Source organism: Urocampus carinirostris, chromosome 13 (genome assembly GCF_059441175.1).
Source record: "Urocampus carinirostris isolate Australia breed hairy pipefish chromosome 13, RoL_Ucar_1.0, whole genome shotgun sequence".
Lineage (NCBI taxonomy): Eukaryota > Metazoa > Chordata > Actinopteri > Syngnathiformes > Syngnathidae > Urocampus > Urocampus carinirostris.
The window spans coordinates 36317902-36462080 of record NC_142361.1 but is presented as its reverse complement, the minus strand read 5'-3'; the positions used below and the strand labels follow the sequence as shown (position 1 = coordinate 36462080).

The following is a 144179-nucleotide window of genomic DNA, read 5'->3' as shown; positions in this document are numbered from 1 at the left end:
CTTTCTTTCTTTCTTTCTTTCTTTCTCTCTCTCTGTCTTTCTCTCTGTGTCTTTCTTTCTCTATTTCTCTCTCTCTCTTTCTGTCTCTCTCTTTTGCTCTTTCTCTCTATCTCTCTCTGTGCCTTTCTCTTTCTTTCATTCTCTTTCTTTCATTCTTTTTCTTTCATTCTCTTTCTCTCTTTCTTTCTCTCTCTTTCTTTTTCTTCCCCTCTCTTTCTCGGTTTCTGTCTCAGTCGGCAGGGCCTTGATATAGGCTTCCTTTGAGTATTTTCCTCACACTGCTTCTCTGTGCCCCCTTCCCCTTTAGTCTTCTCTGGTTGAAACAACGAAATCAGATATTATTTTGGGTAGGCCTGTTTATACTGAGTGTGGAGGTTTACGTTGGGATGTGTTTCCTCACACTGTTTTTCTGTGCCCCCTTCCCCTTTAGTCTTCTCTGGTTGAAACAACGAAATCAGATATTATTTTGGGTAGGCCTGTTTATACTGAGTGTGGAGGTTTACGTTGGGATGTGTTTCCTCACACTGTTTTTCTGTGCCTCACTATATCGTTAGTTAGTTTCCAGGATGTTTTTATTGCACTATATTGTAAAAAAAAACCTACTTATTTTGACTGTGTTAATTTGGGATTTTTTACTATTTTTTTAATTTTCAAACATTTATGAATGAATGAATGAATGAATGAATGAATGAATGAACGGCTTTTACTGTCAGAATGAAAGTATAACAAAATGGAGGCCTCCTCCTTTCAGTGCAAGTAAAGTAATTGATAGAATTTCCTCAACATTTTTATTACTATATCTGTAATTTCTTTGCATTTTTTTATTATTGATTCATTTTTGAAATATATATTAATATTCAGATTATAGTATTTTTTAAGGAATTTTCTATTATTTGATTTTTAAATTATTTTAAACTCGTTTATCTTTTTAAATGAGAAAAATGAACAAAATTGTTGTTCTTATTCTCGTCATTATTTTCTTATTCTTTCTGATTTTTTTCCGCTTGAAATAAGATAAAATAATAGTAAATGGGAACATTTATGCTATGTTTCTGTGTTTCCCCTTGCTATGGGAGGAAAAAAATGGTAAAATGTTGCAAAAAATATCCTATATGGTAGATGAGTGATCATTTTGCTCATTTTAAGGATATTTTCGCTCTTTTTTTACATAGATGGTATATATCCGTGTCTGAAATATAAAAATAATGAATCTTTTACGTCGGGCGTACAACTTACAAAACGTCTCTGCCCAGGGTGGCCGACATTTTTTTTTTTTTCAAATCAAACGTTTGCTTTATTCTGATTTCGGAATCTTCGTTCGGTTTGGAAATTTCGGTTGGCAATTCGCATACTCGGCAGCGAATCAGAATAATTTTGTGCTTCCGGACTTTCCCGAGCATTATGAGGTCATGCACTTGCATAAAAACACACAAAGAACACAAGAAAAATGGATAAGTAGTTAGAAATCAAGCCTAAACCTCAGCCCCCACAAGAAAGGTTCAAAAGAAGCTAACAAAATTGATGACGCTACAAAACGTAAACGTACATTAAAAGCATCGTGGAAAGAGGAGTGTTGTCAGTTCATATATTTATATGTTTATATACTCTGATTATCAATCCTTAATACTTTGCAACAACGTTTTTTTTTTGCGATGAGTTGACTTATTGTGTTTCAAGTTTTGAAAAAAATGGGGCAGGCTACTTTATGGCTGGGCAGGCAACTTTTCGGAATTATCTGCCCTGGTGTCCGTCAACTTTTTCTCACGAGTTTCAGACACTGTATATATATATATATATATATATATATATATATATATATATATATATATATATATATATATATATTCTTTTTTTTTTTAAATAGTAAAATAGATGATGAATAGTTTTTCTCATTTTAATGATGTATATATTTTGTTTCCCTTGCAAAAGAATTTAAAAATAAAAATTTTGAGCTTAATCTAGCAAAAATATACACAAAAATGACTGTTTGGGGCTTAATCGAGCAAAAATAAGCAAAAATATACACAAAAATGACTGTTTTGGGTTTAATCTAGCAAAAATATGCAATAATATACACAAAAAATGACTGTTTTGGGCTTAATCTAGCATATAATAATATACATATTACTATTTTTTTTAAATAGTAAAACAGATGATGAATAGTTTTTCTCATTTTAATGATGTATATATTTTGTTTCCCTTGCAAAATAATTTATAAATACCTCAAAATAATTGCCTACGCTGTTAGATTGCCTCAGGGCACTTGTTTTTTTGATGCAAAACAGATTTTCTTTCAAGGTTTACTGCGTAATCCTCCAAATTAGCAAAGGGGGGGAAGTCACACACGCTAAACACAAAAAAGTGGCCCCGCAAATCTGCTTCCAATCGGGAAACCCCCCCGAGCGTCCGTCTACGCCACAAAGAGGACGGATGTGTTACAGACAGATGTTATCTTGGAGGAAATACTCACAAACATGACTGTTTTGAGCTTAATGGAGCAAAAATATACACAAAAAAGACTGTTTTGGGCTTAATCGAGGAAAAATATGCAAAAATATACACAAAAAAGACTGTTTTGAGCTTAATCCAGAAAAAATATAAAAAAAATATACACAAAAATGACTGTTTTGAGCTTAATCGAGCAAAAATATACACAATAATGACTGTTTTGAGCTTAATCGAGCAAAAATATACACAAAAATGACTGTTTTGAGCTTAATCGAGCAAAGATATACACAAAAATGACTGTTTTGGGCTTAATCGAGCAAGAATATACAAAAAAATGACTGTTTTGGGCTTAATCGAGCAAAAACATGCAAAAATATACACAAAAAAATGACTGTTTTGAGATTAATCGAGCAAAAATATACACAAAAATGACTGTTTTGAGCATAATCGAGCAAAAATATGCAAAAATATACACAAAAATGACTGTTTTGAGCCTATTTGAGCAAAAATATACACTTCAATGTCTGTTTTGGGCTTCATCTAGCAAAAATAGGCAAAAATATACTCAAAAATGACTGTTTTGAGCCTATTTGAGCAAAAATATACACAAAAGTGACTGTTTTGGGCTTAATCGAGCAAAAATATACAAAAATATACACAAAAATGACTGTTTTGGGCTTAATCGAGCAAAAATATAAGCAAAAATGACTGTTTTGGGCTTAATCGAGCTAAAACATGCAAAAATACACACAAAAATGACTTTTTTGGGCTTAATCAAGCAAAAATATACACAAAAATTACTGTTTTGAGCTTAATTGAGCAAAAATAAACACAAAATTGACTGTTTTGGGCTTAATCGAGCAAAAATATACACAAAAATGACTGTTTTGAGCTTAATCGAGCAAAGATATACACAAAAATGACTGTTTTGGGCTTAATCGAGCAAGAATATACAAAAAAATGACTGTTTTGGGCTTAATCGAGCAAAAACATGCAAAAATATACACAAAAAAATGACTGTTTTGAGATTAATCGAGCAAAAATATACACAAAAATGACTGTTTTGAGCATAATCGAGCAAAAATATGCAAAAATATACACAAAAATGACTGTTTTGAGCCTATTTGAGCAAAAATATACACTTCAATGTCTGTTTTGGGCTTCATCTAGCAAAAATAGGCAAAAATATACTCAAAAATGACTGTTTTGAGCCTATTTGAGCAAAAATATACACAAAAGTGACTGTTTTGGGCTTAATCGAGCAAAAATATACAAAAATATACACAAAAATGACTGTTTTGGGCTTAATCGAGCAAAAATATAAGCAAAAATGACTGTTTTGGGCTTAATCGAGCTAAAACATGCAAAAATACACACAAAAATGACTTTTTTGGGCTTAATCAAGCAAAAATATACACAAAAATTACTGTTTTGAGCTTAATTGAGCAAAAATAAACACAAAATTGACTGTTTTGGGCTTAATCGAGCAAAATTATACACAAAAATGACTGTTTTGGGCCTAATCAAGCAAAAACATGCAAAAATACACACAAAAATGACTGTTTTGGGCTTAATCAAGCAAAAATATACACAAAAATGACTGTTTTGAGCTTAATGGAGCAAAAATATGCAAAAATGTACACCAAAAGGACTGTTTTTAGCTTAATCGAGCAAAAATATACACAAAAATGACTGTTTTGAGCTTAATCGAGCAAAAATATACACAAAAATGACTGTTTTGAGCTTAATCGAGCAAAAATATACACAAAAATGACTGTTTTGAGCCCTATCTAGCAAAAATATCGGAAAATCTCCTTTTTCTTGTTTTCAGACTTGGACGAGTGCAGGGAGAATTCGGAGATCTGCGGCTCGCACGCCGTCTGCAACAACCAGCCGGGAACGTTTCGCTGCGAATGCGTGGACGGATACCAGTTTGCATCCGACGGACGCTCTTGTGTCCGTGCGTACGACATTTTATGCGAAATCCTGGGGAAACATAAATGCTGGAACCTCTCCAATAGAAGGAGAAATGATACGTCCACAGTTTTATGACTTAAAAATCATTTCTACTCAAAATATATAAACAGTACTTAAATTAAAATGTAGTTTAAGGGGAAGACAACCTCATTTTCTATGAAAACCTTTTAGTTTTTGTATGACTGTTTTTCTTAAATTACAGATTCATTTCTGTTTTTGGTTCAGTTAACATTTTTAATAAACATTTTCTTATTTTTCATTTTATTTAAATAATTTTTTGTTACTTTTAAAATATGAAATACTTGTCAAATCATTGACATTCTGTAAAACAAAAATACTTTGTATTTTATTTTTTCTTTATCCTGAAAATATTTTTTTGTAAAATTAACAAAAAAAAAATGTCAAGACCAGAACGGACACAGGACCCACTTGCGTAACGTTTCTCTCAGTTTTATTGGAAAAAGGAAAGGGTTGTAGTACCAACGATCCGGTGATCGCTGGGCGTGGAAAGCATGTCGCTCTGAACGCGGAAGTGGGACATCTGTGGCGAGCGATGGTGGTGTCGGGAATGGAAAAAAACATGTCAGTAGCCGGGACAGGAGAGCAACAAACGTGGTCAGGATCGAAAACAAGTCGAAAGCCAGGAGAGGAGAGTAGACGTGGTCAAGATCAAAAACGGATCGTTATTCAGGACGGGAGAACAGATGTGGTTGAGATTCGCAGACGGACCGACAAAAGGGGACTACAGGACAGAGTTTAAATACTGACAGGGAGCCAATCTGTCAACAAGCTGCAGCTGGCGCCACACGGGCGGGGCCAATTGGGCGCCATGGCAAGAGTGACATTTGGTTCTATTCACATTTTTATATACATTTTCTTATTTTTCATATTATTTAAATTGTTTTTTGTTAAAATAAGAAATCAAATCATTAACATTTTGTAAAAACAATAATACTTTGTATATCATTATTTCTTTATTGTTAGAATATTTTTTTGTAAAACGAACAAATAAAACCCTTATGTTTGTAGTTAAAATATTTTTACATTTTTCTAAACAAATTCTAGTAAACTGAGAAATCATGCTTTGATTCAGCGAAATATTTTCTTATTTGATCATTTTTATATTATTTCAATATTTTTAGTAAAATAAGAACACTATATTCCAACTTCATACTACTAAAAATGTTTGACTTATTATTTCATTATCTTGAAAATGTAAAATGAAAACAAAATTTATGTCATGAACCAGAACAGAATCAGGACCCAAATGGATGACGTTTCTCACACAAGCCTTTTATGTTACGGGAAATGGGGCAGTAATGCACGTTAGGCAGCAGTCTGGCGTGGAAAGACAGGAAGGTAGAGACCGACCAGATCGATTCCAATTGCCCGAACAGATACCAGACAGATAGGATTGATATTGAAGCAGGATATCGAAATTAAACAGGACACACTAGAGGGGGAAGGAAAACTGGAGAGAATAATAAACAGGACAAAAATGGACGGGAACAATACCGGACAGGAAATACCAACAGGAAACAGGACCGAATCAAAACCCACGTCTTGCAGGGCAGAGGTTTGTTGACGGACTGACAAAGGAAGAGTGCGAGCACTGAGCTTAAATAGACGGAAAGCCAATCTGTCAACGAGCCGCAGCCGCCGCCACCCGGGCGGGGCCAATTGGGCGCCATGACAACCGTGACAATTTAACCACGAAAATATTTTAGAATGAGTACAATAAATAACATTTAAGTTTTGTTAATGATATTTATATTATTTTAATATTTGTATGAAAAGAAATGTAAAACTATTATTGTGACTGATCGATTTTCTCTACTCCCTCATAAAGACTTTTTTTCTTATTACATCTAGAAGTTTTAAATATTTTAGTAAAATATGAAAATGTTCATTTTATTTTACTTTTCACAAAAAAACTTTTTTATTATGATGTCATATTAAACTATTAACACTACTAAACTGTAAAATGTTTTGAATTTAGTAAAGTATTTATTATCTAAATTGCATGAATTGTCATAATTAACAATATTTATTCTTTGAACTATTGTTTTATTTTTACATCATGATTTCATCGAAGTAGTCTCCTCTCCTTTCATGTTTTTGGAAATATTGATTCTAGTAAAATAAGAAAAATATCAAACAGCAAAATAGTTTGAATTCTATAAAATAAATAAAGTATTATTTTATTATACGTTTATATCTATATTATTGGTATTAATAGAGGCTATACAACAAGAGAGGATAGAAATAAAAAGGATTTCAAAATAAAATCTAGTGGACTCAGTACAAGCCCATTATGGAAATTCTTAAATCGTCAAACAATTTTTTGTTAGAAATCCTACACTTTAAATACTATTTCAAAATCCTATTTTCTCTGGGCCCCCTTTTAGCGGTGAGCGGCCCCGTGGACGCCTGCGAAGAAGGCAGCCATGATTGTGACGTTCCTGAGCGCGCTCAGTGTCGCTACACCGGAGGCTCCGCCTACATTTGCTCCTGCCTGCCCGGATTCGCCGGAGACGGACGAATATGCAGAGGTACCCAATAATAATAATAATAATAATAATAATAATTTCCTTGTATTGTCATTCTGTGTAACAATGTACACAGAACGAAATGTCGATTGCACCTGACCCGTTGTAGCGAGCCGATGCAGCCGCAGCCAACAGAGGGCGCCGCCGACCACTTTTTAAGTCTTAGGAATGACTCGGCCGGGGCGCGAACCACCGACCAATACCGTCGTTGGGCCATCTATTGTTTAGAACAGGGGTGTCAAACTCATTTTAACTCGGGGGCCACAAGATAGAACAAACATTCTCTCAGGGGCCGGACTAATGAGGAAGGAAGAATGAAATGGAGAGATGGACAGAAAGAAACAAAGAAAGAAAGAAAGAAAGAGAGAAGGAAATTGAGAAAGAAAGAGAAAGGGAGAAAGAAAGAAAGAAAGAAAAGGAAAGATGGGATAAAGAAGGAAAGAAAGAAAACAGAGAAAGATTAGTAGATTGAGGAGAAAGAAAAAAGAGAGAACGAAATAAGAGAAAGAGAGGCAGAGGAAAAAGAGAGAGGGTGGGACAGATAAAAAAGAGAAAGGGAGAAAGAAAGAGAGAGAGGTAAAAAAGAGAGAGCGATATGAGAAACAAAAGAGAAAAAATAAATTGTGAAAGAGGGGGAAAGAAAGAGAGAGAAAAAGAAATCCAAACAGAAATAGAAAGAGAGAAAGAGAAGGGGAGAAAGAGAGGGATGCAAAAGAGAGAGAGAAAAGGAAAAAAAGAGAGAACCAAAGAAAGTAAAAAGACACAGAGAGAAAAAGGGAAGAAGAGGAACAAAGAAAGAAAAAGAGAGAAAGAGCGAGTGAAAGAGCAAAAGATAGAAGGTGAGAGAAAAAGTTAGGACGAGAGAGAGAAAGAAATACAAGTACAGCGTTTGTGAGAGGCGCCTGGCTTTGGCAAAATCAAGTGGACATATTTCAACCTGCAGCTCGTTTTTCTCTTGCGCTTCCCTCAGCTTTGTCTCGCGGGCCGGATTCAATCCCTTAGTGGGCCTAATCTGGCCCGCGGGCCGCCTCTTTGACACCTGTGGTTTAGAAAGACAAAACTCATGGACCCAGGGTACACCATAAAATCATCCTGTCTAGTCAATTGGCATGATTTCCATTGTGTTTGACAGGGACCACATCTCATTTTATTGTGATTTGGTGTGTTTTATTGCCTATATGGCCATAATAATGATCCCAAGAATAAGTGGGAAAGTAGACAAAGAAGGCAAGGAGTGTCCGCCTGAAAAGTACAGTGAATGGTTTAAAGTTGTTTTATTTTTATCTTTATAACTGATATGAATCATTTTTGATGTTAAGGTATGACTTTTATGAATACTTTGTGTATGTATTTATTTGAATATACGGCAAATTTAAAGCAGTTTTATGGTAGATTTAGATGCAACGTAGGCTCGTGAGTTTGAATTTATTGTAACCTTGTTGTCATATATACATCCATCCATCCATGCATCCATCCATTATCTGCACCGCTTATCCTCAGTAGGGCCGCGGGGGTGCTGGAGCCCATCCCAGCTATCTTCAGGCAGTGGGCAGGGGACACAGGGACAGACAACTCATTCGCTCATTCACACCTAGGGACAATTTGGACCGGCCAATTCACCTGAAATGCATGTTTTTGGAATGTGGGAGGAAACCGGAGTGCCCGGAAGAAACCCACGCAAGCACGGGGAGAACATACAAACTCCGCACAGGAAGTCCGGTAGCTGGATTTGAACCCATGAACTCAGAACTGTGCCGCTCACGCGCTAACCACTGTTCCGCCGTGCTGCCCTTATATATACATATAGAGGAGATAATTTCTTCCTCATGCCATGAGGCTCCTTAACTCCACCTGGGTTAGTAAAAACCCACATTAAACCCCACCCCCACATTTGCATATTACCCTATCTAGACATCTAGACATCTATCTATCTAGACATCTATCTATATCTAGACATCGCTCTCTCTCTCTCTCTCTCTCTCTCTCTCTCTCTCTCTCTCTCTCTCTCTCTCTCTCTCTCTCTCTCTGCTGCAAGTTATCATGTTATTACTATGTTGTTACTATGTTATTACCCGGTTAGTTATCAGAACTTTATGGACTCAGTCAACCAATAAAAAATAATTTCACTAGAAAATCACTCTGAGCCAGCACTGGTGAGCTATTTTTGGAACAGGTTCGGGGCACCTCTACCGTCCCTAGGGGGCACCCTGGTGCCCACGGGTGCCACGTTGGAGACCCTCTATCTAGCCTCCGGCACGCTGCTAACCAAAACACGAGCTAAAACTTTCTCTTTTTTTTTTAAAGACATTGACGAATGCCAGCAGAGCAGATGCCACCAGGACGCTACCTGCCACAACACCCAAGGATCCTTCACCTGTCAATGCCGACCCGGTTACTATGGCGACGGGTTTTACTGCTCCGCAGGTAAGACGCCGAAATTTCGCTTTTGATTTGGACAAAAAAAAAGGGATTGGACCGGGACCCATTTTAGGTTTAGAACAAACTATGGCATGTCAGGGTTCTTTATCAGGCCAAAATGGTCAAAATATCCATCCATCCATTATCTGCGCCGCTTATCCTCAGTCGGGTCGCGGGGCTGCTGGAGCCCATCCCAGCTATCTACAGGCAGTGGGCAGGGGACACCCTGAACTGGTTCCCAGCCAACCGCAGGCCACACAGGGACAGACAATTCGCTCGCTCATTCACACCTATTTAGACCGCCCAATTAACCTGACATGTATGTTTTTGGAATGTGGGAGGAAACTGGAGTGCCCGGAGGAAACCCACGCAAGCACGGGGAGAACATGCAAACTCCGCACAGGAAGGTTGGTAGCTGGATTTGAACCCATGACTTCAGAACTGTGCCGCACACGCGCTAACCACCGCGCCGATGAAGATAAATAGTAAATATAGCACTACTAAAAAAACTGTTTTTTTTGGCAGTTGTCGTTTTGTATATCTACAACAAAAATAATACAGAACTAAATATCAAATTTAGTGCTTAAAAACAGGTTGTAACATATTTTGTCTTCATTCTGATTAGAAAAGAAATACTGTAGAAATACTACAAAAATACAACTACTGCAATATCAAAAATACTTAAGAAACCCTAAAAAGATACTAGTATGAAAATAATTCAAAAATACTTCTACAGAAATACTTCTGTCTGTAACGTTACGCGATTGGGTTCTCCTTCCTGTTTTCTGTCCTGGTGCGTGACAACTACCAAAATATCACAGCACGAACACTGTAAAACAAAAATACTGCTACAATGATATTACAACAAAAATAAAACTACACTAATATTATAACATACTTAAGAATACTACAAAGACACTTGTATGGAACTTCTAAAATAGTATAATTACTACAAAATACTACAAAATAAAAGTACAATAATACTAAAAAATGACGACAGAAATACTACAAAATACAACCACAGTAATACTACGAGGATACTATAGATATACTACAAAATATACCATAAAAATACTACTGTAGAAATACTACAAAATACTAGAAAATAAAAGTACAGTAATGCTATAAAAATACTACATAAATACTACAAAAACCTGACTGCAGAAATAATACGTAATACCACAAGTAATGCTATAAAAATACTACAAATGTCACAAGCCAGAAACAGAGACAGGACCCAATAGCGTTCGTTTTACTCAGTTTTTATTAAGAAAGAGAGCAGTGCTTGCATCCATGATCCCATTATCGTCGGTCGAAAACGCGGAAGTGGCACTTCCATGTCGAGCGAAGGTAGTCGTAGGCATTGGGAAAACAGGACGATGGCCGGGACGGAGGAGCAAGGGCAGTAACGAGTCCAGAAAAGAGGTCGGCAACAGGTATCAGGCAGGAAACATGGCAAAACAGGTCGATGAACGGGACGGAGGAGCAAGGCAGAAACGGGTCCAGAAACAAGTCGGCAACAGATATCAGGCAGGAAACGGGGCAGGATAATGTCGGGGAGTACAAAGCTTGCCCAGCTGAGAGCACAGGTTCGCAGACGGTCTGACAGCTTCTTCTTGGAAGACGGGGGTTTAAAAAGAGTTCAACAGCCAATCAGATCCCATGGCTGGTTACCACCACATGAATACTACAAAAAATATGACAAAAATAAAAATAATTCTATACCAATACTACAAAAACAAAAGATCTACTATAAGAAATACTACAAACAGACCACTGCAGAAATACTAGGACACAGTGCTAGAAATGGAATGGATTTCAAGGCAGTGGAGGATTTCAGACCCTGCCTTTTCTATTACTTGACAAGCATTTTTCATCCTATTTGAGCTTTTCCTGTCCTGCATGAAAAGAGAGTTTTCTAGAACGCCATCATTTTCGAAAGGGCTCGAGAATCCTCGAGAACCAGCTGGAAACACGTGCGCCGTCGGGAACATCCAGCTGCCGGGGTCCTGGCCGGGGTCCACCGGAACCGGGCCGACCCGGGAATAGTTTTGCGAGTCGTGCGTATAAACACTCAAGGAATGCCGTAGATTCTCCACAAATTTCTGACAGCCGACATCTGTTCTCCTCGGAGAGGGACGCGTCAGGACGTTTTGCGGAACCGAAGACGGGGGCCTCGGTTTCGCAAGCTCCGAATTGAAGCCGGGATGCGGAGTTGCGTCACCTCATTGCCATGTCGACAGGGAATCGAAAGCTTATCCGCAGCCCTGGATGTGACGTACAAAAAAGGAAGAAAGAAATACAAAACAGGAAGATTGAAAAAAACGGGGAGGTGTCAGGACCAGAACGGAGACAGGACCCACTTGCGTTGCGTTTCTCTCAGTTTTATTGGAAGAAAGAGAAAGGGTTGCGCCCACGATCCGAGGTTTGCTGGACGCGGGAAGCAGGTCGCTCTGAACGCGGAAGCGGATCTGCCGTGGCGGGCGATGGCGGTTTCTGAAATACGGGTCAGTAGCCGGGACAGGAGAGCAAAAACGTGGTGAGGCTCGGGAGCGAGTCGTAAGCCAGGAGAGGAGAGTCTAAACAAAAGAGGTCTAAAGCCGGGACTGGAAAGTAGACATGGTCAGTATCAAAAAAACGGACAGACGGGAGCAAAAAACAGGTGGGAATCAGGGTCGAAAAAAGGCTTCCTTAGTGTGAACAGAGGTTCGCAGACGGACTGACAAAAGGGGACAGAAAGGAGTGGGTTTTAATAGGGACAGGGAGCCAATCCGAGTCCGAGGAAGTTGGCGCCAAAGGAGCGGACACAGGTGAAGCATATTGGTAATCATGACAGAAAGAAACAAAAAGTATCAAATGCAAAGAAGGGGAAAAAAAATCAAAGAAAAATAAGAAAGAAAACAATGCAAAGCAAGAAAAGAATGATGTAAATAAAGAAAAAGAAAGAATAAAGAATAAAGAAGGAAGGCAAAATAAGATGGAAAATAGAAAGACCAAAAGAAAGCAAGAAAAATAAAGAGGCAGTTGAGAGAAATGAGTAAATGAAAATGAAGGAAACAAGGAAGGAAGAAGAAAAATAGAAGGAAATAAAAAAGCAAAAAAAAAGATTGAAAGACGTAAAGGAAAAAGTGGGAATGAAGGAAAGAAAACAAAAAAGGTAGAGGCAAAGAAGGAAAGAAAGAAGTAAATAAAGAGAAAAAGAACAAAAGAAGGAAAACAGAAGGAAGTAAAAAAGCAAAGAGCTAAAAATGGAACAAAGGGAGAAAGAACAAAAGTGGAAAGAAAAAATGGTTGAAGTAAAGAAAAAGAAGTATAGAAAAATATAGGAAATATGTACCAAAAGACAAGAAGAAGAAGAAAGAAGGACATTAAATGTAGAAAAGGGAAATAAATATATAAAAAAAGAACAATGGAAACAAATATACAAATGACGGAAGGAGGGGAAAGAGGCAAAGAAGGAGAGCGGTAAAGAAATAATGAACGACAGAGAGAAACATGAGAGAGGAACGAAGTTACAGATAACGGAAAAACAACAAAAAAGAAAAGAAAGATGGAAGAAAGAAAGGAAAAAGAAGAAGTAAAGAAAAATGAAGAAAATAAGGACCAAATGAAAGATAGGTGAAAAGAAATACATATAAGGAAATTAAAGGAGGAAAGAAAAAAAGGTATAGAGAAAAAGAAAAGGAAAAAGGCAAATGCATATATAAAGGAAGAAAGTGAAAGAGTTAAAAAAGAAAATGAAAGGAAATGGAAATCTAAAATGAAAGAAAGAAGCAAATAAAGCAAGAAAAAAGGGAAAGAAGAACATGAAAAAGGAAAGAAAGAAAATAATAATAAAGGCTTCATTCGTTCATCTTGAGCTCAGATTAGCTTTAGCTTTCCCTGAGCTAAAGGTTAACAAACTCATGCCCGTCACCGCACCCGTTTCGGGGAACCGGACCCCTTTCTTATCATCCCCGACCCCGTTTTGGTTTCCCTTCCAGAGCGGACCAAAACGCAGTGCGAGAGCCACAGGGACAGTCTGCTGGGGTCCACGGGGGTCCCGGGACCCCGGGGCCCCCGGCCCCCCGTGGGACAGTACGTCCCCGCCTGCGACGAGCACGGCCAATACCGATCCGTGCAGTGTCATGGCGGCACCGGGCACTGCTGGTGCGTTGACGTCCGCGGCCAAGAAGTCCCCGGGACCAGATCCGGACCGGGATTCAGACCCATGTGTGAGTTCCTTCTTCAAATAGGAAATATTGGTTTTCCATATAAGGCTTATTCGTGACAGGTCTTTTATAATATTTTTTAATACTTTTTCGAAATGATTTCATAACTCATTTTTTGTTTTTAGCATTTTTAGTTTAATTTCTCGCCTTTATACATATAGTTTTTGGATTCCCAATTTTTTTTTTGGACTATGTTTTCACTTATTTTTGTTTAAGTATTTTAATCATTTATTCTTCTATATTTACATTTTAAAATATCTTGTAACTAATTTATAGTAACTTTAACTATTATTCATATTTTTAGCTTATTTTTTCAGATTTTTAGTCATTTGTTACTTATTTGTAAGTATTTTTAAATCAGCTTAAATTATTTTTATTTTTTAGTAGTTTTTACCTTATTTCTTAGTTTTTTGTCGGTGTATTTTTAGTTTATTTTCTTGTTTTTTTAATGTATTTTTTGTGCCTTTTTTTTCTTTTTTCTTTTAATTGGGTTGGATTTTTAGCTTATTTTTTATTTTCCTAACTCGTATTTTTTTATAACTCTTTTTTGTTTTTAGCATTTTTAGTTTAATTTCTTGTCTTTTTATATATAATTTTTAACTTATATTTTTGGATTCCCAATTTATTTTGGACTATTTTTTTAAAACTTATTTTTGGGGTATTTTTGTATTTTTATCATATATTTAGATTTTTAAAATATGTTTGAAATACTTCATAGAAACTAGCTTTTATTATACTATTATTTAATATTTATTTTATTTTATTTTTAGCTTATTTTTTTATATTTCGGTCATTTGTTACTTATTTTGTAAGTGTTTTTAAATCGTCTTCAATTATTTATATTTGTAGTCGTTTTTACCTTATTAGTTTTTTGTTGTTGTGGTATTTTTAGTTTATTTTCTTGTGTTTTTTTAACATATTTTTTGTGACTTTTTTAGTATTTTTTTCATTTTTTTTTAAAGTATTGTTTGCCCAAATTTAATCCAAGTAATTAAAATACATTAAACAATGAATTCATATTTGATCGTAGTTTTAGTATAAAGTATAGTTCATTGTAAAAAGTACGTGCTAAAAGGCAATGAATAAAAATGCTATTTTTTCACTAATTCTTTTGAGAAACGATACAATGCTAACAGTTAGCATGCTAACGTGTCAAAAATATAGTTGATTGTAAAAATGCTTTCCCTCCCCTGACGAAAATCAACAAAATGCTAACAGTTAGCCTGCTAATGTGTCAAAAGTATAGTTGATTGTAGAAATGCTTTTCCTCCTCTGACGAAAATCAATACAATGCTAACAGTTAGCATGCTAGCGTGTCAAAAGTATAGTTGATTGTAAAAATGCTTCCCCTCCCCTGACGAAAATCAATAAAATGCTAACAGTTAGCATGCTAACATATCAGACTATAGTTGATTGTAAAAATGCTTTCCCTCCCCCTGACGAAAATCAATAAAATGCTTACAGTTAACTTGCTAACGTGTCAAAAGTATAGTTGATTGTAGAAATGCTTTTCCTCCTCTGACGAAAATCAATACAATGCTAACAATTAGCATGCTAACGTGTCAAAATATAGTTGCTTGTAAAAATGCTTTTCCTCCTGTGACGAAATTAAATACAATGCTAACAGTTAGCATGCTAACATATCAGACTATAGTTGATTGTAAAAATGCTTTCCCTCCCCCTGATGAAAATCAATACAATGCTAACAGCTAGCTTGCTAACATATTGAAAGGATAGTTGATTGTAAAAATGCATTCCCTCCCCGGACAAAAATCAATAGAATGCTAACAGTTAGCATGCTAAATTATCTAAAGTATAGTTAATTGTAAAAATGCTTTCCCTCCCCTGACGGAAATCAATAGAATGCTAACAGTTAGCATGCTAACATCGAAAGTATAGTTGATTGTAAAAAATGTTTTAAATCCCCCCAGGCATCGAACACGGGGGTGTGAAACCTCCGCCGGTGGGCCCGACCCCTCGGCCGGACGTGCACCCCCTGCCCCCCGGTACGCACCTTCTGTACGCCCAGAGCGGCCGAATCGAGCACATCCCCCTCGAAGGTTACGAGTTGAAAAAAGATGGCGCCAAGGCTGTCCTACACCTTCCCGTGAGTTTTCACTTTCATGCTAACGACGTAAGCTAACGAGTCAAAAAAACCCTATCCGGGGTTCGTACGGGTGCTTGAAATCCTTGAAAAGGCTTGAATTTCAATATTGGGTTTTCAAGGTCAGGAAAATGCTTGAATTTTGGTTGCTTGAAAGTGCTTGAAATTGTTGCCAAGGCCATTATTCTTGGCAGAGTGACTATAAGAACATTGTCAGGACCAGGACAGGAAACAGGAATGAGAACCCAATCGCGTAACGTTACCCACATTTTATTGGGGAGAAAAGAAAGGAGCGCACACTCGATCCGGGGATCGTTGGTCGCGGGGAGTAGAATGCTTGGGACGCGGAGGTGGTCAAAATCAAACGAGAGCAAAACAGGAGCAAAAACACAGGAAAAAAACTGAGATTCTCAGGGTTTGGCAAAACACGAGCAAAATCACAGGAAAAAAACGGAGATTCACAGGGCTAGACGTGTCAAAACAGAGTTTCGCAGACGCTCCGACTAAAGGCAACTCACAGGACAGCATTTAAGTCAGGGAGCAATCTGTCAACGAGTTTCAGCTCGTGTCCATGGGAGGGCCAATTGGGCGCCATGGCAACTGTGGCAAACATGCATTAAATAAGGGTGAAAAAAGACAAAAGTGCATGAAAATGACGCCAACGTGCTTTCTTCCATGGCTCGTCATTACCGCACTGTCTTGTGAAGCGTCACCGCACCCAAAAGGACAGCTCTATATAGAAAACCGGCTCTTTTGGCTCGGCTCACTGAGAAGAGTTCTTTGTTTTTGTTTTTTTAATTCTATATCGTTAATAATAATAAAACATTCTGCAGCAAATGATTGAGTAATTTAGTATATTTTGCTGCGCATCCCAGGAAAAAAAACATGAAATGTAAATACAAATATTCAGAGATCTTTCCCCCAAAAAATGTCAGATACAAAAAATTTCAGCTCTCTACATTAAACAGACTTAAAGTCAAAAAACAACATCAAATACCTAAAAATCCATAACAATGTAATGGAAACTGAACTATTTACTCTTCAGTGCTAAAAAAACATGATTAAAATCAATATGATTAAAATGAGTCCAAATTTGGCTCATTTTTCTGCTTTCTTTCTTTTTTTGTTACCCATCCCCTATAGAGCCCTTTCCCTATTTGTTAACAAGAGTGACTTAGCCAAGCTGCATTATTAAAGCAGAGTGGCAGAATTCATGTCAGTTTACAGCAAACCCAATGACACAAAACGATGTCATGATTACTGATGCGGCGCCAACAGCCACGGACCCTGATTGGCTGTTGGACTCTTTTTAAACTCTTCGCTTCCTGAAAGAACCCGTCAGCCCGTCTGCGAACCTCTGCTACCAGCTAGGCAAGCTTTTTGTGACTCTCCGACTCTATCCTGCCCTGTTTTCTGGACCCGTTTCTATTTTCGCTCCTCCGCCCCGGCCATCGACCTGTTTTTCTCGCTGTCTACGACTACCCTCGCTCATCACGGAAGTGCCACTTCCGCGTTCTTGCTAAGTCCTGTTCTCCTTTCTAATGAAAACTGAGTAAAACGAAAGCAATTGGGTCCCGTCTCCGTTCCTGGTCTGTGAAAATGATCCTAGTTCATAGATAGAAAAGCTGCATTGTTTAACCGGAACGGCAGAATTCATGTCAGTTTACAGCAAACCTGATGACACAAAATGATCCTAGTTCATAGTTAGAACAGCTGCATTGTTTAACCAGAACGGCAGAATTCATGTCAGTTTACAGCAAACCTAATGACACAAAATGATACTAGTTCATAGATAGAAAAGCTGCATTGTTTAACCAGAACGGCAGAATTCATGTCAGTTTACAGCAAACCTGATGACACAAAATGATCCTAGTTCATCGATAGAAAAGCTGCATTGTTTAACCAGAATGGCAGAATTCATGTCAGTTTACAGCAAACCTAATGACACAAAATGATCCTAGTTCATAGATAGAAAAGCTGCATTGTTTAACCAGAATGGCAGAATTCATGTCAGTTTACAGCAAACCAAATGACACAAAATGATCCTAGTTCATAGTTAGAACAGCTGCATTGTTTAACCAGAATGGCAGAATTCATGTCAGTTTACAGCAAACCCAATGACACAAAATGATCCTAGTTCATAGATAGAAAAGCTGCATTGTTTAAGCAGAATGGCAGAATTCATGTCAGTTTACAGCAAACCTTGGACGAATTGGCCTTGAAAGTGCTTGAAAAGTGCTTAATAAGTGCTTGAATTTGGCCGTGACCATCCCTGGAATCTGGTTTCCGATGACGAGCACGACAAGCTAGGCGGCGGCTGATGGATCGTTATCCGGGACGGGAGAACAGACGTGGTCGAGATCAAAACAGGTCGTAATTCGGGACGGGAGAGCAGACGTGGTCGAGATCAAAACATATCGTAGCGGGAGACAAACAGGAGCAAAAAACAGGGCAGGAGAAAAAGGACTTGCCGTGTAAAAACAGAGATTCGCAGACGGACCGACAAAAGGGGACTGACAGGACCGAGTTTAAATACTGACAGGGAGCCAATCTGTCAACAAACTGCAGCTGGCGCCACACGGGCGGGGCCAATTGGGCACCATGGCAACCGTGACATGTTCTGAATGCTCGTTTCGTTAGAGCTTAAGTAGAAAGCGGCATTGTTGAAGCGGAATGGCAGAATTCATGTCAGTTTACAGCAAACCTTGGACAAATTGGCCTTGAAAGTGCTTGAAAAGTGCTTGAATTTGGCCGTGACCATCCCTGGAATCTTGTTTTCGATGACGAGCACGACAAGCTAGGCGGCGGCTGATGGATCGTTATTCGGGACGGGAGAACAGACGTGGTCGAGATCAAAACATATCGTAGCGGGAGACAAACGGGAGCAAAAAACAGGGCAGGCGAAAAAGGGCTTGCCGTGTAAAAACAGAGATTCGCAGACAGACCGACAAAAGGGGACTGACAGGACCGAGTTTAAATACTGACAGGGAGCCAATCTGTCAACAAGCTGCAGCTGGCGCCACACGGGCGGGGCCAATTGGGCACCATGGCAACCGTGACATGTTCAGAATGGCAGAATTCATGTCAGTTTACAGCAAACCTAATGACACAAAATGATCCTAGTTCATAGATAGATATGGAAGGAAATAGCACAAAGTATATGCTAGCAGCATGCTAACGAGCGCGAGGAGATGGATTCCGGCTCTTTCTGTCCCGCCTCCGTCAAGGTCCGGTCTCAAAGGCGTCAGGTCTCGTAAAACGCTTGTAAAAGGTTCCAGGGGGGCTCCAGAACCTTTCTGGTTTCCACTCTTTGATGCCAACATCAAAGATCCGTGCTTTAGTGAGACCATGACTTTGTTCTAGCTAAACTTGGGAAAACTCTAAGTTACTTGAACTAGCTTTCCCCCACTTTCTTCTTTCCTTCCTGTCAAGAACCAGAACAGGATCAGGACCCAAACGCGTGACGTTCCCACACAAGCCTTTTATTTTACGGGAAATGGGGAGTCATGCACGTTAGGCAGCGGTCTGGCGTGAAATGATAGGAAGCCAGAGGCTGACGAGATCGATACCAATTGCCCGAGTTGATATCGGACAGGTGGGGTCGATACCGGACAGGACGGGACAGACAGGATAGATCGCTCTGACCGCGGAAGTGGGACTTTTGTGGTGAGCGATGGCGGTGTCGGGAACGGAAAAAAATCGGGTCAGTAGGGATAGAAGGGCAAAAAAGTGGTCGGGATTGGAAATAAGTCGAAAGCCAGGGGAGGAGAGGAGACGCGGTCGAGATCAAAAACGGATTGTAATTTGGGACGGGAGAGCAGACGTCGTTGAGATCAAAACATGTCGTAGTGGGAGACAAACAGGAGCAAGAAACAGGGCAGGCGAAAAAGGGCTTGCCATGTAAAAACAGAGATATCTGTATTCTTTCTCGCCATTCTTTCTTTTTTCTTTCTATTCTTTCTCTGCATTCTTTCTCTCAAAATTTTCTATCCGTTCTTTCTTTTTTCTTTCTCTCCATTCTTTCTCTGCATTCTTTATCTCAATTCTTTCTCTCAATTCTTTCTTTCCATTCTTTTTCTGCATTCTTTCTCTCCATTCTTTCTTTTTTCTTTCCCTGCATTCTTTCTCTTCATTCTTTCTCTGCATTCTTTATCTCGATTCTTTCTCTCCATTCTTTCTCTCTATTCTTTCTCTCTATTCTTTCTCTGCATTCTTTCCATTCTTTTTTCTTTCTCTTCATTATTTCTCTGCATTCTTTCTCTGCATTCTTTATCTCCATTCTTTCTCTCTATTCTTTCTCTCTATTCTTTCTCTGCATTCTTTCTCTCCATTCTTTTTTCTTTCTACATTCTTTCTTTAAATTCTTTATCTCCATTCTTTCTCTCCATTCTTTCTCTCCATTCTTTCCTTTTTCTTTCTCTGCATTCTTATCTGCATTCTTTCTCTCAACATTTTTTCTCCATTCTTTCTTTTTTCTTTCTCTCCTTCTTTCTCTGCATTCTTTGTCTCAATTCTTTCTCTCAATTCTTTCTTTCCATTCTTTCTCTCTATTCTTTCTCTCCATTCTTTCTCTCCATTCTTTCTCTCCATTCTTTCTTTACATTCTTTCTCTCCATTCTTTCTTTTTTTTCTCTTCTTTCTTTCTCTGCATTCTTTCTCTCAATTCTTTTTCCCCATTCTTTCTTTTTTCTTTCACTTCATTCTTTCTCTCTATTATTTCTTTCCATGCCTTCTCTCCATTTTTTCTTTTTTTCTTTCTCTGCATTCTTTTTCTGCATTCTTTCTCTCAATTCTCTCTCCCATTCTTTCTTTCTTTTCTTTCTCCCCATTCTTTCTTTCTCTCCTTTCCTTCTTTCTCTCTATTCTTTCTTTCTCTCCATTCTTTCCCCTTTTCCAGTATTCATTCCGTCGGTCCCAAGCCACATCCGGGGCTCCGTTTATATTTTCTAGTTGAGGACGAGTCAAAAACCGTTGCTTTCGTCTAAATCCGGGCTCTGGATCTCTGCGACTCGACTGCGAGTCTGCGGTTACGGAACCGAAAACTCGAAGGTCCGGCTCGGATTCCGACCCGACTTTACGGAGCGGACTCCCCAAGATTTGGGTTCCCGACATCCGCTCCACTTTTCGTTCCCGTTCGGGTTCAAAGCTTCGGTTCTGTTCCCCGCAGGAGAAAGTGGTGATCGGGGTGGCCTACGACTGCGTGGACAAGATGATTTACTGGACGGAGATCACGTCCCCGTCCATCAGCAAGGCCAGCGCGGAGGGAGGGGAACCCGTCACGCTCATCGGATCAGGTCAGGCTCGCCCGAGCACCGTCTCCGTCCGGACGGGAATCTGAAGTCCCGGTTCGGGGAACCCGCAGATTTGCAAAGTCCCGAGGGGATCGCCGTAGACCACCTGGGACGCAACTTGTTCTGGACGGATTCGGTGACGGACCGCATCGAGGTGGCCTCCTTGGACGGGTCTCGGCGCCGGGTCATCGTGGACTCGGGTCTGGTCAACCCTCGGGCTATTATTGCCGACCCCCCCAATGGGTGCCTACTTCTCTTATACTACTATATTATAGGATTTTATATTGTATTCGATTGTATTTGTCTTTCTCTCTGTCTCTTTCTCTCTTAATCTCTCTTTTATTTATTTTTTTCCTCCCTCTTTCTTTCTCTCTCTTCATTTCTTTCCCTCTTTCTCTTTCTCTTTCTCTCTCCTCTAATTCTTTTTCTTTCTCTCAGTGTCATTCTTTTTTGCTCTCTGTTTTCTTCTCTCTCTCACATTTTCCCTTCCTCTCCCTTTCTCTTTTGTTCTCTTTTCATTTCTTTCCCTCTTTTTCTCTCCTCGAATTATTTTTCTTTCTCTCAAAGTTTTATTTATCTTTGTCCTCCCTCTTTCTTTCTCTCGCTTCATTTCTTTCCCTCTTTCTCTTTCTCTCTCTCTCTCTCTCTCTCTCTCTCTCTCTCTCTCTCCTCTAATTTGACTTTCTCTCAGTGTCATTCTTTTGTACCTCTCTTTTTTGCTCTCTGTTTTCTTCTCTCTCTGATATTTTCCCTCCCTCTCCATTTCTTTTTCTCTCTCTTCATTTCTTTCTGTCTTTCTCTTTCTCTCTCCTCTAATCCTTTTTGTCTTTCTCTCAGTGTCATTCTTTTTTAGCTGTCTTTTTTGCTGTCTGTTTTCTTCTCTCTCTCATATTTTCCCTCACTCTCCCTTTCTTTTTTTTCTCCATTTCTTTCCGTCTTTCTCTTTCTCCTCTAATTCTTTTTGTCTTTCTCTCAGTGTCATTCTTTTTACCTCTGTGTTTTGCTCTCTGTTTTCTTCTCTCTCTCTCATATTTTCACTCCTTCTCCCTTTCTCTTTTTCTCTCTCTTCATTTCTTTCCCTATTTCTCTTTCTCTTTCTCTCTCCTCTAATTCTTTTTCTTTCTCTCAGTGTCTTTCTTTTGTACCTCTCTTTTTTGCTCTGATTTTACTCCCTTTTGCTCTCTTTTTCTTCTCTCACTCATCCTTTCCTTACCCTTCTGTTTTTTCTTTCTTTCTCGATCTATATATTTTTTTCTCTCGTTTTATTTATCTTTCTTTCTCTTCCTTCTTATCTCTCACTCTCTCTCGCTCTTTTTCTCTCTTCATTTCTTTCCCTCTTTCTCTTCCTCCCTCCTCTAATTCTTTTTGTCTTTCTCTTAGTGTCTGTCTTTTTTACTTCTCTTTTATGCTCTCTGATTTTAATCTCTTTCTCTTTCTTTTCTTCTCTCTCTTACCTTTCTCCTCCCTCTGCCCCTCTCTTTTTCTCTCTCTTCATTTATTTCAGTCTTTCACTTTCTCTCTCCTCTAATCCTGTTTGTCTTTCTCTCACTGTCTTTCCTTTTTTACCTCTGTTTTTTTCTTTCAGATTTTACTCCTTTTCTCTCTCTTTTTCTTTTCTCTCTCTCATCCTTTCCTTCCCTTTCTGTTTTTTCTTTCTTTCTCTATGTTTTTTCAAACTCTCTTTTTTTATTTATCTCTCTTTCTTTGTTTCTCTTCATTCTTCTCTTTCTCTCTCCTCTAATCCTTTTTGTCTTTCTCTCCGTGTCTTTTTTATACCTCTCTTTTTTGCTTTCATTTTTAACTCCTTTTCTCTCTCTCTTTTTCTTCTCTTTCATCCTTTTCTTCCCTTTCTGTTTTTTCTTTCTTTCTCCATCCCTTTTCAAACTCTCTTTTTTATTTATCTCTCTTTCTTTCTTTCTCTTCATTCTTCTCTTTCTCTCTCCTCTAATCCTTTTTGTCTTTCTCTCCGTGTCTTTTTTATACCTCTCTTTTTTGCTTTCATTTTTAACTCCTTTTCTCTCTCTCTTTTTCTTCTCTTTCATCCTTTTCTTCCCTTTCTGTTTTTTCTTTCTTTCTCCATCCCTTTTCAAACTCTCTTTTTTATTTATCTCTCTTTCTTTCTTTCTCTTCATTCTTCTCTTTCTCTCTCCTCTAATCCTTTTTGTCTTTCTCTCCGTGTCTTTTTTATACCTCTCTTTTTTGCTTTCATTTTTAACTCCTTTTCTCTCTCTCTTTTTCTTCTCTTTCATCCTTTTCTTCCCTTTCTGTTTTTTCTTTCTTTCTCTATCCCTTTTCAAACTCTCTTTTTTATTTATCTCTTTCTTTCTTTCTCTTCATTCTTCTCTTTCTCTCTCCTCTAATCCTTTTCGTCTTTCTCTCAGTGTCCTTCTTTTGTACCTCTCTTTTTAGCTTTCTGTTTTTATTCCTTTTCTCTCTCTTTTTCTTCTCTCTCATCCTTTCCTTCCCTTTCTATTTTGTCTTTCTTTCTCTATCCTTTTTCAAACTCTCTTTTTTTATTTATCTCTCTTTCTTTCTTTCTCTTCATTCTTCCCTTTATCTCTCCTCTAATCCTTTTTGTCTTTCTCTCCGTGTCTTTCTTTTTTTTTACGTCTCTTTTTTGCTTTCATTTTCTACTCCTTTTCTCTCTCTTTCTTCTCTTTCATCCTTTTCTTCCCTTTCTGGTTTTCTTTCTTTCTCTATCCTTTTTCAAACTCTCTTTTTTATTTATCTCTTGCTTTTTTTCTCTTCATCTCTCTCTCTCTTTTTCTCTCTTCACCACGAGGCCCCCGACCTAAAATCAGTCACCTAACAAGCGTTGCTAATTGCTAATGCTAACGGGGAAAACGGGTGGGTAAACAGTTGTTTTTATGCATTTAACCGGCGTTCAACCGGCCGACAGCAACCTGTACTGGTCGGACTGGAACCGAGAGTCCCCGAAAATCGAGACTTCCCACATGGACGGCTCCAACCGGCGGGTTTTGGTCAAGGAGGACCTGGGCCTGCCCAACGGATTGACCCTGGACCCCCACGCTTCCTTGTTATGCTGGGCGGACGCAGGTAGGCGGGGCGGCCCGGCGCCCCCCGGGTTGGGGTGTGTCTCGTCGGTGACCCGATTTTTGTCTCGCAGGCACGCATAAAGTGGAGTGCGTGGACCCTGCCGGAGGACAGCGCCGGCAAATCCTGGAGGGGGTCCAGTACCCGTTCGGGGTCACGTCCTACGGCAGGAACATCTACTACACCGACTGGAGAAGGTCGCAATCCCCTCGCTTTCTTTTTATGGATTTCCGAAATATCTTTAGTTTTTCTATTTAAATATTCCATTTGACTTCTTCAATTGTTCACAAAATCATTGAGAAGCACATTTTTAATCGGATAATATTTATTTTCATGTCATGATTACTGATTCGGATCACCTTTTGTCGGTCCGTCTGCGAACCTCTGTTGATACAAGGCAAGCCTTTTTGACCCTGACTCCCGCCTGTCCCGTTTTTGCACCCGTTTCTGATCTCCCCGTTTGTCTCCAGCTTCGACCTGTTTTTTGATCCCGACTACGTCTGCTCCCCCGTTTTTGCGACCCGTTTGTGTTTTCTTCTCTCTCTCATATTTTCCCTCCCTCTCTATTTCTTTTTTCCTCTCTCTTCATTTCTTTCTGTCTTTCTTTTTTCTCTCCTCTTATTCTTTTTGTCTTTCTCTCAGTGTCTTTCTTTTGTACCTCTCTTTTTTGTTCTCTGTTTTTACTCCCTTTCTCTCTGTTTTTTTCTCTTTCTCTCATCCTTTCCTTCCCTTTCTGTTTTTCTTTCTTTCTCTGTTTCTTTTTTCTTTCGTTTTAATTTATCTCTCCTTCTTTCTTTCTCTTCATTCTTCTCTTTCTCTCTCCTCTAATCCTTTTTGTCTTTCTCTCAGTGTCTTTCTTTTGTACCTCTCTTTTTTGTTCTCTGTTTTTACACCCTTACTTTCTGTTTTTTTTCTCTTTCTCTCATCTTTTCCTTCCCATTCTGTTTTTTCTTTCTTTCTCTGTTTCTTTTTTCTTTCGTTGTATTTATCTCTCCTTCTTTCTTTCTCTTCATTCTTCTCTTTCTCTCTCCTCTAATCCTTTTTGTCTTTCTATTTGTGTCTTTCTTTTGTACCTATCTTTTTTGTTCTGTTTTTACTCCCTTTCTCTCTGTTTTTTTCTCTTTCTCTCATCCTTTCCTTCCCTTTCTGCTTTTTCTTTCTTTCTCTGTTTCTTTTTTCTTTCGTTTTATTTATCTCTCCTTCTTTCTTTCTCTTCATTCTTCTCTTTCTCTCTCCTCTAATCCTTTTTGTCTTTTTTTGCTTTCTGTTTTTACTCCTTTTCTCTCTCTTTTTCTTTTCTCTCATTCTTTCTTTCCCTTTCTGTTTTTCTTTCTTTCTCTATCCTTTTTCAAATTCTCTTTTTTTTATTTATCTCTTTCTTTCTCTTTATTCTTCTCTTTCTCTCTCTTCTAATCCTTTTTCTCTTTCTCTCAGTGTCTTTCTTTTTTTACCTCTTTTTTGCTTTCAGTTTTTACTCCTTTTCTCTCTCTTTTTCGTCTCTCTCTCTCATCCTTCTCTTCTTCTACGACCCGATTCTGCCCCGACCACATTTTTTACCGTCACGACCAGAACGGAATCAGGACCCAATTGCGTAACGTTTACCACAAGCTGTATTGAAAGAAAGAGGAAGGGCTGCGCCCACGATCCGGTGCTCGCTGGACGCGGGAAGCAAGTCGCTCTCGCAATCGGATTGTGATCCGAACACGGAAGTGGATCTTCCGTAGCGGGTGAAGGCGGTGTCAGGGACGGAAAAACGGGACAGGAGAGCAAAAAACGTGGTCAGGGTCAGAAACGAAAATGTAAAATTAAAACAAAATTTATGTCATGAACCGGAACAGGATCAGGACCCAAAAGCGTGACGTTACTCACACAAGCCTTTTATTTTACTGGAAATGGGGAGTCATGCACGTTAGGCAGCAGTCTGGCGTGGAAAGACGGGAAGCCAGAGACCGACGAGATTGATTCCAATTGCCCGAGTTGATACTAGACAGATGGGGTCGATACCGGACAGGACAGACAGGATAGATAATGAAACAGGATATCGAAATAAACAGGACAAACTAGACGGGAACAAAAACCGGAGAAAATAATAAACAAAACAAGAATAGACTGAAACAAAACTGGAAACTGAAATTAAACAGGACAAAATAAACGGCAACAACACCGGACAGGAAATCCCAACAGGAAACAGGACCGAGTCAAAACCCACGTCTTGCGGGGCAGAGGTTCCTTGACGGACTGACATTGTGTATTGATTTATTTCGGCACGGCGTTTAATCCTCGATGCTCGCTGAAGCCGAAGTCCAGCATCTCGGAATTTCCTTTTCTGTGTTTGGGGGGTGTTCAAGAGGCGGGCGGGGGTCTGGGATATTTGCGCCGGCAGCTGCTCGCATTTTCCCCCTCCTCAATTTGGGGAGGGGGTGTCCCATCTGCCCAAATTCCATCACTCGGGATCCATTTTTTGTCATTTTCTGGCCCCCGTGAGAACCTTTCCCTTTTTTTTCTCGGCAGGGACGCGGTGGTAGCGGTGGATCGCTACGCCGGGCGGGAATCGGACCAGTTCGAGCCTCAGAAGCGCTCCAGGCTGTACGGGATCGCCACCGCGTACGCTACATGTCCTCGAGGTGAACCCGTATTTTCCATTGATTAAATATAGATTTGATTTAATTGATTAAATTGGATTAAAAAGTGAATAAAAAAAATATAAACCCAATAAAGAAAACATTAAAATGGATTACAATAAAAACGAAATAAATAAAAAAAATATATCATAATTTATAAATAAAATAAGAAACTTATTAATACAAAAATAATTAAAAAAAATAAAATAAAAATAATACAAAAATAAGTTTCAATTATGGAAAAATAATCAATCCATAAAATTAAGGAATTAGGATACAATTTATAAAAAAAAAAAAAAAAAAAAAATTGAAAACCATACAAAAAACTAAAAAAAGAAAACAATGAAAAAAATATGAAAACAATCCAAATAAAGAAAATGAAATAACAAATAAACAAAAAAAATATACCAATAATTGATTAAATATAAATTTGATTTAATTGATTAAATTTGATTAAAAATGGACTACAAAAAATATGAACCCAATAAATCAAACAAAAAAATTAGAATGGATTACAATAAAAACAAAATAAAGAAAACAAATGTATATCATAATTTACAAATAAAATAAGAAACTTATTGATACAAAAATACTAAACAAAAAATGCATAAAATAAATAATTAAAAAAAAGTTAAAATTATAGAAAAATAATAAATCCATAAAATTAAGGAATTAGGATACAATTTATAAAAAATACAATAAAACAAAATTGAAAAATGCACTAAAATGTATAACAATACTATACAAAAAACTAAAAAAGAAAATGAAACAAATATGAAAACAATCCAAATAAAGAAAATGAAATAACAAATAAACAAAACAATCTACCAATAATTGATTAAATATAGATTTGATTTAATTGATTAAATTGGATTAAAAATGGACTACAAAAAGATATAAACCCAATAAATCAAACAAAAAAAATTATAATGGATTACAAAAAACGAAATAAAGAAAACAAATTTATATCATAATTTATAAATAAAATAAGAAACTTATACAAAAGTACTAAACAAAAAATGCATAAAATAAATAATTTTAAAAAAGTTAAAATTATGGAAAAATAATAACTCCATAAAATTAAGGAATTAGGATACAATTTATAAAAAATGCAACAAAATTGAAAACTATACAAAAATGTATAACAATACGATACAAAAAACTAAAAAAAGAAAACGATGAAAAAAATATGAAAACAATCCAAATAAAGAAAAGGAAATAAAAAATAAACAAAAAAATATACCAATAATTGATTAAATATTGATTTGATTTAATTTATTAAATTTGATTAAAAATGGACTACAAAAGATATAAACCCAATAAATCAAACAAAAAAATTACAATGGATTACAACAAAAACAAAATAAAGAAAACAAATTTATATCATAATTTATAAATAAAATAAGAAACGTATTAATACAAAAATACTAAACAAAAAAATACACAAAATAAATAATAAAAAAACAAGTTTAAATTATGGAAAAATAATAAATCCATAAATTTAAAAAATTAGGATACAATTTATAAAAAATAAAACAAAATTGAAAACTATACAAAAATGTATAACAATACTATACAAAAAACTAAAAAAAGAAAACAATGGAACAAATATGCAAACAATCCAAATAAAGAAAACGAAATAACGAATAAACAAAAAATATACCAGTAAAATAAAAATAAAAATAAATAAAACAGATAAGTGTAAGAATAGAAAATAATTACAGAAAATATAAAACAAATACAAATAAAGGTAGAGAAATATTTTTAAAAGCAAATACAAAAAATAAATTAATCAAATTAAATACATCAAACTAATTAAATAGGTCATAAGACGAACAACAAATTATTGGATGAAATATTATAAAAATATGATGAAAATAAAAATTCGTCAATAATACAAACAAAAAATAATAGGACTAAAAATAAATTGCAACGTATACAAAACAAAACAAATTAACAAATAAATACAATTAAAAATATTATTCAGCCTGTGTAAGTTCTCCTGATGAAAGAAATAAAATAAACAAATTTAAATGTAAGAGTAAATGAATAAAAATAATAGTGAATTAAGAAAAAATATTCAGAAAAAACATACATACTCCCCCCCAAAAATACAAAAATAAATAAAAAATAAAGATTATTTTGAGCAGCACGGCGGCGCAGTGGTTAGCGCTTGTGCGGCACAGTTCATGTCATGGGAACCTGTCGTGGGTTCAAATCCAGCTCCAGACTTTCTGTGCGGAGTTTGTATGTTCTCCCCGTGCTTGCATGGGTTTCCTCCGGGCACTCCGGTTTCCTCCCACGTTCCAAAAACATGCATTTCAGGTGAATTGGCCGGTCCAAATTGTCCCTAGGTGTGAATGAGCGAATGAGTTGTCTGTCCCCGTGTGCCCTGCAATTGGCTGGCAACCAGTTCAGGGTGTCCCCTGCCCACTGCCCGAAGATGGCTGGGATGGGCTCCAGCCCCCCCGCGACCCTAATGAGGATAAGCGGTACGGCTAATGAGATGAGATGAGATGAGATTATTTTGATTGTATTATCTATTAACAAATAGATCAATAAAATATTTTAAATAAATAAAAAAGAATACAAAAATTCTAAATTACAAAAATATCAAGCAAATAAAACAAAGAAATAAAACAAATCATTACAAAATATATATTCATTTTTATCTTTTGTAATAAATATGGGTTGAGGTGACATTGATATCGGATATCGGTCTAATACCAGAAAAGATCGGACCCAAACGCGTGGCCAGACACTATTCCATTCACTATAAAACACGACCGTTGAGAGCAAAATCATTCGTGCAAGTGAGACTATAAACCCCTAACAAGACCGAGGACTTATAGACCCCCCCCTTTACTCTCGGGAATGCACCAAGGAGTGAGGGGTGGGGGGAGATCCCAGGGGGGTGGGGAACCACATCTGCTGTTTTGTGTAAACTTGTCTGCTCAACAAACTAAGGCGGGGCTGTTTCCTGTCGCTCCCTTCTAGGCTAGTTTTTGTGTTTTTTTCCTTTTAAAGCAGGGGTCTCAATCAATCGCGCACTGCCCGCACATTCTCAGCGCACAAGAAAATCTAGCCAGCTCACAAAAATCAGGGCTCAAAATTGCTAATTAAGAAGCCAATTACAGTGCATGAAGGTAAAAATACACGGGTTCCCCCTGACGCTGTGTTCTAAATGTGGTATTTTGAAGTCAAGGTCGAAGTAGAACGAAGTCGAGTAAAGTTAGTAGAGTTTTTCAAGAACCGGCTTCTTCGGCTCGGCTCACTAAAAGGAACCGGCTCTTTCGGGTCCTAAACGGCTCTTCGGGTTGTTTTTGCTTCTTTAATCCCAGCATGACCAAATATTATGTCAAATTATGCACAAAATGACTTAAAGGAATGGGGGAATAGAACAAAAAAGAAAAAAATGCCAAAATGAAAAAGTAATGAAAAGCTGAGAAAAAAAGAAGGAAAAATTTAGAAAAAAGCCAGAAAAAAAGAAAAGAAAGAAATTTAAGAAAAAAACAAATAGAGAACAAAATGAAAAAAGTAACACCTCGGAAAAAATACACACAATGAGATTTATTTTTAAAGGAATTTTAAAAAAGTAGAAAAAAAACACGGAAAAAAAGAAGAAAAAGTTTGTGTTGTATTCAAATAATTTCCAATGATATCAAGTGAATCATGTTGCTAACATTGTACTTCCACTCAAAAATGTGATTAAGTACAGTTCTGTATCTTGCAACCGACTCAATAAGCCCCCCAAAATGTTAGTATTATGCGACAAAATATATCAGGAAATAAAAAGAAATGGATATGGTGTAAAAGACGTTTGTAGGCCGTACAACCTTTGCAATAATACATGAGTCAATTCATTCAAAAGAGAAAAATAATTTTGCATTGCCGTAAACTCAGCAAAATGTAACTTGATGTCAAGTTTTGGACATGTTTGATAATGACTTAGTTGCCACACTTGGGATTGCTGTTGCTCACTGTTGTTTTAAGCGTTGCTCACCGACTTTGTGTGAACGCTCAGACTTGTAAGGAAAATTACAGGGAACATTGGTCTCAATCTGAATTGACTCGGGGGCCGCTAAAAACACGACTAGAAAATAAAAATGACCAAAAAAGCCATCAAAAACGACATCAAAGATAAAAAAAGAGAATGTTCAAATGAAAATTGACAGAAAAACAAACATAAAAGGACTAAAAAATGACAAAGGATGACCCCAAAGAAACAAAACCACATTAAAAGAAATTAAAGGGACAGTTTGTCATATTTAGCACCTCCTTGTGGTAAAACAATAATTTAATTTATTGATTTAAAAAAGCATTGATTTGAATAATGTGCAAATAATACATCAAGTTTTATACAAACATGCATTTTTAATTTTTTCTTTAAAAAAATAAGTGGAGAAATGTGTATTTATTTTACATAACTCTCTGCCATCTTGCTGCTACGGGTAATCCCCCAAATCTTTTCATTTGCTTTTTTCTCATTTCTTCCTTTTTTCTAGAATTTTTCTCTTCTTTTCATTCATTTTCTTTTTTTTAAACTTATTTTCTTGCATTTTTCTTTTTCCTTTGAATTTTTTGTTTTCTTCTTTTCTTGCTGTTTTCTCACTCTTTCCTTTTTCCTTTTTCTTCTTTTTTTCTGTATTTTTCTCTTCTTTTTCTTCTTTTTTCCTCTTCCTTTTTTCTTTATTTCACTTTCTTTTCTTTACTTCACGTTTACTTTCTATCATCATTCTTAATTTTTCTTTTTTCCTTTTGTTTCCTTATTATTTTCTCATTGTTTCTTTTTTCGTTCTTTGCAACAGGCTGGGCTAAAAATGAAGAGTGAAATGGTGCCTTTTGGTCACTTTGAGTCTCCGTAGTATGTGCTTTTCAACACACTGTCCCCTTAAAAAATAATGACGCGTCTTTTCCCCTTTTCCAGGACAAAACTACTGCGCTGTGAACAACGGCGGCTGCACGCATCTTTGTCTAGCGACACCTGGTGGCCGCTCCTGCAAATGTCCCGATAACGCCGTCGGTTGCGTGGAGAGAGAATATTAACAAAATGGCGCTCATGATTATTATTATTTTTTACACCATCAAGTCCCGACGGAATTGTAAATACAAACACTATTATTTCAACTTTGAGTGCACATAAACTGCGAATAAAACTCAAGGGATTAGTAATTTAAATGTGAAATACGTTGTAGCCACACGTGACACTATTTCTTGTTTTTTGTTTTAGTATTATTGCCGAATATGACTGAAGTTCCTGTCAAAAGTATTGAGGAAGAAGTTTACAAAAAATAAAAACTTTTTTTTTTTTAAAAGGGTTGTTTTCTTTGTTTGGTTCTCTGGCGACCTCGTGTGGTTAGTAAGGGATATTACAGGGGTTTCAACTAATTTTGGTGCAATCGGAATCTAATTATGGGTTGAGGTTAAGATTTAAAATTGGAGGCTTTAGAAGTTAGCGTTGAAATTAGGGGATTACGATTAGTGGTGTGGGTAAAATTGATTGGGGATTAAAGTCGGGATTTTAGGGTGTTAGGTTACCCCAAATCCCTATGCCTAACTAGTCATATAATTAAGATTAGGTTTAGTGAGTTAAGATTAGGGGTTAAGGGGTTAAAGGTAAATTTGGTGGTTTTCTGATTTGATGTTAAATTTAGGGGATTATTATTAGTGGTGGGGGTAAAATTGGGGATTAAAGTCAGGATTTTAGGGTGTTAGGCATAGGGGTTTAGGGTTAGAAAGTGGGATTATATTTCGTGGGTTAAAATGAGGGGTTATGGGGTTAGGGTTAAGATTTAAAGATGGAGGCTGTAGGAGCTAGTGTTAAAATTAGGGGATTAGGATTAATTGTGGGGGTAAAATTGAGGATTAAGGTCAGGATTTTAGGGTGTTTGGCATAGGGATTTAGGGTAACCTAAGTAGTCATAGAATTAAGATTAGGTTTAGTGGGTTAAAATGAAGGGTTATGGGGTTAGGGTTAAGATTCAAAATTGGAGGCTTTAGAAGTTAGCGTTGAAATTAGGGGATTAAGATTAGTGGTGGGGGTAAAATTGGGGATTAAAGTCAGGATTTTAGGGTGTTAGGCATAGGGATTTAGGGTAACCTAACTAGTCATAGTTTTAAGATTAGGTTAGTGGGTTAAAATGAAGGGTTATGGGGTTAGGGTTCAGATTTAAAGTTGGAGACTGTATGAGCTAGTGTTAAAATTAGGGGATTAGGATTAGTGGTGGGGGTAAAATTGGGGATTGAGGTCAGGATTTTAGGGTGTTGGGCATAAGGAATTAGGGTAACCTAACTAGTCATAGAATTAAGATTAGGTTTTGTGGGTTAAAATTAGAGGTTAAGGCGTTGAAGGTAAATTTGGTGGTTTTCTGATTTAATGTTAAAATGAGGGGATTAGGATTAGTGGTGGGGGTAAAATTGGGGATTAAAGTCAGGATTTTAGGGTGTTAGGCATAGGGATATAGGGTAACCTAACTAGTCATAGAATTAAGATTAGGTTTTGTGGGTTAAAATTAGAGGTTAAGGCGTTGAAGGTAAATTTGGTGGTTTTCTGATTTAATGTCAAAATTAGGGGATTAGGGTTAGTGGTGGGGGTAAAATTGCGGATTAACGTCAGGATTTTAGGGTGTTTGGCATAGGGATTTAGGGTAACCTAATTAGTCATACAATTAAGATTAGGTTTAGTGGGTTAAAGTTAGGGGTTAAGGGGTTGAAGGTAAATTTGGTGGTTTTCTGATTTAGTGTTGGGATTAGGGCGTTAGGGATTAGGGTTAGTGGCTTGAGAATTGGGATGTCAGGGTGTTAAGTGGTAGGATTAGGTTTACTTGATTAAAGTTATGGGGTTAAAATTAAGATATAAGGTCAGGGGTTTTACAAGTTATTGTTAGGATGAAGGGATTAGGGTTAGGTGTCAAAACCAGAACGGAGACAGGACCCACATGCATTGCATTTCTCACAAGTTTTATTGGCAGAACGAGAAAGGGTTGCTCCCACAATCCGGTGATTTCTGGACGCGGGAAGCAGGTCGCTCTCAACGCAGAAGTGCATCTTCCGTGGCGAGCGATGGCGGTGTCGGTAGCCGGGACAGGAGAGCAAAAACGTGGTCGGGGTCGGAAGCGAGTCGTAAATCAGGAATGGAGAGTAGACGTGGTCCGGATTAAAAACAGGTCGGAGCCGGGTGACAGACAGGAGCAAGAAACAGGTGTGAGTCAGGGTCGAAAAAGGCTTGCCTAGTGTTAATTGAGGTTCGCAGACGGACTGACAAACGGAGACTGATAGGAGTGGGTTTAAATACGGACAGGGAGCCAATCAGAGTCCGAGGCAGTTGGCGCCAAAGGAGCGGGCACAGGTGCATCACATCGGTAGTCATGACATTAGGCGGTAAATGGTCCGTATTTAAATAGCACTTTTCAATTCACCTACCAAAAGGAAATGTGCTTTACACTTACCCATTCACACACACACACACCCCGATAGCGGAATTAGCGTTAGGGGGTTTAGGGTTGGGGTGTCAGGAACAGGATTTTGGGGTTAATGGGTTAAATCTTGGGGTCTAGAGGTTAGGATTAGGGTGAGGGTTTTAGAATGTAACGCTTTTTATTTATTGGTCGATACTTTCAGGTGAATTGGCCGGTCCAAATTGTCCCTAGGTGTGAATGGGCGAGTGAGCTGTCTGTCCCCGTGTGCCCTGCGATTGGCTGGCAACCAGTTCAGGGTGTCCCCTGCACACTGCCCGGAGATGGCTGGGATGGGCTCCAGCCCCCCCGCGACCCTAATGAGGATAAGCGGTACAGCTGATGAGATGAGATGAGATGAGACTTTTAGTTCAATGTTTCAAGGATTTTTTAAATTCTTATTCATTTCAATGGCAACTGTGATCATAATAACATCGATATTTCAACATCAAACTGCATGGAGAAAGTTAAAATTGTGTAATAAATTTATATTACACAAAAACTGTGTTACTTTTGCGTAAAAACTACACTTTTTAAAGGCAGGAAATATGTATTGCCCCTTTTAACATAGTTTGAGCATGAAATGTACGATATTTTCTGTGTACCTGAATCTACCACCAGGATTTGCGTTAATATCATTTGTGATACCAGATTTTGAACACATAAACCTGATCACTTTCTGGGTAAAAAAAATAAATAAACACCTTTTAAAAGCAGGAAATATGTATACCCCTTTTAATAGTGTGTTGCGTAACATTTAGTAAATCTACCAGAACACATCAACTTGATTTGATATATGCGGCACTTGTTTGTGCGTCATCATATGATGAAAATCCCTAAATAGTGACTCATTTTTATGCCCTAAACTTTGTCTTAAAGAACATCGTGATTATTCTATAAGACATGATAGAAAACTGACAAGTGAATGATTAGCAATACTTTATTTTTTTTTAATATGGTATCTGTTTTTTTATGATAATGGTAGCCTTTTACTCGATAGTGTGGTGTAATTCAGACTTTTGGGTCCAAATTATATTGTAACAATTAAAAAATGGCAACCCAATGAAATCAGTTACAGTTCATCATCAATAATGATACAATATTTTTAATGGTTCAGTTCAAAAAATGATGGTCATCGTAATGCGTAATTTCTTGCAAACAGCCTGGCAGTCAAGTAAGAGGGTTAATTAGTTTGGAACGCTTGCTAGCAGTAGCTTGCTTTATTGTAAAGAAGGAAAAAGGTGGGAATTGTATTAATTTAAAATTACTTTATTTGGAATTTGGAATAATGCTTGTAGTACCTCGATTCGAAATCTGATAATATCAAGACTGAAATTTTTTTTCTACAGAGGCAACTATAAAGCTACACAAATAGTTTTGACAGCTGACAATAAAATACGATTATGCATTATAATGGGTTGATTTAAGCAAATATTTGAACGTTTGATATAACAAATGGCCATTCATTGCATGCAATTGTATGTAGTATCGCCATTATTTTTTTTTATTTCTATTTAATTAAAAACGTCACATTTTTCCCATTCGCGGTTTAATCAAGACAACGAGGACATATCAGATATTGTCCGGGTAGATCTTTCGCCGTAAAAGTCATGATGCCAACAATTTTGAAAAATAACTATTTGAAAAAGAAAAAACAGCAGTATAAATTATATTTGTTATATTATTTTTAAAATATTAATAGAACATGTTAAATATTGAATGTACAGTACTCAAGTAAATCATACTTTTGGAATTATTTTGAAAAAACACCCAAAGCGGAAACGATATCCTCTAAGATCAACAATTTGTAATCTGCTCCTGTCATGTAGCCGCTAGCCCAGTTTGCTTGCTAGCTGGTTTAAACACTCGTATCCATCTTTTTTGTTTATATTCCGGGTTGACCCAAATTCCGACTACAATTCGGTTCTAAATCTTTCATATACGACACATTTTTTTCATTTTAGTGACTCCAGAATCACGTGGAACCTTCGCAGATGCTGAATGAAAAAAAGTGGGGGCATGAATTTGTTATGAGCGAGGCTACGGTTCATTTGAGGAATCCTTCGCTTCCGGTTCCACAACTCTGGACAAATTGGGAATGGTTCTGGATGGTTCGGCGCCTTGACTGGCGTTCTAGCCGGACGTCATGGCCGGTCCGCGGCGAAGTGACTTGTCCTATGCGTGGGAAAAGTATATGGACTGCAGGCTCCAAGGAGCTGATCTGCAGGTGAGTTCTGCACCATTTCCAGCTCATATTTTAATGAATCTATAATCTAAACATCCAATTTGTGTTGAGACCCGAGTTGCACCTTTTTATTTGGTTGCCGAGATACAGACAAGTGATTATTGACACTCGTTTTCACGCGGGGACAATTGACAGTACTCGCGTGGGTCCCTATGGTGATTCCCGCCCCCTTAAAGGGACAGTGTTTAATATCTGACCACCAGATGTCGCTGTATTGTGTAGGGCGACTAAGCACAAGGAAGAATACTGACTACGGTGACCCAAAGTGACCAAAAACACATTTTCTGTTCTCATTTTATGCCGAGCCTTTTGTGAAGAAAGGTAGTATAAAGAAAGAAGGAGGAAAAAGGAAAATGACTAAAAAACAATCGAGACAAAAGGATAGAAAAAGACAAAAAGAAAGCAAAACAAAAAAGTAAAAGGGAAAGAATAATAATAATAATAATAATAATTTCCTTGTATTGTCATTCTGTGTAACAATGTACACAGAACGAAATGTCGATTGCACCTGACCCGTTGTAGCGAGCCGATGCAGCCGCATCCAACAGAGGGCGCCGCCGACCACTTTTTAAGTCTTAGGAATGACTCGGCCGGGGCGCGAACCACCGACCTCCCAGTCTCAAAGCGGGCGCCTTACCATCTAGGCTAAAAAACAAGAGAAAGAAAAAGGATAGGTAAACATGGAAGGAAAAAGGAAATAAGAAATAAAAAGGAAAGGGAAAGAAGAAGGAAAAAAGACAAAAAGAAAGAAAGTAGAGTAAAAAAGAAAAGGCAACAAGAAATTAAAATGACAAAAAGAGAAAAATGAATAGAAAAGTAAAACAATGGACAAAAGAAAGAGGGAAAGGAAAAACTAAACATAATAGAATGAAGAAAGTAAAAGGGAAAAGAGAAACAGAAAAACTGGAAACTTGAACTAAGGTAAAGGTGAGAATAAAAAAGGGAAAATAAATAAAAAAGGAATGAAAGGGAAAAGGAAGAAAAAAAGTAAATGGAAGAATTAAAGTCAAGTCAAGTTATGTTTATTTGTGACACCCTTTATCACAGAGAGTCTCAAAGGGCTGCACTACAGATCATTATGACGGCATCCCCTGATCTGAAACCTGCATGAGGGCAAGAAAAACCCAAAAACCTCAACATGAGGAGAATGAAGAAACCTTGAGAAGGGACCAAGAAATTGACTTTTCCACAATGAGTATATTAAATATACAATATTATATGATATTCAAGTACTCTATATATTTTTTTATTATTTAACAAATAACTGCTGTACTGGCAAATAATAATAAGTGAAAAAGGGGAAAAAAGAAAACTAAACAAAATAAGAAAAAAGGAAAGACGAAAGAAAAAAGAGAAGGAAAAGAAAGTACGAAAGCAAAAAGAAAAAATAAACGAAATAAGAAAAAAGCAAAGGCGAAAGAAAAAAAGAGAAGGAAAAGAAAGTACGAAAGCAAAAAGAAAAAATAAACGAAATAAGAAAAAAGCAAAGGCGAAAGAAAAAAAGAGAAGGAAAAGAAAGTACGAAAGAAATAAAGGAAAAAGAACAACTAAACATGTTTATTTTTTTAGATTACAGGGATCGAAAGCAAAATATTTTGATCTCACCTGACAAATGTAAAAAAATAATGGACCAATTATTTAGAAGAAATATATATATATATATATATATATATATGTTCATTCAGGGTACTGCCTCAAGACAGTATCAACAGGTTTTATGGATATTTCTTTCTTTATTATTTTTTATTTACTATTCTCTTTTTCATCATCACAGTCCCAATGTTTTGAATTTCTATTTTAAAAAAAAATGTTTTCTCAAACTGTAAGCAAAAAAAAAAGTAGTTTCACTTCTCAAAGTCACTTTCATTTTCTGTCACCTCAAGACATTTTTAGCCCCGTGGCCGCACATTTTCCCTACTCTGGACCAAAACCGCTTTCTGCTCGGATTATCGGAATATTTCAATTATTCATCTGGTTTCGGTGACGTCCGGCCGGGTTCCAATTACGGTTTGGTATGTTTTTGTTTTTTTTTCCCACCCGGTGGCGTCTCGTTACCACGAAACTCAATATTCTATGATCTTGTATTGTGTTCCTCCAAGATGACATTTGATGGTGGTCTTCATCTTTGACGTTTTTGTTATTAGAAGGTCTTAAACAAGATTGTGATTCTCAAAAACCCTAAAAAAGTCAGCTCAATTCAATCCCTGGCCTGGATTCAGTGCAAATTTCTGCTAACACATCTGCTAGCCACATTAGCGTATAGCACAGGTGTCAAACAGGCGGCCCGCGGGCCAGATTAGGCCCGCTAAGGGATTGAATCCGGCCCGCCAGACAACACTCAGAGAAGCGCAAGAGAAAAATGAGCTGCAGGTTGAAATATGTCAACTTGATGTTGCCAAAGCCAGGTGCCTCTCACAAAGACACTATACTTGTACTTCTCTCTCTCTCTCTCTCTTTTCCACCCCTTTTCTCCCACTCTCTGTCTCTTTCACTCTCTGTTTCTCTCTTTTTCTCTTCCTTTGTTCCTCTTTGTCTCTTTCTCTCTCTGTGTCTTTTTAACTTCTTTTGCTCTAACTTCCTTTTTTTCTCTTTCTCTCTTCCTACCCTTCGCGCTTTCTTTTCTCTTTTCTCTCCTCCTGTCTTTCTATTTCTCTTTGGATTTCTTTCTTCCGCTCCCTTTCTTTCCCCCCTCTCTCTCACAACTTTTTATCTTTTGTTTCTCCCTCTCTCTCTTTCTTTGTTCCGCCCTCTCTTCTTTTCCCTCCCTCTTTCTCTTATTTCTTTATCTCTCTTTTTCTTTCTCTTTAATCTACTCGTCCGGCCCCGACAGAATATTTGTTCTATCGTGTGGCCCCAGAGTTAAAATGAGTTTGACACCCCTGGCGTATAGCATCGATTTGGTGGCTAGCTTTATCACACAATAATGCTGACAGAAAAACAAAAAACGCCTAAAAGCATATCTACTTTGTTGGACGTTCCTTGTAGTCATTTGTTTGTTTTGCTCCAAAAGTCCTCTTTAAAAGGAAACCAAAAAAGGTAAAATTATTCCCAAAATGGTAGTCAACCTCTGACCTTTTGATTGACGTCATTCTCGGCCAATAGCAGGCTTTTTTGTGATCCACAGCTCTAGGTTAACCTATACATTTCTGTTTGATAATATCTTCATTGATAATATCTCCAGAAACGGAGACAGGACCCAATAGCGTTCGTTTTACTCAGTTTTATTGAGAAAGATAGCAGTGCTTGCTTCCGCGATCCGATGTTTGATGGACACGGGTAGCAGGTGGCTGGAACGCGGAAGTGGCACTTCCGTGTTGAGCGAGGATAATCGTAGACTGCAGGGATACTGGTCACTAGCCGGGACGGGAGAGCAAGGGCGGTATCGAGTTCAGAAAAGAGGTCGGCAACAGGTATCAGGCAAGAAACAGGGCAAAACAGGTTGGCGGTCGGGATGGCAGATCAGGGCAGAAACGGGTCCAGAAACAGGTCGGCAACAGGTGTCAGGCAGGAGAAAACATGCAGGAAAATGTCAGAAGGTTTGAGCTTGCCTATCTGGGAGCATAGGTTCGCAAACGGTCTGACGGCTTCCTCTTGGAAGCCGGGGGTTTAAAAAGAGTCTCTGAACCAATCAGCGCTCAGGGCTGTCACTGGTGCCCTAAATCAGCAATCGTGACAGTAGTAACCTAATCAAATGATGATTGACACATTGGTTAGACAATGAAATTCCCTACATCATTTTATGCCATTTTCAGGAGGTCGAGAATAAACATGCGCAAGGCAATGTGTGACTCATTTTTAAGCACCATTACTACACGCAAGTTTGCACAGTCATTGATTTGACTTCTGTAAGGAGCAGTCAAACTTTTACAACTCTTTCACAATGTCTAAAAAATTGGCCAAAGTCAAATACACATTTACAAAAGTTTTAGTGTTGTAAATGGGTCGTCTTCAAAATGGAAACACTTTTACATAACTTTAGAAAAATGTGTAAAATACTATGTTTAGTTTTTCAGATTGTGTTTAAATTTTCAAGGTACCGGATAAGAGTTCAAGCTATTGTCTCAGCTGTTTTTTGGCTAAGATTCTCAGGAGACACTCATCTGCAGGCATCCTATTACTTTAGAGTGTTACCTTTTATATTCTCCAAATGGTTCAAGAAGAGCATTCAATTTACTTAGGGTATGTCTCAGATTGGGCATTTTAGGCGAATTTGACAGGAACGTGAAGGGGTTCAACACCGTTTTATTAAAGTCTCCGTTTTCCCTGGCGGTTGTCACGTATGACTCATAGCTGCTAAGCTAGTTCCTCATGACGCTCATCACCCCAAAGTCAAATTAAATCAGCAAGGATGTCTAACTGTACCAGGGCAAAAAAAAAAACATTGCCCCCCCCTTTCACGTGGGAAAGCTCACGTAGGTCGCCGATTAATCGGCGAAAGTCCGGAGTTGGTTCTGTGACTCACTCGCCACGCTCCCATGACTTTCCTGCCTCGATCACTCGTGGAAAGATGACGTTTTGTAGGGCTGCGACTCACGCTGATTTGAATAATGGGTTGAATATTTTTTCGGTTCGTCGATGAAAAGGAAAACATTTTACCGTATTTTCCGCACTATAAGGCGCACCTAAAAGCCTTTATTTTTTTCAAAAGCTGACCATGCGCCTTATAATACAGTGCGCCTTATTTATGGATCAACATTAAGTTTTCCAACTAACTTGCAGCCGCCGACTCGATTTTCCCCCGAACGCCAAGTAGTACGCGGTGGATGCTGGGATTTATTTACCGGCGTTTCATTGGCTAACCAATGTGTCAATCATCATTTGAATTGATCTTTATTGGCTAAAGTTATTCGGAGGTCAAGAGGCGGATCCTTTTTATCATTTACAGACTGCCATTGGCTCAAACGGCAAACAAAGCCTGCAATTGGCCGAAAAAGACGTGTCAATCATCAGTTGAATCGATCACTATTGGCTAAAGTTATTCGGAGGTCAAGAGGCGGATCCTTTTTATCATTTACAGACTGCCATTGGCTCAAACGGCAAACAAAGCCTGCAATTGGCCGAAAAAGACGTGTCAATCATCAGTTGAAACGATCACTATTGGCTAAAGTTATTCGGAGGTCAAGAGGCGGATCCTTTTTATAATTTACAGGCTGCCATTGGCTTAAACAGCGAAACAAAGCCTGCAATTGGCCGAAAATACGTATGCGTATAGCATGTGGCTGACGGCATAGAGAAAGCATTTTTTTCTATTCTGTATTTGTAAATATTGTATTCTCCTGGATTTACTACCCTCACGGATATAAGAGGACATTGCCTGCACATTATTATGAACACAACGACTTCGGTGAGCTACTCCGGCTTTCTATATTATCCCTGTATCTTGTTTCAGACTGAACTCGATGTTTCTGTGATAAGCGGTGCAGATAATGGATGGAATGCAGTGTCTATTTTTAAATTCAACTCAATTCCAAGTGTTTATTGTCATATGCACAGTAAAGTTGCGAGCGAAAAAGAAAATAGATACGAAGGAATGGTTATCATTTATTGAATCCCAAGACTTTAACCTTCCGAATGATGGAACGATGCATTTGAGTGACATCTTACGGACACCGCATCCGCACGTGTTCTCGACACGTATTTGCGTCTTTGCAAGCGTTGGGAATGTTAAGGGGGTAATAAGTTGGACTGAACTATCTGACTGTTTTGTCCACGTTCCCATTGTAGCGCCTTATAATCCGGTGCGTCTTATGTATGTCAAAAATAGGACCAAAAACTATTTTTTCGGGGTGCGCCCTATAACCCGGTGCGCCTTATAGTGCGGAAAATACGGTAAACTCATTCGGTGCCAGATGTTTCTCTTGAATGGTCAACATTTCAGATTCAGATTCAGATATACTTTTATTGTCATTCTTGTACACTTGTATACAGAACGAAATGGCGATACATTTGACCCGCACAGTTTCCTTGAATGTACAGATATAAATAAAATGTTGTATAAAGTTGGAGTATTGAAGTACTAATAATCTACTAAATAATTATAGTTATGTATAGTATTATACAGTAGTGCAAAGAGTGCAAGAGGAGCAGCTAACCAGATGTGCAAAATGGGCAGTCAGGTAAACTAGAAAGAGACAAAGAGCAACAAAGAAAGAGAAAAAGAGACACAGAGCGTGACAGAGACAGAGTGGGAGAAAAATGGTTGGGAGAGAGAGATTGAGAGTGAGAGAGAGAGAGAGAAATAAATACAAGTACAGTGTCTTTGTGAGAGGAACCTGGCTTTGGCAACATCAAGTGGACATATTTCAACCTGCAGCTTGTTTTTTCTTTTGCGCTTCTCTGAGTGTTGTCTCACGGGCCAGATTAAATCCCTTAGCGGGCCTGATCTGGCCCGCGGGCCGCCTGTTTGACACCTGTGGCATTAAGAGTGTAGGTGACTCATTTTAGGGAAGCACGTGGTGGTGACTGATATATTAGCTCTTATCATAACATTAATTTGTCAATTAAGCGTGTGTGTTTTTGATTGACAGAGTATAAAAAGCACGTTAAAATGGAAGGCTGAGTGATTAGCTGTTACCGTAACATGAGTTTGTCAATCTGACTCTGAAACACCCACACTTTCCAATTCGTGCGCTCCATTGAAATTTCGATGCACTTTTTGTTTCAAGTTAATTTAATTTATGTTGCTTGTATTGACATTTGTATCTATTTATTGTTTATTTTATTTCCTGCACTGTTAGTTTTTGGTTTGAGTGAAGGATTATTCCTGCTGGTTGTGTTGAAAGATTTAAATTTTTTCGCTGTAATGCAATTAGGTTTTCTATGAATTTATAACAAATTTTCTTCTTTTTGCATTATTAAAAAAATCTCGCGCCAATTTTCATGTTTTTACAGTAGTTATCGGCCTACTCTTGAAACTAATAATCGGCAAATGCGCTGAAAAACCCGTACCGATGGATCCTGAGCAATGTTCCCTGTAATTGTCCAGGGGTCTGAGCGTTCACACAAAGTTGGTGAGCAACGCTTGAAACAACAGTGAGCAATGGCAATCCCAAGTGTGGCAACTAAGTCATTATCAAACATGTCCAAAACTTGACATCACGTTACATTTTGCTGAGTTTAATGTATTATTGCAAAAGTTGTACGGCCTACAAACGTTGTTTTTACAACAATTCTTTAACAAGATTTCCATTTCTTTTTTTTCCTGGTATCTTTTGTCGCATAATACTAACATTTTTTGGGGCTTATTTAGTCGGTTGCACGATACACAATTGTATTTAATCACATTTTTTAGTGGAAGTACAATGTTGGTAACAAGATTGACTTGGTATAATTGGAAATTATTTGAATGCAACGCAAACTTTTTCTTCTTTTTCCCTGTTTTTTCTATTTTTTTTTAATTCCTTTAAAAAAAATCTCATTGTGTTTATTTTTTCCTAACTGTTACCTTTTTATTTTTGTTCTCTATTTACCTTTTTCCTGTGTTTCTTTTTCTTTTCTTTTTTCCTGGCTTTTTTTCTGAATTTTTCCTTCTTTTTTCTCTTCTGTTTGTTTCTTTTTTTCTCAGCTTTTCACTACTTTTTCATTTTGGTATTTTTTTCTTTTTGGTTCTATTCCCCCTTCCTTTAATTCATTTTGTGCATAATTTTACATAAAAAATGGTCATATATGGATGAAAGAGGCAAAAACAACCTGAAGAGCCGTTTAGGACCCGAAAGAGCCGATTCCTTTTAGTTAGCCGAGCCGAAGAAGCCGGTTCTCGAAAAACTCTACTGACTTTACTCAACTTCGTTCTACTTTGACCTTGACTTCCAAATACCGCATTTAGAAGACAACGTCATGGGAACCCTTGTATTTTTACCTTCATGCACTGTAATTTTGACTTAATTCGCTTCTTAATTAGCAATTCCGAGCCCTGATTTTTGTGAGCTGGCACAGATTTTCTTGTGCGCTGAGAATGTGCGACCAGTGCGCAATTGTGCACGCGCGCAACTTAGAGGCAACATTGATCCTGAGTAATTTTTTTGCTCGCCTGCTGAAAAAAATCTTTTCCCCCGTCTGTAGTGCAAAAATAATCATCTCTTCGTTGTGGTGGTCGTGGGTCATTTTGACCCGCTCGGTTTTGCAAGTCGCTCACATGCAAAGAAATTTCGAGTGCTACAAATAGTCGTATGTTTGACCAAACTCACTTTCAGCGTTACGACACCGAAAGGAAATTGACACAGATTCCTTTTCAGAAATCGGTTGGCCAAATCCGTCTCGCCTACTTCGAAACAATACGCCGTTGTCTCGTCGCTTTTACGTCAATGCCGGTCAGTTCTTAGTTGTGTGACTCCCTTTATTCTAGGAAGATGTAAATATGTGTTTACACTACTCTGGAATTTCGATGTGGTGTTTTTGTTCTATTCGTTTTTATTCTCTTTGAATTTTAATGAAGGATCCATTTTTTTTAGGAGTGTTATATCACTGTTATGACAGATGTATTCAAACTCCATTTATTTTTTTCAGTTTTTTATTTATTTGACCACGGAAGCTGATTTGATTTTGTTCCAGGTCATTGAGGAGACCACATCATAAGATAAAGATTAGAAAAAAATTATTAAAAAATGCATAAATAAATGAATAAAAAAATGATGAAATAAGATATTTATAAATAAAATCAAAATAAATTCATAAAATAAAAATGAAAATAAAACTAACAAAATAAATATTAATTAAAACTAAAATTTCAAGCAAAAATCTTTGGAGAAAATCAAATATAGTAAAATAAATAGATACATTGAAATAAAACAATGAATGAAGGGTTACCCCACAATCGTTAATTAAAAGTAAAATAAATCATCAAAAAGGACGTATTAAATCAAATGAATGAAAAAGGCAACAGACTAAAGATACAATTTAAACCAACAAGTTATAAAAATAATATATTAAAAGAACAAATTGAAAAAAACAAAATGAATACGATTAAATAGTAAAATGAAATTTAAGTGAAATTCAAACTAAATAATTATATAGAAATCAAAAATAAGAATACATTGATGAAATTGAATAAAAGCTGACTAAATAATAAAAAAATATCAATGAAAGAATAAAAAAAAATATATAGATTGAATACAATTAATTAAAAATTATAAACCAAAATAAAATTATAATTATTTGAATAAAAACAAGTAATATAACTAAAATGAAATCAAAAAATTAAAACGACCAGTAATAAGAAATAAATTGATGAAATGAAGTAAAAAAATAATTGACTACATAAATAAATACAAATAAATAAAAAAGAAAATTTTAAAAGTAGAACTTTTTTTAATAAAATAAAACAAACTAATCAAGGAAAATAAGAATAACCGTCCAAATAAATAGAAAATGCTGTTGAATTATCCAAAAATGTGAAAAAAGATTACCGTAACAAAGTAAAAATACATTGAAAAAATGGAAACGAAAAGAAAAACTAACTCACCAACTACATAAAATAAAAATCAATAAGATTAACAACGAAAAATTATGCAATTATCATGCCGTGACAAAAAAACTTTTCTTGTTTATTCAAATATATGCATCAATTATTAGTGTCCTCCTTTCTACAAACAATCACTCTGATTTCCTGTTTTTCTGTTGAACTCCTCTCAGAATCCTTTTGATTTCTCTGAAGTCGGCCTAGAAATTGACCAAGAATTCAGATCAAGTAACCATATATTTCATTTTTGTAAATGTTTTCGGTCAACCCTGATGTTTAGGAACTGCTATACAATGCCTTTTTAATTTTTTTTAAATTGAATTAAACTGCAGCCTCTTCACAATGACCATTTGCCTATGAGTCACTGTCATGGCAACATAACTAACCCCGATATTCTCTATTAGAGTGAAAGTTTAGTGTTATTATTGTTATATTATTGTTATTATATATATATATATATATATATATATATATATATATATATATATACGCAGCACGGCGGCGCAGTGGTTAGCGCTTGTGCGGCACAGTTCATGTCATGGGAACCTGTCGTGGGTTCAAATCCAGCTCCAGACTTCCTGTGCGGAGTTTGTATGTTCTCCCCGTGCTTGCGTGGGTTTCCTCCGGGCACTCCGGTTTCCTCCCACGTTCCAAAAACATGCATTTCAGGTGAATTGGCCGGTCCAAAATGTCCCTAGGTGTGAATGAGCGAATGCGTTGTCTGTCCCTGTGTGCCCTGCGATTGGCTGGCAACCAGTTCAGGGTGTCCCCTGCCCACTGCCCGGACATGGCTGGGATGGGCTCCAGCCCCCCCGCGACCCTAATGAGGATAAGCGGTACGGCTGATGAGATGAGATGAGATATATATATACACCAGAGCCATATCCCCCTAGTGGGAGGTGGCTAGAGTCAAGAACATATTCCTGACTCTTTCTGGGAGATTGATACAGAGGAGGGGATTCCCAGCCCCCTCGCTCAACCCAACTGATGTGTTGGGAGTCATTAGGTGACCAAACCCCCTAATGCCGAGCGCCAAGCAGGAGTTTTTTGTCACGGCATTATAATTGCATAATTCGGTCGAGGATTGAACCAGCGACCTCCCAGTCTCGGAGCTGGCGCCCTACCCCCAAGGCCACCGAGCTGGTGGCCTAGCTATTATATTGTAAATACATCAATATCCTACAATAATTGAGAATGAATTAATCATGTTTAATCTCTTGTCAAGTCAAGTCAAACTTAATTATATAGCCCTTAATCACAAAAATGTCTCAAAGGACTGCACAGGATTACAATGACACAATTACCTGATCTTAAACCAACATGCGGGCAAGGAACAACTCAAAACCTCAGAATTAAAACAAGAAGCGCTCGAACGTATTTTTAATTGCATTTTTCTGGATGACACGACTATAAGATGCACCTGAATTTAAAAAAAATGAATAAGAATAAAACAGAAAAGCAGCAACTGTACTGTAATTGTATATTTTCAAAAATATATAATGAATAAGATGTACCTTGACAAACTGTCGATTGTAAATTGGCTGGATCGAAACAGAAAAATATACAATTTTCATATTATCCTTAAATAAGTACAGCGGGACCTCGCTACTTCGCGCTTCGACGTTCGCGGGTTCAGAGCTTCGCGGGCCTAAAAAATAATAATAATAAAATATATATATATATATATATATATATATATATATATATATATATTTTTTTTTTTTTTTTAAAGCATTTTTGAAGGGGCATCGCTACTTCGTGGTTCAACGTTCTCGGGTTCAGAGCTTCGCAGGTCTAAAAAAAATAAAAATAGTAAAATAAAAGAATTTTTAAAAAACAAAAAAAAAATTTTTTTAAGCATTTGTGAAGGGGCGTCGCTACTTCGTGGTTCCACATTCGCGGGTTCAGAGCTTCGCAGGTCTAAAAAAATAATAATAATAGAATAAAATAATTTAAAAAAAATATATATTTTTTAAGCAGATTTTCACTTTCCGCGGGTGGTTTTGGTCCTCATTAACCGGGTCTAAAAAAAAATAAAAAATAAAATAAAATAAAAATTTGGGTCCCCATTAACCGCGATAACCGAGGTCCCACTGTATTCTTATTTACATTCTTTTTTTGTTTTGTAATGAGCCAGAGTGCCCCTAGTGGTTGTAGGGAACTGAACTGACACAAATCTCTAACCTTTTCCAACCACCGACACTGCCAACACCTCAAAAGACCCACAATTCGTTCACAAAACCCTTCCTTTTTCCTAAAAGGGGTACACAAGAGCACACACAACAGGGCCCATGGACAGACATTGCATTCATTCACAGGATGTGAGTGTACTCTCCAGCTGTATAATAAAGATTTGAACCCCCAAAGTGGTTGTTTGTAATCAAAAGATAAATGATTTGCATATGTGCTTCATGCTAAGGGATTTGCATGCATGTCTGAAAGAAATTTTTCCCATTATCAACAATTATTCGAATCAACCAATTGGAGAACTTTACTTTGAAAAGCACTAACCGGAACTCCAACCGGTCACAGGACACGCCTTCGGTAACGAATGACGCCTCTCCTCTTATTCACGCGCTTTTCCTGGAAAGGGCCTGTTTGGCCTTTGCCCCCTGAGACCCTCGGGACAAAGAAGACCGGGATTCAGAGCAGGCACCTTGGAAGGAAAGCCTTCCGCACTCCAATTACGAGGCCTGGATGGCTTATAGATTGTTTCCATCCTATTGAGCCCCCGTGAAGTCCGCAAGATCAGTTTCTTAACAGAGGGGAAACTCCATGAACCATCCAGTCTTCCCTACCCACCCAACCCATGCAATGCTTTCTCAGAACCAAAAGAAAATGCAACAAACTGTCTTCTGTGCTGAGTAAATATCATATTGACACGCTATTATAGAATTCCTGATAATTTAAATGATTTTATAATCTTAAAACCAGGTTTATTGTTCAGTACTTTCACTCCTGCTACAAAATTCATCCCCCACTATTTTATTATACTGTGATTTAGTGCTGGTTTATAGATTAAATGTTCATTATTTTTGTGTTTTTCTTTAGGTTAGTCTTCAAAATCTGGAAAATTTCCTGTGTCTCTTCCACTATGTGCAGCGTCACCCTAATCACACCAAAGATGCCCTGAAATTTTGGTAAGTACGTTCAAGGTTTGTACAGGGACTTGAAATCCTTGAAAATGCTTGAATTTTAATGTTGTGTTTTCAAGGACAGGAAAAAGCCTTACATTTTGAGTGAAGTGCTTGAAAATGCTTGAAATTGTTGCGATTGTCGTGTTACTTGGCAGTCTGACTCTATAGACGCAATAAATGAAGGAAGATTTGGGAAAAAGTGCGTGATGATGACGCCGACACAACTGTTGTCATGTGAAGCGCCATGGCCTTTACCGATTCAAGAGGACAGCTCTATTTAGAAAACTGGCTCTTTTGGCTCGGCTCACTAAGAAAAGCTCTCAAATGGGTTCCCAGACTTATTTTTGTTCAAATGATATTTTATCAAAAATAGTCAAACATTATGCAACAAATAATATATTATAAAAAAAATGATAACATGCAAAAAATATTAACTATTCAGTGCTAATAAACAAATGAAAAAAAAAAAAACTAACTTCAATTCTAGTTTAACAAATTTATACTCAGATCGTCTGAAAAAGTGAAAAAAATAAAAATTAAAACAGTTAAAACAAAACAAAAAGCAAAAGATCAGCAGTCTCTGAGATTAAAAGATTGCATCCATTCTGCTTTGGAGCAATCAATATCCTTAAAATGAGTCAAAATCTCGCTCATTTTTCTGCTTTTTATACTTATAGTTCTTTCTTTTTTGTCGTCCTTATTGAACTCCATGTTTACCCAATACCTATAGAGCCCTTTCCCTGTTTGGAAACAATTGTGACGTAGCCAAGCATTGTTGAAGCTCAATGGCAGAATTCATGTCAGTTTATAGCAGCCCATTGACACAAAACGCTTTTTGGAGCTGTTTCCATCTACTATCTACAGAGTATGTCCCAGCCCCAAGATAGCGACTTTATTTTGGTCATCAAAGTCAACAACAACAAAACATTTTCTTTTGATGAGCGTCGGATTTCTTTCTTTGGCGGTACTGAAAGAATTAAAAAATAAAATAGAATATACCTTTATTATCATTGTTACAAAATAGCTTGAACATATTGTGACAACAAAATTGGACGTGGTACTCCAGTAACACATTTTGACTGTAAAGATAAAAGATTAAAAAAGCTAAAAAGAATTTGGATATGTATGTACACAAAATATCTACACAAGAAATTTTGGGCCTTGATAGTGCTTGAATTTGGTGTATGAACCCTGAGGGACAGAACACGGCGGCAGTGGCTCAGGAGGTAGAGCGCTCGTCTTGGGATCAAGAGTTCGCAGTTCGAATCCCGGCTCCTCCGTGTTACATGTGGAAGTGTCCTTGGGTAAGACACTGAACCCCTAATGCCCCCAATAGGCAGGTTAGATGGCTGCACGGCCGCTATTGGGAAATGTGAAGCACACTGTAAAGCGCTTCGGGAAGTCTTGACTTTCATTTCAACAGGGAATTAATTTTCTTATCTGATGGCTTCTCTCACCGCCCTACTTGCAAGTTCAAAAACCATTGATGTCTCCTCTCCTATATTAAACAAAAACCTTACCATGTTATCCCCGCCGATAAGCTTTATATGTACAGTTTCATCATTTGTCGTTAGCTTCATTAGCTAATTCTATCCCTGCGGATAAGCATGGCAACATTAGCGCCTTAGACGTTTCGCGTCGGGCCCCCGGGGTCCTCCCGGGGTCAGCCGCGTATTGCGAAGGCGGGCCCCCTCCCTCGCCATGTGACATCACATGCTTTCATGTGATACGCTGATCCGCTGCCAATCTGGAAGCCTTCCATTTCAAATTGCCGTTTAATGGAATTTGCGCCGCACAACAGAAAATTCACTCAGTCGGCGCTATGCAGATACAGGCGGCGGTCGCCACGCCGACCCCATCGGGATTTACGCGACAAAACCGGGAGGAAAATGTCCCGCCCGAGAATATCTGGTAATATGATTTACTCCACTATTTATTAGTTTTAGACTGAGTAAAACAATGTTCGGAGAGAGACCTTGTGTACTAGTTTCAGTGTTCTCATAAACGGATTTTCTTAACGCATGTACTCTCATCAAGATGATATTAGGATTAGAAAATAGTAATAACACTACACAACTTGAAGAAGTTCACATGTTTGGCTGCCATCTTGCTAGAACTGAAGCCCAAATGAGGATTTTGCCAAGCTAGCTTGTCCCAGTTGTGCTTTTAGCACTTAACGGCAACCTTTAACAGCTGACCCCATGCAATGGTCTCCCAGTCCCTTGATTTTAGCATCATCTGCTTTTTTTCCACTGTTTATTCCTCTAGCCACTCACATTAGCTACTTGGCTGCAGGCTATGGATGTCCGTTATTGTTGTAAGCTAGCTGCTCTTGTAAATAAAGATTGCTTCCTTCTCCAGCGAGTCATGCAAGTGAATGTGCTGAAATCTTTGATTCAGAAATTTTCCATTTTTCCTCCTATTTTTTCTTTCTGTAGCCATTAATGTTAGCTACTAAGCTGCAGGTTATGGGTTGCTGCTAGCTACTGTCATTATTGTTAGCTCCTCCTGCTTTGTCGTTCTGTGTCACTCACCTTCCACAGCTGGACAATGCAAAGTTCCGTGATTCAGGCATCTTTGCCTTTTTTCAACTGTGTCCTTCTCTAGCAAGTCATTTTAGTCACTTTGCTTCAAGCTATAGTTAGCTGTTATTGTTAGCTCCTCCTTCTTCATCCGTCATTGTCACCCACCTTTTAAAGCTTCTCATGCAGGAGAACGTCGTTGAGTCCTGAGATTTGGGCATCTGGTGCAGTTTCTTCAACCGTTTCCTTCTCTTGCAACTTTTCTTAGCCACTAGACTGCAAAGTATGGCTCTACACTAGCTGCTATTGTTATTGTTAGCTGTTCTTGCTTCGTTCTTCAGTGTAGCTCACCTTCCTCAGCTGCCCATGCAAGCCAATGTCGAAGAGTCCCTTCATTCAGGGACTTCCCACTTTTCTTCACTGTTTTCTTCTCTAGCCACTCGTGTTGGCTACTTGGCTGCAGGCTATGGCTGGCCACTAGCCGTTTTTGATCGTTAGCTGCTACGTGTAAATAAAGCTGGCTTTGTCCTTTAGTGTTGCCTTCGAATAGCTAGTCATTAAACTAAAGTCGCTGAGTCTTCAGGCACCTTTCATTTATTTTTCCACTGTTTCTTTCTCTAGCCGCTCATGTTAGCCACTTGGCTGCTAGTTACGGCTGGTTGCTCCGTGTAAATAAAGCTTCGTCTTGAATTTTTTTCTACTACCAACCGCTAAAGTTAGCCACTTACACCAGCTCTGACCAACTCCAGCTATTTTCAACTGCTCCAGGTTTATCCGTCCCTCTTATTTTTTTATTGTTGCTGGCAGGGAATAACACTGGCATTAATGTCCTTTCAGTCGCTAGAATTTATCTTTCCTCATTCATGAAAATATTGAACTAGGCTTCAGAATTTTCCCAAGCTTCCTTAGTGTGTCTTTTTTTGCTTTAGCTCCATTTTAGCTACAAAAAACTCTATTCGTGAGTTATTACCCACTGTCACTTTAAGACTTCAGAAAAACAGTGTATTGTTTACATTTGGTGGTAGCTCAAACAAATATGTTTTCATTTTGGTGTTGGGCTTTTGATTAGCACATCAACTGCATTAAACTACAGTAGTTTCTTTGTGCCGATTTCCCGTAAGGAGCGTGTTTATAACCGTGGACTGCTTATCACATGTTCAATCACATTCCTTTCGAGCACGGCAGCGTTTTGATCGGGAATTCAACCACTCGTGCTTATTAACAATCCTGCAAACTGTTTCAAGAGAATTCCCATGTGAGCGATGACCGTGCAATCCATTCTCCGGGCTTGTTTATTCGACAGCCAATTATTATCCGCAAACAAACATGGAACTCGCCACCAAATGAGCTTATTTTTCTATTCTGTCCGTAACTATAATCAAAATAAAAAGAAAATTAAAAAAATAAGATCATTTTTTTCTAACAAAATATCCGATTTGATATTTCTCCTGTGTCAACTTCTTGTGGTACTAAACAAGAACAAATATTTAAAAATAAAAAGTGTAATCCATTGAGTCATCTACAACCAAACCTCGCTAACCGCTGTTTATAATAGCATATCATTTTAATTTAACGACATACTCTCTAAAGCAGGGGTGTCAAACTCATTTTAACTCTGCGGCCACACGATAGAACAAACATTCTGTCGGGGGCCGGACTAGTAGATTAAAGCGAAAAGAGAGATAAAGAAATAAGAGAAAGAGGGAGGGAAAAGGAGAGAGGGCGGGACAAAGAAAGAAAGAGAGAGTGAGGAAGAGAGCGTGAAAAAAAAAAGATAAAATGTCATGAGAGAGGGGGAAAAGAAAGGGAGAGGAAGAAAGAAATCCAAAGAGAAATAGAAAGACAGAAGGAGAGAAAAGAGAAAAGAAAGCGCGGGGGGTATGAAGAGAGAAGGAGAAAAGAGGGAAAAGGAAAAAAGGAAGTTAGAGCAAAAGGGGTTAAAAGACACAGAGAGAGAAAGAGACAAAGAGCAACAAAGGAAGAGAAAAAGAGAGACACAGAGAGTGAAAGAGACAGAGACAGAGTGGGAGAAAAGGGGTGGAAAAGAGAGAGAGGGAGAGAAAGAAAAAATAAATATAAGTACAGTGTCTTTGTGAGAGGCACCTGGCTTTGGCAACATCAAGACATAATTCAACCTGCAGCTTGTTTTTCTCTTGCGCTTCTCTAAATGTTGTCTCGCAGGCCGGATTCAATCCCTTAGCGGGCCTGATCTGGCCCGCGGGCCGCCTGTTTGACACCTGTGCTCTAAATTAACATTTTCAAAACTCCATGCTTTCTCTTTAATTGAGATTTAACTATCTTTTAAAGGTATTCATTTCCGTAGGGTCAAGTGTTAACCAAAAGATTAAACAAAAAAAGCTCAGATCTCTCAGTCCATGATTACAATTTGAATATTACATTGTGATCGTATGCACCTGCACTGTGATAGTCTCAGAGGTCTGTTTGGAGCGCAGAGAGCATCATGGAGAACGAGGAACACACCAGGCAGGTCCGAGATACTGTTGTGGAGAATTTTAAAGCTGTATTTGGATACAAAAAGATATCCCAAGGAGCTCTGTGCAAGCAATAATATTGAAATGGAAGGAGTATCAGACCACTGCAAATCTACCAAAATCGGGTCGTCCCCCTAAACTTTCATCTTATTTAAAGAAATAAAAAAATAACCATGTTTACATTACAGAGAACCAATCAATTGTCTATTCAATTAATAATAATAATTTCCTTTATATTGTCATTCTTTGTAACAATGTACACAAAGCCTTCAAATTTGGAGATTTACTAAATTATAAAATAGCACTGATAATATATGAACTTGTGATGAAAAAAAACATTATTTCTATAAAATAATTGATGAAAAAAAAAAAAAGGATCACTGCATTCACTGTCAGTGGGGGGAATTTATGAAACAATCCTGATGATGATTATAGTTAAAAGATATATGAAAATGTAAGTCTTGATTTTTTTTTTTTAATTGCTAATTGTTTAGATTTAATTTTAATTGTATTTATTTTCTTTATTTGTTTGATGGGTAGGGAAGAACTTGTGTGACCTTTATAGGTACATTGTTTAATATTTGACCACTAGATGACACTGTATTGTCTTATGCGAACGAAAAGCATTGCCAAATGAGCACGGCGTAGCAGCAAGATAACAGACCAAGATGCTGGCAACTGTTAGGTATTGATTCTGCTATGATTTTTTTGTTATAATTAACTTTTATATGATAGTTCATGTGTTTTTGCCTATTATTTCAATCATTGATTCTCTTATTTTGGACCACTAGGAGGCACTAGATATTACACACTGTCCCTTTAATCTTATATCTTTCTGTTTTGTGTTCTGTTTTAATGATTGTTCTGTGGGTTTTTTGACTATCTGGTTAAAAGAAATAGTCATTCATTCAATTATTCATTGGTGAACAACTGATTTATTTCCCTATCTAGTTGCAAAAAAACATGTTATTCACTCGGGCTACATTGAAAATATATTATATTCCAGATTTTTTAAACAATATTACAATTTTGATTTAACCACTATTCTTTAAAAACAAAAATGGGGCGACTCTGGAGCACATTTCTGACCTTTGTCCCCTTCCTGTATTACTCAAAAGAAGAATCCGAAAAGCTTAGGGAATTGGTCTAATTTCTGGACAAGGCTCGATATAAATTGTGCATTTTTTTAATTTCAAAATTTGAACATGAGGAATTAATGCAAAAACAGTAGCATTATAGGCTAGCAACCGTATCCTCAGTGTTAGCATCTGTCGCTATAGTCTGTGACACTGGCGTTAACTCTTTAAGTGATGCTAGTGCACAGGTGTCAAACAGGCGGCCCGCGGGCCAGATCAGGCCCGCTAAGGGATTGAATCCGGCCCGTGAGACAACACTCAGAGAAGCGCAAGAGAAAAACAAGCTGCAGGTTGAATTATGTCAACCTGATGTTGCCAAAGCCTGGTGCCTCGAACAAAGACACTGAACTTGTATTTCTCGCTCTCTCTCTCTCTCTCTGTCTCTGTCTCTGTCTCTGTCTCTGTGTCTCTCTCTCTCTCTCTCTGTGTCTCTCTCTCTCTCTCTGTGTCTCTCTCTCTCTCTCTGTGTCTCTCTCTCTCTCTCTGTGTGTCTCTCTCTCTCTCTCTCTCTGTGTCTCTCTCTCTCTCTCTCTCTGTGTCTCTCTCTCTCTCTCTCTCTGTGTCTCTCTTTTTCTCTTCCTTTGTTGCTCTTTGTTTATTTCTCTCTCTGTCTTTTTAACTTCTTTTGCTCTAACTTTCTTTTTTTTTCTTTTCTCTTTCTCTCTTCCTACCCTTCACACTTTATTTTCTCTTTTCTCTCCCTCTGTCTTTCTATTTCTCTTTGGATTTCTTTCGTCCTCTCCCTTTCTTTTCCCCCACTCTCATGACTTTTTATCTCTTTTGTTTCTCACGCTCCCTCGCTCTCTTTTTCTTTATTTGTCCTGCCCTCTCTCCTTTTCCCTCCCTCTTTCTCTTATTTCTTTATCTCTCTTTTTCTTTCTCTTTGATCTACTAGTCCGGACCCCGACAGAATGTTTGTTCTATCGTGTGGCCCCCAGTTAAAATGAGTTTGACACCCCTGTGCTAGTGCAATGCTAGACACCAAAGCGATACTATTTTCTAATGTGGTTAGCAGTTGCGCAGCTATTGACTATGTCCACAGTGCTAGCATCAGTAGTTGAGGTCGGTGTCTAACATTGTTTGTTAACTTATTTAGCATTTACTCCTGAATTGATAATAGCGGCTAAAGCCAAGCTAGCCACCGATTTGATGCTATTCCCTAATGTGGCTAGCAGTTGCATTAGCGAAGAATAAGCTAAATCAAGACCAGGCACTGCGGACATTGAATAGAGACGCTCTAACAATAATTCCTTTTTCTTTTTTTTGGGTTGTATTGGCAGCTATTGACCGTGTCCACAATGATAGCATCAGTAGATAAGCTGTGTGATACTAGCATTAGTTGTAAAATATTTTAGTTTTAACTCTTAAAGTGATGCTAGCCACTAAAATGTTGCTATTTTCTAACGTGGTTAGCAGCTGCACAATTTTTTGGGGAGCTAGCATTTGCAGATGGATAGATACTGTTAGCAATTATTGACTATGTCCCCAATGCTAGCATTGGAAGTTAAGGTCGGTGACACAAACGTTAGCTTCTGAATAATTCGGCATTATCTCCTAAAGTGATGCTTAGTGGCTAAAGTGAAACTAGCCTCCATAGCAATATGTTTTCTAAAGTGGTTATTAGTTTTGTTAGCAAAGAATTGGCTAAATCCAGGCTAGGGATTGCCCTCATTGATGGCATTTTTAGTTAAGATACGTGACACTATCATTAGCTTTTTAATTATTTGGCATTAACTCCGTAAGTGATGCTAGTGGCTTAAGCAAAGCTAACTACCAAAGCAATGCTATTTTATTATGAGGTTAGCAGTGACGTTTGAGAAAAATGAGCTAAATCCAGGCCAGGAATTTCCGAAATACTATAGAGAAAATCTAATGATATTTCCTTTTTAGAGATACCATTAGCAGCTATTGACCGTTTTATCAATGCTAACATCAGTAATTAATGCCTGTGACAATAGCATTAGCTTCTTAACTATTTGGCTTTACTTCCTAAAGTGATGCTAGCAGCTAAAGCTAAATCAAGACCAGGCGCTGCCGAAATACAATAGGGACGATATTTCTTTTTTTTCTAGATACTGTGAGCAACTATTGACAGTGTCCACAATGCTAACTTGAAAATCATGATCTATACCCATCATGATCTATTATCCTCATATCACCTACCGCTACTCCAGTAATAACATTTAATATGTTTTTCTTTTCAGCTCGGATATGAGCGGCGCTAGCAACACGCTAGCACGGGAATTCCTGACGGACGTCCACCAACTATGCAGCGCCGTGGCGCAGAGGGCCGAAGCACGGGAAGAAGACGAGGAAGAAAGCCACATGGTGGCGCTAGGTGAATATCTGGTCAAAGGAAGAGGATTTCTCTTACTTAGTACCTTGGATTCCATCATTGACCAGGTGAGAACGTTGTTTATTTGCTAGAAGTCTATTCTAGGAATATATTAACATTAGACCTCTGGGACACGTCCTGAAGTTTCGCTTCCATGGTTATCATGTTTTTGCTTCTTCCTTTGGCATAACCACAAGCATTGGGACCTCTAGTTGATACATATAGACCTGCAATACTGTATTGTACTAGCAAATCACAAAATCTTTACGAAGCACACGAGATTCTGAACTGAAAAAGAGCGAAAGGAATTGTGGGAGATTCGTTTTTTTCACAAACACTCCATGAAGTTGCTCGATTGTTTTTAATTAGCACTTGAAGGATTCGCTTCTCTAAGCCGTGAGGAATTCTGTGGAGATATTGGATCCCCCTCAGGTCTCGGAAACAAGACTGTCACGTAGATGCTACATTGCTTCTCCTCAAAACAGTCGAACCGATGATTCATTAGCGATTCATTAAGTGTGAAAAAGTTGTATCATGTTTGCCAATTTGGAGATTTGAAAATGAGCTTAATACTGTACTTTAGAGTTTAATTTAGAGCATCATCTCCAAACAGAAGAGCTGTGACAGTCTAGTTCCACGGACAGACTAAGGAGATCATTTCTTCCTCATCTAATGAGGCTCTTTAACTCCACCCAGGGGAGTAAAAGCCCACATTAAACCCCACCCCCACATTTGCATATTACCCTATTTTTATGACGGTGTGTATTTTCCGTAGCACTACTATATAAATACTCTATATCAACACGTTAGATTGGGTATTTTTGTATTCTATATCTTTTATTTTGCTATTTTTCAACACAAGGATACTGCTGGAAGTTTGAATTTACCTACCGGGATGAATAAAGTATCTATCTATCTATCTCTATCTATCTTTATTGGCCAATTTTGATCTTTTTGTTATGACATTGAGGTGACCATCAGTTGATTTGTGTCATACGAGTGAATTATGAGAAGACTTTCGGTTTCAAAGTTTATTTACTTTGCCAAATTTAAAGTCTTAGTTCTGAAAACAAGGTGAATATTGGTTGTGTGTCTGGATAATCTCTTAATGTGACATACGAGTGCGAGAAAACGTGGAGGTGGGTTGGGGTTTTGAAGTTGATTTTATTTGTCAAATTTGAACTTGTAATTCGGAAAATGAATGTTGTATATTTGTGTATCTTGATGGGTGTTTCCTATTCTAACATACTAGTGCGAGCAAATGGAGAGGAGGCTTTTGGTTTCAATGCTCATATTATCTGCCAAATTCGAACTAGTAGTTATAAAAAAAAAGGACTTTCTGTTATTTGTCTGTCTTGATGGGTGTGTCGTCATGTGACTTATGAAATGCAGGCGAATGGAGAGGGATCTTTCTTTTTCAAAATTAAATTCATCTACCAAATTAGTAATCTTACTTCTGAAAACAGGGTGAATATCGGTTATTTTTGTGTCTGGAGGGGCGTGTCCTAATGTGGAATACGAGTGCGTACGAATGGAGAGAAGGCTTTTGGTTTTCTATGTTAATATGTTTTGGCAAATTCAAACTCTTAGTACCGTTATTTTTATAACTATCTGTTATCTATCTTGATGGGTGTGTCATCATGTGACATACGAGTGCAGGCGAATGGAGAGCAGGCTTCTGATTTCAGAGTTGATTTCATTTCCCAAATTTTAACTTCTGGAAATGAATATCGGCTATTTTTGTGTCTTGACGGGTGTCGCCTTATGTGACATACGAGTGCGAGAAAATGGATAGGAGGCTTTCGTTTTCGTGGTTCAAATTGTGTGTCAAATTTGAACTTGTAGTTCTGAAAATGAATATCGGTTATTTTTGTCTCTTGATAGGTGTGTCCTTATTTGACATACGAGTGCGCAAAAAAAGAAAGGAGCCTTGCAGTTTCATAGGTAATTTCATTTGTCTACATTTGACTTCTTGGTTGTAAAAACGAGGTGAATATTGGTTATATGTGTGTCTGGATGGGTGTGTCCTCATGTGACATACGAGTGCAAGCAAATGCATAAGAAGCTTTCCGTTTCATTGGTAATTTCATTTGTCTACATTTGACTCCTTGGTTTTGAAAATGAGGTGAATATTGGCTTATTTGTGTGTCTAGATGGGTTTCTCCTGATTTATGAGTGCAAGTAAATCGAGAAAAGGCATTTGTTTCCAAAGTGTATTTAATATTTCAAATTTGAGCTCCTTTTTATGAAATTGAGGTGAATATATCTATTTTTCGGTGTATCAGTGCAAGCAAATGATGAGGTTGTTTTTGGTTAAAGTTAGTTTCATCTACCGAGTTGAATTTACTGGTTATGAAAACAAAATATTGGTGCCTGGATGGGTTTGTCCTCATGTGACATACGAGTGTGAGCGAGTTCAGGGGAAGCTTTTAGCTTCAAAGTTCATACTATTTTCCAAATTTGAGATCTTTCTCATAGAATTGAGGTAAATATCTGCAATTTCATGGGTGTGTCCGAACGTGACAAACGAGTGCGATCGAATGGAAAGGAGGTGTATTATCATTCATTTCATCCGCCAAATTTGAACTCGTAGTTATAAAAACGAGGCAACTGTTGGTTATTAGTGCATCTTGATGGGTGTGTCTTAATGTGACATACGAGTGCGAGCGAGGCTTTCGAGGTAACGGCGGTGCGTGTGCTCACTTAGGAGTTGACGTGCCGAGAGGAGCTGCTCACATTGTTGCTGTCTCTGCTGCCACTGGTGTGGAAGATCCCCGTGCAGGAAGAAAAAGCACCAGGTTTGTGCTCTTGAGTATTATTATTTTTCTTCTTTTTACGCTACTGTTAAATGTGCAAACAAATTAAGGTTTCAGTACCAACGGTTTTCAGGAGCTATCTCTTGAAAAGTTTTAGACTGATGGAATCGTTGGACTGTTTAAAACAGTTAAACCCTTAGAGCAATCAGTTACTAGTCAATAAAATAATAATTATTATTGAGAATGCTCTCTGTTTGTCTCTTTGTCTCACTGGCTCTCCTTCTGTCTTTTTTTTAAATCTCTATATGTCTGTTTTTGTATCTCTCTCTTTCTGTCTTTCTCACTGTCTCTCCCTGTATCTGTGACGCTGTCTCACTTTTCTTCTCATAGTCTTTCTCTTTCGACCTTTCTCTGTCTCTCTTTTGGTCTCTGTCTTCCAGTCTTTCTTTCTCTGTCTTTTTTTCTGGGTCTTCCTCTCTCTTTCTCTCACTGTATTTCCGTCTTTCTCTTTCTTTGTTAGTTTCTGTTCTTTTTGTCTCTCTCGTCCTCTCTACCTTTGTCTCTGCTTTTGTCTCTTACTTTTTCTCTTGGTCTCTGTCTTTCTTTCTCTCTCTTTATCTTTCTCTCTCCTCCTCTCTGTCTCACTCTGTATTTGTATCTCACTTTCTCTGATGGTCTCTGTCAGTCTTTTATTTTGCGTGACCGTCTTTCTGTCTTTTTCTCTGTCGTTTTATCCCTTGGTCTCTCTTTGGCTCTATTTCTTTGTTTATCTTTCTTTGCCTTATTTTCTTCATCTTAGCGGGTGCTGCCAGCCATGTACACTGAATTTCAAATACCCCGTTTAAAGCACACTGCCTTATTAGCTTTTTGTGTATTGTTGTACTTTCCTAAGAATATGCACTTAAAATAAGAACCGTGGAGCTTCCAGGAGCCTTTGACCTTTGAATGACACGGGTATTTAGTACTGGGCTGATGATCCTCAGTCACACGGATGTTCGACATTGTCGACTCTAATTGTTTTTTTACTCCATGTTGGTCGCGGGTTGTTACAATCACATCCGTGTACGTGCTCCACCAAGTTAAGAAATCAAATGTTTAATATAAGCTCAAGTTCTTTGTATTTGTTTCTACAAAGCTCATAAACTAAACATCTCTATGTCAACAGATTTCACGCTGCCGTCGCTATTAGAAGTTTTCCTTAGCCGGGAGGTAAAGGCCGTACCTCTTAGAGCAGGACAGAAGCCTGATGAACAGGACGCAGGAAAAAGGCCGCGGGTCGGCAGCGGCACCTGGAAATCGAGAAGGTCGCGACGGATGTCCCAGAAATACTCGGCAAAGGATGCTCGGCGCTCGCAAGTTTCTACCTCAGACTCCGAAGCCAACGCTGAAGACAAGGCGGGTCCAAGTGGGACCAGAAGCAGAAGGTCGCACGGCACTCCCGTCCGTGGACATAATCTTCATCAGCGTTTGGAAATAACTTCATTCATGGATTCGCCTGTCGCCATGACTGAAACCATGAGTCCGCCTTACCCCCATCCCAGATTGTCCGGATCGCACGCCTTGGACACAGAAACCCTGACTGACCCCGCTGCCATGTCCATATTTAATCACATGGAGAACTCTCCCTTCGACCTCTGCTACGTGCTACTTTCTTTACTGGAGAAAGTTTGTAAATTCGATATGAGCATCAGTCACAACCCAGGATTAGCGGTCAGCGTTGTCCCGACCCTGACGGAGATCCTGACTGAGTTTGGAGATTGCTGTGGTCCGGGAGGTGGCGGCGGAGCGGGGGCAGAGGAACTGGCTGGGGGCTGGACGGAGGAACCGATTGCCTTGGTGCAGAGGATGCTCCTGCGCACCATTTTGCACCTGATGTCGGTGGACGTCAGTCACAGTGAAACCCTTCCGGATAGCTTGAGACGTAGTCTTACTGACCTGCTTCGGGCTACTCTAAAAATCCAAAGTTGCCTGGACAGACAGACAAACCCATTCGCTCCTCGAACTAAAAAAACTTTGCAAGAAGTCCAAGAAGATTTTTCCTTTTCACGTTTTCGTCACAGAGCGCTCCTTCTGCCGGAGCTTCTCGAAGGTGTGCTGCAAGTCCTGCTCGGTTGCCTGCAGGCCTCAACACCCAACCCCTTCTTCTTTAGCCAAGCCCTGGACCTCATCCACGAGTTCGTCCAACATCGTGGCCTGGAACTTTTCGAAACTACAGTCCTGCGTCTGGAGGAACTCAGCACAGCAAGGGATTCTGAAGTAGGAGGGGAGGCTTCGGAACGACTCCGAGGCCTGATCGCCGGGGTTTTCAAGATTGTCAGCGCCATTAAGAAAGCAAAATCAGAGCAGCTGCACCAGTCGGTGTGCGCTCGACGTCGCCACCGGCGCTGCGAATATTCACACTTTCTACATCACCACAGAGACCTGTCGGGTCTGCCTGTCTCTGCTTTCAAGATGGCCGCCAGGCGAAACCCCTTCGAGGAGTACGGCGAAGGAAAGGAAGGGTTGAAGGAGGACGGTGTCTGTTACCCCGAACGCTGCTGCTGCCTGGCCGCCTGTGCTCACCAATTCCTTCGTCTTCTGCAACGTTTGTCTCCAAACGGACCGGCAATTTTACAGGTTCTGGCCGGCGTACAGGCAGTCGGGATCTGCTGTTGCATGGATCCTCGTTCTGTAGTCCGGCCGCTATTAGACGCTTTCCGAGCACCGGGTCTACGTAGTTACCAGACTCATGTTCTCAATGTTCTCAGCAGACTGATACTAGAACAGCTTGGTGGAGGACAACCTTCTGAGAGGGCCAAGCTTGCTTCATGTAACATTTGCACTTTGGACCAAAGTCAGTTGCCAGGCCTCGAGGAGACGCTTCAACACGGGGAACCTTCGGCAGTTTCAAGCAGCTTGTGCTACCGTTCTCAGGGGATTCTACCAAGTGGAGGGGGCGCGGAGGACATGCTATGGAAGTGGGACGCTCTTGAGGCATACCAAGATCTTGTGTTTGGAGACAACTGGCACCTGAGCCAACTGGTAGCCGGTCATGTGTGCCATTTAACACTGCGTGGCAACGCGGTCGTGCAGTGGCAGCTTTACACGCACATCTTCAACCCTGTGCTGCAGCGAGGGGTAGAGCTTGTCCATCACGCTCAACAGCTCGGGGTTTCTACGGTTTGCACCCAAGTCTGTAGCTATCACACACAGTGCCTGCCTGTGGAGGTGCTACTCGTTTATCTGCAGGCGTTACCTGCTCTTCTTAAATCCAGGTGAGATTTCAGTCAATTTTACAATTGACCGCTGGGATACAACATGAATCAGTTCTGAGGTGGGGATCGTAAAGTAAAAATGCCGCAAAGCTAATGAATTCTGAACACCAGGTAGCCCAGATAAATACCTTCGAATAACAAAATTGTAGTACTACTAGGGAATATACCAGAAAAAAATCAAAACATATAACAACACATGTAAAGGAAAACTGGTAATTGAGCTGGTCGAGTGGAGGCGTGATTGGATGCAAAAGAGAGGAAGCTGCGGGTTAAAAATCAAACTCCTTTTAAAACTTTCACTCTCGAGGATTGTCATGCTTTAGAAGATTGAAATGCTTTAATCACCTCCTTATTTTTAATAATCGTTCTGATTTTTAATTGGTAATGACCACGCAACTTAGTCAGGGTAGCCATAGGTTTTACCTTTTTCGTATTTTTTGATAACCACAAGCTTTGTTTCCCCTATTAAATATAATTATGTATTATTATTTTTTTTTTCTGTATCGTCCTTAGATAGAGGTAAAGGCATTGTGGGAGGGAGTTCAGCCCATAGCCTTGTATATGAGAGTGACCAGGGACAAATCATCATATGCACTAACACAACAAAGTTTCGTTCCCAGATGGCACACAAAAAACTTTGTTATTGGTGTCATGTATTTTGAAAAATGTTATAACGAGTTACAACGAAAACACATTGTATTTCATATACCAACTTGAAAATGCCATAGACTAGGGACGCCGACTTGTTGTCGTGTGGTAGGGAAACACCATAAAAAGGGTCCAGAAAAACATAGTTCTCCACAATATCGTAATCCAGGGACGCTGTGTCGTTGATGTCGAGTGGTAGGTAAAGTGCTGTAACGTGGGTCCATATAAACACTTTCTATACACAGTAACCTGATAATATTATGAGCTAGGCACGCCTTAATGATGTCACATGGTGGGAAAATGCCACAAAGAGGAGCTGAAACACGTCTTATTACACACCGTAAAGTAAAAATGTCGTAAGGCATTATTTCTCGAGGGTCTACTTTATTTGAGGTAAAGAGGACACTCTGTTTTCACAGTTAAAGGGAAACAGAACCACCCGTGAAAATTGAAAATCCGCACGGCAGCGTCCCACTAAATAAAATCCGAACTCAAGATGACCGTATTCCAGACTGAGAATATACGACAAACAAAATACAATTCTAGATCTACAAATAATAACACACTACACATGATAGCAGTTGAATCAATGATTTTATTGTCATTGTACAAAAGTATCTCCTTTCAGTGTAAGGAAGCAATTTAGAGAGTGGCCGGCTAGCTACACGCTAGTATCTGGGTGTCTTTGAATGGAGGCAGATTTCTGCGATGATCAAAATAAGACCGTCCTGAATTTGGTCATTTCGCACAAGTCATCCATTTAATTGCTAATGGACCTGGCGTTGGCAAATTACAGTGTCCGCCCCGGTGGCTTCAAAGTGTTGTTAGCCTAGACGTTAGCATTAGGCAGACCAGCAGCACCGTTCTTGCCTTCTCCTCGATGCACCCGCTGGTGATCAGCTTTTATTTGCGTTTTTCAGGTTTTCATTTGAGTTTGATTGAATTCATTTATTTTCATTGTAATGAGTAGCTAAAAGTTAGCAGATGCTATGCTTAGCAGTTTGTCTACTCAGGCAGCGCCCGCCCGGTGTTAGGCTGGTGTATTGTGTCAGTCAATCACAACGACACGCACAGTCAATCAGCTTATCAGGTCCACCCCCTCCAAATCTATCTTCTTATTCTGTCCCCACTGAACACAATACACAAGACAATCATATTAATGACAACAAAGACAGAATCAATTAATTTAAAAGTCCGAGAAAGAGTGAACCAGCAATTACCGAAGCGCGAAGTAGCAAGGGGTCACCGTATTAGATGTTGGGTTGTGTAAAATGACTTCATGTTTCCCTCACAGGGTTATCCGAGATCTTTTCATCAGTTGCAACGGTCTCAACCAGATGACAGAGCTGGTCTACCTGGACCAAACGTGCCCTTTAGCTCTGAAGGTATTCGAAACCCTGATAACAAGCTTCGGACACCAGCAGGCCGACAGCACCCTCCAGGAACTGGAGATCGCTGTCGCCGAAGAGAAGCAGAAAATCTCCCACCTGACTGAGGATCTTGCTACTAAAGGATCTGGAGAAGGTCCACAGAGCCTCAGCAAGTTCTACGAAGTTCTAAAGGAGGGTTATCCTCGTCGAAAGAGTCGTAGCGGCCAAGGCCGAGGGGCAGGCCGCACCCAGGCCGAGACGCACCTCCACGTCATCAACCTTTTCCTCTGCGTCGCTTTTCTATGCGTCAGCAAAGAGGCCGACTCCGACAGGGACTCTGCTAATGATTCCGAGGACACTTCTGGCTATGACAGCACCGCTAGTGAGCCTCTAGGTGGACGCTTGGCCTACCTGTCCCCAGATAGCGTGACCCTGCCGTCCAAAGAGCAGATCCGACGGGCTGCGGACGTTTGGACGGTGTGTCGGTTCGTCTATCTGGCCAACCCGTTGTTCCAGAGGCAGTTTTTCCGACTTGGGGGGTTGGATGTTTGTCTCCGCCTCATGAGCATGGTGATTCAGAAACTGTCTTGTAAAACCAAGGACGGCAAAGCAAAGAAGAAAAAGGAACCCAAGAGCAAAAGTAGTCCGGAGTCCGCAGTGGTGGAGGAACAATGTCCTGATTCGATTAGGAGCGCTCAAACTGAGGGGAAAACCAGAGAACTAACAAAGAAACTGGAGGAGGAATGGCAGTTGCAAAGTGTTCGCCTTCTAGAGGCCTTGTTGGCCATTTGTTTAAACTCGGCCCTGCAGAGAACCGACTCAGAGCTCAATTATCAGGTAGGAAACTCTCCGTCGTACATCAGACATTGAAGATGTTTTAATGCAGGCAACAATCCCTTTGGAAAAGGAATATTTGATTCTTGGAGAAATGAATAAGAATGTCACTTAAAGACAAACAAATAGCCCCGTTTACTCTGTGTTTCAGAATAATCTGAATACAAGGGCGAAGCGGGAGCAATGGCATCACTTAAATGGATGTTGTTTTTGCGTTTATGAAGTGAAATGAAATGAAATGATCTGCATTTATATAGGCTTTTCAAGTCAAAACTTCCCAAAGCGCTTTATTGTGTGCTTCACATTTCCCAATAGCGGCCGTGCAGCCATGTAAGGCGCTAACCTGCTTATTGGGGGTATTAGGGGTTCAGTGTCTTACCCAAGGACACTTCGACATGTAACACAGAGGAGCTGGGATTCAAACTGCGATCTCTTGATCCCAAGACAAGCGCTCTACCTCCTGAGCCACTGTCGCCCCCAACATTAACATAAAATAACGGATCATTTCATTCATGTCACTCGACAAATTCAACCAAGTAATGTGCTTGTGTCTCTTGTATACCAGATGTGCTTATTTGTTGCTTGCCAAAAGCAAAGACCTACTCTATATATTGATGGATAACTGAAGCGTCCACTATAAGTAGTTGGATACCACTGTGGCTTTCACTATAATGGATGGAAACAATTGTGGATACAACTAAAAAAATCCATCCATCATAAATGGAAGGATACAATTGTTCCATCCACTAAATATCTACTATAAATCTACTATATATGGATAGGTACATCTGTGGAATCCACTTTGTATAGGATGGATACAACTGTAAAATCCAACGTATATATATATCGATGGATCCAACTGTGAAGAAATCCACTACATGTAGATGGGTACAAGAGGAACGGGGTTGGGTAGGGTTACTTTAACTGGATTACTTTCAATTACTTTTGGATGACTCCAATGCCAAATATGCTAATGAAGGATGGATGGATGGATGGATGGAAGACAAAAGAAACTAAATATGAATAAAATGACTAAATTTTGTGCAGGCTTGGGGAGCAACGGAATACACGGAATCGCAAAAATGATGTTGGCAAGCTGTTTGGATTTATTTTCATTTTGTTTCTTTCGCATTTTATGTTAGTTTTGCCGATGATCAGAGAGATCAAAGCCAGGAGAGAAAGCTTACCACGTGTTGTGAGTCATATTTTTATTCATATTTAGTTTCTTTTGTCTTTTATTAGCATATTTGGTATTGGAGTAATCCCAAAGTAATTGAAAGTAATCCAGTTAAAGTAACCCTACCCAACCCTGAAGAGGAACATACACCAAATATGGATGTATACAACTGTGGCATGTACTATATGTATAGATGGACACAAGTGTGGCATTTTTGCTGTAAGAGCAGAAAATAAAACTGATAAATCCTCCTCATAATACTCATAAGGGTTCTCTCTGTAATCAGATTACTCAAATTATGATACATGCTGAAGCAATCAGAATACTGGCAAGATTCTTTTTCCAACTGGATTATTTCCTGCAGGTAAACATACCTAATGAGATCATTATTCCATTTATGAACGTCCTCTTTGTAGCTCCAGTCGGTCGGAGACACCCTGCTAGAAGTGAGAGAGCAGCTATCGTGCTCGGGGGTTGTCGAATCCGACCTGGCCGTGCCGCTCTTTGACTCTCTGCTAAGAGTTGCCTTAGCTGACGCGTCCTCCATTCCAGAGAACCCTGACGAGAAGCCAGACCGGGTGAGTCCTGCCTTTGGAGATGCTGTAAGTTGCATGCGTTTTTTTTTTTTAAATCATTATTATTATTTTTATCATAGACTCGTATTTTCTGGACTATGAGGCGCAACCAATAATTTCCCCAAAATTCTGCCCTATAAGCTGTGTGCCTTATAGATGGTAAAATACGGTGTGGTGATAGGAATGAGTGGAGAGGTGTTGTAAAAGGATAGTGGGATGTAAAGACACATTCTAAGGCACAGGTGTCAAACAGGCGGCCCGCGGGCTAGATCAGGCTATGGGATTGAATCTGGCCCACGGGACAACACTCAGAGAAGCGCAAGAGAGAAACAAGCTGCTGGTTGAAATATGTCAACTTGATGTTGCCAAAGAAAGGTGCCTCGAACAAAGACATTGTATTTGTTTATATTTCTCTCTCTCTCACACTCTCTCTTTCTTTTCCACTTCTTTTCTCCCACTCTGTCTCTGTCTCTTTCACTCTCTGTGTCTCTCTTTTTCTCTTCCTTTGTTGCTCTTTGTCTCTTTCTCTCTCTGTGTCTTTTAACTTCTTTTGCTCTAACTTCCTTTTTTCCTTTTCTCTCTTTTCTCTTTCTCTCTTCTTACCCTTTGCGCTTTCTTTTCTCTTCTCTTCTTCTGTCTTTTTATTTTTTTTTGGATTTCTTTCTTCCTCTCCCTTTCTTTTCCCCCTTTCTCACGACTTTTTATCATTTGTTTCTCACGCACTCTCCCTCTCTCTCTTTTTCTTTCTTTGTCCTGCCCTCTCTCCTTTTCCCTCCCTCTTTCTCTTATTTATTTATCTCTTTTTCTTGCTCCATAATCTACTAGTCCGGCCCCCGACAGAATGTTTGCTCTATCGTGTGGCCCCCGAGTTCAAATGAGTTTGACACTCCTGTTCTAAAGGATGGGCACGGCACCCGTATGATGCGGCAGGGGTAAACCAGTGAAAGCTGTCAGGCCCTTCTGTTGAACAGAAGAGTGTCTTGTGTCACCCTGACCCGAGTGACACGGCCGCTTTCTTGTGTCCCGTTTCATCTGGTGGGACAAAAGCAACACCAACTTGGGTGCCAAGGTGCTGAACTTGTTTGGGTGTTTGGGCATTTGCGTTGGCCTTGGTCCACAAAATTTTGTGTATGTTTTTTGCTAATTTTTCCCTTTTTTATTTTCTTTGTTATTGTGTTTGTCTTGCTGTCTGACACCCCTCTCAAGAGATGTAACCAGGGTAGATAGAGATATAGATATCTTGAAATTTGGGGATGATTATAATATTGTATTTTCTGGACTATAAGGTGCATCCCGAAAAAAAAAAATCCAAATTTGGCCAAGAATTCTGCAGTGCGCTGTATACTTGGTTGTGCATTACATATTGGAAAATACAGTGCATACAATTAAACACATCAGCTTCAATTGTGGATAGATTAGAATGCAATATTTTCCAGACTGAGGCACACCCCAAAATTGAAAAATTGCCAGAAATCTGAAATCTTGTTATCGTCTATTTTGCCAAATGGAATCGAAAATACTGTAAATACATATGTCAATATCTCCAATTTTGAGGAAATTAGAATACCGTATGTTCCTGTATATTCCAAACTCCCAAAAACGTAAATGTAAAAAAAAAAAAAATTTGCCGGTATTTTAAAATTGCAGCTTATGATCCAAATTTCAGACCGTAAAATACAGTAAATAAAAACATGCTTAAATGCTGTGAAATGTGGCTACCTGTAGTTACCATTTAAGAATGATTCGTTTTCATATGAACTTTTTGGTGTAATTAGATTTTGTAATGAAAGTTTATGTTGTATTTTAAATTTCTGATGTTTTTTAATGAACACAAGCTCTTAGTCATTTTAAATGAATGCGCCTTATAGACCCGTGTGCTTTATGAAAATATTTCGCAAAGACTATTTTTGAATCCGTGCCTTTATAATCTGGCGCGCTTTATCGTCTGGAAAACAACAGAAAAAAACATTCTATTAATTTTTCTACTCGAGTTTTGGTTGTCCTCATTTGAATTGGCTTGAGGAATGTTCCTGTTTTGGTATAATCAATTCCACTTCATTGAGGAAGATTTTGGCCCTTTTCTCATGATGGAGTGGTGCCCGTCACATGATCCCTTTCGAATTCTTCTCTTTGGTTTCAAGGCGACAGCACGGTGTCAAATGCTTTGTATTCTTCCTTGGCGGATGTTTTAGAGCTGCACGATTTTGGAGGGAAAAAACCCGATTGGGACTTTTCAGACTAGTAGGCATGTCAAGTCGTATTTATTTGTGACGCCCTTAATCACAGAGGCTCTCAAAAGGCTGTACAGACCACAGTACTATTGCGACACCATCCCCTGATCTAAAACCTACATGAGGGCAAGGGAAAACTCAAAACCCTCAGTCAAGAGGAAATTGAAGAAACCTTGAGAAGGGAGCGCGCATGTGGTAATCCCCCTTCCAGGACGACCAGGCTGCAATGGATGTTGCAATAACAAATAATACACAGTATTGCAATTTTGTTTTTGTTTTTCATGAGTACTTAACTCTTAAATGCATGACCTACCAGTACATACACTCTTCCATGAGTCAGGGTTTGTACAGGAGCTGGAAACCCTTGAAAATGCTTGAATTTTAATGTTGTTTTCAAGGTCTGGAAAAGGCTTGAATGGTTGGTGAAGTCCTTAAAAATGCTTCATATTGTTGCCATTGCTATTTTTCCTGGCAGTTATACTCTATAGACCATGCAACAAATGAAGAAACTGACGCCTCTCAGTCATTATGGTATACTCGTATGAAGCGCTATTGAACCCAAAAGGACAGTTCTATTTAGAAACCCGGCTCTTTGCACCATTTGCTCTTTGCATCTTTGTGAAACTTTTTCAAAACTTTGTCTGGCCTTTATTAGCTGGCGCCGTCTGTTCTTCCCGTCCAAAATGTACTCTTGCCCATCTAAGATGTCCACTTGCCCGTCTCAAATGTCCTTTTGCCCATCGGCAATGTCTTCTTGCTTGTCCCAAATAACATCTTGCACCTCCACCATGTCCTATTTCTCGTTAAGCTCTTTTTTACTGTACTCATGATGAGGAGCTATATCAAAAGGGGAACTGTTGCCTGAGTGCTCTGTGCCACTTCTTGTATTTATAGTTTCATCAATATAATAGTAGCACGGCGGAGCAGTGGTATGCGCATGTGCGGCAGAGCTCTGAGGTCATGAGATCAAACCTCCTGTGTGGAGTTTGCATGTTCTCCCCGTGCTTGCGTGGGTTTCCTCCGTGCAGTCCGGTTTCCTGCCACATTCCAGAGGCATGCATGTCAGGTTAATTGGCCGGTCCAAATTGTCCCTAGGTGTGAATGAGCGAGCAGATTGTCTGTCCCTGTGTGCCCTGCCCACTGCCCAAAGATAGCCGGGATGGGTTCCAGCTCCCCCGCGACCCTACTGAGGATAAGCGGTGCAGATAATGGATGGATGGAATATAATATTATCATATTTTTGTGATCAAACATAAACTAAAAATGCAACAAATTCTTTTTTCTTTGTCTAAAGTTGCAAGCGTTGTCGCAGGGGGCAACACCAGCGGGCGATTTATCGGAAGAGGCGGACGGCGTCCAGAGTTGCAGCGTCAAGCCCACCGGAGGGGACGAGGAGGAGGAAGAAGGCTACGATGCCGACAGCGAAAGCAACCCCGAAGACCTGGACCACCACGACGAAGGTATTTATACTTTGCATTTTGGAAATACACCATAAATCGTGTTTGTTTACTTCTCCTTTACTATTTTATTTTGGTAGAATGTCAACAAATGTCATCATGACGGATCGAGATATGTATTTTTAACCTTGAATAAGCAAACTTTGTTTAGCTTCCTCCTCCTCTTGGTGAGAAGGTTTTTTTCTTTATTTTCCTAGTAAGTTTTTCGAAGCATTTTTCATTGTGACTTAAAACCAGGAGGGGGCATATTAAGGACCACAAAGTTTTTAATCCGGCCTTTAAAAGAAAAAAATGATAAAAATATAATGATCAGGGTTCGTACTGGTGCTTGAGATTCTTCAAAATTTTTCAATTTTAATGTTGTGTTTTCAAGGTTTGAAAAGTGCTTGTAAATGCTTGAAATTGTTTCCATGTTTCTTAGGTTAGGTGTTCATTAAAGGGTTTTGAACTTTGGAGCTAGGGTTACTGTTTGAAACAGGGTTCGGGCTAGGATTACAGCTAGGGTTATTGAAGGGCTAGGCTTAAGAAATAAGGTTGTGGCTAGAGTTAGGGTTTGAAGCTAAGGTTTAGCTTCTTTTGATCAGGGTTGGTTTTGTTCTTTGAATGCGACTGGAAAAAATTGGATAATTGGCTTTAAAAGTCCGTAAAAAGTGTTTGAATTTGCCCATGCAGGTGTACGAAACCTGAATGGTAATACAGTAGACCGGGGGTCGGGAACGTATGGCTCTCGAGCCATTTATGGTTCTTTTCATGAGTATTCAGAGATAAAACAGCTTGTGCATTCATTCTATATATTCATACATACGCCTCCGATCGACACAAATGAGAAGCCGAGAATGGAATCATGTACAAAGGGTTTGGTCCAGTATATACAGCAGACAATTTTAGCTACAGTTTGCATCAAGGTATCACACCGACAGACCCCGTTGTGGATGTAAATCGCTAAATAATCCTTTTTTTGGAATCTCAAATAACAATATATATTCATTGAGTCACTTATGATATAGCCACAAAGTAACGTTTACCCAGACGCGCCTAGCAAAGCACCTTGATCAATTTGATTTGGTGAGCAATGGGAATGGGCGGAGCTATACACAGAGCGCTTCCGCTCCTTCTGATCGCCCAGTGCTGTCTGCACTGAAGGTAAATACGTTGGTATCCTCGTTTGCAGTATTTTGTGACATTTTACAGAAGAACTTTGCTCGCACCTTGTTTTTAAGTCAAGTCAAGTCATTTTTATTTGTATAGCCCTTAATCACAAAGAGTCTCAAAGGGCTGCACAGGTTATTGCAAACCACAGACTATTATTACAGACCATTATTACACCACCCCCTGGTATAAAACCTACATGAGGACAAAAATGAGCCTTAACACTCTTACTAACTTAGTAACTGCGTGAGGAGACAAATGTTAAGAGGTATATTTACATTGAAACAAGACACAGAATCTGGCATTATTATTATTTCATAGATTTTATCAAATCATCAAACATCACACAGTGAATTCAACTGTGCTAAAGAGTTGGGTTTTGTCTAGAAAGCGGGTTTGGTGGTTTTATTTAAGTTCGTTTTAAAAATATATGGTGTCAGAATATTTTCATTTTTATGGCCCTTTGGGTCCAAAAGGTTCCCTAACCCTTGGGTAGACTCTTAGGATATGAATTGATTCTGAGTAGGTGGTGATCACATAGTTAAGTTGCTGCATAACAGGGGGTAAAAACCTAAGCTTATTAGCTCAGAACCCCCGGTACCCTAGATTTAAACATAACAATAACAAAACAGTACATAGTTCATCCTACCTAAATGTAATATACATGTAAATGATTACATTAATGAATATACATGTAAAGGAAAAATGAATTTGTATTTATCTTTGGTGTGACCTGACCCTGAGCTGGTCCAGTAGAGTACCGGGTGTATCGCATATCTGAATTTTCATTAATCAATAAAATACAATGCAGGGATGATAATTCGCTGTAACTGAACAAAACATGAAAGAACAAATACATAGGATATGTTGGAACACAAATGTGATATGTTAGTTCTAACTAAACAAACCATAGAAGTAAGACAACCCAGTATATGTTGGAGGACTGAACGCAATGTTTATGTTCAAATATAATACCACATCATCTGCCTTGATAATACTGCAAGCTCTAAATACTTGCATGACATTGCAGACTTCTTTTTTTTTTTTCTCGAGCGTATATATAACCTACCGCATTTTTGCTTTGTTCTGGTAGCCTTCAGGCACAGTCCGATCAAGAAAAAAAAAAAAAAACTCTCTCTCACCTCCTCAGAATGCTCTCATTGTTTTCAGGCTATTTTTCGCTCACTGTAGCGCATGAGCCGGATCTTGTGATTTGTCAAATCTCCTTCTACTTCCTGGAATACGTTCCAAAACCTGGATTTTAAAATACCGACCTCATTCTAGACCAGAAGGGCTTAACTGTCTCAAGAGCCACATACAATAAAAAATGTAATTGTTGTTTACCGTGCATTAAAGAATTTTGAGGAATTTTTTAAAAGCCACAAAAATACTTAAATTATATATAAAATCTAAAAAAAACAAAAAATAAACATTTTTGATAGCCACACCATATTTTTTGAGACAAAGCCAACAAAGCCGCTCTCCAGACAAAGCTAATTCTACAGCACATTTTTTTTTCACTGTGTGTCATTTGATAATTTAATAAATTCTATGAAATAATGATTATGCCAGAGCTTTGTCCCATATCAATATATATATATATATATATATATATATATATATATATATATTATCTGCACCGCTTATCCTCAGTAGGGTTGCGGGGGTGCTGGAGCCCATCCCAGCCATCCTTGGGCAGTGTGCAGGGGACACCCTCAACCGGTTGCCAGCCAGTCGCAGGGGACACGGGGACTCTCTCATTCACACCTAGGGACAATTTGGACTGGCCAATTAACCTGATATGCATGTTTTTGGAATGTGGGAGGAAACCGGAGTGCCCGGAGGAAACCCACGCAAGCACTGGGAGAACATGCAAACTCCACAAAGGATGTTCGATCTCATGACCTCAGAACTGTGCCGCACACGTGCTAACCACTGCGCCGCTATGCTACTATATATATATATATATATATATATATATATATATATATATATATAATCACTCAAAATTTGTCTCCCTCCCGCAGTTACTTAAGATTGTTGAGGCACATTTTGACTGACATTTTTTGTCGTAAATAATGCTATCAACAAAGTGTGAGCAGAGGTTTTTTTAAACAAGTCACAAAATACAGCGAACAAAAATGATACAGATGTATTTAATAGCAGAGATCTGGCCACCTCTACTGCTCACCCAATCAAATTGCTCGGGGTGCTTGGCTGGCATTTTTGGGTGTGTTTGTTCTGTGGGTTTTTATCATAAAGCGTCCCAAAAGTAAACGTAGATTGTTTAACCCATTTAATTTCAGACATCTCTCTAAAATGGGAAGAGCCAGTGCCAACCAATTTTTGCTATTCTCAAACAACGTTTGAACCCTCATCTTCCATTAGAAAAAAAGTATGTTTCTAGCCCAGGGGTCGGGAACCTTTTTGACTCAAAGAGCCATAAAAGCAAAATATATCAATTTTATTTTGGGAAAGAGCCACACCATATATTACGAGACAAATTTACTAAATTGCTAAACTCGCGCCCCAGACAAAAGCTTAGTCTTCAGCACATTTATTTTTGATGATTTGATAAAAATTATGAAAAGAGAATAATGCCAGAGCCCGTGTCCCAAAATCAACAAACATACCAATTTAAACTCATTTTGACCCTTTTTTTCATACATATTGGTTTCAAAACCAGATGTAAGCAGTTATTTTGTAAAAACGTCACAACATTCTGCAAACAGGGAGCCTGATGTTCTTATCTATGGCGCAGACGGCATAGGGCGAGAGATGGTAGGGAGTGCTTGCACTTTTTGCATAGCTCCACCCATCCCTCCCACTCACCCAATCAAAAAACTTTAAGTTCTCTTCTGGTGTTTTGGCGGATTTACAGTTTGTTCTGTGGATTCATCATAAGTTATCTGAACACTGAAGACAGATAATATAGTGATGTTTTATATAACGGATTATTTAGCGTTGTACAGCCAGAATGAGTTTTTTTTTTTTTTTTTTTGTGACACCTTGACTGTAAATTGTAGTGAAAAACGTGCCCTATATATACTGCAAAGTACTGCCACACTGTTAGCTTTGGTTTGGCTCTGTGTGTATCTGAACAGGATTAGTAGCTCATGTTTTGGACGAGATGGAGAAAATTTGCATGTAATCAAATTTGTTTCTGAGCCACAGGTACTCATAGAAAGAGCCATATATGGCTCGCGAGCCATAGGTTCCCGACCCCTGTTCTAGCCTTTACCTCCGATATCTAAACAACGCTTTCCATAAACACAGGGGTACTCTGCTTGCAAGATAACATTCTACTGCAAAAACACTGAACTTAGGCATGAACAATGCATAAACTTTGCAATAATTTTTCAGCGCCTGATGTTTCAGGTAACATTAAACGATTTCTGGTCACTCAGGAGCCGCCCACACATTCTCAATCACTGGATAGGGGAATCAAAACTACACAAATAATTGTGGGCTCCTCCATGTGTGGACAAAGATCTGTTCACCGCCGTTCCTGCCATTTAGTGGTGATTTATCATACTGAAATCATTCCCACAGGCTTGATACCTACTAATCAGCAACCCCAAAGCCATGAGAATAGTTTTTTTTGTTTTAAATAAAACAAACAAAAACAAAAAATTACGTTTTGACACTCAGGGACAATGCTTCTGAACACATATTTATACATTATGACACTGAGTAAATTCATGAACTCCAATATACATGATTCCATGTACAGCCAATACAGGGTATTTTAGTGTAACACTGTGACTGTAGTTGGGAATCTGCTCAATTTTGCACTTTTGTACTGAAAAGTTGAGTCCTTAAGACTAGTTACCTCACCTGTGCATTTTTACTGAAAAGATTTAAACCAAACAGGCTGAAATCCTGTTCTGATCCAGTTGTTTTAATAAAAGGAACAGACTGGTAAGTTAAACATGATATTTTGACCATTTAATTGCTCTTCTTTAATAAGGGGTGTAGTATATGTAATGTAATGTTTATTGAAAGTATTGTTAGATACATTAATCAAAACATGACACAAAACTAATGCAGAGAGTGAGCATGGCCAAATTTGGTCACCTTGCGCCCCCTCCCCTAAGAAAATTTGAAAATTCTATCCCTGCCAACCTTTGCTTAAAAGTTTGCACCGAATTTGCACTAACAACCCGGTCAGGCAAAAAATTCCACATTTTTGGTATCCTGAAAGAAATAAAGTTTCCATGCAAGATGCTGGTAGGTCTAGGCACCTGTAACTTATATCTGTGGCCACGTAAACCATCAACACGACAGAACTCAAAAAATTGATCAAAGGGGCACATTGATCATTCCGTGTAGTACTTTGAACGCAAAAATTAAATCAAATCGAATTCTGCTCAGCTCCAAAAAGTCCAAGTTTCAGCCTTTGTAGTCTTTCCGGATATGACAAGTATCCCAGGTATCCGCTTCGTATACCGACGTTGAACTCCTTCCAGTAGGTTGATGTCTTTGAGTAAGTAAGGGTTCCACACAACGCTATTATATTCTAACCCGGGTCTAACATACACACATAACATTCGAACTAAGAATGCTGGGTTATTGTTGTAAAAAATTCTGTAAATGTTTGATGCTACGTTATTGGCTTTGTTGGTAATTTTAGCGATATGCGTGATAAACTTTAGGTTTGAAGTAAGAGTGACACCCAGATCCTTATGTTCAGTAACAACATGCAAATCATGATCATTAATGCTATACAGCGGAACAGAACAAGCGTTTGGTTTAAAAACATGATAAAATGTAATATACGTAATGTATGTAATATTAAGCTCATATTATCATGGTAGCATTTAATGCAGAGGAGAGAAAAATTGACGAAAACAGGTTCATCAATCGTAATTATTTGTGTGACAAATAACGGTCTCCAGATATTCCTAATCGTGACAGCCCTAACTGTGTTGCTTTGGCTGAGCATAAAACAAAATTAAAATTATACAGGCTATATTAGCATGTCTGTACTTATACGTTCCTGACCCCTGAACTAGACCCCGCTACGTGCAAATAAACAAATGAAGCAGTTTAAACTTTACGAGTCTGAGTTTTCCTCTCTGATTAATGCCTTGTCTCATTGGCCGCCCCCTCAGGATTGAAGGCGGAGCTAGCGCAGGGCGAGTTCTCGACGCAAACTGACGGTCCCGGGCGTGGCCTTCTTCTTTTCCCGGAGATTTGCACCACTCAGCTGCAACTGCTGTCCGCCGGGGCCCCCGAGCTGGACGTGATTGGTCACGTGTTCCGGAGCCTGCTCAGGACGGTTCGCTCCGAGCCCCGAAACGCTGCCCTGCTCTACGAACAGGTCAGATTCGCTCTCACAACCTCTCATTTATTTTTCAAACACTATCTCTAACTTTTTGCATGCTCACAGGGAGGAGTCAAAACCATCCTGTCTGGTTTCCACAACCTCCTCAGCCAAGCGGACCCATCCCTTAAAGGTTTGTCGTTTTCTATTTTGACGGAGATTTATTGTAAAATATTGCGCCAGTGCGTAATCTTTGTAATTGGTTTTCCTTGCAGACTGCCAGACTGTTATAGTGGAGCTGCTGGTTGCCATGGTGAGCCAGCGAATCACGGCAGAGGAGCTGGCCTTATTGATTCGTCTCTTCCTGGATAAGACTCCGCCCACTGTGAGTCGGAAAAGCTATCGGTCACACTTACTGCTGGGCAGAAGCTTGAAATACAGTAGAACCCCGGGATACGGCTTTCCCGTTCTGTTACAAAATGTTTTTTTCTTTTCAAAAGTAAAGCAGGAGGCTTATAATCAGGTGTGCCCCACCCTCCTCTCTGCAGCTCCAGCTCTCATGGGCGCTTACTTTCGTTTTTTCAATCTCGTGTTAATATTGACTTTAAAATACCGCTTTCAAAACACACAGAGGAAACCCACGTTGTTTTTACCCGCATGCACTGGCCGAATTTTCTAGGAAATTATTTTGCAATTTTGAGCCCTGATTCTTATGCGTTGGATATATTTTCTTTTGCCTTAAGAAGGTCTGGGCAGTGCGCAATTGCACATGCGCGCACCTTAGAGAGAACATTGCCTAAACTACACTAGGGGAGCAGTGCACTCTCTTGGCAGATTGATTTGTTTACATTTAGCCTCCAAATAGCATATAGCACAGAGTAAGAGTGTTGAGTATGAGGTTTTGACGCGAAGTAGAGTGGACCCTCAAGTGACCCCATGGGCTTTCTCTGTTAAAAATGTGTTCAAGATAAATTAAACAGTCACTTTAAGACATTACACCCCAATCCTGCTTAAGTTTTCATCAGCAGATTTGAAGAAAGGCTGAGGTTTGCCATGGTGATGTGTTCCCGCCAATACTGAGCAATGATTGTTTTGATGCCACAAATATTTTCTATCGATCCTAGCAGCGCATAAAGGGTTAAATCACATTCTCTCCTGAAGCACTGACGCATAAGACAAATGTATTGGCGGTGCTTCTCCCCTATTTCACTTAAGACTTTTTTTTATATATATATAACTTTATATATAACTTTTTATTTCTCACACAAATTTTGACAGAGGTTTGATTCCCTGTAATACATCAACACAAACACAAAACATATACACTTGACACACCCATAAATAACAGAAGGAACAACAGGAAAAAAAAAATACAAAAAAAAAAGGTAATACAATACAATCCATACAATAAAAATGGAGGGCAGGTGTTTAGACATTAAGCAAAATTTGTGTGAAGGGCTTTCATCTTTTCTCGAATTGATAAAGTTTCAGTTGAAGTCTTGCAGTGATCTTTTCCATAATGTACAGTTGCTTTAATTTGTCTCTCCATTGTTTTATGTCAGGGGGTTTTGGTTTCAGCCAGGACAGTGTGATAATTTTCTTTGCTACCAGAAGCATAACCTTTAGTATATATTGAGACTTATTTTTAACCAATGCCGAGCCCAAATCTACATCCTATGGGGGGTTGGGAGGGGATTTCTTCTTCTGAGGGGAGGTGCCACAGAAAATAATTGAAGTACTGGATTAGGGTAAGCCACTTTTGGAAGAAATGTGTGGTGGACACTCTCAATGTGTACTTCATCTTTTCAAGTTTCACACGTCCAGATTTTACCATATCCTTTTCTTGGTCATGGCTAAAAACAAACGTAACGGAAATAACCCTTTCTCTTCATATGCAGGAGATTTTACTGAAAGGCATCTTACAAATCGTGGAAGCCAACATGAACATCGAACCCCTTCACCTATTGAACTTTCCCATCATCCTCGGCGCCTCGACCCCCGGAGGTTTGTCTCCGAACTCCAGACCGAACGGCGCTGCCGGAGGGAAGAGTTCAGGTCTGATCTGGAAAGGAAAACTGACTCCCGGTCGCAGAGACGGAGATGGAGATTTCAGAGCGGGTCATTTACGATCATCTCCTTGGCACACGGCACCTTTGCACTTGCCCCTGGTAGGGCAAAACTGTTGGCCTCACATGGCTAGCGGTTTTAGCACCTCCATGTGGCTAAGGGTGGCGGAGCAAGAGGAAAAAGCAGGAAACGTAGACAATGGTGAGCGGTAGATCTTTTCACTCACCGATACTCCTTTTCAGATCGGATTATCCCCTGCATGTAAAGATTGCCACCGATACCTATGAGTATGAACATTTTGTTTTTCTTTTCCCAGAAAAGAGAAACTCCTCCACCTCTGAAACTCACCACGGCTCGCCACAGGCTGGAAAAAGAGCAGTTGAGGAAAGCCTGATTCATATTCTGTCAATGGGCTCCAAAGCACTCATGCTTCAAGTGTGGGCCAACTTCGCCACCGGCTCGCTCACGTTCAGGTGAGTTTTCACGAGGTAGTTAGCACATTTGCTTAACATGCCAAAGGTCGCCTGTTCGAGACCGGGTGGAAACATTTGTTGGCCTGGAGAGGGATGGGCGCCACCGGGCTGTTACTTTTCCAGGACACACCACAGGAAGTGGTGCCCCAACCACCCGTGTGGTTGAGGGGGGCCACAGTGTAGCAAACAGTGTTAGGCCAGTTACCGTACTTTAAAAAAGTAATTAGTTATGGCTACTCACTATTTAATTCGTGAGTTGGGGCAGTATTTCGGCGCAGTGGTTAGCGCGTGTGCGGCACAGTTCTAAAGTCATGAGATCGAACCTCCTGTGTGGAGTTTGCGTGGGTTCCCTCCGGGCACTCCGGTTTCCTCCCACATTCCAAAAACATGCATGTCAGGTTAATTGGTCGGTCCAAATTGGCCCTAGGTGTGAATGAGCGAGCAAATTGTCTTTCCCTGTGTGCCCTGCAACTGGCTGGCAACCAGTTCAGGGTGTCCCCTGCCCACTGCCCGAAGATAGCTGGGATGGGCTCCAGCACCCCCGCGACCCTACTGAGGATAAGCGGTGCAGATAATGTTGTAAAAATAACTAGTTACCAGGGCAAGTAACTATTTTATATACAATAAAAGGTTGTTGTATGTCAAAGTATTTGAAATATTCTGAGCAAATACAGAACACTGCGATGACGTCTTTGATCGGAGTTTACTTGTAGAGATGGGAATTCTAAATAATTCTAGAGAAGCCGATTTTCTGCTCGGCTCACTAAAAAGAACTCGGTCTTTTGGGTCATAATCCTAATCTGTTGCTTTAATCCCCAAATTACCAATTATTATGCAACAATATGCATGGAATGAGTTAAATGGGGGTAAGAAGAAGGAAAAACAAATGATCAAAAGTAAAATAACGAAACAAAAAAATAGAGATAACTTGAACTTGAACTTTTTATATAAACACATTAACATTGAAAACACAGTCATGTCTATTTGAAACCTTAAATATATATAGAATAGAAGTGTTTTTTAAGCCAAGATGGAAACAGTTCCACTGAGGTTGCAGATTGAATCTCATAGTGCAGAGCATTCCGCAGCAACGCACAGGAAATATAATTAAAATGCTGTAGCCAAAGTAACTCACGGCGTTCGACAGTCAGCAACGGTAACAATGTTGTAACAGCGGAGATTACCGAAAAAAAAAAACGCAGTTACGTAAGGATGTAATTATAACACTGGTAGTAAAGTCGACCTCAGGATATGAAAGTAGAATTGCCATATAGCGGGGATAAAGACTCATGCTAATTAGAAAATGCGTTTTGAACTGCTGGTACCACAGATCAGAACATTAAAATAACAAGAGTACATAGTAAATACTACTTATGTTCAATAAATGTGAAATTAAATTATTAATTAACACGCATGGAAAGGAAAAATGACATTACATTTTCATTTGGTTTTACGTGACTTGAGTTAGTTAGTGAAGTAATGGGTGAATGCAGAGGAGCGACAAAACGGTGACGGATTAAGAATAAAATGTACATTTTTGACTTGAATTGTTTTAATGCTCATCTTATGATAACGTAATGACAATAAAAACGATGTCTTCCACTTTTGAGGATTGGTTTCCTTATAACAGGGGTCGGCAACAAGCGGTTCTTTGCCACTCCCTAGTGGCTCCCTGTCGTTTTTTCCAAAATGTTTGATGATGGAAAATCATATGAATTCTGTAGGACGGCTTACATGTCACACTCGTATATTTTTCCAATTAATATAAATATGCATAGTACCGGTATATATACATACAGTATATTTTCCCTTACTAATAAGCTTATAGAAACTTTTTTTTTTTAGGGCTCCAAACATATGTTTGTTAGTTTTTTTTGTTTTTTTTTGGGTCCAATATAGTTCTTTCAACATTTTGGGTTGTCAGTCCCTGATTTAGCAAGTACAGTACTATAAATATGGAATGGGCTCTTTAAATAAAGTAAAATGAAATTTGATTCGATTTTGGTGTGACGTTACTTCAGCTGGAGTAGCGGGTGGATGCAGATGGGCTGAGAAGTGGGCAATATATATAAATGTCCATTTGTTCGGATTGTCATGCCTTTAAAAGGTAAACTTGCTTTCGTCACCTCCTTGTTTTTGATAATAGTCCTGATTGACTATTGGTTACGGGCACACAACTTAGCAAGGGTAGTCATTTATTTGTCTTTATATACTTTTATTATCAAAAGCTTCTTTACCATGATTTCATGTTTTTTTCCCTTTAGCATCACTGGAAGCCTTGGGACTCATTGTAAATAATTACATCACAAAAATGTTATGGCCAGCTTTCAAAGTCTTTACGAAGCCTACGAGATTTGAAACTAAATGAAGACAAAGATGGAGATTGTTTTAACTTAATACTGATTTTATGGTTAACTTGTTTTTGCTTTTCTCTTTAGCAATTTCGCAATTCTTGAAACCTAATAGGAAATAAATATAATAATAAAAATAAAGTATTGCATCGCTGACTCACAAAGTCTTTACAAAGCATGAAGACTCTGAACCGAGTAACGACAGATAAAGGCATTGTGGGAGGTAGTTCAGGCAATAGCATATCTGCATTTTTATAAGGCCGTGTTGCAAACGAATTGCAGACCAGGATTGCTAAGACGTCAACTTAAAGCATACAAGGTTCTAGAGACACTGCAAAGTGTCTTACGGTTTTGGACGGACAAAATAATTTGTTGTCAAGTCGTCTTTATTTGTGACGCCCTTAAACACAGAGTTCAAAGGGCTGCACAGACCACAGATCATTGCAAACCACAGACTATTATGACACCATCCCCTGATCTAAAACCTACATGAGGGCAAGGAAAAACTCAAAAACCTCAACATTAGGAAAATGAAGATACCTTGAGAAGGGAGAGTCTCAAAGGGCTGCACAGACCACAGACTATTGCACACAAAAGACTATTAAGACACCATCCCCTGATCTAAAACATACATGAGGGCAAATAATACACTGATATTGTAAACATAAAATATAGTTATTCATATGTAAGGAAAGTTTGAGCCCCCTGATATAGATCATCATTTGAATTTAGACCGTTTTTGTCTGGCGAGCCAAGTGAAAAAGCCAACTGCGTTAGGCATGGGCCGTTGTTTGCCGACCCCAACATAAGTGTTAAGGGGGCGCGTTTTAATCTGCTGCGCCTTATAGTCCAGTTTGAAGAGGGTGCTTTCTAATCCAACGTGCCTCATCGTCGGGAAATACAGTCGCGTTTCATATTCCGAGGTCTCTGCTCCAACAGGGTTTGCATCGACCCGAATGACGAAATAAAGGCCGGCTTGTTGGCGCAAGCCGACTCGGTGGAGGGTCTTCTTCAACCGGGCCGTTGGCAACATTTGGGACTGACTTACACTCAGCAGCCCGAGGGCAAGAAAAACATTCACGGCCGAGTGGTTGTCTGGGTTTGCGGCATCATGTGAGTCCATGTTTGACAAGTAACTTCTGACTTTTTTCAATCTTACACCTCTTCTCTTTTTTTTCAGGAAATGTGAAGTTTTCTTGGACTACACCTTACCAAGAAAATCCAGTTTATCTTCCGACAGCAACAAGACCTTCTGTATGTTGGGTCACTGTTTGCCGTCCTTGGAGGAGGGGACGAAACTATATTTCAACTGGAGCATGGGGACGGTGCTCCTTTTCAACGGTAGGAATTTCTTGATTTTCCTTTTTCAAAGTCTGTGGCAACCAAATGAACTTAAAGGGAGGAAAGGCCTACAGGTATTCGTTCTTTAAGATAAGAAAAGGAAGCGCTAGGGAAAGGGAGGGGGAAATCCCATTGCTCTCCCTTCCGCCTACACGCTTGGTCTTATCTTCGTCCGGATGTTACCACTTTTTGAGTGAGGAAACGGGATTCATTCTTCCAGAAATTGGAATGGAAGACGTGCTTACCTGCAACAATTGTGCATCCAATTATTTTTTTTCTTTACTCAAATCAAAACCGTAATATTGGAATGGTTCCAACAATAAAATAGTGTAACCCCAAAATAAGTAATAATTCTGCCAGTGGAGTGGAGTTGCGTGTCCTTTACTCATCCCCTAAGCTTTCAGGACAATTAGGACAAACTTTGTCTCTTCATGAACTTGTATTGCTAGAGTAAGAAATAAAATAACCTTATCCTCCTTGTTTTACAACCTTATCTTCTCTGTTCCTTTATCTTCTTGGGTTTTTACCTCACTGTGAATGCGTGAAACTGGAGTGTCATGCCCAATGTCGTTGTCACAATATGTTAACTCATTTTGTAACAATGACAATAAAGGTATATTCTATTCTTCTATTCTATTCTAAAATTGAGGGGAAACAATGGCATTGAGCTCTCATTTATATCTTATTTATATATCCAGGACCACCAGGTTCCACAATAGTCTTGTCCCTCTGGCCATTAGACTGTTAAATGGTCAATCAAACACATAGTAAATCTAAACTGCTGCTAATCTGTACATGTGTTGGTTTTGTTTGACTTTTTTGCACTACCGGCAGTTCTTTATAGCTAGCCACTCCTTGCACAGCTGTTCTCCTCTGCACTCTGTACCACAGTGTTATTGTTACTGTTTACCTGACTTGTTTACCTGACTGCCCATTTTGCACATCTGGTTAGCTGCTCCTCTTGCACTCTTTGCACTACTGTAAAATACTATACATAGCCATAATTATTTAGTATATTATTAGTACTCAATACTCCAACTCAATGCAACATTTTATTTATATTTATATCTGTACATTCAAGGAAACTGCGGGTCAGATGTATCGACATTTCGTTCTGTATACATGTGTACTAGAATGACAATAAAGTAGATCTGAATCTGAATCTGAATTATTTAGAGCTTCCTTTATTTTGTGGCTGCAATCAATAAGAATTCTAACTCCGATAATTTTGGAATGGATGATTGGGAAAAAGTGCAGTCAATTTTTTTGGAAGATTAGTAAATATTTCAGGAATAAAATACATTCTTTCTAAGCTTGTTTTTTTCCAGGAGCCAGAGTCGGATCGGAAGAAGCTTTCTTCCTGTACTCCAGCGGACCCGACCTCACCTCGATTATGCCGTGCAATTACGGGAGACCTACGGGGTCCTTCTCCAAGTTTATTACTCAGGAAGCACTCAAGTGTGCCAGAGTTCGAGATCTTCTGATGAAAAGCAAGGAGGTGGACACCGCTGCTTTGGTTGTAAGTTTCTATCAAAACGACAAAAAATAATTGGATGGTTTGTTGAAGGGAAGTTACTTTACAGAATGATCGCAAAAACCTCAGCCGATAAACGATTTCCTGTATTTTTTAGTACTTCAACTATATTTCAGTATCTTTCATACTTTCCAGTAATTTCTAATACTTTTCACAACTTTTTCGTACCTTGCAGTACTTTAAACTACTTGAAACTAGTTTTTCCTTTTACTTTTTTTTCACAACTTTTTCAATTTTGCAGTATTTTTTAAGCACTTTTAGTACTTCATTTTCATATTCATTTTTCAGTTTCAGGTAGTTTTTCCACACGTTTTATTACTTTAGGTACTTTTTCAAGCTTCGTAGTACTTGTACATACTTTTCAGTACTTGTCAAGTCACATTTATTTGTATAGTCCTTAATCACAAGATGTCTCAAAGGACCGCACGAGTTACAATGACATGATCCCCTGATCTTAATGCAACATGCAGGAAAGAAAAAAACTCAAAACCTCAGCACGAGGAAAATGAGAAACCTTGAACGGGCTTTACAAATTGTTCGAAACTTTTTTATACTTTTCAGTTTTCTTTTGGTGTTTTTCACTTTTCAGTTCATTTTGGTACTGTTTGGTATTTTTAATATTCTCACTGGCTTTATCACATTTTCAAACTTTTATGTGCTATATTCAGCTTATTTTATAATTGTCACTCATTCAACCCTATACTTAATACTTCCATCAAATCCATTGAGCTTTTTTGCCTTCACACACAATTTTCAGAAATGGTCGGAAACCTTTTTGACCCTAACAGCCATAAAAGCAAGAATATTTTTATTTGTATTATTTTGGGGGAGAGAGCCACACCATATATTTAAAACAAAATAAAAAATCAACAAATCCGCTAAACCCGCTCTCCAGACAAAAGCTTACTCTTCTGCGCATTTTATTTCACTGTGTGATGTTAGATCATTTAAAAAAAAACTGAAAAAATAATAATAGAAAATATACCACTTAGAATTGGTCTCCCTCCCGCAGTAACATTAGAGTGTCAAGGCTCATTTTGACTGGCAGTTTTGTCCTGAAAAATTGTTTCAAAACAAGGTGCAAGCAAAGCTCTTTTGTAAAAATGTCACAAATACTGCAAATGAGGATACCGACGTATTTACCTTCAGTGCAGACGGCGCTGGGCAAAGAAGAGTGCGTGTGCCCTATGTATAGCTCTTCCCATTCCTACCGCTTTACCCCATCAAATTGCTCTAGGTGCTTTGCTAGAGCTTCTGGGTTAAACGTTTGTTTTCGGTTAAAGTTTCTGTGGCTTTTCATCCTAAAGTCTCTCAACAATGAACTTAGATTGCTTAATGATCTTTCTTATAAAGGTTTATTTAGCAATTTACAGCCACAGGGTCTGTTGGCATGACACCTTGACTGTAAACTGTAGTTAAAACTGTGTCCTATATGCACTGAACCCTCATTATTGTCTCGCCTTCGCCTATGTGACAATCTGCTCTATGAGACGTAATATATAAAAAATTGCATTGGTTCTTTGTTTAACTCCGAGCTATATACTCACGAAAAGAGCCATTTATGGCTTGCGAGCCCTACTTTCCCGACCCCCGGGCTAATGGTTTTGCGGAGGGAGCTTTGGTGATTGTAAGAGGAAAAGAGCAGAAAGTCTTTGTTCCTATTTTTTCTACAAAATCAGTCCAATTCATTTCAATTTGTGTGGAATCTGATAACAGGAGAGCCTGGCAGTGGTCTACGCCCCCAGCAGCCCACGGGTCTACACCATCTACGAACCCGTCATCAGACTGAAAGGACAAGCCAAGACGGTTGTGACCCAAAGACCCTTCAGTTCCAGAGAAGTCCAAAGTCTTTCTTTGGAACCCGCTGCTCTCAAGGCGTTACAGCCCATCGAAACCCAAGGCCTGCAGAGCGTCCTCCATAAGATCGGCGGGACGGGAAACATCGTCTTTCTTTTCGCTCAGGTGGGACGAAACAAAAATTCCTTTATTGCGATGATTGAGAAGATAGATATCTTTAAGTCGGATTTTGTTCTCCTCAGACCGTGGAGTTGAGCGACCGTGAGATGACCCAAGCTTTGGCCTTGCAGATACTTTTGTCTCTGTCCAAGTTCAACCAGCATCGCATTCATGAAATGGATTGTTACCATGGTTACTCCATGATACACCAAGTTCTCATCAAGCCCAAGTGTGTCGTTGGGTATCATATGCTCAAAGTGAGTAGCATAAATCATCTGCAAAGCACATAAATGACCGTTTTGGTTTTCTAGGACGAAATTTCGATAGTCGGGACCACACCCTTATTAACCCCTAACGTCCCGCTTGGCAAGCCATCAGACTGTTGATAAAGACAGTCAAGTCTTCACAATGTCCCCAGTCACTGAAATACCTCATGCCACATATATTTGAAAGGATTCAGCTCTTGGGATTCAAGATATGCTATAGAAATAAATTATATAGCTGGAATAGCTCACCAGAAACATCCCCTGGTACTCAGCTAATGAGATCATTTTTTGCAAACGTGGTGTCGTAATTTCAGGACCAGCCACTGAATTCAATCGTGTAAAATATTTGCTCCAAAACAGACGATCATGCCGACAGATTTAAAAAAAAAGTAAAGAAAAAAAAACACCTAAAAGCATTCCTGCATGGAATGACGATCCTTGTCGTAATCAGTTTGTTTCGCTCCATAATTCCCTTTAAAAAATAAACAGACTTCCAAATGCAAGTGTGCATAAACATGGATTAATTTTTGGAAAGAAAAGTCAAGCATTTACAAATATTGTACAATGTATAAATATTGGTTGAAGTAAAATACACGATTGCAAAGTTTTTAGGGCAGTAAACCGGTCGTCTCCAAATGGCCACTTTTGGAAACGCTTTGACATACGTTTACAAAGGCGTGTAAAAAACAATGTTTAGTTTCTCAGATTATGATCAAATTTGACCTGGGTCCAGGCAAGAATAAAAAAACATCTTTTTCTGTGTGTTCCAACTCGGATGACTCAATATTAGTAGCACTTGCAGTGATTATTTGAGTCTGGGACATAACTTCAGAATCTTACCTTTCAAAAGGGACCAAGACCGTCCAAATTCTCCAAACAATTCAAGAAAACCATTCACTTTACTTTGGGTACGTCTTGGATTTTAGGCGAATTTTACAGGAACGTGAAGGGGTTAATGTTCTACACTGCTACCAAGCATTGTGTCGTATAAATAACACTGATGCAGGTTACTTTTCCCCTTCTACGTTTTACACCATAGGTTTGCGTATACCGTAAATTCCACACTACTAGCCTCTACTTTTTTGCTGCATTTTAAACACTGCGGCTTTAGACATGGTCCGGCTTATTCTTTTTTTTGTAATCGCACCAAGGAAAAGGGCGAGCTGCTCTTATCCATAACATATTGCTATAGTTACAAGAGAGTACTTTACTGAATATTTACAACAGGGATGTCAAACTGTCTGGCTCTGGGTCTGGATTTCGACTTTCTGTTCTGATCAGTAATAGAATGTCAACTCCAAATTTGTAGCTTTGTTTTTTAGTATTATGATTGCCTACATTAGTAACTTACCCTACATCATGTAACCATGGATGACAGCGGATCTTTTCTAAATGCAACACATTTCTTCACATACAATTGGGGGGGTTCATGTTTGCCATTGAATGTGTTAACTGGTTTATTTTAGCGGTTGAGTGGATTTAGTTCTACACATAAACCAACTCACCATGCTATGCAAACTCAACCCTGCCCTCTCGCCGCCCTTTCAAAAATCTCGAAACACTTGATAGAAATGACTTAGAAACTTGCTTCTTTTTTTTGACATTTATGAATTTTATTTTAAGTTAAATTATTTTATTGTAAAATATTGACAACCCAGATTAAATCATCCAATAGGCTTGATTTACAACATACACACAATATTTCAACTTTTTCACCCACAAATCGAGTCCTCAATTTAGAAATCTGATTTGAACAGCAGTGGAAGACATATTTCAAAAACGTATCATCTGCGTCAATGTCAGGGGACTTAAGTTTCCTTTAATCTTCGAGAAAGAATAAAAAGTGTACGTAATCTGGTCCATTAGCGCAGCAACTGCCAAAGACAAAAATAAAAAATGACTCCAGGGTCTGTGTTGCAATCTGGCACTATTCTTCACAGTATGGGGTTGCCCTGGCGCTGTTTTTAAGAAATATAGGTTTTGCATTTTATGCGATCCGGGCCTCTTTCAACTTTTCAGTGCAGTCGTGAATATGGGCTCATCTTCCTAATCACCATCTTGAATGTTCACACGATCCAAAAACACGTGATATAAGCAACTCTGAGCGAAACTGAAAACGACGCATCTGAAGGCCCGGGCTTAAAATGTAAGATAATGGACGTGAAAGAGTTCATTTTTATGGCCCTTGAAGCCTGCGTCTTAAAATCCTGTGCGACCCGTACCAAGACAAAATTTGAGCATGCAGCTTTTAATCAGGTGCGCGTTTTAATACGAATTTACGGTAATTTGACACATGGTGTTTGTTCTCTAGACTTTGTTGGACGGGTGTTGCAGCGGACCCGTCCTAGTCCTGACTGAGGAAGGTCAGTTCCGTTTGGACACGGAATCCATTGCCGTGGTGCAGGACATCAGGTTGCTCTCAGACATCCTCTTGGACTGGAAAGTCTGGGCCAAAGCACAGGTAGGCCCTGCTGTAATTAAGGTTATTACACAGCCAATAATTGATCTGGGTTTAATTAAAAAATGTTTAATGAACCTTCTTAAATAGATCCCATGGTTGAAGTCCTTTTAAATATTACTTTGTGGTCCTTGGGGTCTATCTTGTGCCTAAAGACATCATAAAAGTGACTTAAAATGTATGCCAGGTAATCAATTCATTCGGGGATGAATAAAGTATCTATCTATCTATCTATCTATCTATCTATCTATCTATCTATCTATCTATCCATTTTAAGCATCATTGTTCTGCATTTTCAATAAAATGATATTGGAAAAAAAATGGATTTAAATATATTGTGAGTAGAATGAATAGTTTTCTGTCATATATACTTTTTAATTATATGTTTTAATTGCATTATTTTTTGTATTCATTTTTATACATGTACATCAAATTTCTATACTCATCCCAAAAAATTCAGCAGGATGACTTTACATGAATATATGATCTATTTCTTCATCTCATCTCATCTCATTAGCTACACCGCTTATCCTCATTAGGGTCGCGGGGGTGCTGGAGCCCATCCTAGCAATCATCGGGCAGTGGGCAGGGGACAAACAAGGACAGCAATGGCTCTAATCTCCAGTATTTCCTTACTAACAAGTTTTGGGGACACTGTGTGTGTGTGTGCTCAAAGAATGAGAAAAGCCCTTAAGGGACACAAAACAGGGTAGTGCGCTCTGTGTGCAGGAGGATCCGGCCACCCCAACAGCTCACCCAATCAAATTTTCTGGGTGTTTGCCTGGCGTTTTTGGGTGTTTTCAGTTTGTTTCTTCATTATTATTTTTATTTACATACCTTAAATATACCTAAAATGTCAAAAAGAATACTTGTTTATTATTAATAATAATCCAAAAAAATGACACGTATAAAAATGTTATGCATAGATTTATATACAACAGAATTCCACAGATCCTTGAAAAGTCTTAAAAAGCATTGAATTCATTTTTCTAAAAATAAGGCCTTGAAATGTCTTAAATGTCTCACCGGTAAGAGGCCCCAGGAATTACCCAGGACACGCTGGAGACACTATGTCTCTAGGCTGGCCTGGGAACGCCTCGGCATCCCGTCGGATGAAGTGGCTGGGGATAGGGAGGTCTGGGCTTCCCTGCTGACCACCGGATAAGCGGAAGAAAATAGATGGATTTCTTAAATCCAATTTTCAAAAGTTTTAAAAATGCAAACACACGAATAAGATTTATATTTGTGTGAACTAAAAAGATTTCGTAAAGTCACTTATCATGCATCATTATTAAAATGCTTCACGAATGTTAGTAGAAGAGTTCATGGAATTAGTAGTTATCTACCAGTTTTGACTGAGGATCCATGATTTACTGTAAAGATCATTTTTATTAATTGTTTTCCATGACTAAAACTTTGGACAATGCTATATTATTTAGATGGAAAATTTTCAACTGGACCGAAATGTATTATGGATTAAAAAAAAGATGATTTAAAATTGCCTGTGTGTGTGTGTGTGTGTGTGTGTGTGTGTGTGTGTGTGTGTGTGTGTGTGTGTGTGTGTGTGTGTGTGTGTGTGTGTGTGTGTATATATATATAATGTATACTGTTTCCTTTTTTATTCAGAAGGGACGATTTTAGATCAATTTATTATTTGTATTTATTATTATTTTCGATATTGTATATAAAATGTATGTATACACTTATTTATTTTCTTTTCCAAATGGATGATTTTGTATGTTTACATTACTTGTTCATTCAAATTATTTATTTTCTATATTAATATAATGTAAGCAAACAATACAATTATATTCAAATTCTGTTTTTGTTTTTATGTTCCCCATCGAGATTATTTCATATGAATATGTACGTATGTATTTTAATTTATTTATCTTTTTATTGTTGTAATTAATATTGTTATAATATACATACAAGATATACATACTTATCTCCCTTTTTTCTTACTGCAAGATACCTTTATACTAATACATTGTTTATTTAACTACTTATTTGTTCTTATTTTATACATACACATATAAAATAAAAACCCTCATCATTCTCTTTTTTTCCTGGAGAATAAAATAAAACACTTATTTCTAACAAAATTAATTTTGGAGATTTTTTATTTACATGAAAGCAACTATATATTTAATACGGACGGACAAAGATTCCAAAATAAGCTTGAAATTAACCATTAAGGGACAATTTAAATCATGCTCTTTTTTTTACATGACTGCAACTATAATAGGGTTTGATACCCAGATCCCCTAGTAATCTTTGTTTTTGCTCAATGAAAAGTGATTGGAATCGCCATTATTATCATTGTATTGCTCCAACAAAATTACGGTTGCACTCCAGTTGGCTAAATATACAATATAAAGACTAATCAATGGAAAATGTAAAATATTCCCATCTAATAGAAAGAATTCGCATCTAAAATAAAAATTATTCACACCCGTCACATTTCACTTGGATCCGGGATATTGCTCTTAAAACTGTAACAACGTCAACATAAAATGTCATTACAGAATAAGCAAAACAAATTCCATATATGTCATTTATTTTGTTAGTGTGGCGTGTGGGAGACGCTCCTGGCTGCTTTGGAGATCCTGATCCGGGTCCACCATCCTTACCAAGTCTTGAACATCCGTCAGTTCCTCAAGGCGCAAGTGGTAGACCGCTTCCTGCTCACCTGCCAAGTTTTACAGGTTCTGATTGGACGAAATGCCCCCCCAAAATTTCCTGACCACATCTAAGGTCCAATATTTGTCCTCAGGAGCATCGGGACGAACACCTGACAGCCATCCCGCAGGAAGTCTGCTTGTCTTTTGTAAAAATCATCCAGGAAGTTCTGGGATCGCCGCCGGACCTGAATTTGCTCAAGCTCATTTCCAATTTCCTTCTTGCGGTTCACCCGCCCACCAACACTTATGTCTGCCACACCCCGTCCAGTTTCTACTTTTCACTGCACATCGGTGAATAGAATACAACAGAAGTGCTTTTATTTTCGGTGGTTACGAGATAAGACGTGGAACTCTGGGATGAAAATGTCCCTTACTCTTCCCCCTTCCACTATGCATTGCAAATGAATGGGATAGTCTTTGTCTCCTTATGACCTTGCATTGTTAGAGTAAGGAGCAATGGAGGGGAAGGAGAAGTAATGGGTTTGAGCCTAAATTTAGACATTCCTCAAATTTGTAGAGGAATGAAGCAGACTTCTCTCCTTTTGAAGGCCCTAGGGAAAAGACGGGGGGAAAAGGGGACAATCCCATTACTTCACCTTGTGTCTACTCACTGGGTCTTTTTTATCATCTTCATCCTGCGGAGTGTCAGGGAACAATTTCTCTTAGAATTGGAAAAGAGCCTGTACTGTCCTCTTGACTGGGCAAAGAGCAGTCCATCGTTTTCCCGTCTCTTACTCATTTTTGTTTCAGATCAGGGGTTGGTGTCATGATTGATCGTGCAGCCCTTTGAGACATTTTGTGATTAAGTACTATACAACTGAATACGACTTGACTTCTGCGGCATCATGTGCCGGCAATGCTCTCCAGACTAGATTGTGCAAATAGCAGCCCATGATTTTCTTTGTTGATGGCCATCTGTAAGGTTCTGCTGCAGTAGCACGAGTAAGCACTGTCTTCCAGACTGGACACAGAGTAGCCCATAATATTTGGTGCTTTGTTGATGGCCATGTGTAAGGTTCTGCTGCAGTAGCCCGAGTCGACACTGTCCTCCAGACTGGACAGAGAGTAGCCCATACTTTTTGGTGCTTTGTTGATGGCCATGTGTAAGGTTCTGTTGCAGTAGCCCGAGTCGGCACTGTCCTCCAGACTGGACAGAGAGTTGGCCATACTTTCTGGTGCTTTGTTGATGGCCATGTGTAAGGTTCTGCTGCAGTAGCCCAAGTCAGCACTGTCCTCCAGACTGGACAGAGAGTAGCCCATACTTTTTGGTGCCTTGTTGATGCCCATCTGTAAGGTTCTGCTGCAGTAGCACAAGTCAGCACTGTCCTCCAGACTGGACAGAGAGTAGCCCATAATCGTTGGTGCTTTGTTGATGGCCATGTGTAAGGTTCTGCTGCAGTAGCCCGAGTCGGCACTGTCCTCCAGACTGGACAGAGAGTTGGCCTTACTTTCTGGTGCTTTGTTGATGGCCATGTGTAAGGTTCTGCTGCAGTAGCCCAAGTCAGCACTGTCCTCCAGACTGGACAGAGTAGCCCATCATTTTCGGTACTTTGTTGATGGCCATATGTAAGGTTCTGCTGCAGTAGCCCGAGTCGGCACTGTCCTAAAGACTGGACAGAGAGTAGCCCATACTTTTTGGTGCTTTGCTGATGGCCATCTGTTAGGTTCTGCTGCAGTAGCACGAGACAGCACTGTCCTCCAGACTGGACAGAGAGTAGCCCATAATCTTTGGTGCTTTGTTGATGGCCATCTGTAAGGTTCTGCTGCAGTAGCACAAGACAGCACTGTCCTCCAGACTGCACAGAGAGTAGCCCATAATTTTTGGTACTTTGTTGATGGCCATCTGTAAGGTTCTGCTGCAGTAGCACGAGACAGCACTGTCCTCCAGACTGGACAGAGTAGCCCATCATTTTCGGTACTTTGCTGATGGCCATATGTAAGGTTCTGCTGCAGTAGCCCGAGTCGGCACTGTCCTAAAGACTGGACAGAGAGTAGCCCATACTTTTTGGTGCTTTGTTAATGGCCATCCGTAAGGTTCTGCTGCAGTAGCCCGAGTCAGAACTGTCCTCCAGCACTGTGTTGAGGACTCTTAGTAAAATTCTGACATTCAAAGAATAAACCGATATACTTGCATTTTTGAACGCCCCGATTTGTTTTCTGATGATTTTTCAGACGGAAAGCTGTATCAAGACAAGCTTCAGTCCATCATGCACCTTCGCCACTCCCACAGCGGAGGAAAGTCGGCCAGCAGTTCGGTTTCCCTTTCCCCCACCGTTTTTGCAGACGGCCCGCACGAAGGTACGCTCGCTTCTTTCAATTGTCGAGTGAAAAAACATTTGCGTCATACTTGTTTGCCTTGTTCGGATTTCATTATTGCAAAAAAGTGAACATGGAGACCGTTTTTTTATCCTTTTTTGTTTCAAGGAATCTTTTTTTTAATTTAAGGGATGTTATCAGGGTGAAAAAGTAAAACAAAGAAAGACCAAGATTGGGCAGATACATTTTTCTTCATATTTATCTACCTTTTTTTCCTCTGTTTTGCCTCAATAAAACTTTTAGCGGGATGAAAATTAAGAAGAAAAATGTTTTATTCCTATTTTTCTCATGTGTATGTCTTTGCACCAATAGAATGTAAACGAGGTTAAAAAAGATTATATAAAGAGGGGATATGTCTTTTTCCAGCGGGATGATTTTATAGGATTACATTTATGTATGTATAATATATATATATATATATATATATATATATATATAGTGGAAGCTAGAGCTCTTGTTGGTAATAGGAATGAGTGGAGAGTTGTTGTAAAAGGATAGTGGGATATTTGGACGTGTTCTAAGGGATGGGCAGGGCACCTGTATGATGCAGCAGGGGTAAACAAGTGAAAGCTGTCAGGCCCTGCTGTTGAACAGAAGAGTGTGTTGTGTCACCCTGACCTGATTTACATGGCCGCTTTCTCGTGTCACGTTTCATCTGGAGGGACGAAAGCATGACCAACTTGGATGCCGAGGTGAAATGAAATGAAATGATCTGCATTTATATAGCCCTTTTCAAGTCAATGACTTTCCAAAGCGCTTTACAGTGTGCTTCACAATTCCCAATAGCGGCCATGCAGCCATGTAAGGCGCTAACCTGCTTATTGGGGGTATTAGGGGTTCAGTGTCATACCCAAGGACACTTCGACATGTAACACGGAGGAGCCGGGATTCGAACTGCGATCTCTTGATCCCAAGACGAGCGCTCTTTATGTTTGGGTGTTTGGGCATTTTGGTTGGCCATGGTCATTTATTTTTGTGGTTTTTGCTACTTTTTCCGTTTTTTTTCTTTTCCTTGTTTTTGTATACGTGTTTGTCTTGCTGTCGGTCACCCCTCTTGAGGGATATGACCAAGGTAGGTAGGTAGGTAGATAGAATATATAGAATTTTTTTTTCTTCCCCTATTTTTTGCTCTGTTTTTATTCCCCATTGGCCTTGGGGTAGGGCGCCGCCCTGAGACTGGGAGGTCGCTGGTTCAAGCCTCGGCCGGGTCATACCTAAGACTTACAACATTGGTACTCATTGCCTCCCTGCTTGGCGCTCGGCATTAGGGGCTGGAATTCGGGGGTTTGGTCAGCTAATTACTCCCAACACATCAGTTGGGTTGGGCGAGGGGGCTGGGAATCCCCTCCTCTGTATTGATTTCCCAGAAAGAGTCAGAAAAAGACTCTAGCCACCTCCCACAAGGGGGACATGGTTCTGGTATATATATATATATATATATATATATATATATATATATATATATATATATATAATTTATTCCATAAGGATTAAAAACGAAGAAAACCATTGATAAAAAACATAAATCTATATTTATATTTTCTAAACTCCAGTCCCTCACTAACATTCCAAAATTTAAATTTAACAATGGCGATAAAGGTGGGAATAAATTCGCCTCCATTTTTGTCCTATTGAAAATTTTGCCTAGTAATCGTTTCAAAATGTAAACATTTTTATAGGACTATATGATTTATTTTCTATTATTTTATATACATAACACCTCAAACCCGATCTGTCCCGAATTTTAGGGCAGGTCGGCCTAAAATGTAAGTGATTATGTTTAGGTTGGCACAGGCTTCTCTCTTGCTGCCTTTCCCCCCACCCCACCTGTCATTGTTCTTCTGTGTCTCTCTGACTCTCTCTTTCTTTTAAAGTGCTCGCTATATTCTTAAGCTGCTGTGGCGTATGGCCCAAACCGTAAAAACGTGACGGCCTTAAAATATTCCCATAAATTCTTACAAAAATCTGTCAATGATGAAAACTTGTCGGTTGATATTAACCTCTGCAGGAGAAATACAAAAGATGTAAATGTTTATTCCGTCTTGTTGAACTTAGATTTTATTTTAAAGGGCAGGTTTTTGTTTGTTATCGTAAGACACCTCTCCTCCTACTTAGGGTCTCACAAATTAAATATGAAATTTGGGCTTTTATCCAGGCTTGGTCCTACAAATCAAGTTAATCGGTCCAGCAATTATGTCCACGCTTGTGGACACCAGGTCTTAAGAGGATACCCACGGGCCTGGGCTAGATTTTCTTTTCTTAGATCTTAACGCTAATATACATACAACATTTCTCCAAAATGTGTTTCTATACCTGCAAGATTAAATTTTATGAATACATTATATTAGATATTTTATCTGAATCATTTGTCATTTATTTCCTTTTTTGTCAAGAGAGGTTTTTATTTTTTTTTCCTTTACAATATAAAAACAAGGGAAGACAATATAAAAAAAGACAATAATTGGAATATGTTTCTTTCACAATGACAAAAAATATTACTCTTAGTAATATTTGAAAAATGAATGGCAAAATGCCCAACGTGTCGCCCCACAGGCCACTTCCACGGTCCATCGCCCGAGCTCGGCAGCGACGATCAGTCCTTGCGTCCCCCCAGCCTGGCCCCCTCGCCTTACGCTTCCCCTTTAGCGACCCCCCGCCTGGCCCACCCGGGCGACATCCAACGGGCTTCACTTACAACCCAGCAGGCCCTGGGCAGCACCGAGACCCTGAAAAAGGCCGACGATCAGCTCTTGAGCAGCTGCGAGTCGGCAAAGACCATCTGCGACTGGAAGGACGACGGAGGCGCTCCGAGGACGCCGTCCATCAGCGTGGAGGACGACCGGGACAGCCTGGCGGAGGGCAGCGTGGGCGTGGCTGAGTCCGAGGACAAGTTCGAATGGGCCAGCGACGAGGCGCCTCGGCGCCCGGACAGTCTCAAGGGGATCCAGTCTTTCCAGAGGAGCCACAGCAACCTGGCCAGTCTTGGTTTGGCTTTCCCGGCTCCAAACGGATCCTTGGCGGTCGGCCGATGGCCCGGTGCCGCCGATCGAAACGCTGTGCCCGAAGACTGGGAGAGTTATACCTACTCGCCCGGATACGAGAGGGCGCACAGTAAAACGGATTCCAATGATCGGTATGTAGAACTCCAGACATGACTGATTCGCTGCCAGCCTTGCTAAGATGGACCTTTGACATCTATAGCTGTAAATCACAGCTGAAATAGAATGAATCTTTGATATCTATTGTTGCCTAGCTCATATTGTTCCTGTGACTTCTTCAGCCTTCCATAGCAGCTCAGTTTATGGGTATTTGATGCCTGTACCCGTCAATGGTAGCCTAGCTAGAATGGATCTTTGACGTCTTTACTTGTCTATGGCAGCCTTGTGAAAAGGGATCTTACTTGTCCATAGTCTATTGCTGTCTAGCTATAACTGATCTTGGACGTCTGTAGCCATCAATGTCAGCCTCACTAGAAATAGATCTTTGACATCTAAAGTTTTCTATGGCAGCGTAGCTAGAACGGATCTTTGGCATCTGTAGCTGTAAATCACAGCTGAAATAGAATGAATCGTTGATGTCTATTGTTGCCTAGCTAATATTGTTCCTGTGACTTCTTCAGCCTTCCATAGCAGCTCAGTTTATGGGTATTTGATGTCTATACCCGTCAGTGGTAGCCAGCTAGAATGGATCTTTCACGTCTTAAGTTGTCTATGGCAGCCTCGTTAAAATGGATCTTAGTTGTCCATAGCCTATTGCTGTCGGACTAAAACTGATCTTGAAGGTCTGTAGCCATAAATGTCAGCCTAGCTAGAATAGATCTTTGACATCCAAAGTTTTCTATGGCAGCATTGCTAAAATTGATCTTTGACTTTGATTGTCGACAATGACAGCGTAGCTAAAAATAATTGTTGACATCTCTAGCCATCTATGGCAGCCTGGTTAGAATTGATCTTTGACGCCTATTGCTGTCCAAGACAGCCTAGCTAAAATGAGACATTTGTAGCCATCTATGTGTGTCTAGCTAGAATGTCTATTGTCGTCTACGGTAGCCTAGCTAACATGCACCTTTGACGTATACAGCCATCCTAAGCTAACATGGATCTTTGATGTCTACATACATCTATGGCATCCTAGCTAAAATGGATTTTTGATGTCTCTACATGTGTATGGCAGCCTAGCTAATATGGAACTTTGACGTATATAGGTGTCTGTGGGAGCCTAGCCTAACCTTTATGCAACTGTGTTTTGGGTTCTTTTTGTTTTTGTACATAAAAGCACCAATTACATACAATATTGAGAGATTTAGAAGATGATTACTCTTAAACCTTGGAGAACCAACCATCATTTTCCAAGAAGAAAAGGGTTCTTGGGTTCTCCAGGGTTAAATAACAATTCAAACCTTGAAGGACGATTTTAATAATGACAATTTCATTTTCACAAAACAGCGACGACTAGCTAAAGTGCAAACATCAAATAAAAGATTGACTGTTGATTAAAGTTCTTGTAAACATAGTAAAGTATATTCTCATAGGTTTTCAGCCAAATTATAACTAAAAAGTATTAATAATCATTGTCAAGTTTGACCATTTATTCTTACAAAAATCTTATCTTATTTTATTTTTTGTTTTTCTAGAAAACATTGTAAAAGATTTAACTGTATAAATATATTTTTGAATACAGTTTAAATGTTTATTTTACTATGTTAAACATTTTTTCTAGTGAATTAAGAAAATAAAAATAATAATGAAAAAAATATCCTAAAGTTGAAAATGTTTTTTTGTTTTGTTTCATAGGCAGATTTATTTTCTTATTTGAATCTCATCTTTATTTCTGAAAAAAATACATTCCTGTTTCATTTTGACGAGGCCACAAAAAAAATAATTTGATTTCATCCGAATAACTGTTCTTTATCGATTTTTGTTTAGTATTCATTCAATTTAGTTTTCATGTACATATACGAATTGACCACCAATTCATGTTCACAATGGAATTTATCTGATTTCATATATTTTAGATGATTCCTAAGAGTCTAAAGATGATACGGACATGATAATCCCAAGCGTTGTTTTCTACAGGTCCAGTACAGAGGACTGTCTAGTCCTCATCTGCTGTGGTCTATACGACCTTCTGAGGGGTGTCCTCCTCCTCCTCCCGGACCTGATGCTGGAGGACGTGATGGACAAACTTGTCCAACCGGAGGCTTTAATCGTCCTCGTCAACCACTCTTCACCTCTCATCCAGCAAGGAGTCATGAAGGTCCATTTCACAAAACCAAATCGGTTCTGAATTCGATTTACATTGTCACATTTTGTCCGTCCTACCTAGCTGTTGGACGCCTACTTTGGCCGAGCCAACAAGGAGCAGAAGGAGAAGTTCTTGAAAAGTCACGGTTTCTCCCTGCTGGCCAATCAGCTCTACATCCACCAGGGGAGTCAGGGATTGGTTGAGTGCTTCTTGGAGATGTTGTTTGGACGGCCAGTCGGTCTGGAGGAAGAGTATGTGTATTGGCAAATATTTCATGTACTGCTATATTTAGGGATGCACCGAAATAGAAATTTGGGGCCCAAACCGTAAACTGAACCAGCAAAATCGTAAATTAAAAAATTAAATCCTTATGGTTTACTGACTTACCGAATATATAACTTAGAAGCGTCATTAGCCATATTACTAGATGCTAATTCTAAAGGTTTTGTTTTGTAAATCCCCATAAAATAACAAAAATTGTTTTTTAAGGGCTCGATAAAAAAATCAGTAAAACAACAAAGGAATAAAGAATTAAAACTGTTACTTATTTGTCAGCCACTTTAGTTTCAAGGAGTATGAACTGTGACAAGAAAACAGGAGTAGGACAGAAGTGAAGATGAAGTAGCGGTAGCTGGCACAGTCTGGTGCAAAAAAACGAGCCACACTCTCATATTTATCAAACAGAAATAAGAAAAATATTAAATTAAATTGTCTTTAATTTAATAGATTACCGAAGGTCGTGCACAAAGCTCGTGTTTATGAATCAAACTGCTCAACTGTCATCATTTGGCTCTGTAAGGGTTAGCATGTAAACATAAGCCAAAGTCAGGCTAACAGGTAACAAAAACTTTAGGGACTACTATCGAAATGTCACACACATAATATGTGTTTACAAATTAAAAATGCTCAACTGTCTCTGTAGGGTTAGCATTCAAACATTAGCCAAAGTCCAGCTAGTGGCTCACAAAAACCTCGGGGTCAAATGGACTTAATGTTGCTAAAAAGTATGAGCCTACGAATTAAAACTGCTCAACTGTAGAACGTTAACTCTGATGTGTTAGCATGTAAAGATTACCCAAAGTCCGGCTAGTGGCTGGCAAAAATGTGGAAGCAGAGGGACACACGAAAAATATTTTGTAGGTCATGACCTCCATTTCTATCCTCCTAGGTTTACAAAAATGAAAAATAAGCTGAGGCTACATACACTAATTTGCTGTAGTGAAAGCCAGCTTCACACGCCTCCCCTCACCTTAGACGTGACTTCATCACAACAAATTTCTCCTCTTTTTGGGGTTTTCCTATGGCTGAAACCAAAGCATTTTCTTATGCTTAAAATTCGGTGCATCCCTCCGAATGTCACTTTTCTCTTGAAATGAATGGACTTCTAATCCCTAACTGTCTAGTTTGGATGTGGAGGAAATGGAAAACATCTCTCCTTTCACGAAGCGTTGCATCATTCCGGTTTTGGGTCTGATTGAGAATTCTTTGTGCGAGAACTCGTTAGTGCACAACATCTTGTGCATGCTGCTGCAGCTCCTCAACGCTTGCCCCAAGCTAGCCGACGTCCTTCTAGATCACGGCCTGCTCTACGTGCTTTTCAACACGCTGTCCACCCTCAACGGCATGGAGACATGGTACGGTCCCTAAAACGACCAATCACAACGCACTAAAACACTACTATGTTGTCTATGTTGTGAATATCCCTACTGAGATGAATAAAGTATCTATCTATATCGATCTATCTCTCTCCAACTCTATCTATATCGCTCTATCTCACTCTCTCTATCTCCATCTCTATCTATCTATCTATCTATCTATCTATCTATCTATCTATCTATGATGCATGATGTACAGTGGGGATAAAGATCATTAGTCAACCACGAATTGTGCAAATTCTCACACATCAAAAGATGGGAGTCCTCCTTGGATCATCCAAATACTCTCTAGCAAACTTTTAAATTGTATTTTTCTACATCACCCAAGAACTCTTTACCCAACTTCTAAAATATCCTCCTCTAGATATTTTAAGTGATCTGTAACCAACCACTGAAATAGCCTCTTCTGGATCATCCAAGTTCAATCGAGCAATCTCCTAAAAGGTCTCTCCGGATAATCCATTGCTCCTATCAAACTTCTAAAAGATCCTCTTTTGGATCATCTAAGCGACCTATAACAAATTTTTGAAAAATCCTTTTACAGATTATCCTGGCGCTCCACCGCTATCTTCTACAGGATCCTCTTGCTTGGGATGGTCCAGAAGAGGATATTTTAGAAGTTTTTGAGAGAGTGCTTGGATGAGTTGAGGAGCTTCTGTATCATCCAAGTGCTTTCAAGTAAACTTCAAACAGATCATTTTGCTAGAGAGTGCTTGGATGATCCAGGAAAGGATCTTTTAGAAGTTTGCTGGAGAGCATATGGATACGTTGAAGAGCTTATGAATCATCCAATAACTCTATCATAAACTGGAGATCGCTTAGGTAATCCAGGAAAAGATCGGTTAGAAGTCCAAAAAGCCCTTAGATGATCAAGATGAGTATTTGGGGGAATTTTTTTGGGATCATGTGGACAATTTAGAGGAGGACTCTCATCCTTTGAAGTGGAAGAACTTGTACAATTGGTTGTTTCCTAAATACTTTATTATTCCACAACGTAGGTGCTATTCCTTACCTGTGAGGCATGATTTATTCCTATCCATCTTCTGAATCCCCTGGAATGTTTTTTCCGTCAGCATCCCTCTGAACGATTACAAGCTCCTGGTGTGCGACATCCAGCAGCTGTTGGTGGCCGTGACGATCCACTCCTGCAGCTCTTCTGGGTCGCAGTATTTCCGCATCATCGAGGATCTCGTCACTTTGCTGGGTCACATGCAAAGCAGCAAGATGCGGAGGACCCAGGGTGAGGACCATTTCTTTTACATGTTATTTTAACCCTAACCCTTCCCTCCTTGACCCACTTTAACCCTAACCCCTAACTCTACCCACTAACCCCTAACCCTTACCTTAACCCAGGGGTGTCAAACTCATTTTAACTCGGGGGCCACACGATAGGACAAACATTCTGTCGGGGGCCGGACTAATAGATTAAAGAGAGATAAAGAAATAAGAGAAAGAGGGACGGAAAAGGAGAGAGGGTGGGACAAAGAAAGAAAGAGAGAGAGAGGAAGAGAGCGTGAGATACAAAAGATTAAAAAGTTGTGAGAGAGGGGGGAAAGAAAGGGAGAGGAAGAAAGAAATCCAAAGAGAAAGAGAAAGACGGAAGGAGAGAAGAGGAAAGAAAGCACAAAGTGTATGAAGAGAGAAAGAGAAAAGAGAGAAAGGGAAAAAAGGAAGTTAGAGCAAAAGAGGTTAAAAGACACAGAGAGAGAAAGAGACAGAGCAACAAAGGAAGAGAAAAAGAGAAACACAGAGAGTGAAAGAGACAGAGTGGGAGAAAAGGGGTGGAAAAGAAAGAAAGAGAGAGAGAGAGAGAGAAATAAATACAAGTACAGTGTCTTTGTTCGAGGCACCTGGCTTTGGCAACATCAAACTGACATATTTCAACCTGCTGCTTGTTTTTCTCTTGCGCTTCTCTGAGTGTTGTCTCGCGGGCCGGATTCAATCCCTTAGCGGGCCTAAACTGGCCCGCGGGCCGCCTGTTTGACACCTGTGCCTTAACCCCTTAACACGCTCTAAATCTTCATCATTTTATAGCTTGTCTTGCCCGACTAATAACACCTTTCGTGCCATTATCAGCTAAACACGTCCATTTTGATCAGCCAGGCAGCAAAATCAATTAAATAATCTATTGCCACTAACATGTTTTTGGAAAATATTGAACTGTTAATATATATTTAATCGTCCAATGGGGGGGGCACATGATACCTGCAGTACCCAATTAATATTATTTATTTTTTTATAATAATTTTTATTGCTTAGTTTGCTGTCGCTGTTATTTGGAAAAACTTGCCTCTCTCCTTTTTTTCGAGTTATCACCATATTTAATTCATTCAGTGCCACGGACATGAAAATAACTTGACCTGGATGTGAAAATATGTATATATTTCAATCAAATATCTGAGTAAACTGCATTGTCCTGTCCCTTTCTTAAAATACTGTATATTTTATTCCATTGGTTCATTGAGAAAAACGTTTATTCAGGGTTTATTCAAGGTTTATCCAACACTGATGTTTTTTCTGTGGTTATTTTGCCATCCAAGTACATTTTGGGGTGTTTTTGTTATATTTGATGCATGGCAAAAATAAAATATAAAACGTTTGAATATTTGAGATGTCACTGATGTTGATAGAAAATGTTTCGGTATTTAAAATGTCCCAGATGCCCCAAAAAGTTTATTTAATTAAAGATTCTGGTTGAAGTAAGCAATTTCACCTTCATTTTTTTCTCTATAATCAAACTTTTTTACCCCCAAATAAAACATAAGTGTATAATTCACGGTCAGGAAAAGACCTATGCATGTCATCCAGCTTTTGTTCCCCAGACGTGGACAAACCTTTTTTAAAAATAAATAATAAGTAAAAAAAAAACCTTCTCCCACCCCCCTTTTTTTATTTTACGTATTTTAGAAATCGGACCTATAGTCAACTATAATTTTCTCAAAAGTGGAATTGATATCACTATTCTGTTTTTAATACTGGGCAGCTGAGAGCATTCAGAGGATGCCAGTTCGTTATTTTGATTGTTATTGTGCACTGTTGTTTGTTGTTTTGACTATTACATCATTGTTGTTAACGGCCAATTATGTTGCTGTACTTGGATTTCCACATCCCTAAAGGCTGATCTGCTTTTTGTTACCTTAAGGATTTAATAAAAGAAAAAAAGTGGGGGCTCAGAGAAGGGTTTAAGAATGGGAGTGGAATTCTCTTATCTGAAGACTTCTCTCCCGGTCCTCCTTGCAAGTTCAAAATCCATTTATGTCCTCTCTCCTTTCGAGTGTCTACTGAAGTTTAATTTAACAGATACATTATTATGAGCTTCAAACTTTCAAAAAAAAGGATAATCGTTGCCTGGATTGTCACGTTTTGATTCTTTTTGGGTAGAAATGGCGGTGGCCCTTCAGTTCCGCGTCCTCCAATCAGCAATCGAGTTCATCAAGACGACAGCCAATCAGGCGCCCGCAAAGCTGAGCAGCTCCCACAACACGCCCAGCTCACCTCACCACAACATTTACCAGAAACGAAAGAGCATCGCAGGTAAGAGACACTTAATTCAAACGCACCTGTCAAGGTCACGGTCAACCCATTTCAAGGTCAACTGCATCATCGATATTTTTGGGGGTTCAACGATGCTCTCCTGGTCCCACTTTGAAGGTTCGGTCGCCTTGAAAGACTCCATTATCCCTCGTGTCCCCCGGCAGCACTACTGCTCCTACGGGCAGATCCCTTCTCCCTCCCCCTTCAGCTTCCTGTCCCAGGACTCCCCCCTTCCCTCCCCCACCGGGGGCCCGTCCTACATGCAGCACTGTGAAGCAGGTAGCTGGGATTTCGGTCCACGGCGGAAAACATGATCCCCGTATTGGGGGGCATGTTTCCAGATTTTGCAGTGAATACAATCTCTTGTTGGGGGGCATTTTAAATTGCCTGGTGTGCTTTCCTTTGCAACTTCTTGCCGCTTACCGATCAATGGATGCTTTTACCTTCCGCCCTGGTCACACAGCTTTGAGTTGTCTCCACAATTGATTGAGTCAATAAAAAAATGAAAAAAATTAAATGCGCCCTAAATGAATAATTAATCTCTTTTAATGAATATAAAATAAATTAAGAAAATAAACATATAAATACAACATTTAAAAATAATAAATCACACATTTTGAATTAAAAAAAATCATCGATAATTACAAAAATACACAAATGAATGAAAAAAAATGTATATAATTAATTAGATGGAAATATGGATCAATTAATGAAAACAATCATAAATAGAAGAATTACATAGAAATACATAGTTTACAAAACATCAAATCAATTTAATAAATGTATTTAGTTAATTAATTGATTAATTAATACATTTGAAAAATATAAAAATAAAATCAATATATTAAATAAATGAAAATAAATCAATATAATAATCAATATAAAGAAATACATGGAATAATACATTAAATAAAAAGGCATAAGAAATTAACTAATTACAAAACACAACAACAAAAGAAAAATGAAACATGAAAATATCAATAAAAAACAGAATTATATGGAAAAATAAATGGATATGGGAATGAAAATGAATCCATCAAAAAATGGAACTACTCATACATAAATTAAATGCATAAAATAAAATAAATTAAAAATATATATAAATGGAAAAAGAAAAAAAAATATATATATATATATATATATATTTTTTTTTTTAAATGTGAAAATACTGATTTATAAAAAAGGAAATTAATACATAATCTACATAAAGAAATGCATTAAATGAATACAAATAAATGAAAGCAATCAAATATAGATACGTAATAACAGACCATTAAAAAGAGAAAATTAACAATTAAATAACTCATGGATACAAACAAAGTAAATAGATACAATTCAAAAATATGTCAAGATATATAAAAACATAATTCATACAATAATACCCCTAAAATACTTTGAATGACTAAAATCTAAATTACACAAATATATAGATAGTAAAAAATCAAACAATTACCTCAATAAAACCAATAAATCAAAAATAATGAATTCAAATTATATACATAAAGTATAAAAACATAATTATAGAACTCATAAAAAAAGTTAATAATTAAAAATTATTTTAAAACAATTAAAATAATAAATCAAACCAATCACGAATACAAACAAATAATTGCAATTGAATAAATAAATGAAATTCATTGGAAAAAAATTTGATTGAATAAATGAAATTTTATAGGAACCTGGAAGAATGTTCATGAAAGTTTTCAACAAAATAAGTTCTGTTGTGAAATACCTCAAAGATGGCATCGTGTCTTCCAGGCATCAATCAGCGTCGAGCATTCCCGCTATCCCTGATCACTAATCATGGATGCCTTTCTGTGTGCAGTGATTTGACGTGCATTTTATTTGATGAATGTTACATTTTCTAACTGTTCCTTTTTCCCGGCAGGCCGTCGCCGCTTCTCGCTGGCGCAGTCGGACTCTTTGTTGACTCGCATGCGTTCCGTGGCGAGCGACGAGCTGAACCAGATGATGCAGAGGAGGATGAGTCAAGAGAATCCAATCCGGGCCAGCGAGACCGAATTCGTGCAGCGTCTGCAAAGGCTCGTCGTACTGGCCGTCAACAGGCTCATTTACCACGGTAGCGCACAGTCAGAATATGATTATTAGGTTTAAGATTGTCTTTATTGTCATTAACATTAAAAGCCAATGACATTTTCTTTGCAGCCTCAATCTACAGTATTGACAAAGCAAGTTCAGGATTCAAAACAGGATATGATAAAATCTTATACACAGTGGCTTGCAAACGTTAAACGACACTTTTTATGGATATCTTTAAGAAATGGCTTCCTTCTTGCCACTCTTCCATAAAGGCCAGATTTTTGCAGTAAAAGACTGATTGTTGTCCAATGGACAGATTCTGCCACCTCAGCTGTAGACCTCTGCAGTTCATCCAGAGTGATCATGGGCCTCTTGGCTGCATCTCTGATTAGTTTTCTCCTTGTATGAGCTGAAAGTCTAGGGGGACGGTCCGATCTTGGTAGATTTGCAGTGGTCTGATACTCCTTCCATTTCAATATTATTGCTTGCACAGTGCTCCTTAGGATGTTTAAAGCTTGGGAAATCTTTTAATATCCAAATCCAGCTTTAATCTCCACAACAGTATCTCGGACCTGCCTGGCGTGTTCCTCGTTCTTCATGATGCTCTCTGCGCCACTGATGTAATATAAACTAAGTACTTAAAATCACAACCTCTCCTAAAAAAATAAAGAATAGAAAATAATCATTGGAATATGAAAGATTTTAGAGCAATGATCCAGAAAAATCTAGCATGATAAGTGTAAGGATATGATAAAAAACACATTTTTTTACAGCATTTAAAAAAACAAAAACACAAAACATCATAAATATTTTTTTGTTATCCATCGTTTTTATTTATGTTTACATTTACATCATTGTAAATGTTATGTAAAAACTAACCGGCTGGGAATTTAATACCGTGGCCGATCGACCAATTATCTGAATAATTTTGATATCGGATCAATAACTATAACGTTGTAATTTCCAATGAATGCTTATGCGATACATACGGATCTTTTCCTTCCCCCATTTTAGACGTCAGCCAAGATTTGTTTGACCTGCTCAACATCCCCGACTCCCCTGACCCGCATCCTTTCCCGTCCGAACCCGGAGACCACTCCCACGACGAAGGAAGCTCCGCCTCCGCCCCGCATTCGCCCATTCCCTTTACGCTGCCGCCTGCCAGCAAAAAAAGTTTGCAGAAAGACATTCTCAAACTCATGATGGACGGAATCAAAATCAGCCTGGTAAGGACATCGCAGAGCTTAAGATCAGACTACAAAACCCCCAATTCGGTCACAAATGAATAATCCGCTACGGAAAAAAATGTATTATCGTATTTGTTCGATTCGTTATTTATCGCTAAACTGAAATTGCATGAGAATGGCGTCACCGGGGATCAAACCCTGATAACGGCAGTAAGAGCCCTGAATCATCACCACCAAGCCACTATAGACACAGATGACATAGTAAAAGGTAATAGGTTTTATTTCATCACAACAATATTTTAAGTCACAGTACCAGATACAGATGTTAGAGAAACGAGCATAGAAAGTGATTAAAAATCATGTTTTTTAATGCCTTTTTCTCAGCTCAAACTAAGCACTGTAAGTAATGGCAAATGGACTGAATTTATGCAGCGCTTTTCAAGTCACTGAAGCTTTACAATGTACTTCACACTTACCCATTCAGACACACACCTATAGTCGGCCATGCAAGGCGCCTACCTGCTTATCGGGGCATTTGGGGTTCAGTGTCTTGCCCAAGGAAACTTCCACCTTGAACTCTGAGGAGCTGGTAATCGAACCTGGAACCTTTTGTCTCAAGATGAGCGCTTTGCTTTCGGCCTTGCTTTTATTTTTATCTTGAGGACAACCAAATTACTTCCCACAATACCTTTCTTTTCATTCAGTTTATAATCTTGTGCGCTTCTTAAATACTTTGCGAGTTGGATATACAATACTATATTTCAGCAGTCCCCAACCTTTTTATGTATCACAGAAAAGGTTTAATATCTATCTCGTGGCCTGGCCCAATTATAACATCAACAATGTGAAGCAGTGACTAAAAATGGTGCGATGATGACATAAAGCCTAATGCCTTTTAATGTGTCGATGTCCCTCGTTGTTCAGTGGATTGAATCCAGCCCCCTCCCAACCGCGATCCCGGTTCAGTTCTCGTTGCACACAGTTTTTGCAAATGTGATCAGCGGTTCATTTTGATTGCACAAATATGATACTTATTTAATCTTAGTGAAAGCCTATTTCTGACTGTTGTTGTAATTCCATGCGCCATATAGTCCGGTGCACCTTATATACGAAAGAAATATCACAAAAGACTCATTTATAATCGGATGCACCGTATTGTGCGGAAAATTCGATAACCGGAATGGACTTGTGCGTATTTTTAGGGCAGCACCGGCCGAGGAGGAGCGCCACATCAGCAATGGCGAAGGATTTTGTGGTCCTGCAGGGACACTTTCCGGGTCCAGATCGGTCGGCTATTGGTGCACACGCTCAGTCCGACTCGGCCATTGTCAGACAGGAAGGAAGCGCTGGAGTTTGTTTTTGATCCAAGACATTTGGACATCCTCAAAGAGAGTCTTAGTCCTGGTCTTGAGGTATGCGTAATATACTCATTTATCATTCTTGCTGTTATCGGATAATATTGCTTTTGGAGAATAATTTGTACTGTGATGTTATTTTTTAAATTCGTTTAATTATTTTATTTTGGTACATTTTCTTTTTAATGATTTTTTTAATATATTTTTTAATGTTTTACTATATTTAACTTTATAACTATACGGAATTGTTTTTCATATTTTGTGTATTATTTTTATTTTTATTTTATTTCATCCATTTATTGATTTGAACTTATCCTATTTTAGTTTTCCAACTTTTTTATTTTCTCTGTTTATATATTACCTGTTATAGTGATATACGTTTTTAAAACTTTTTGATTTAAATATTTCTCATTTAACCGTTTTATTTGAAAAACATTTTCAACAAAAAATATTGATTTATTTTATATATATATATATATATATATATATATATATTACCTTAAATATTATTTTAAATAATCATTTATTTTTGTTTTATTTGTTTGCAACATTTCATTATTTTATTTTTTTTAAACTTTGTTTTCTTCATTTATAAATGCAGCTATGTTTTTATTATTATTTTACATGCCCATTTATTAATTTTGCTTTTTATTAATTTATTTGAAAATGTTTTCATTATATGATGAGTTTTATTTTATTAATATTTTTCATATTTCATTTATTTATTTTCAGTTGTTTAACTGTTTCAATATTTTGTATATTTTATTTGTTTTCATTTCTGTTTGATCTATTTTGCTATTAATTTTTGAAGATTTCATGTCATTGATACTTTGTATAATACATGTATTTATTGACGTCCTTTGATTTTTTTTTATATATTACATTTTATTCATTTTTTGCATTATGCTATTTCTTGTATTCCATTAATTTGTTTATTTTGTTTTTGTTAATGTATTTGTAAATCTACGTTATATATTTTCTGTTGTATATTTTATTATTACTTTTATATAATTCATTTATTTATTTTTGTTTTTAATCTTGTATTTATTTCATGTCCGTATAGTATTGCGGATGAAAAAGTGAACTCGGGAACTCCCTAACCCTAATAATCGTTACATTTTGAAAAATCTTCATTATATATAATTTTCCCATTTTCCCATCCTTCCTACTTTCGGCTAGAATAGCATATTAACGCAATGCATCATGTCTTTGGTAGCACGGCCCCAAGTTGTCGCTGTATTTGTCGGAAATGCTGCACGAGCACAAGGACGTCCTCAGCAGAGACGAGCACAACGCCGTGGTGGTCTTCATGACTTCGCTCAAACTCTGCGGCCACCGATGCCTGCCACCGAACGTCCCCCACAAGCACGACCTTCTCAAAGCCATCAAGGAGGTTCGTCACGTCGATGCAGCGTTTTGCGGGTTAATGAAAGCTGGTCATTAGTTAGTTACTTCATTTGAAAAAGAGCTCTTGCAAGCCAACTTTTAGCTGAGACACTCCATATCCATTTTGTCCCTAGGCTTCAAACCACTCCAAGATCTCCTTTCAATTTCTGGGTACTGTCCAAAAGGTTTTTTTCTACAGGCATGGTCTTGCCAACAAAATGACCAAAATTCAGCACACTTTTAACATTAATTCTGTGCTCATGTTTGCCTTATTGAATTCCCATCGGTTTGTTGTTCCTGTATGAGCCACAATATAGATATGTAGGATCAGAGGGAGAATGTGTATGTGTGTACTCGAGGACACCATAAGAACCTTAAAATTCTGGGCGTTGATTGCATATGAATGAATAGTTATGTCAGTTAAATAGAACACAGTGTCATTATTTTTAAAACATAACAATCGCTGTTGAACCGTGACTCTATTTGTGCACACCTCAACCCCTGCGCAGACCTGACGCAATTCACAGCGGCGGTGTTGTCATAACGACAGTACTTTTCTACATTATCTTTGAGCATCGGCGTGCTGTCTTCTTTTAACGTGCATTACTTCTCACGTACTTATCTGTAAAATGCTCTAAACGACGCTGTAAGATGGAGAAAATATGCTTCGTAACTGACATCTTCTGGGGAAAAAATTTGCAGTTTTTGAAGCTTGGTCCTTTTTTTATGAATGTATTTTTATTTATGAGGCTTAATAAGCAAGCTCACCTGCCACTAGCGCAGTTACAACTTGTACCAAATTTGTTCCCGGGTAAGCAATCTGTGCACCAATTTTGTTCTAAAGGCATGAGGAAAGAGGGGAAAAGAACCAGAAACATATGCAAAACGTGACTTTTTTTCCCGCACGCAGGAAAAATTTAAATATGAAACTGAGGAGAAGACCAGCAAGGCAGCGTGGGAAAAGAAAATGAGCAACACTCAAAAGAAGTGAGTCCCATATTTTAATTCAAAACAAGTCGAGTCATTTATTTGTATAGTCGTTTATCACAAAAAGTCTCAAAGGGCTGCACAGAGTACAAGAACAACAACAAAATAACTAGTAAAATATTTTTTAGGGACGGGAATATTTTGAGCAAAATCTGGAAAAAGTAACTTGGTTTGGAATCCAAATGCCAAATATGATTATATCGATGATAATGATATTGTAATGTTAAGTTCATATTCAGGGAAAAAAACTAAAAAGGAGCTACATAGCTAGCTAAAAGTCAAGTCATGTTTATTTGTGACGCCCTTAAGCACAAAGAGGCTGCACAGACCACATACTATTGCAAACTACAGACTATGATGACACCATCCCCTGATCTAAAACCGACATGAGGGCAAATACTACACAGATGGTCAACATGAAATGTAAATTATTCATATGCTATAGAATAGAAGTGTGTTTTAAGCTTAGATTGAAACATTTCCACTGAGGTTGCAGATCGAATCTCAGGGGGAAGAGCATTCCACAGCATCGGGGCCCGAATGGAGAACGCTCTCGAAACTGAGGATCTCTTCTTGGCTCTTGGGATAGCTAGTAAACCAGCATTTTCAGAGCGAAGGCTCCGGACCGGAACATAGGGGGAAATTAAATCTGAAAGATATGAGGGAGCAAGCCATGCATGATTTTGTATACTACCAACAGAACCTTGAAATCACATCTTAAGCTAACAGGGAGCCAATGCAGGTTAGCTAAAATCGGGGTCATGTGATCAAACTTTCGTGTCTTAGTTAAAAGCCTTGCTGGGAGACCGGAGAGTAGTACATTACAGCAATCGAGACGGGATGTAACAAACATGTGAATTATAATCTCCGCATCTGATAAAAGAGTAAAAGCCATCTAAATAGCCAGCCCCAAACCTAGCTGTCTAGCTAGAAAGGAGGCCAAAATTTAGCTTAATAACTAGCAAAGATAGATAAAATGTCAGCTCGATATTTCAGTTCATGAGTGCAAAGACAAAATGGCTTCCCATCTGTAAAGTGAAAGAAATTCTAAACTAAACTTGGCAAAAAAGAACTAAAAAAATGTATTTTATTAGAAAAAAATGAAGGAATAGAAACAATATTCTTTTCCTTGCTGCAGTCTGATCCAGAGACTCGAGGGCAAGTCCAAAGACATTTCCAAAATCGCGGCCGACATCACGCAGAACGTTTCGCTTCGTCAAGGAATGGAGAGGAAGAAAGTCATCCAGCACATCCGAGGACTCTACAAGACCGAGCTCAGCGCCAGCCGACACTGGCAGGAGCTGGTGCAGCAGTTCACGCACGACCGGTGGGTCCCCGAGCGAAATCCGTACCGAGATCCCGCCCGCCAAAAGTGAAATTCCACACAGCCCCCAAAGGGTTAAATTTACCTCCAGATGGCGTCATTACAAACTGAAAGTTCACGACGGTCACAAGATAACAATTATACATCTACACATGACGCACGACACGTAATTGCAGTTGAACGAATGTTTTTACAGTCATTATACAAAACTAAAAGAAACCGGAGGGCTTCTCCTTTCAGTGTTGGAAAGCAATTTAGAAAGCGACCGGCTAGCGTCGGGTGTCCTCGAATAAATCCTAATCGCTGCGATGATTCAAATAAGACCGTCTCGAAGGTAGCAGTTTCATGAATTGTTCCTCTCAGTCGAAGACTTGTTAGCCTAGCCATCAGCATTAGGCCAGACCAGTAGAACCAACCGGTCCTGCCTACTTCCAGACGCCGCCTGAATCGCTTCTGAATCCCACAAAGCAACCGTGGATCAAAATTTTGTTGCCCTCTAGTTGGGTCTAAAACGACCACTGAAGTGTGGGAGAGCTAAAGAAATATTGGCTAACCGTAGAAGAAAATGCACGAGGCAAAGACTTAAGTTTTTAAACCAGTTGCAACTGGGGAGATGAGATCTTTCCATACTCTCTTACTCAATCTCGCTCATCCCCCGTCTGCTTCTGTGTATTATTGAGATCACAAGACATAGAAAAGTACTAGTATGTTGAGACAAAGACAAAAGACCAAAGACCACCCCCCTGGATAAGTACCAACACCTTTAAACAAAGGCAGGAAGACTAAGAGACGCCAAAAGGAACATCAAACTGATTAGAAATACACACCTTGAGTGAATATGTTTAAGCCAACTTTACACCTCTCCTGACTTTTCTCAGAGTCGGATTTAATTGATGAATTTATTTTCTATGTAGTGAGCCGCTTAAAGCTATCTTGGACTACGCTGCAGTCGTTTACGGAGGCTTGCAGTTTACACCAGCCAATCAGAGACCTACCCTAATGTGTTGGGCTTTCTAACAGAACACGATGTTTAATATGACGATATCAATGTCAATAAAGAGAAATTCAATTCAAAATCTGCAGGAGTGAATCTGCGATGATCTAAGCGCTAGGTAGACGGGGCATCGAAACAGAGAATAAACTAGAACGGTTCCGCACCATTTTTGGGTGGCATTTTCTTTTTTGGCAAGGTCATTCTACTCTAGAGTCACCTACATGATTTATTGTCAAAGATTGTGATCCTGGGAGAGTAGAATGTCTTTCTGGGAAAGCTGCTGAATCAGCAAACCAAAAATCCAGAGTCCAACTTGAGAGCCTGTGGAAAATTGTATTGATATTCAATGCTAGTTAACGTTTAAGTGTTAATTTTGCTTTATTTTCCCTCTTTATAAGTCATTCATAATAATACATAATAAATTGTAATATATGGGATAAACACAAACTACCTAAAGAGCCATTTTGGAGCTGAAGGAGTTGGCTCTTTTTAGTAAGCCAAGCCGAAAAAGCTGGTTCTCTAAACAGTCAGTAATCCCATCTCCACAACAGACCATTAGATTTCATTTATTAATCTCACTTTATATTGTTTACTGCTTGTTTTTTTATGATATTGTTTACAGTTTATTTTGTTGCACTTCACGTGTAGCATAAATATGTTACAGGTGAGGTGCAATTCATACCACAAAGTCTTTAACTACCTATTTGTTCTTCTCTATTCTACTGACTCAAATGCTGTTCAGTAAATTTCAAATTCTTCTCCACTCCCGTATTCTGATCGCAATCCGATTGCGAGAGCGACTTGCCTCCCGCGTCCAGCGAGCACTGGATCGTGGGTGTAGCCCTTCCTCTTTCTTTCAATAAAGCTTGTGGTAAACGTTGCGCAATTGGGTCCTGATTCCGTTCTGGCCGTGACAACAACAAGTCACATTACTATTTACTTTTCCCTAGTAACTAGTTACTTTTACTGTAGAGTTACTTTTTGGAAGAAGAGCTGAGTAACTAACATATTACCTGTTTTAAAGTCACGTGCCCAACATTGGTTAAAGTGCTGTTTGGTATGACTCAACTTTAAACGTTTTCGGTGTATCCTTCATGAATTCTTGGATTTTGCTTTTTCTCCATTGGAGCACGGTTTGGTACGATGCAAAGTTGAATGTTTTTTAGTGCGTCCCTCATGATTTTTACCCCCAAAAATTGTTGTTGTTTTTTTGCTGCGTGGTCATGAATAAATCCCTCATGGTATTTTTTCAATCTGTTGCAGTGACCCTTTATTTTTTTTCTTCCCGCCCTGTTCATGCCGTTTGGTACGACCCAACGTGGAACGGTTTTCGGTGCGTCCCCAACCTTATCCCACCCTTTGTTGCAGGGCGGTTTGGTACGACCCGACGTCCTACCCAACGTCCTGGCAGTTGGACCCCACGGAGGGTCCGAATCGAGAGAGACGGCGCCTGCAGAGATGTTTCCTCACCATCCCCAACAAATATCTGCTCAAAGACCGACGCAAACCCGAAGGTCCCCCTCTCAATTTTTATTTTTTTGCAAATTTTTTTCTTAGGGTTCTCATTTTCACGTTCTCGTCTCGTTTTAGACTCAATCAAGCCGCCGCTGTCCTTCCTTTTCGAGGACAAGACGCACTCGTCCTTCTCGTCCACCGTCAAAGACAAAGCCACCAGCGAACCCATCAGGTGCACTACTTTTTCTGACTTTCGTTTTCATTTTTTTCGCTATATGTCTGTGATGCCGGAGAAGTGTCATTTTTCTAGTTGTAACTTTTGGATGGGGGCGGTGGGGTGGGGTAGTATATTCTAAAAATAATAAAAGTAATAGTAGATCATATTGTTTATATGAAAAAATATTTGCTGTTAGCGAAAGAGAAAACAAAACAAATTACAATGAGAAAAATATGCTTGAAAATACATATTTGCTTCTTTTAAAAACTGTTTTTTCTTCTAATTGTTTTAGAATTAAGTTAAATATCAATCCATTGTATGAAGTCTTTAGCATCTACTCATTATCATGTAGTTGTTAGCAAGTAGCCGTTAGCATCTACTCGTTACCATGTAGCTGTAACCATGACTTTTTAGCACGTAGTTGTTAATCTGTATTTGTTAGCATGACGTGTTAGCATGTAGCTGTTAGCATCTACTGGTTAGCATCCCCTCTCTAGCATGCCTTTTACCGATGGTTACATTTCATGTCGGCCTGAGACTTAAAGCACTAGTGGCAATGAGTCGTTTCCCGCTTGGCCACACCCAACTCCATTCATCCATCCATCCATTATCTGCACCGCTTATCCTGCTGGAGCCCATCCAAGCTGTCTTGGGGCAGTGGAAAGGGGACACCCTAAACTGGTTGCCAGCAGGTCGCAGGGAACACAGAGACAGATAATTCACTCACTCATTCACACCTAGGGACAATTAGAACAGGCCAATTGACCTGACATGCATGTATTATATTATTATTATTATTATTATTTAGAGTGCCTGGAGGAAAGCTACGCAAGCACGGGGAGAACATGCAAACCCTGCACAGGAAGGCTGGTAGCCGGATTCGAACCCGTGACATCTGCCCCTTGGGGCGCGCTAACCACCCAGCTGCCCTAAGTCAATTATATTACAAAAAAAAAAGCTAAAAATGAGTCTACTACTATGTAACTTTCAGCTTGGTTATGCTCTTTCAACCTTAGTGTTGCACTCCTGTCCTGAGTCCAGAACCGAGAGGGACATTTCAGAATTTTGTTGTTAATTTTCTTCCCTGCAGGTTTACGAGACGTTGCATGAGCGTGGCTCCCTCCCGAGAGACGGCGGGGGAGCTTCTTCTCGGTAAGACAAAATCTCCATGCGTGGTTTATGTCCGACTCACCTTTTGCCGTCTCGCAGGGAAGTCCGGGATGTACTTCGTAGAGGACAACGCAGCCGACGCTCACGAAGGACAGGTAGATTTGTGTTTACAGAGAAATACTTGGTCAAAATCATGTTTGCGTTCGATTTATGACTCATAATGCAAACCATCGGTCAAATGTGCCCAAATTTGTTACATTTATGGCATTCTTCACATTCTTGAGATGACTTCAGGAATTTTGATTGATGATTGAATTGTATCAAAATGTGGTTTATGACTCAATTTACTGTATTCTTGGAATTCAGGACCTACCATGAATAATATGATGAATTATAAATTCCCACTAGATGTCGCCGTAGTCTGCCTTGCCACCCAAAACGAGTGCTATAAAAGCACGACACAAAACGGAGATCCAAAGTGACCAAAACACACCTTAATACTTTTACAAAGAAGAGAAATAAGAAAGTAAGAATTAAAAAAGAGAAAAAAGAGAAAAAAGGGTAGAAAAAAAGAAAATAAAAATGAAAAATAGACAAATAAATTGGACCAAAAGTAAAAATATGGAAATATGAAAAATATAGAATAAGGCAAAAAAAAGGAAAAATAAGACTAAAAGTAAAACTCGAGAGAAAAAAAGAAGCGAAAAATAAAGTTAAAAGAGAGAAAATTGCATTTATTTTGTTTTTGTCTTTTTTCCTCTTAAATTCTTTTCTTGTCTTTCATGAATTTTGATTGATGATTGAATTGTATAAAAATGTGGTTTATGACTCAATTTACTGCATTCTTGGAATTCAGGACCTACCAAGAATGATATGATGAATTATAAATGTATTTGTACATAGAAAAAAAAGGTCTGCATTAATGTAGTGCTTTTCAAGTCAATGAAGACCCAAAGCGCTTTACAATGTGCTTCACACTCACACACCGATAGCAGCGTCAGCCATGCAAGGCAACTACCTGCTATCGGGGGCATTAGGGATTCAGTGTCTTGCCCAAGGACACTTCGGCATCTAACACGGAGCAGCCCTAATGCTGAGTTTAAGCACTTATTGAGATATGATTTCTGAGAGTATCTATTGATTTTTTTTTGTATGCTTAAACTTTCTGAAATTCCTTGATGAGCCCTCGAATCAGAAATCACATTTCTGTAACTCATTGACCTCAACTTGACAGCTCATTTGCACGAATCTGCCATGAGGGTCATAAATCAATCACAGTTTATAAATCATTTTCAGGACTTTCAAGAGAGCAATAACTACCGTCGTTTATCAAATTTGATTACTTGTATAAATATCCCGGCTTAATGTATCAGTATGACAGAAGGGTCATAAATTAATCCAGTGTGATAAAGGGACTTCAGAAATGTGAAAACTGCAATAATTACAGACAAATCTTATGTTTTATAACGCTTAAGCACAAATGGATATATAAGAGAAAGGTGTTATAAAGCAATCACAGTTCCAGAGGGCATTACAAGAATGGGGCGGCAGTAGCTCAGGAGGTAGAGCGTTCGTCTTGGCATCAAGGGATCCCAGTTCAAATCCCGGCTTGTCCGTGTTACATGTCGAAGTGTCCTTGGGTAAGACACTGAACCCCTAATACCCCCAATAAGCAGGTTAGCGCCTTACATGGCTGCAAGGCCGCTATTGGGAAACGGGAGCACATTGTAAAGCGCTCTGGGAAGTCATTGACTTGAAAAGCACTATATAAATGCAGATCATTTTAATTTTAATTTATAAACAATGCATTCATTGCACTCGTAAATAATAAGAATAGTCATCATTTCTAAAACTCATTAGCATAAGTCAGAAAGCAAATCTTTGTAAATATAACCGGAGTTGTCATAAATTAATAACTGAAACTCTAATCCCAACATTTGAAGGAACAGGACGACTACATCTATAGAGTATTTTCAATTTGTTTGGAAAGTAGATAAGCGAGAAGACACTTTTGTTCAAGTAAGCGCCCGATCTCGTTTCAGCAGAGCCTTCACGGCGAGACGGAAGCACCGTCCTTCTCTTGGACTTACGAGGAGATCAAAGAGGTGCACAAGCGATGGTGGCAACTGCGAGACAACGCCGTGGAAATCTTTCTCACCAATGGGCGAACTCTGCTCTTGGCCTTCGACAACAGCAAGGTGATCATCTTTCACTGATTTGAGAGTGGGAGGATCCTTTAGAAGAATGCTTAAAAGGGATGTTGATGATCCAGATGATTAAATTTTTGAAGTTTGCTCAAGAGCACTCTGAAAATCCATCCATCCATTATCTGCACCGCTTATCCTCAGTAGGGTCGCAGGGGTGCTGGAGCCCATCCCAGCCATATCCGGGCAGGGAACACCCTGAACTGGTTGCCAGCCAGTCGCAAGGCACACAGGGACAGACAATTCACTCGCTCATTCACACCTAGGGACAATTTGGACCGGTGAATTAACCTGAAATGCATGTTTTTGGAATGTGAGAGGAAATCCACACAAGCACGGGGAGAACATGCAAACTCCGCACAGGAAGGTTGGAACCCATGACCTCAGAACTGTGCCACACACGCGCTAACCACCGCACCGCCGTGCTGCCCTCTGAAAATCCCCAAGAGGATATTTTCAAAGCTTTCATTTAGATCAGCATTTAGATTGTGGCAATTGCGGCCCCCCAGGATGATGGATTGAGGCCCCTGCCACAATATTGTAATTATAGGGATCATGTGTTTTATTTTCCCACTAGATGTCGCCGTAGTCTGCCATGCCACCGAAATCGAGTGCTAAAAACACGACGGAAGAAGACACAATACGGAGACTTAAAGTGACCAAAACGTACCTTAATACTTTTAAAAAGAAGAGAAATAAGAAAATAAGAATTAAAAAAGAGAAAAAAGGACAAAAAGGGGGGAAAAAATAAGATACAAATGAAAAAAGGACATATAAATTGGACCAAAAGTAAAAATATGAAAAATATAGAATAAGGCAAAAAAAAAATAGGAAAAATAAGACTAAAAGTAAAACTCGACAGCGACATCTAGTGGACAAATATCAAACTCTGTCCCCATAAAAACAGTGCTTTTTTGTGGCCCACTTCATCCTCATCCCAGCTTCTAAGGTCCCCAACTAAATTGAGTTTGAGACCCCTGATTTAGATGATCGGTAGAGGACTATTTAGAAGTTTGTTACAGAGAACAGAAAGGTCTTTTTAAAGTTTTCTAGAGAGCAGTTGGATGATCCAGAAGAGGGTTGTTCTGAAGTTTTCTCCAAGGCAATTTTGATCATCCAGAAAAGGATCTTTCCCAAGTTTGCTCAAGAGCAGCCTGGTGGTCCAGAAGAGAGTCTCTTAAACGTTTGCTAGAAAGCACTTAGTGATCCGGTAAAGACTGTTTTACAAGTTCTCTTAGGGGTCTGTAACACATGTGTCAAACAGGCGGCCCGCGGGCCAGATTAGGCCCGCTGCGGGATTGGATCCGGCCCGCGAGACAACACTCAGAGAAGCGCAAGAGAAAAACAAGCTGCAAGTTGAAAATATGTCAACTTGATGTCGCCAAAGCCTGGTGCCTCTCACAAAGACACTGTACTTGTATTTATTTCTCTCTCTCTCTCTCTCTCTTTCTTTTCCACCCTTTTCTTCCACTCTGTCTCTTTCACTCTCTGTGTCTCTCTTTTTCTCTTCCTTTGTTGCTCTTTCTCTCTCTCTGTCTTTTAACCCCTTTTGCTCTAACATCCTATTTTTCTTTTCTCTCTATCTTCCTACCTTTTGCGCTTTCTTTTCTCTTTTCTCTCCTTCTGTCTTTCCATTTCTCTTTGGATTTTTTTCTTTCTCTCCCTTTCTTTTCCCCCTCTCTCACGACTTTTTATCTTTTGTTTCTCACGGTCTCTCCCTCTCTCTCTCTTTTTCTTTCTTTGTCCCGCCCTCTCTCCTTTTCCCTCCCTCTTTCTCTTATTTCTTTATCTCTCTTTTCCTTTCTCTTTAATCTACTAGTCCGGCCCCTGACAGAATGTTTGTTCTATGGTGTGGGCCCCGAGTTCAAATGAGTTTGACACCCCTGGGTCTATAAGATGATTTTTCAGAGTTTTGCTAGGGAGTACTGTTGTGATCCAGAAGAGGATGTTTTTAGACTTTTATGGTCTAAAAGAATAATTTTTGACGTTTTCTAGTGAGGTGATCAAAAATAGGGTCATTAAGAAATTGGCTAGAAAACCTTGAATGATCCAGAAGAAGATATTTCAGAAGTTTGCTAGAGAACGTTTAATTCATTCTGAACAGGAGCTTTTAGAGGTTTTCTAGAGCGGACTTGATGTTTCAATAAAATGGAATATTCCAAAGAACAGTTGGATCATCTACAAAAGGATTTTTCAGATGTTTGCTAGAAAGCACTTGTGTGGTCTAGAGATTTTTAGATGTTTTCTAACGTGCTTTTGGGTGATCCTGAAGAGGATATTTTTCAAATTAGTGAGAGAACATTTGGACAAACCAGAAGAAGAAGATCTTTTAGATATTTTCTAAAGAGAACTGTTGATCTAGAAGAGGATCACCTTGAAGTTTACCAGGGAATACTTGAATAATCTTGAGGAGAACTGTGAGAACCATGTTCGGCTGGAAACAAAACAGAATTTATTTTTTCAAGTGATCATATTTTCAAATCTAAAGCCTTTAGAGATGTTCCAAATAGTGCTATCATAATTTTGTCCCGTCATCCCCGTCTGCAGTTCCGCGACGATGTGTTCCACAACATCCTGACGTCGGAGCTACCCAACCTTCTAGAGCATGGCAATATGTCGGCATTGACGCAGCTCTGGGGTTCGGGACAGATCTCAAATTTCGAGTACTTGACGCACCTCAACAAGCACGCCGGACGATCCTTCAACGACCTCATGCAGTATCCCGTCTTCCCCTTCATACTACGAGACTACACCAGCGAGACCTTGGACCTGCACGATCCGAACATCTACAGGTCGGTCGCTCCTGCTTTCGCATTCAGTTATTGAGAAATGAGAACTGGGTCAATTATTCCCGTTTATTTTTTTCGGCAATGTCAAGCTTTATGTGTTTTTTTTATTCAATGTCCCTTATTTTTTATACTATCACCTTTGACTTGTTCTTTTAAACTGGTCGATTTTATCTTGTTCTAAGTGTTCTTGCACCATCAGGATGGCACTCTTTAATTTTATTCTTTGACATTTTACAATGACAATAAATTTTATTTAGTTCTTTGTAGAAATTAATAGATCTAAAATATCTTTATAATATTTCAGAAGTCATCATCCTTCCGATCTCCTCTTTCTTCCACACAGTCTCTTTACTTCCACATCCTCTTACATTTAGTGACCCTATAACTAGGGTTTGCGAGACCTTGATGATGTGAAGAAGAGGGTGGGTGAAGGGTGCAAGGCAATGGGTGTGCTGAAGGGATTGTTCAAATGTAGAAACCTGCGAATGGATGCAAAGTAAGGATTGTATGAAGGTATGGTGGTACCTACAGTGATGTGCGAAGCGACAGTTTTAAGAGTAAATAGGCGTAATGGGTTGAATGTCTTTGAAATGAGATTTTTGTGTATTATGTATGGAGTGACATTTCTGGATAGGTTAAGGAATAAGGAAGTAAGGAGAAGAACTGCTGTGATAGAGCTTGCTGAGAGGGTTGATGAACATTTTCTAAGATGGTTCGTACATATAGAAAGAATGGGTAAAGACCGTTTCAGTATGTAGTGCAAAAGTGGTAGGAACTAGAATGAGAGGAAGGTCCATATATGGTGGGGGGAATGGGGTCAAACGTGCTCTGATGTGAGGTTGGTTCATTTAAAGGATGCAAGAGTGTGTGCTAGGGATAGATGTGAATGGAGAAAGATAGCTAAGAATGACTGAAATGGACATATGATGCGGAGGGGTTAAACCAGTGTATGCTGATTTTGGGTTGCATGGCTCAGCAATTCATCCCTTGTTGTGCTTTGGTGTCAGATTGGGAGGAACAAATCGGAATGAATGTTTCGTGAATGTGAGAGTGTTCTTGACTCTAGCCACCTCCCACAAGGGGGATATGGCTTCGGTATATTGATAAATAACTAAAAAAAAAAGAAAATCAGATCGCTTTGTTGCTTTATTTTACTCTAAAGACAAACGGAGGCAGAGTTTGGATGATTAAAAGATATATATTTATACAATTTTGTGTGTTTCAGGAATTTGAGCAAGCCAATCGCCGTCCAGTCCAAAGAGAAAGAAGATCGCTACGTGGACAATTTCCGAGTAAGATTGATCTCGTTTGTGGTTAAAAAAAAGAGATGTGATACCCTAAAATGCGTGTATTTTCGTTTCAGTATTTGGAAGAAGAGTACCGTAAAGGCATCCGTGAGGACGACCCGATGCCCCCGGTCCAGCCTTACCACTACGGCTCGCATTATTCCAACAGCGGCACCGTTCTCCACTTCCTGGTCCGGATGCCGCCCTTCACCAAGATGTTTTTGGCCTACCAAGGTGACTCACTTCCTTAATGGAATCGCGCATCAAAGCTTTTACATTCATCTCCTCTCATTTCCCTTTGCATTCATCCCCCCTTGCGATCCGTCTTGATGTTCCTGCAAATATATTCAGCAGAGCCCTTGAAAGGGCCTCCTACTGGTCACAGAATCGGGTTTATATTTTTAATTTTTTCTTTTTTAATTTCTTTTGCGAGATGTAATAAGTAAGACTATATTGCTGTAATGAATTTCCATGAATTCAATGGCATAACATATAAATATATTTTCAGGAGCGTTGTCCCTAAGGTGTCAAACATAAAAATACCTTTTTTTTTTCCTCAATTTTTTTTTTTTCTCATTTGCGGTGGTACAGTAGAATGATATATATGGGGTCTCCCTTAAAAACATTTTGTATGTATGAAATTTCCCACCCGAGCAACACATTTACACCATCCAGAAAATTGAAACTGATTAAGTACATAAAATAAGAAAACTGGGGATAGAGGTTGTGATAGATAGATACTTAATTCATCCCCGTAGGGAAATTCACACTTCCAGCAGTATCCTTGTGTTAAATGATAAAATAAAAGATATAGAATACAAAAGTACCCAATGTAGCTTGTTAATAAGAGCATTTAAGTAGTGCTACGGAAAATACACTCTGTAATAAATATAGGGTAATATGCAAATGTGGGGGTCGGGTTTAATATGGGCTTTTACTCCCCCGGGTGGAGTTAAAGAGCCTCATGGCATGAGGAACAAATGATCTCCTCAGTCTGTCCGTGGAACAAGACTGTGACAGCAGTCTGTCGCTGAAGCTGCTCTTCTGTTTAGTTTAGTAAAATCATTTACGTTCAATAGGGTCATAAGTGTAAACAATTTAATAATGATAATAGGAATAAAAAAATCACATTAAAAAACAGCAACTGAAAAGGGAAAAAAAAATTATATATATATAATAAAATAAAAAGTGGGCCAGCTCCTAGTGATCATCTATATCAAACCGCAGGGTGTCGATGTGGGACACAAAGGGTTGCCAGGTCTTTTGAAAGGCTTGTAGGGTCCCTTTAGGAGAGAATCTCATTTTCTCAAGCTTCAGGTTTTGCAGGAGTTCCCTTATCCATTTATTGTGTTTTGGAGGGGATGTATGCGTTTTTATTGCTTTATTGTAAAAAAAAAAAAAAAAAACATTATAAGGAGTATCAAGCCTTTGAAAATAGCTTCAGTATGATAAACCATCATTAGATGGCAGGTGTGGCTTTTGATCAGATCTGTGTCCACACATCGAGGAAGCCACTTTCTATATCCGCCAAATGAGTTGATGTATGTAGCCTGATATGGCGAGTAGGCGTCGTAAAGCAGTGTGGTGAGAGTCGTGAGGCACGGACAACAAATTCTGACAGTTTACTTTACACAGCTTTTTTCTTTCCAAAAAAGATGACCAAGTCCCATTGTCTGATCACAGAAGGGATGACGTTACATGCTTGAAATCCTTGAAAGTGTATGAATTTTGATCATGTCTTTTTTTTTTTATCATGTCTTTTCAAGGATTAAAAAGTGCCTGAATTTCGGTTGAGGTGCTTGTAAAAGCTAAAGATTGATGCCATGTTTTTCCACATGGCTTCGCTTTCCAATTGCATTTCTTTCCTCGCGATTAACGGCAGCTGTTATTAGTTTGTATGGTATTTTATGGTATTATACCATACAACAGGTGTGTCTTTTAGTCCATAAAATACAGTAATGTTATTTTTAAAAGATGCATACAATAGTAATCAATGATACCTTTTATTTACACGATTTGGAGCTCTTCAATTTCTTACTGCTGCATGAACAACGTTGAGGCATTCATCTGGTCTATAACTCCTGCTCTTCATCAGATCAAAGTTTCGATATCCCTGACCGAACTTTCCACTCCATGAACACAACGTGGCGCCTCTCGTCTTACGAGTCCATGACCGACGTGAAGGAGCTCATCCCGGAGTTCTTCTACCTCCCAGAATTCCTCGTCAACAGAGAAGGTCTTCCCGTTTGGAAAATCCTCCCGTTTCCTCACCTCCTCAACGCCGTTTCTCTCCGTAGGTTTCGATTTCGGCGTCCGTCAGAACAGCGAGAGGGTCAACCATGTGAATTTGCCGCCCTGGGCCCGGAACGATCCTCGACTCTTCATTTTGATCCACCGGCAAGCGCTGGAGTCGGATCAGGTTTCCAATACGCTGTGTCAGTGGATCGATCTGGTCTTCGGACTCAAGCAGAAAGGGAAAGCCGCCGTCCAGGCCATCAACGTCTTCCACCCGGCTGTAAGGATGGAAACGTTATTCGTGGAAATGTAATTCGGACCTGGCGAGGCACAGAGAAACGGTGTGAAGAGCTAAGCTACTAAAATAAGGGGAGAACAAGCAACGTTAGACTGGGGTGTCATTTAACCGGACCACTGCAAAAATTGAAACCAAATGGTCTGCAAAGTTGCCACTCATGACATTGATAGAAAAAGAACTATCTCTGCAATACTTTACAGGAATGCAAAATCGTTCTTCTTCGCAAACGTTCAATGATCAAAATAAAACGACCAAGTCTTACTCGTACCGTTCCGGAATAAGAAGGAATTCTTCATTGCAAGTGTTCAATGATCAAAACAGAACAACCTTGGTGTTACAAACACTGACTGGGAAGCAAGCATTCCATAATGAAAATAAAACACCCTCAGCATTACAGTACTGTACCGAGATTCAAAGCACTTCCTTACTGTTAGCTTCCAATGGTCAAAATAAAACAACCCTGGCGTTACAAGAACTGTCTGGGAATACAAAGCCGTTTTTATTGAAAGCCTTTAATCATTAGAATTAAACCACACAGGCATTACAGGCACTGTCTGGGAATAAAAAGTACGTCTTCATTGCAAGAATTTAATGATCAAAATAGATCAACCTTGTTTTGTGAGTACAATTAGAGGGTGCAGAGGACTTCTTCATTGCAAGTATTGAATGGTCAAGATCAGGGCTCAGCAACCTTTTCGGTGCGGAGTGCCACTTTCAAATTTCCTTGTAAATCAGTGTGCCACACCAAGATTAGTGACTTGCACAACTTTTTTTTTAATATCCAACAGAGCTGTCATTTTATACCAGTCCAAATATACAACATGGATAGACATTTTAATCGTATAACTCTTATTTATTATTTATAAAAAAGTTCCGTGCCACACCGTCTGTCGAAAATGTTTGAAAATGAAGTTATGTCATATATTTCACTGTACTACCTCATAAGCAGATAATTAATATATAAAAAGAAGAAAATAATACTTAATATAAAAAAGAATGATGTGCTTTATGTATTTATTTTTTACATTACAATCTTAAACCGCTTTGTTAAACAAATTAAGTTATGAAATGTACTGTGCTACCTCAAGAGCAGATAATTAGTACATAGGAAGTATATACAAATCTACTGCCACCTACTGACATGGATGACTATTATAGTTCCTCGTCTGAAGAGTTCAAAAATACTGAATAATGGCCTCAATTTTTGGAAAGATAAAATTCCAGCGGCACACTGGTATAACTGACCTATTTATTATCCACTACTCTTGTTCATCAATTAACTAAAATATTTAGTTTCTTTTGTCTTTTATTAGCATATTTGGTATTGGAGTCATCCAAAAATAATTGAAAGTAATCAAGTTAAGGTAACCCTACCCAACCCTGGACTGCCAGAATGCAAAGTACTTCATTCTTCATCAAAATAGAACAACCTTTGCTTTACAAGAACTGTTAGGGCATTCAAAGCACTTCTTCGTAACAAGCGTTCAATGATCACAGCAACAAATGTAACACAGATTTTGACAATTGTAGAATAGGATAAAATGATCATATCACCAAGAATGTCCGGTGACGGTATTTATTTAATGTTTTTTTGCCGTAGACTTATTTTGGGATGGACGTCTCGGCGGTGGAAGACCCGGTCCAACGTCGAGCGCTGGAGACCATGATCAAGACTTACGGGCAGACGCCCCGCCAGCTTTTCAACACCTCCCACATCAGCAGGGCGGGAACCAAACTCCTGATGGAGGGTGAGCTACCCGCCGCCATGGGGCTTCTGGTCCAGCTGGCGTTTCGAGAGACCCGGGAACAAGCCAAGGAGATCGTCTGCCCGGTAAAACCCGATGCACTCGACAGTGTTTTCATCTGAGTTGTTTTTCAGTTCTGTTCCGAGTTGTTTACATGAAGTGTTTTTGGATCATGTGACCATTCAAGATGGCGACGACAAAGATCGCGTTTCTACTAGGCGCAGAAAGAAAACACAAATGAGGGGCTCAGTGGCGTAAAATGTTAGCCCTATATTTCTAGACTACTGCGCCGGCAACCATACTGTGGAAAATAGTGCCAGGTACAACAGCCGAGTGTTTTTGTGTTGATGCCCTGGTAAACCGGCCTCATTGCATTTGCTTGTTATCGGTCCTCGAGGATTAAAGGAAACTTCGGTGACCGATGATGGATAACTTTCACTGCTGTTCAATTCGGATGTATAAGTTGAAGTATCGTGAATATGTTGTAATTACATTGGATTGATTGAACGGTTTTTATTGTAGGAGAGGTAAGATCTTGGGCCTCAACCCGGCCAGGCTTCTCTATCTGTTTTTTTCAAAAAAATACACAGCATGTGCGCTGGTCGACACTCTTACTTTTACATTATTTGGATGACCTTTACTTCTTGTTCAGTTATAGTATTCTGAAGTAACAGTACTTTTACACACTTCGGGTTTACTTCAGTCCCTGAAGTTAATTTGTGGGGTTCGGGATGGTTCAGGCATTAAACCTGCGGACCAGGTCTGGATTTTTAGGACCGATCTTGTCTCTACATTGGAGTCAACGTTGTCTGCAAGGTTTTTTTTTGTTTTGTTTGGTAGGGTTTTTTCGGATTTTATTTTTTTTTCTTTTGTCCTTTTTGAAGGTTGTTATTTGTCATGTTTTTTTTTTTTCATGTTATTTTGCTTGTTGCTATGGTCGTGTTTGGCATTTTGTTATTGGTTTTTGGAGTGTGTTTCGCATATTTTTGTAACGTTTTTTTGAAGGATTTTTCTGTCTTTTTCGGGCTTGTTTTTGCTTGTGTTTTTTGTTGTTTTTAGTCATTTTTTCATGCTTTTTCTTTTGCGCGCTTCATTTTTTTTTTTTTTTTAATGATTGTTTGTTAGGTTGTTTTTGGTCTTTTTTGTTGTTTTATTTAGTAGTCTTTTGGTTGTTTTAGATTGTTTTGGGGTCATTTTTGGACATGCTTTTGGGTTTTTTTTTTGGTTATTGGTTTTTGCTGTGTTTGGCTTTCTATTGGTCGATTTTATCGTTTTTGGGTGGATTTTCGGTCTTTTTTTGAGTTTTTTGTGGGTTGTTTTGGTTCTTTTTTTGGTTGGGTTTTTTGGGTCATTTCTATTTCCTTTTTTTTATAATTTTTCAGTCATGTGTTTTTTTGTGTTTTATAGTCGTTTTTGTCTGAGGGTTTTTGGTCGTTTTTGTCTGGGTTTTTGTCAATTTTGTTGGTTATTTTAGGGGTCGCTTTCCTAGTCAATTTTTTTTTGTATTTTTTTTCTGTGTGTTTTTTTTAATTTATTTATTTTTCTAGTTTTTGGCCTGTTATTGGTCGTTTTTGGGACGTGTCTGCTTGGAATTTTTCGTCCGAGCGACAAAATGATCAAACGTGTTTGATACTTGACACCATCTGCGCCGCGTTTTTTTCCCTCCAAAAAGTGTTGTTGTAATTGTTTTGCCCTTAGAGCCCGCTGCCGTGGATTAAAGGCCTAAAATGGGGCGAGTACGTGGGGTCCCCCAGTGCCCCCGACCCAGTGGTGTGCTTCAGCCAACCTCACGGCGAGCGTTTCGGTTCGCTTTTGGCGCTGCCCACGAGGACCGTCTGCGGCCTGGCGCGAAAATTCTGCTTATTGATGATCTACAGCAAGGAGCAGGGTTAGGCGCATATGCAAAAGAGTCTTTAGCGCCACCTACTGACTGTGGGAAAATGTTTTCTCTGCCCACAGGTGTCCGTAGCATGCACAGCACGGACATCCAGTGGTCAGCCATTTTGAGTTGGGGCTACGCCGACAACATCCTAAGGCTAAAAAGCAAACAGAGCGAGCCGCCCATCAACTTTATACAGTGCTCGCCGCTCCATCAGGTTTTTACCACTCTTTATATCAATTTTCATTATATAGTTTATTATTATAATATTTCAGTTGTTATTTATTGCCCCAAACAAACACACGTGCATATTTTTCTCTCACGATTTTTATTCTATTATTTGTGTATTATAGTTTATCTTTTTGGGGGGTTATTTTTTTATTGATTTATATTGTTTCATCATTTCAAATGTCAATATGTATTATTTATGTATTATATTCTTATTGTTTGTTTATTTTATTTTTTGTTTTTTTGTTATACTATTATACATTATTAACATATTATATTCTTACATTCCCTTTTATAATTTATTGAAATTGTTATTTCATTTTTTTTCCTTATGCTTTGTTTCATTTTTATATTTTGCTTCACTTATCACATTAATATATATTATTTATGTATTACATTATTTTTAATTTTTTATCATTCATTGTTTTTTATTATTATTTTATTTTCCCTCTTATTTATTATTTGTATTTTGTTACTTATTACTACATATACATTTTTATATTATTATTTATGTATTATATTGTTTGAATTGTTTTTGTGTAGATTATCATTTGAATTATTTTCCCTCATTTTTATTTGATATATATGTTCAGTAATTTTCATCATTAATATTTCTGTTTTTTATTTTTTTTATTTTATCATATATTTGCTTTTTTTTTTTTTAATTATTTATCTTTTCTCTCATTTTTTAATCTATTCTGGGTGTTTTTTTTGATGGTTTTTTTTTAATATTATTTTGGGTTTGTTCTTATGTGTCATTTTGTATTATTTACGTGACTTTGAACGAACGAACGAATTGTCCGGTGACAGGTGAGCAGCTGCGCCTGGGTGCCGGACGGCTGCCAACTCTTCACTGGAAGCAAATGCGGCGTCATCACCGCCTACAGCAACCGCTTCACCGCATCCACCGTGAGTTTCCATGGCGACAAACGCAACATCCGCATCCTCATCGCAGCATCACTCTTGCCCCTAAAAGGAAAGTGTTAAAGCCGCGCTCAATTATTTTCTCTCGCGCCCCCCCTTGGAAGAAGAAATCCTCTCGCGCCCCCCCAAGCAAATATGGACCAAATCACAACATAGAATAGCTTTATCAACTGTAAGCCCCAGTGTGTAACATTTGGCTACCAGCTGGCACTGCGTTGTCTGGTGCAAGCGAAGGCCGGCGATACTCGGCATAGTGTGGTGGCAGGATGACAGACAAACGTGGTGCCGACCTAAGTGGGGATTCCACTGTGTAAAAGAAAGACAAATTTCTCGACCTATGACTTTTTATAAAAACTAACTCTGGTGTGACAGATAATGTTTTCGTGCCTAGTATTCAAATTAATGTGTTTTATGTTCCACTAGGAGGCATTACAATACACACACTGTCCTTATCAACTATAAACTGGAGACTTTTATTTGTCTCTTGACCACCCGTCACTTGAGTGTCCGTTCCGCTTTGTGTTTAAACTTCGCAATGCGTGGAGGCAGAATGTAAACAAAATACTCTGCCAATGAGCGTACCACTGCTCCCTAGTGTAGTGGAGGTGCAATTGCACTTTATTCTGGGAAAGTTTAATGAAAAAGTTCCTCAAGGTCAAAATCGCCCACGCCCCCTTGAATAAGCCTTACTCCAATAGAAAAAGTAATACATCAAATTCTGATAAATAATTGGGTTTAAATGATGACAGCTCATGAATTCTGTTCTTCCTGGCCAGTCTGAGATGGAGGCGGAGTCCGCAGTTCACCTGTACGGCCACACGGGGGAAGTGAGCAGCCTTTTCGTTTGCAAGCCGTTTAGCGTCCTGATTAGCGTCAGCACGGACGGCAGTTGCATCCTCTGGGACCTCAACAGGTAAGCTTAGCCCCGCCCCCTGACCCTGCCCCCTAAATCCTCTTCGTTCTTCTGCACGTGCTCAGTGTGACTTTGGTTTTCAGGCTATGCTACGTGCAAAGCCTGACCGGCCACAAAAGCCCGGTGACGGCCGTCTCGGCGAGCGAAACCACCGGCGACATCGCAACCGTCTGCGACTCGGGTACGTTTATAGTAGACCCTCAAAATAAGGAGAGAAGACAACAATTGTTTTTTCTAATTTGCAAGGGGACAAGGGAGAGAAGCTTTCATTTAAGAGAACTCCTTGCCCCCTTCCGAGGCTCTCCCCTAAACCATTTATTTTTTATTAAATCTTATAAAAAAATCAGTGTGTAAAAATCAAAGAACAGTGACATGATCGGCCGATCGCAACAATGATGTTATAGTCAAAACAAAGAAAAACAATCTACAATAATAGTCAAAGTAAGGATCTATCATCCTTTGTAATCTCCTTGTCCAATATTAAAAACAGAATCACCTTATCAGGAGACCACTTTAAATTACTGTAAGTTCTAGGACTACAAGCTGCTACATTTTTACCACATTTTAAACACTGCGGCTTCGTATAAGGTGCGGCTTATTCACGGTAATGTCTGGAAACATTTATGATGCCCTTCCAGAGAAAAAAGTCCATGTTTTTGCCAACATGATAATAATGATACATTTTATCTCAAAGTGCCTTTCAGGACACCTGAGGTATCTGCACACAGATTAAAAACAGTTTTGAATAAAAAAACAGACCCTAAATACAAAAATACCATATATAAAGGGGGGGTGGTTTGAGGGGTAAGCAAGTCTGAAAGGGTAGGTTTTAAGTCTGGATTGGAAGATTACCTTCAGAGTTAAAAAAAAATGGGGGGGTGACAAAAAGAAACAACCCCCCAAAGGAACGACCAAAACGCACCCAAAATTAAACCAAGTACAAAGAAAACCCTCCTAAAAATGAACAAAAAACACAGCTCAAAAACAACCAAAAAGTAATTTAAAACATAAAATAAAAAAGAACCAAAAAATTACCAAAAAGAAAGAAAAAAATAATGACCCAAAAAAAAATAAAAACCCTCCAAAAAATGAACAATAACACAACTCAAAAACGACCAAAAAAAAACCTACAAAGAACAGGAGGCAAAAATTCCAACAAAAGACCCCAAAAAAAGACAGAAAAAGCTTTAAGTCTGGTGTACAAAGACAAAACCGGGTTCTGTTAAGAGTGCGGCTTTTCAAGTTTCGTAATTGACGTTACTTTTTTTTTTGTGTGTGGGCGTGGCTTGTTTCTTCAGTGGGCGGGGGCAGCGACCTCCGTCTGTGGACGGTCAACGGCGACCTGATTGGCCACGTCCATTGCCGGGAGACCATCTGCTCGGTGGCCTTCTCCAATCAGCCCGAGGGCGTCTCCGTCAACGTCATCGCCGGGGGACTGCAAAATGGCGTCGTCAGGTCCGATTCCTTTTTTCTTTTCACCCTTTCGCAATAAAACTTAGCCGAGTTTCCCAGTTTCACGATAAACCTCTTCATTTCTATCATTCCCGATGAAAGCTGTGCAACTTCACTCTGTTTCCATTTTTCACAATAAAAGTGTGCAACTTCATTTATATTTTTCAAAATAGAAGTTGTGCATCTTATCATCATCTTCATTTTTCACAATAAGAGTGTGCAACTCCACTTCGTTTCCATCCATCCATTATCTGCACCGCTTATCCTCAGTAGGGTCACGGGGGTGCTGGAGCCCATCCAAGCTGTCTTCGGGCACCCTGAACTGGTTGCCAGCCAGTCGCGGGGCACTTGGTTTCCATTTTTCACAATAAAATGATGCAATTATAGCTTCTTTTCCCTGCCTCACAACAGAGGTGTGCCACATCACTTCATTTTCATTTTTCAGAATAGAAGTGCAACTTCATTTCTGTTTTTCACAATAGAAGTTGTGCAACTTATCGTCATCTTCGTTTTTCACAATAAGAGTCTGCCACTTCACTTTGTTTCCATTTTTCACAATAAAATGATGCATTTGTAGCTTTTTTTCCCTGCCTCACAATGAAGCTGTGCCACATCACTTCATTTTCATTTTTCACAATAAAAGTGCAACTTCATTTCTGTTTTTCACAATGGAAGTTGTGCAACTTATCATCATCTTCATTTTTCACAATAGAAGTTGTGCGACTTATCCTCATCTTCATTTTTCACAATAAGAGTATGCCACTTCACTTTGTTTACATTTTTCACAATAAAAGTTGTGCAACTCATCTTCACTTTTCACAATAAGAGTGTGCAACTTCTCTTCGTTTTCATTTTTCACAATAAAATGATGCAATATAGCCTCTATTCCATTTTTTCACAATGTGGGTGTGAAACATAGCTTTAATTCAATTTTTTCCCAATAAAAGGTTACTTTCTTTCCATTTTTCAAAATAATTTTTAAATTTCTTATTATTAATATAATTTTTTATCATTGGTTTGTTTTTTATTTGTTATTATGTATTTATTTCATATACTGTATATAGTTTATATTTTTCTTTTTATGCCATCCTTTATTATTTCTATGTGACTTTCTTCTTGCATCTATCTCCTCAGACTTTGGAGCACTTGGGACCTGAAACCCGTTCGAGAGATCACCTTCCCCAAGTCCTGCAAAGCCATCGTCAGGTACGTCCGTCCACTTTCCGTCTTTCTTTTTCTGGACTTCCTTAAATTGTTATCTTTTTCTCCTCAGCCTGACCTTCTCGTGCGACGGTCACCACCTCTACACGGCCAACAGCGAAGGAACCGTCATGGCCTGGTGTCGCCGAGACCAGCAGCGACTCAAGCTGCCCATGTTCTACTCTTTCTTGAGCAGCTACGCCGCCGGATGATCCGTTTTGAGTCCAGAGAAGATCTTGGGTTCTCTTCCAGTCTCAGATCCAAGAAGGTCCTAAGAATATCCTGGGTCCTCCTTGGGTCTGAGTTCCAGGAAGAACCGAAGAAGATCCCGGGTTACAAAAGGGTCCGGAGAAAATCCCAGGCCCTCCGGTCCAAGATGCAGAAAGATCTGAAAAAGATCCTCAGTTCTCCTCTGGTTTGAAAAAGATCCAAGAAGATCCCGGGTCCTCGTCTGGTGTGAATAAGATCCCGGGTCCTTCTCCGATCCTAGTACAGGAAGGTCCAAAGATGAACTCGGGTTCTTCTCTGGTCTGACATCCAGGAAGGTCCAAAGAAGATCCCAAGTCCTCCTCTGGTGTGAAAAAGATCCCGGTTCCTTCTCTGGTCCTAAATCCAGGAAGGTCTGAAGAAGAACCCGGGTTCTCCTCTGGCCTGAGATTCGGGAAGGTCCAAAGAAGATTCCAAGTCTTCCTCTGGTGTGAAAAAGATAACTGGTGTTTCTCTGGTCCAAGATCCTGGAAGATCGTAAGAAGAACCTCTGTTTTCCAGAAAGATCCCAAGTTTTCTTTCATTCCTTGATCCAGGAAGGTCCAAAGAAGATCCCCTGTCCTCCTCCAGTCCAAAGTCCAGAGGGGTCCGAAAAAAAATCCTGGGTCCTCCTCCGGTGGGTGCAGGTTGCAACAGACACTTTACTTTGCTGGCTTGTTGCTGCGGCATGGCGCTCCTTTAATCCGAAGCGCCTTTTATTTATGGCAGAGCGTCTGCAGGACGCACTAGACGACATTGACATTCTTAATTTAAGCCCATTTCTTTTTTTCTTGTTTTTCTCGTTCTAGCTAACATTCCTTTTGACTTTTTCCAATTTTGCCATTTTTCATTTTTCCTCTCGGTCATTTGCAGAGCAATATTAGGTTTCACGCTGTAATTCCTTGTTTATATTCTTTGAAAAACCCCAAAAAGAACCCAAAATAGGCCCTATCCCGGACTTGGATTCATTTGAACAAAATGGCCCACTTTTTCTGTCATTTAACGCAAAATCATTTTTTTTAAAATAACGTTTTTTGCTTTCTTTTCTGCAAAACAATTGTTTTCAGATCCATCACTTCATAAAACAATTGTGTTTTTGTGGTTGTTTTCTACAAGATAACACATTTATATTCATTTTTTATTTTTGTAAACAACCAAACCCAATTTGAGTAAGGTATCGTATTTTCTGCACTATAAGGCGCACCTAAAAGTCTTATTTTTTTTCAAAAGCTGACCATGCGCCTTATAATACAGTGCGCCTTATATATGGATCAATATTAAATCGCAAAGTCTTGCAACTAATGAAAGCAGCCGCCGACTAGATTTTCCCCCCAACGCCAAGTAGTCCGCGGTGTATGCTGGGATTTATTTACCGGCGTTTCATTGGCTAACCAATGTGTCGATCATCATTTGAATGGATCACTATTGGCTAAAGTTATTCGGAGGTCAAGGGGAGGATCCGTTTTATCATTTACAGGCTGGCATACGCTTAAGCTGTAAAACAAAGCCTGCAATAGGCCAAAAAAGATGTGTCAATCATCATTTGAATCGATCACTATTAGCTAAAGTTATTCGGAGGTCAAGGTGCGGATCATTTTTATCAATTACAGGCTGGCATTGGTTGAAGCGGCGAAACAAAGCCTGCAATTGGCCAAAAAAGATGAATGCGTATAGCACATGGTTGACGGCATAGAGAAAGCATTTTTTTACTATTCTGTATTTGTAAATATTTTATTCTCCTGGATTTACTAAACTCACGGATATAAGAGGACCATGGCTGCACATTATTATTGAACACAACGACTTCGGTGAGCTACTCCGGCTATATATTTTCCCTGTATCTTGTTTCAGACTGAACTCGATGTTTCTGTGATAAGCGGTGCAGATAATGGATGGAATGGAGTCTTTATTTTTAAATTCAACTCAATTCCAAGTGTTTATTGTCATATGCACAGTAAAGTTGCGAGCGAAAATAGAAACTAAGGAATGGTTGGCATTTCTTGAATCCCAAGACTTCAATCTTCCGAATGATGGAACGATGCATTTGAGTGACATCGTACGGACACCGCATCCGCACGTGTTCTCGACACGTATTTGCGTCTTTGCAAGCTTTGGGAATGTTAAGGGGGTAATAAGTTGGACTGAACTATCTGACTGTTTTGTCGACGTTCCCATTGTAGCGCCTTATAATCCGGTGCGTCTTATGTATGTCAAATATAGGACCAAAAACTATTTTTTCGGGGTGCGCCCTATAACCCGGTGCGCCTTATAGTGCGGAAAATACGGTATTTTGATCGAAATTTCTTCAAATTAACCCAATTTTTTTCCTTTTTTTGGTTTACTTTATCTGCAGAGAAATGTAAAATGTCATGTCTATCATCAAACTAAAAACTAAAATAATCCAATATGGGATCCAAAATGGACCCATCATTTGACAACCTGAATCTTTTGAAATTCCTGAGACAAAATGACCCACATTTTTGGGTTGCTGATTTTTCTACATAACCCACTTTCAAAAGGGTATCGTTTGACACACATTAGCATCATTTGAGCGGCAATTGAGAAAAAAAATGACGTAAATTTTTGCTTGAATTATTTTGCCCAAAACATCCATTTTCAGATCTATTTCTTGATAAAACAATTTTGTTGTTGCGGTCGTTTTTTTTTGTGGACGTCCCCCGGTTGACAATCCAAAGAATCCAACCGTGGCAAATATTGACTCCAAAACTCCATAATGCCCACAGATTTAAAAAAAAAAAAAAATCCGCCTAAAAGTATATCTGCTTCGTTCGACATTGCTTCTTGAAATGTGTTTGTTTCGCTCCAAAACTCTTTAAAATAAACAGACTCCTAAAATTATTCCTGACATGGTAGTTAGCTTCTCCCCTTTCGACACATTGGTTAGCCGAGGAATTTTCCGGCATAAACGTATAAAAAGATTATTCGATGTGTATTCTAATTAGAGCCGAAATTAAACGTGTGCTAAGCACAGAAGTAATTCGTTCTTATTCACTATTATTACGAGCAAGTGTGCAGAAGCATTGATTTGACTTGAGAAGTCAAACATTTACAACTCTTTCACAATGTCTAAAAATGAGCTAAAGTAAAATACAAATTTGCAAAAGTTTTAGTGTAGTAAAGTGGTTGCTCCAAATGGGCCACTTTTTGAAACGCTGAAACCTACCTTAAGGAAAATGTGTAAACTACGATGTTTAGATTTTTAGATTGTGATCAAATTTGACAAGGTACCAGGTTCAAAATTAAAATGTATCTATTTCTTTTTTTTTAAAAAACTATATGAATAATTGGATTATTAAAACAAAAAAAGATACAAATTTGGGACATATTGTCCTTGAACTATTGTACACGGTTTTGTATAAAAGTACTGGGTATTTTTGCAACATCCCAAAATTGGGAATTTGTGTAGAATGGCCCAAAAAAATAGGCGGTATTTTGAAAATCTATCCCCAAACCTGGATTATTTTATTAAAACAGGTATGCCATGTTTGATCACCAGACACTTTTGTCTAATGCGAACAAACACCAGTGCCTCAGAGCACAGCGTAGCAGCAAGATCCCAGAAAAAACATGGCAGCGACCTCTAGGTAAAGGTTCCATCATGTAAAAGAAACACAAATTCTCCACCTATGATTTTTTTTTTTTTTTAAATAAAAATGCACATTAATCAACGTTTTTTTTTTTCATACAACTAGGAGGCCTTAAATATTACACACTGTCCCTTTAAAGCCCCGGTGTGTCACGTTTGACCAATAGATGGCGCTGCAGTCTCATGTGAAGGAAAACCAACGCCACGGAGCACAGCGTAACAGCAAGATGGCCGATAAACGTGGTGTAAAAGAAATACAAATTTCTGCACCTATGGTTCATCCATCCATTATCTGCACCACTTATCCTCAGTAGGGTTGCGGGGGTGCTGGAGCACATCTCAGCTATCTTGGGGCAGTGGGCAGGGGACACCATGAACTGACAATTAGCTGACATGCCTGTTTTTGGAGTGTGGGAGGAAACCGGAGTGCCCGGAGGAAACCCACACAAGCACAGGGAGAACATGCAAACTCCGCACTGGAGGTTCGATCTCATGGCCTCAGAACTGTGCCGTATACGCATCCAAGGAATGCATCAGTCCATTTTTGAGCCTATTTTGGGTTATTAAATTTATTTTTTTTCCTACTTTCTGCCTGTGTCTTACACTTTTGTCTTGTTTACAAGAAAGGGAACATGTCTTTTTGAAAGTTATCCTGCTTTGTATTTTCATTCCTTCATTTCCGGCCTTTGTTTACTTTTCTCCTTTGGCTTATGACATTTTTATGTATATAATTTTTTTTTTTCCTGCAAGTTTTTGTTGTTTTTTTGGGACATGTCAAAAAAAAAAAAAACGAGAGAGACCTTTTCCTCTCTCGCTCGCTCTCTCTCTCTAAACTTGAGCTATGCATAAAGCAAGACATTTGTTGTTGGAGCTCACTGGCATGATTGTCTTTTCTTTGTAAATGTGTACATGTGATGCGAATATTCCAATTGTAGAAATATAAATATATATACATATATAAATATTTGAACTGTTATACTATTTTGTCTTGTGTGTCAATTTTGTGGGTGTTTCTTTTTCTTTTTACTTAAAATAGATAGATACTTTATTCATCCCCGTAGGGAAATTACTGGAAAATACACACTGTAATAAACATAGGGTAATATGCAAATATGGGGGTGGGCTTTAACTCCCCCGGGTGGAATTAAAGAGCCTCATAGAAGTCACACGTTTTTTGGGGTTTTTTTTTTTGCAGAGAAGGGTCAAAAATCCCTTTTTTCTTATTAGAATAACAACACAATCTTATATTTTGGCAGTTGTGCGAAATACTTGTTTTCTGCCAGTCGCAGGGCACTTCGTTTCTATTTTTCACAATAAAGTGATGCAATTATAGCTTCTTTTCCCTGCCTCACAATCACTTCATTTTCATTTTTCACAATAAAAGTGCAACTTCATTTCTGTTTTTCACAACAGAAGTTGTGCAGCTTATCGTCATCTTCATTTTTCACAATAAGAGTATGCCACTTCACTTCGTTTCCATTTTTCACAATAAAATGATGCAATTATCGCTTATTTTCCCTGCCTCACAATCACTTCATTTACATTTTTCACAATAAAAGTGCAACTTCATTTCTGTTTTTCACAACAGAAGTTGTGCAGCTTATCGTCATCTTCATTTTTCACAATAAGAGTATGCCACTTCACTTCGTTTCCATTTTTCACAATAAAATGATGCAATTGTAGCTTTTTTTCCCTGCCTCACAATGAAGGTGTGCCACATCACTTCATTTACATTTTTCACAATAAAAGTGCAACTTCATTTCTGTTTTTCACAATGGAAGTTGTGCAACTTATCGTCATCTTCATTTTTCACAATAAGAGTATGCTACTTCACTTTGTTTCCATTTTTCACAATAAAATGATGCAATTATAGCATCTTTTCCCTGCCCCATAATAAAGGTGTGCCACATCACTTCATTTTCATTTTTCACAATAAAAGTGCAACTTCATTTCTGTTTTTCACAACAGAAGTTGTGCAGCTTATCGTCATCTTCATTTTTCACAATAAGAGTATGCCACTTCACTTTGTTTCCATTTTTCACAATAAAATGATGCAATTATAGCTTCTTTTCCCTGCCTCACAATCACTTCATTTTCATTTTTCACAATAAAAGTGCAACTTCATTTCTGTTTTTTACAATAGAAGTTGTGCAACTTATCGTCATCTTCATTTTTCACAATAAGAGTATGCCACTTCACTTCGTTTCCATTTTTCACAATAAAATGATGCAATTGTAGCTTTTTTTCCCTGCCTCACAATGAAGGTGTGCCACATCACTTCATTTACATTTTTCACAATAAAAGTGCAACTTCATTTCTTTTTTTCACAATAGAAGTTGTGCAACTTATCGTCATCTTCATTTTTCACAATAAGAGTATGCCACTTCACTTTGTTTCCATTTTTCACAATAAAATGATGCAATTATAGTTTCTTTTCCCTGCCTCACAATCACTTCATTTTCATTTTTCACAATAAAAGTGCAACTTCATTTCTGTTTTTTACAATAGAAGTTGTGCAACTTATCGTCATCTTCATTTTTCACAATAAGAGTATGCCACTTCACTTCGTTTCCATTTTTCACAATAAAATGATGCAATTGTAGCTTTTTTTCCCTGCCTCACAATGAAGGTGTGCCACATCACTTCATTTACATTTTTCACAATAAAAGTGCAACTTCATTTCTTTTTTTCACAATAGAAGTTGTGCAACTTATCGTCATCTTCATTTTTCACAATAAGAGTATGCCACTTCACTTTGTTTCCATTTTTCACAATAAAATGATGCAATTATAGCTTCTTTTCCCTGCCTCACAATCACTTCATTTTCATTTTTCACAATAAAAGTGCAACTTCATTTCTGTTTTTTACAATAGAAGTTGTGCAACTTATCGTCATCTTCATTTTTCACAATAAGAGTATGCCACTTCACTTTGTTTCCATTTTTCACAATAAAATGATGCAATTGTAGCTTTTTTTCCCTGCCTCACAATGAAGGTGTGCCACATCACTTCATTTACATTTTTCACAATAAAAGTGCAACTTCATTTCTTTTTTTCACAATAGAAGTTGTGCAACTTATCGTCATCTTCATTTTTCACAATAAGAGTATGCCACTTCACTTTGTTTCCATTTTTCACAATAAAATGATGCAATTGTAGCTTTTTTTCCCTGCCTCACAATGAAGGTGTGCCACATCACTTCATTTACATTTTTCACAATAAAAGTGCAACTTCTGGGCAATAGTAAACATCCCTTTTTTCCCTTTTTACATAGCCGTTGCTAAAATCCCCTCTTTCTAATATTTGTCTTTTGGGCATAGTAGCGAAAAAAAGCCTTTTTAGTTCCCTTTTTCACCTGCGGAGTACTGGCAAAAATCTCGAGTTAGTTTTTTCTCTTTTTTGAAGAGTAGTAGCAATAATTCCTGTTTTCTTTGCAAAATAGCAATATCCTCTTATTGCTCTTCCGAGTTTTGCCAAAAATGCTTTTTTTTTTTTGCCGAGCACAATAAAAATCAAATTTTCCTTGTTTTTGCATAGGGGCTAAATTCAGTTATAGTATGTCGAAAATGTCAAAAAATTGCGTAAGGGGGGGTAGTATGTGGAAAATGTCGAAAAAATACGTAAGGGGGGTATTATGTCAAATGTTGAAAAAAAAACGTACGGGGTTAATATGTACAAAATATCAAAAAAATATGTAAAGGGTTAGTTTGTCGAAAATGTCAAAAAATTACGTAAGGGGGGGTAGTATGTATAAAATGTAAATAAAATACCTAAGTGGGGGTAGTATGTCGGAAAAAAAAGATGTAAGGGGTTAGTTAGTATGTCGAAAATGTCAATATAATACGTAAAGGGGGTAGTATGTCGAAAAAAAACGTAAGTGTACGTATGTCGATAATGTCGAAAAAAAAAAACAAGGGTTTAGTATGTCGAAAATGTCCCCCAAAAAAAACTTAAGCAGGGGTTGTATGTCGAAAAAAAACGTAAGGGGTTAGTATGTCAAAAATTACGTAAGGGGGGGTAATATGTCAAAAATGTTGAAGAAAAACATGAGGGGTTAGTATGTCGAAAATGTCAATATAATACGTGAGGGGGGTAGTATGTTGAAAAGGTTGAAAACAAACGTAAGTAAGTACGTATGTCAAAAATGTCAAAAAAAACGTAAGGGGTTAGTATGTCGAAAATGTCGAAAAAATACGTTAGGGCGGGTAGTATGTCAAAAAATGCAAAAGGTTAGCATGTCAAAAATGTCGAAAAAATACGTACGTACGTTTGTATATCGATAATGTCAAAAAAATATGTTACGGGGGGATAGTATGTCGAAAATGTTGAAAAAAAACGAGGGGTTAATATGTAAAAATGTCAAAAAAATACGTAAGTGGGGTAGTATGTCGAAAATGTCCAAAAAAATACATCAGTGGGGGTAGTATGTCAAAAATTTTAAACAATTACGTAAGGGGGGGTAGGTCGCTGGTTTGCGCCTCGGCCGAGACATACCTAATTGGTATAATGGCGGCGCCCTCTGTTGGCTGCGGCTGCATCGACTCGCTACAACGGGTCAGGTGTATCGACATTTCGTTCTGTGTACATTGTTACAAAGAATGACAATACAAAGGAAATTATTATTATTATTATTATATTGAAAATGTTGAAAAAAAAAACGTAAGGGCGGTAGTATGTCATAAATGTTGAAAAAAAACGCAAAAGGTTAGTATGTCGATAATGTCGAAAAAATATGTTACGGGTGGTAGTATGTCGAAAATGTTGAAAAAAAAGGTGAGGGGTTATATGTAGAAAATGTCCCAAAAATATGTAAGGGGGTAGTATGTCAAAAATGCCGAAAAATTACGTAAGGGGGGGTAGTGTGAGGGGTTAGTATGTCAAAAATGTCAAAAAAATACGTAAGTGGGGTAGTATGTCGAAAATGTTGAAAAAAAACGCAAGGGTTTAGTATGACGAAAATGCCGAAAAAAACGTAAGGGGAGTGTAGTATGTCGAAAATGTTGAAAAAAACGTTAGGGCGGGTAGTATGTCAAAAATGTTGAAAAAAACCACAAAAGGTAGTATGTCAAAAA

The 144179-nt window shown here is 38.8% G+C and overlaps 2 protein-coding genes across 2 annotated transcripts in view; both read left to right on the top strand.

Annotated features, from left to right (window-relative positions):
• nid1a (nidogen 1a) overlaps positions 1-31988 on the top strand; it is a 64000-nt gene extending 32012 nt beyond the window's left edge. Inside the window, exons 10-20 of the mRNA XM_088351688.1 lie at positions 4280-4408; positions 6834-6977; positions 9279-9398; positions 13376-13606; positions 15535-15710; positions 20875-21001; positions 21070-21241; positions 23898-24055; positions 24126-24249; positions 26564-26676; positions 31601-31988. Coding sequence (XP_088207814.1) covers positions 4280-4408; positions 6834-6977; positions 9279-9398; positions 13376-13606; positions 15535-15710; positions 20875-21001; positions 21070-21241; positions 23898-24055; positions 24126-24249; positions 26564-26676; positions 31601-31719 — 1613 coding nt within the window. The 3' untranslated portion in view covers positions 31720-31988. The remainder of the gene's footprint in view (positions 1-4279; positions 4409-6833; positions 6978-9278; positions 9399-13375; positions 13607-15534; positions 15711-20874; positions 21002-21069; positions 21242-23897; positions 24056-24125; positions 24250-26563; positions 26677-31600) is intronic.
• Positions 31989-36025: 4037 nt separating this feature from the next.
• On the top strand, positions 36026-140089 carry lyst (lysosomal trafficking regulator). Its single transcript, XM_088350872.1, has 53 exons — positions 36026-36354; positions 48881-48969; positions 57321-57519; positions 60159-60249; positions 61373-63461; positions 65404-66316; positions 67907-68068; positions 71591-71756; positions 78017-78225; positions 78295-78361; positions 78444-78553; positions 80067-80436; positions 80552-80708; positions 83999-84172; positions 84240-84400; positions 85729-85919; positions 87651-87896; positions 87974-88147; positions 90468-90617; positions 93185-93322; positions 93391-93589; positions 95471-95596; positions 98168-98747; positions 100690-100870; positions 100940-101109; positions 102262-102492; positions 103587-103753; positions 105895-106047; positions 107936-108127; positions 109102-109313; positions 110477-110686; positions 111846-112022; positions 112926-113002; positions 114141-114329; positions 116689-116834; positions 116911-117007; positions 118083-118144; positions 118202-118257; positions 120148-120300; positions 122854-123098; positions 124321-124387; positions 124459-124615; positions 126477-126617; positions 126679-126896; positions 128515-128745; positions 130358-130547; positions 130619-130755; positions 131577-131675; positions 132467-132603; positions 132687-132784; positions 133902-134058; positions 135190-135261; positions 135329-140089. The coding sequence occupies exons 1-53, from the start codon at positions 36274-36276 to the stop codon at positions 135465-135467; spliced, it is 11403 nt and encodes a 3800-aa protein (XP_088206998.1). The 5' UTR covers positions 36026-36273; the 3' UTR covers positions 135468-140089.
• Positions 140090-144179: the final 4090 nt, after the last annotated feature.

Bases quoted from the DNA above. Each gene is read 5' to 3' on its own strand.
- lyst (XM_088350872.1), top strand. From the start codon at position 36,274: ATGGCCGGTCCGCGGCGAAGTGACTTGTCCTATGCGTGGGAAAAGTAT. The intron at 116,835-116,910 runs GTCCCCCTCTCA...GTCTCGTTTTAG, and splicing joins AGACCGACGCAAACCCGAAG to ACTCAATCAAGCCGCCGCTG. The intron at 130,756-131,576 runs GTTTTTACCACT...GTCCGGTGACAG, and splicing joins AGTGCTCGCCGCTCCATCAG to GTGAGCAGCTGCGCCTGGGT.